Source organism: Oncorhynchus mykiss, chromosome 23, assembly GCF_057628025.1.
Source record: "Oncorhynchus mykiss isolate SJ-2025 chromosome 23, ASM5762802v1, whole genome shotgun sequence".
Taxonomy (NCBI): domain Eukaryota; kingdom Metazoa; phylum Chordata; class Actinopteri; order Salmoniformes; family Salmonidae; genus Oncorhynchus; species Oncorhynchus mykiss.
The window spans coordinates 4,755,751-4,899,929 of NC_143044.1; the positions used below are offsets into that span (position 1 = coordinate 4,755,751).

A 144,179-nucleotide genomic window follows, 5' to 3' on the forward strand; every position below is an offset into this window, starting at 1 on the left:
GTCAGTTAAGAACAAATTCTTATTTTCAATGAGGGCCTAGGAACTGTGGGTTAACTGCTTGTTCAGGGGTAGAACGACAGATTTGTACCTTGTCAGCTTGGGGGTTTTAACTTGCAACCTTCCGGTTACCAGTCCAACACGCTACCTTGCCGCACTAGGCTACCCAGCCTTCCCGATGATTAAGCTTTGTTTTTTAAAATTATAACAGTCAGTCATCATAATCATCAGGAGGTGAAATGCAAAACTGACCTTGGATCATTAACTCTAGGACTACTACATCTCTGTCTGTATTTCAATGTAAAGCATTTCTTTAATAATACTTCCTGTTGACCCGACCAATTGACCTCTCACCTATGATCATGCTGTGCTCTCTGTGTCAGCCAGTTCAGATGCGGGAGGGGTTCACCAACACAGCTGATATAACCTAGAGGATTTAGGGAGAAGGGGGAGAGGGATGAAGTGAAGGAGAGAGACTGTTACCGAGAAAATAAGGTAGTTAAAGAAACTGTGTTCAACAGGAATCTGTGTGTGTAGTCTCACCTGGTGTCCACACTAAGTGACTACAGAGTACTTTATGCTGAAAAACAGACACATGAGGACAAAAAATAGAAGATAATGTCATTATTAGACTTTTACATTACCAGATCACAAATGAATACATAAATACCACTTGAAGCTTGATGATGACTTGATAATTTGAATCAGTTGTGTAGTGCTAAGGCAACAGCTGGTGAGGTGTCAGGTTGACCTCTGTACTTAAAGGGGGATTATTCCAACTCTCTGTGAAACGCTGCAGATCTGCCCGCAGACGAGGTAGGAACACATATCCCACACAGAAGAGGTGGATAGAATTTGACAGGTCAAGGTAGCCTTCTTCCTCCAAACTGTGCAGAAAGTTGTAGTACTGACATGTCACAGCACTCCAAACATCTGTCCATAAGCGTTCCACTCTAACAGAGAGAAAGAAAAGGATTTGGGGGGGGGGGGGGGGGGGCTAATCTCTGTGGTCCTGTGGTCTTCCTCCATGAATAGTGATCACTGAGGTGGGTCCAAGGTTATAGAAATGCAAGTTGTGTGTGCCTCTGTGAGTGGTTACTGACTGTATGTGATGCATATACCTATCTGAGTGTACCTGAAACAGTTAAATATAGAGGGCTATGTGTCTCACCACTTGGTTATTGCAAGGCTAACCCCCAGGGAAACCATGACTTGGCAGCAACAGGGGCTTGATAGTCCAGTGAAAATGGCTATGTTTATGTGGTGTAAATCTGAAAATTAGCAGCTGACATCTTCAATGAATGCACGTGAGACAGGTTCCATGTACAACAAGACAGGCAGAGAGGAAGAGAGAAAAAGAACACAGAACAGTTTAATTACCTCTGGTTACCTCTGGACACTTTTGCCAACAATAACGCTTCCATAGCCTGTTCCTCGGACAGTGAACATACATCTGGCAATATCGACATTTTCGACCCCTTGATCAGCTCTCACTCTGAAAGTAAAGAAAATAGCTCATTTTTTTGTAGATATGAAAACAATAACTGAGAAATGACTGTTCAATCTAAAGCAGGAGATACATCAATACAGCACAGAAAGCTTAACACCAGACTGGTATTGTGGTTGTTCATTAGGTGATGGGAAATATGCAATATGCATACAAAATAATATACTTACCTTCCTTGAAAATCCATCTATACTGCCAAATATGACAATGTTGTATCTTGAAAAAAGCATTGGAATGAAAAGTGAAATGTTTTTAACCTATTAACCTGCTTCATTATTTATGCACTACCAGTTGATATTTTCTACGAATAAGTAAGAATAAAAAAGTTTACTTCTAAGATTTGATGGAGACATTATACATCTAGTACCTTATCAATGTATGATTTGTATCAATGTGGACGAGAGACAGGGGAGCAGGTACAGAGTATTTTTGCAGAGCAATGCAACGAAGCTGGATCATTCTGGCAACGATACCTGCACCATCTACACGCTGCAAAGACTCCCGAACTCTTCGCCATTGTACACGATGACCCATTGCTTGGAGACTTCCTTTGACCATTCTAAAGCCCACATGGGGCATCCTTGCCTTAATGGCCCTGACTTTCTGGTCTAACTCTTCATCTGACATATCAGAATAGCATTCCCCCGACAGACATATTGTGTTCTTTCATCCTTCTGTAAAAAAAGCTAACCGTTATACTTTCATGCAAAATTATTATATTTAGACTAAGAAACAAATAGGACATGGCCTGCTTATGAGCTGCCATGAAAGAATGTTTGATGAATTCAACTGAAGATGGCGAGAACAGGTGTTCATAGCGAAATATTTTTGGTTAGCTTGAGAATAATAATTGCATGATTTATCATTCTACGGTATGTATGTATGTATGTAATATAATAGAATGTTATCTTGTTATGGCTGCAATCCCACTACCGGGATCGATATGACAACTACCAGTGAAAATAGAGGGCGCCAAATTCAAACCACAGAAATCTCATAATTACAATTCCTAAAACATACGTGTTTTATATAATTTTAAAGTAAATATTGTTGTTAATCGCACCAAAGTGTCCGATTTCAAATAGGCTTTTCAGCGAAAGCTCTACAAACGATTATGTTAGGTCTCCACCATACCACAATAAGCACAGCCATTTTCCAGAAAAATATAGCAGTCACAAAAAGCAGAAATAGAGATAAAATTAATCACTAACCTTGAATTATCTTCATCAGATGACACTCATAGGACTTCACGTTACACAATACATGCATGTTTTGTTTGATAAAGTTCATATTTAAAAAATCTGAGTTTACATTGGCGCATTACATTTACTAGTTCCAAAAACATCCAGTGATTTTGCATAGCCACATAGTTTCAACAGAAATACTCATCATAAATGTAGATGATAATACAAGTTATACACATGGAATTATAGATATACCTTTCCTTAATGCAACCGCTGTGTCAGATTTAAAAAAAACATTACGGAAAAAGCAACCCATGGAATAATCTGAGACGGAGCTCAGAACAATAGCCAAATTAGCCGCCATGTTGGAGTCAACAGAAACCAGAAAATACATGATAAATGTTTCCTTACCTTTGATGAACTTCATCAGAATGCAGTCCTAGGAATCTCAGGTCCACAATAAATGCTTGATTTAAAAAAAAATGTCCGTTATTTATGTCCAATTACCTACTTTGGTTAGCGCGTTTGGTAAACAATTTAAGTCACAAATCGCGTCCACTATAACGTGACGAAATGTCCAAAAGTTCCGTAACAGTCAGTAGAAACATGTCAAATGATGTACTGAATCAATCTTTAGAATGTTGTTTACATACATCTTGAATTACGTTCCAAGCGGAGAATTAGAATGACTTCAGATGAGTGGTGGAACGCAGGTCCTTCCCGTGTGAACGCGCATGGTGAAAGCATGGTCAACTCGTGGCAGTGGTGACTATTTCCTGTCTCATTCGACCCCCCTTCAGATTAGTCATCAGACAAAGTTCTGTTGACTGTTGACATCTAGTGGAAGGCGTAGGAAGTGAAAACTCATCCATATCTCGCTGTAATTTCAATGAGAGCTTGGTTGAAAATCTGCCACCCCCAGAAAAAATCTAAACAAATTTCTCAGGTTTTTGCCTGCAATATGAGTTCTGTTATACTCACAGACATAAATCAAACAGTTTTAGAAACTTCAGAGTGTTTTCTATCCAATACTACTAATACTATGCAAATATTAGCAACTATGACTGAGGAGCAGGCCGTTTACTATGGGCACGCTATTCATCCAAAAGTGAAAATGCTGCCCCCTACGAACCTCAGCTGCCTCTAATTGGGAACAATACCAAGAGCACCAACATAGAAATAATAAACCTAGAACACCCCCTAGTCACGCCCTGACCTACTATACCATAGAGATCCAAGGGCTCTCCATGGTCAGGGCGGGACACAGAGTGGTCTCATTTGTGTCTGGAAGTAGCTAACAAGCTAGCCAACATTAGCTTGGGTGCTTGAGAATTTAAAAACATACCCATAGTCGAAAAATGTCTAACTAATAATTTGTTATGATAACTTGCGAGCAAGAGGTTGCAAAGCAACAGCATCAACTTCCGGCAGAGAAGTAGAGAAGGGAAAGAGCAAGTATGCTCAACTGAAAGTTTGGTTACACTACAATTAGGGTGTGGAAATGTTATGCCCCTTAGATCGTCCTCCAATCCTCTTATGCTGTAGCCTATTTCCGACCATCACTTTGTACGGCGACATATTTTCCATTCCATCCTAATGGAGGGTTTCAATTTTCATTTTTCTTGGAATAGAAACACCATAATATTAATCAAATTAATTAAGACACATTTCTTAAAATCAATCCCATATACTATGTTATTTCAAAATAAATAAAAAAATCTCTGGTAATGCCAATATGGAAGACTATCAAATGCTTCTCAAAGATGCCCTCTAGTGGTCAAACTAGCACTAACTCGCATTAACAGAAAAAATGGCTGACAAATAAACAACGTGCCAAAAAATGCTGCAGCAGCCCGCAAGGTGTGCTGCAGTATGACACAAGTTTTAAAGGAGGAACCATTGTAATTTACCAGTATTTTGCAGAGAGAAAGTGGAGAGAGTACTAACATGGAACCCAAACCGGCTGCGCTCGTGCGCCATCGTGCGCTATCGTGCATACATTTATTTTGTCCCCCCACACCAAATGCGATCACGACACATAGGTTAAAATATCAAACATATATAAAAACCCTGAACCAACGACATTAATTAAAGCATTAAACATGTATGACAATTTAGCTAGTTAGCTTGCTCCTGCTAGTCAATTTGTCCTATTTAGCTAGCGTGCTGTTGCTAGTTAATTTGTCCTGGGATATAAACATTGAGTTGTTATTTTACCTGAAATGCACAAGGACCTCTACTCCGACAATTAATCCACACATAAACGGCCAACCGAATCGTTTCTAGTCATCTCTCCTCCTTCCAGGCTTTGTCATCGTTTAACTTATATGGTGATCGCATCTAAACTTTCATTGTATTACCACGACTACCGGCAAAACAGTTCATCTTTCATTCACCCACGTGGGTATAACCAATGAGGAGATGGCACGTGGGTACCTGCTTCTATAAACCAATGAGGAGATGGGAGAGGCAGGACTTGCAGCGTGATCTGCGTCAGAAATAGGAATGAGTTTTATTTTAGCCCTTGGCGTCACAGACGCTCGTTGGCGCGCGCGAGCAGTGTGGTTGCAATAATTGAATAACAAGGATTTTTAAATTTATTTTGCGACGCTCGTGCACGCGACATGTCCGGTCTGGTCAGCATGTTAGGGCAGTAATTGACATTGTACGCTAACGCCTCTACCCTGTTTTACCCTCATTGTTCCATCGATGATTGGCAGCGACATGTAGCAATCACAACGTTTTAAACCAAAAAATGTACAGACCAAAAATGAGAACACCAGCAATTATGAAGAAAGATAATAATTCCCAGGATAAAAGCACATATGGGAAAGGAAAGTGAGAGGATGCATTGAGTTGAAGAACCATTCTAAAGCTTCCGGCCTGGAAATGTGAGTTTATACCAATGTGATTTATGTTTGCATTGTGCTAAATGGGGTGTGAAGCCAGTCTTTCCTTTTCAATTTTAATCATTTGATGATCTCTCGTTGGGGGATGGCGGTGGTGGAGCAGCACTCTACTGTTAACGGGGCCCATGTGTTGGAGTGTATGGAGTATTGAGGGACAAAGGTGGGCGAGGCTTTCTGCTCTAATTGATATCCTCATTGTTCCTACTCTGTCATCCATGGCCCACTGCCTATACCACAACAGCAACTCCATCGGATGAATGTGCTACAATTCACAAAGTATATCAGCGCAGAGCTGTATGTCTTAGTGAAATAAAATGTGACAGCGGGAACTATTGAGGAACCTGAATCAGTAAAATCATCCTCTCAAAAGTCTGCCTACATTATGCTTTGTCCATTTCCCACTCTGCTCCTTGGTCAGTACGTGTCACATTGTGATGATGGAAACAATTTGCATAGTGAAACAGGAATGTAAAAAGTTGATTACTCTCAGCCAGACAGAATGTAAATCTATGCCTGGAACAGTGGTTTGAGCTAAATGGTAAATTTCCTCAGAGAAGCATATGATTTATTGATTATACATTTACATACATCTTCTAAATGTATATATATCTTTTTGACCTTGCTTTTGGTTTAGTAATGGAAGCCCAGATCCCCTTTGGTCTTTGTCAGCAGCAGTGTAAAGTACTTAAGTAAAAATACTTTAAAGTACTACTTAAGTCATTTTTGGTGCTATCTGTACTTTACTTTACTATTTATATTTTTGACAACTTTTACTTTTACTTCAATAGATTCCTAAAGAAAATTATGTACTTTTTGCTCCATACACTTCTCTGACACCGAAAAGTACTCGTTACATTTTGAATGCTTAGCAGACCAGGAATATTGTGAAATTCACGCACTTATCAAGATAACAAGTGGTCATCCCTACTGCCTATGTTCTGGCATACTCACTAAACACAAATGCATCTTTTGTAAATAATATCTGAGTGTTGGAGTGTGACCCTGGCTATACATTTTAAAAACAAGAAAATTGTGCATTCTAGTTTGCTTAATATAAGGAATTTGAAGTGATTTATACTTTTACTTTTGATACTTAAGTATATTTGATCAAATATATGTACTTTTGATACTTAAGTATATTTAAAACCAAATAGTTTAAAACTTTTACTCAAGTAGTATTTTACTGGGTGACTTTCACTTTTACTTGAGTAATTTTCTATTAAGGTAGCTATACTTTTACTCATATGACAATTGGGTACTTTTTCCATTACTCTTTGTGAGTGACTATTATCAATGTGCTATCGTGAGAATGATTGTTGAAAGATCTCCACTTAAGAACTAAATAGATGTACTATTGCTATCAAAGTCATTCCAAAGAGTAGGTTTAACAGAGCAAATGAACTGTGACCATACTTTATTACTCATATCAGGGGCGTCATTTCAGCTAAATTTAGGGTATGGCAAAGTGACAATCTTCCAAGGATATATTTTTTAAATTGAAGCTCATTTACTGCATTTCTACACAGTTTAAAAGCTATTAAATGCAATTTGGAGAACAGTAAAAGCAAGCAAAATTGACTCAAGTCATTATCACCTTGTTGCTGTAGCTTCATTCACCTCAGTTAATAGGGGACTTAAAGTGGAACTGACAGCATTATAACAACATGAAATGTTATAAAAAATCTGCACATATAGACCACCAAGAAGAATATGACACCATTTTCTGACAAGCCAGCGTTTAGATATGGTCATTTTCATGTTTTCATAAATTCATAGAATGCTTGGGAATGATGTATAGTAAGGAATTTGTGAAAATTCTACAGCAATACAGAGTGGGAAAGCGACCGTGCGTTTGGACAAGTAGTAGACACTGCAATAAATACCGAATAAAAACATTTACGCAGACCAGTGCGCCATATCCAATTAGAGCTACAGCAGGCATTTATGCAAATAAGCCATTTGCCACATGGGCCTACCATCATACACTTTGAACTGGACTGTGCGTTTACAGGCAGTAGCAACAGCACGACTTTAGATAATTAAAATGCATTCACAAAATACACCAGAATGTATTTCTGCAAATATGTAAATACCAGAGGTGTGGACTTGAGTCAGACTTGAGTCACAAATATGATGACTTGCAACTCGACTTTGACTTTAACACCAATGACTCGTGACTTAACTTGGGACTTGAGTCCTTTGACTCAAACTGACTTGATACCCTCCCCAAGCCCAATATTAAAAATGATGCTATTAAAAAAAGCATAAACTCTTCATTTAACGAATTACAGTTTGAATTGGACAGCAGCCAATCAAATTGTGCCAGCTGGGGAAAAGTTGTGCGTGGTAGTGCAAAGGAATGTCAGCAGGTGAATTTAGATGGAGCTCTTGGAAAGATGATACCCAAAATTATTATTTTTGTTTATAAAGACTACGCTGTATCAACAAAAAACGGATTGCAACTTGCTAAAAAACGCGGGAAGAAAATTACAGACGGAGGCACAACAACTTCCAACTTTGTTCGACATTTGAAGCTGTACAAAGAACGGTAAGAAGTGGCTAATACAGCCGACAGCTAACGTTATATCATTTATAACTTTGCTATTGTAGCATGTAGGTTAATGTAAAGTTAAATCAATGAGCCTCCACACAGTCAGTCGGTGCGGGAATGTGATCATTGCACCCAAGATTGAGTTACAACTGGCTAGGCAGTTGGTAGCCTAAATCCTGCCTGATGTTACTGTTGTTCCTAAAACCATTGACATACGCTAGCCTACTGTGACCACACACAGAGAGGGTGTGTGTGTGTGTTAAGGTTGGGCGATTGTGTACAAGCCTACATCGCCTGATTGGCCCCATAGGGATCCTTGATATGGCTACCCATGTATTTCCATGGAAATGTAAACGTTTATTTGGAAAGTAATAAATATATATATTTTTTAAGGCATTCATGATTTGCGTGAATGTAATATACTATCTATTACTAATATACTAACTATTGTTACAAATATGAAATGGTATTACATTTGGTGAAGAGCACATTATGACTTATTTAGAACTCGAAACTCAAAGTTTAGGACTTGAGACTTGACATGAGACTTGTCGGTCTTGATTTGACACTTGACTCAGACTTGCCTGTCTTGACTTGACTTGAGTGCTAAGACTTGAGACTTACTTGTGACTTGTAAAACAATGACTTGGTCCCACCTCTGGTAAATACCATGGGAGTCCTCTTACATGTGGGAACTTCACGGTCCTATTGATTAAAAAAAACATGAAACGGTAGGCTCTCTCTCCCTAAGTTATCCACATCAACAACAAGATCGAAAACTAATGCTAGCCAGAACGGAATGAGCAAACAAAATCGAATGAGGGAACATTAGATAAACCCTTTCAAATTTGTTCAGCTAGTTGGCTGTCAAAAATGGCACTGAAAGCGCGATGGGGAATAATAACCTGCTCGTCCTTCTACAGCTTACCTGACAGTGCATGCTTGTCCCAACCCACGTTTTGACAACTGAATGGGAACTTTCCTGCCTGTCCTCCCATTTGATCGATGCCAAAATACATTTGATTGACAACTAAGGGTGCGGTCGTAAATTGCTTCCAGTGTGTCAGAGTGCACTCTGGGTCATTCCTAAATTCAGAGCATTGTCAGACAATCTGTTCGTAAATTCAGAGCACACACTGCACTATTGACACTGGACACCCTGGCCGAGGAGTAGGGTTGATCCAAGGATTCCTCACAACTGCAGTCACGCACCCAAGTGGCTAAAGTTGGCAAGCTTGCTAGCTACTTCCAGACACAAATGAGAGAACACCTCACTGGCCATTTTACTCACGCTAGCAGAACAAGTTAGGCTGTTTGCATGTTAACTAGAGGATTAGTTACTAACTGTGCTGCTGACTACAATTTACAGTGCCTTCGGAAAGTATTCAGACCCCTTGACCTTTTCCACATTTAGTTAAAATACAGCCTTATTCTAAAATGGATTAAATAAATAAAAATACTCACAAATCTACACACAATACCCCATAATGACAAAGCTAAAAAAGTTTGGGGGAAATGTTTTGAAAATATACTACATAAAAACAGAAATACCTTATTTAAATACAGTAAATACAGTAAGAATTCAGACCTTTTAAAATGAGACTCGAAATTGAGCTCATGTGCATCCTGTTTCCATTGATCATTTTGATATGTTTCTACAACGTTTCTACAACTTGATTTGAGTCCACCTCTGGTAAATTCAATTGATTGGACATGATTTGGAAAGGCACGCCTGTCTACAGTATATAAGGTTCCACAGTTGACCGTGCATGTCAGAGAAAAAAACAAGCAATGACGTCGAAGGAATTGTCCGTAGAGCTTCAAGACAGGACTTTGTCAAGGCACAGATCTGGGGAAGGGTACCAAAAAATGTCTGCAGCATTGAAGATCCCCAAAAATACAGTGGCCTCCATCATTCTTAAATGGAAGAAGTTTGGAACCACCAAAGCTCTTCCTAGACATTGCTGCCCATCCAAACTGAGCAATCGAGGGGGGGGGGGGGGGGCTTGGTCAGGGAGGTGACCAAGAACCCGATGGTCACTCTGACAGAGCTCTAGAGTTCCTCTGTTGAGATGGGAAAAACTTCCAGAAGGACAACTATCTGTGCAGCACTCCACCAATCAGGCCTTTATGGTAGATTGGCCAGAAGGAAGCTACTCCTCAGTAAAAGGCACATGACAGCCCACTTGGGGTATGCCAGAAGGCACCTAAAGACTCTCAGACCATGAGAAACAATTTCCACGACTGGAGGAAACCTGGCACCATCACTACGGTGAAGCATGGTGGTGGCAGCATCATGCTTTGGGGATGTTTTTCAGCGGCAGGGACTGGGAGACTAGTCAGTATTGAGGCAAAGATAAACGGAGCAAAGTACAGGGAGATCCATGATGAAAACCTGCTCCAGAGCGCTCAGGACCTCAGACTGGGGCGAAGGTTCCCCTTCCAACAGGACAACGACCCTAAGCACACAGCCAAGACAACGCAGGAGTGGCTTCGGGACAAGTATCTGAATATCCATGAGTGGCCCAGCCAGAGCCCGGACTTGAACCCATTCGAACATCTCTGGAGAGACCTGAAAATAACTCTGCATCAACGCTCCCCATCTAACCTTGAGAGAATCTGCAGAGAAGAATGGGACAAACTCCCCAAGTACAGGTGTGCCAAGCTTGTACTGTCATACCCAAGAAGACTCAAGGCTTAATAATACCTGCCAAAGGTGCTTCAACAAGTACTGAGTAAATGGTCTGAATACTTATGTAAATGTGATATTTCAGTTGTTGTTTTTTTTATACATTTGCTAAAATAAAAAAATAAAAATGTTTTTGCTTTGTCATTATGGGGTATTGTGTGTAGATTGATGAGGGGGGAAAAAACAAATCAATTTCAGAATAAGGCTGTAACATCACAAAATGTGGAAAAAGTCACGGTGTCTGAATACTTTCTTAATGCACAGTAATCCCTTTTGCATACGTTTCCCGACACCAGTCATATTGCGCACTCGTAAATTCATCAGGTATTCTGCACTTTGACACACTCACACGAGAGTGCTCTGACATTGGATAGACAGAATGAATTTACAAACGCATCCTGGATAACAATTCTTCAAGTTAAGCATAGCTAGCTAACTAGCTAGCAAAGCAATTCCTATTTAAATAAAAGTTCAATAAAATAAATGTATCATATCTAGCTGTAGCCACCAAAAAACAATGAGGGGAAAAAGTAGGTCACTCACCCACTGCGCCAATGACATGACATCCTCCCAGCAGCTTTATTTTTAGCTTGCTAAATGAATAGTTAATTAAATAAATACCCTTGCTAGTTTGACTGTATTGACATTCCCAGCCTTACTAGCAAAGCAATTCTTATTTCTTACTAGATAACCAAATGACATTGAGTCATTGAAACTAAAACAGTGAATTATATTAATCATGCATTGAACTGGCCTCCCGAAGGGGCACAGCGCTCTAAGGCACTGCAGTGCTTGAGGCGTCACTACAGATCTGGGTCCGATCCCGGGCTGTGTTGCAGCTGGCTGAACCGGGAGACCCATGAGGTGATGCACAATTGGCCCAGAGTTGTCTGGGATAGGGGAGGGTTTGGCCGGTCGGGATGTCTTTTTCCTATCGTGATCTAGGGACTCTTGTGGCAGGCCGTGCACCTGCATGCTGACACGGTCGCCAGTTGTATGGTGTTTCCTCAGACAATTTGGTGGGGCTGGCTTCCGGGTTAAGTGAGCAGTGTGGCTTGGCAGGGTTGTGTTTTGGAGGACGCATTGCTCTCAACCTTCACTTCTCCCATGTCCGTATCGGAGTTGCAGCAATGGGACAAGATTGTAATTACCAATTGGGGAGAAAAAAGGATAAAAATGTTTTGAAATCATGCATCTATTCTGCCTTAATGTACGGCATGGAATTTTGAGTCAAATATAATCTATTTTTAAAACTTCTTATGAAGTTGGTTTTGTATTATAAACTGGGAGTTTGACATTTTTTACTGATATTATGATTGTCTGTTTCATATCTGCAAAGTAGTTAAAACGCTGTCAGTTCCACTTTAACATTCTACAAACATGTCATACAACAATTACCTGCCCGCTACACACTAGCCCAGAACCGGGATCAAAACCCTAGCTTACTTTCATGTTGAGTCAAACGGCAGTTACCATCTACTGTAGACATCTTTACTTCTGCATTGTGTTGAGAAAAAGTCCCACTGTTCCCTGCAGCTGCGTCCATGCACTCTCCACAGAGAGGAAAAAGCAAAGCGAGAAGTTTCACTCTCGACAACATCTGTCTAAAATAAGCCCAATGATTTTTTGGGGGGTTTATTTTGGACCTTAAACTTGCCTCCTGCTTCCCGCCTTTAGGACAACGACTCCCATTGTTATGGCGGAGACGTGAACATCTCATCATTATGTACAAATCTCTACTTTCCATAAAGCCCGTCAGACATACAAACAGCTATCCCTTCCACTCCCAGGTGTCTGCATGTTCCAAAAGTCAGCCTTTAATGCCACTTTATACTGCTAAACTGCCTTTGCCTTTTAATCTGAACTGGAGTGATTTTAGTAGCCTATTTTAAATTGTTGGTGTTGAGCCATATCCAGTTGACGCACCTGACTCATATATCATCAATGATGCTATTTAGGCATATAGCATTTGCATTCATCAACATATATTGTTTCAATGCAACCCAGGATTCAACTAAAAATAGACAATACATAAAGGTCAAAGGTTTGTATCTCTGGTTGATTTATATATTTGTGCTATACTGCTATTTGTAATATTGAATTGTATTTGGTTGTCAATGCAACCAAATATAAACATTTGAAGGAGATGTATACTTCAAATGTTAATATTTGGTTGCGTTGACAACCAAACACAATTCAATCTAACTTTTGAAATCCAATACATTTAGTTTATTAATGAACTTGTCGACAAGTTAACAAAATGATATGTTGAATTCACATCTCCAACTCAATGGAAAATAAAAGTTAAAGAATGGGATTCAGCCAGTGAATCAGATGGAACTATCCAAGCGGTAGATACATCTCCTTTACATTTTGATATTTGGTTGCGTTTTCGACCAATCACAATTGAATATTACTTTTGTAATGTGGTAAGTACAGTGCTTAAAATTCAGGCTATCTTACAAACAAATGTAACATTAAACCTTCAAATGAGTAACGCATTCATCACCACATTTTGAGGTTACTGTAACTGTACATGTCTTCTTATATAATCATATAAAGCGTGCATGTTCAAAATAGCATGGCATGCATAGGTCGTCACAGGTTTGTGGAGATCTTTACAATTACTGTAATGATCTCGAACTTGCACCATGTAATCTCAACTGCAATCCAGGTCGTTTGGTTATGCTATTGGATGAAGCACAGTGATAACATTAATCTGTTGTATAAACAAAAATGAAATATCTGACATTGTATTCCTGTTTGACTTTTGCTTTACTTTTAAATGGTTGAAAGCACAGTGATAGACATTTGGGTGACTAAACCAAAAATCAGACATTGTTTTTCCAATTTGGAATTTGTTTTTGTTTTTAGGTGGTTGAAAGCATAGTGATAACACATTGTAAATTCAAATAATTTTGACAGTTTTTTTTGAGTGGGTGAATATAGGTTGTAATCTCATTGATCAATGTCTCACCATTGATCGATGTCTCTAACCAAACATTACCCAGTTATCCACGTTGAAATGACGTGGTGTGCCCAGTGGGCTAATTCTTCTGAGCCTATCAGGATGCAGCTCTGAAAGCTACTTTGCTGCTTTAGGGCCGACACAAACTAAACATACATAGTTGTACACACGTGCGTGCGCTTGGGTAGAGTCAGTGCATACTACAAGGTGTGTGCATACTACATACTGCATTATGTTGCATTTAGATTTGTTGTATAGGCTTGTAGAGGCGTTTAGGGCCACCCTACTGAAGGGGTATAGAGCATTTACCCTGAATCACCTGTCAGCCCACAAATGATTCAGTCTGTATGTTGCCGAGCACATTCACACATTGGTGTTATGGAGAGTTCATCACCCAAGTGCTCTGCACAGGTGGACTCCCAACCCCCACGGGTTGGCTAGAGAAGCAGTTGGCACCTCATTTGAATACTAGTGTGTGGGTGTTGCGTGTGAAAAACTGACTGTGAACAGTGTGTGGTAAAGCATGTGCTCTTCTGATGAGCCTCTGAAAGGTTTGGATAAATCAAATCAAATTTTATTGGTCACATGCACATTGTTAGCAGATGTTATTGCGAGTGTATCGAAATCCTTGTGCTTCTAGTTCTGACAGTGCAGCAAAATCTAACAGGTAATCTAACAATTCCACAACAACTACCTAATACACACAAATCTAAGTAAAGGAATGGAATTAGAATATATACTGTATGTAGGCAACAGCCTCTCTGTGTTAGTTATGGCTGTTTAACAGTCTGATGGCCTTGAGATAGAAGCTATTTTTCAGTCTCTCAGTACCAGTTTTTCGTCTTCTGGAAAAGGCAGCCATACCCAACTCTGTGGAGATCGCATGGGCCTCAAGTGTAATCCATGCTTGAGACCTGGTTTCAGGAATTATAATTCTAATGTTGATGAGTGATAATAAATAAGAAGGTAGTTTATTCAGAAGTGCTTTATAGGCAAACACGAGAGCATGTTGTTCTCGTCTCATGGGCAGCGAAGTCCAACCCACATTTGATATAAAACATTTGATATGAGTTCTGTAGCTAGCACCCGTAATAAACCTAAGTGCGCAATGATAAGTAGCATCTAGCGATTTAAGTGTGGATGCCGTAGCATGCATGTAGATAATATCCCCATAATCTATCTATCTAACAGACATAAAAGTAGCTTGCACAATTTATCTTCTATTTGTAGAGGACAAACATGTCCTGTTTCTATAGAGGAAGCCTAGCTTGATTTTTTTGCCGTTTACAAAGTTCGTCAACATGCATTTTAAAAGACAGCTTATCATCCAACCATATCCCTAAGTATTTATATGCAGAGACCTGATTAATTCGAGAGCCATCTAAGCTCATAAGTGCCAGTGTTTTCTCAAACCACCCTTTGAACCTATTCAAAATCATAAAATGTGTTTTCAGCTGTATAAAAGACCCTTGTAATATCTTAAAATCTGTATCCAATTGTGATAATGCTTGGTCAGCCAAGCAATAGAGTACATGACGGTGTCATCAGCATATAGATGAATTTTACACTTCTTATCTCTTCACCGATATTGTTTATGTAGAGAGTGAACAGTAATGGGCCAAGTGTAGAACCTTGTGGGACCCCTTTAACCAACTCCAATGGCTCCAACTGGATGTTGTCGACTCTTACAGCCTGACTTCTATCTTTTAGATAGTCATGAAACCAACGACAGGCATCCAATCCCAGTCCTATTAACGGCAGCTTACCCAAAAGTATTGCATGGTCTACAGTGTCAAAAGCTTTAGACAAATCTATGAACAAGGCGGCACAGTACTTTCTATTATCTAGGGCATTAGTAATATAATTTACGTACAGTGGCCGTAGTGGTACTATGTTTAGGTCTGAAGCCAGATTGATTGCTAGAAAGAGTATTGTTAAAAATGTTAAAAATGATTGTAGTTGCCTATTCACCAATGGCTCTAGAATTTTAGCCAAACAGGAGAGCTTAGAGATGGGACGATAATTATCCAATTCACTACCATCACCTCCCCTGAGGAATGATAAAACAAACGCTGTTTTACGACTAATGTTTTCTTACGAATAATGTTTGATTAAAGATATGTGTCACTGCACTAGCAATAATACCCTACTCAACAAATTGGATGCAGTCTATCACAGTGCCATCCGTTTTGTCACCAAAGCCCCATATACTACCCACCATTGCGACCTGTACGCTCTCGTTGGCTGGCCCTCGCTTCATACTCGTCGCCAAACCCACTGGCTCCATGTCATCTAAAAGACCCTGCTAGGTAAAGTCCCCCCTTATCTCAGCTCGCCGGTCACCATAGCATCACCCACCTGTAGCACGCGCTCCAGCAGGTATATCTCTCTGGTCACCCCCAAAACCAATTCTTTCTTTGGCCGCCTCTCCTTCTAGTTCTCTGTTGCCAATGACTGGAATGAACTACAAAAATCTCTGAAACTGGAAACACTTATCTCCCTCACTAGCTTTAAGCACCAGCTGTCAGAGCAGCTCACAGATTACTGCACCTGTACATAGCCCACCTATAATTTAGCCCAAACAACTACCTCTTTCCCTACTGTATTTATTTTATTTTATTTATTTATTTAGCTCCTTTGCACCCCATTATCTTTATTTCTACTTTGCACATTCTTCCACTGCAAATCTACCATTCCAGTGTTTTACTTGCTATATTGTATTTACTTTGCCACAATGGCCTTTTTTTTGCCTTTACCTCCCTTATCTCACCTCATTTGCTCACATCGTATATAGACTTGTTTCTATTGTAGTATTGACTGTATGTTTGTTTTACTCCATGTGTAACTTTGTGTCGTTGTATGTGTCAAACTGCTTTGCTTTATCTTGGCCAGGTCGCAATTGTAAATGAGAACTTGTTCTCAACTTGCCTACCTGGTTAAATAAAGGTGAAATAAAAATATATAAATCATTTTAAAAAATAGGTGCCGCACACTTGAGTAAATATGGATCCAGATTGTCAGCGCCTAACGATTTCTTAGAATCTATAGTAGATAGTGCAGATAAGACCTCATCTTCTGTGACTTTTTGAAAATTTAAAACCGGCTCACTGTTTTCCACATCAGCTGAAAGCCGAGGGGCTGAAACAATAGACCGGTCAGGATAATGTTGGACATTTTTTCTTTCAAAAAGAAAACCAGCAGAAATAAAGTGCATATTAAAAACATCATTCATTTCAGTTCGGTCACTGATGATCGCAGATTCTGATGTAATTTGCTTCGGCAGGGAAGTCGAGGAGTGGAACGCTGGTCTTCTTCCCCTGAGGAGGAGTAAGAGAGATCGGACCAATGCGCAGCATGGTAAGTGTTCATAGCTTTTGATGACGTACTAGAACACTGAACAAAACAATAAATAACAAATGAACAGTCCCGTAAGGTGAAAGACAAAAACACTAAACAGGAAATAAGCACCCACAACTCAAAAGTGAAACCAGGCTACCTAAGTATGGTTCTCAATCAGGGACAACGAATGACAGCTGCCTCTAATTGAGAACCATACCAGGCCAAACACAGAAATCCCAAATCATAGAAAAAAGAACATAAAACAACCCACCCAACTCACGCCCTGACCATACTAAAACAAAGACATAACAAAAGAACTAAGGTCAGAACGTGACAAGGAGTTTCCTCGTTTAAGTGAGTTAACAGTTTTCCAGAATTTAGAGGGATCACCAGCAGACTGTCATAGCGTCAATAAAATACATAGATTTGACTTTTTTTATTCCTCCGGTCCATTTATTTCTCAATTGCCTTAAAGCAGCCAATCAGCTGTTTCACCAGTTTTCCTCACCAAGGCCCATGCTGGATTCTTTTGCAGGTAAAGGATTTTCAAATCAGAGAAGAACCAAGGATTAGTTAGATTTTTTTTACCCTAAGCCGCTTTAACGGGGTGTGTTTATCAGCCATGGAGGTAAAAATTTATGAAAAGAAAGAGAGCGCTAAAATTGGGTCCGTTATGCAGTTTATGGATAAAAGCTCGAGTAATAATGGTCATGGATAAAGGCTTGCTCTGAGAAGTGTTTACAGTTTCTCTTTAGAATTATACGGGGGTCAGTGTTTTTTTTTGCCTAGTGTCTCTTATACATGCAACAGGGCAGTGGTCACTAGCTATGTGTTTGTAAGGTGTATTTGTTAAAACCTCTTAAGTCCACCCCCTTCTTTTTCGAACATTCTGTTAAAAATCGCGCAACATTTCAGCGTCCTGCTACTCATGCCAGGAATATAGTATATGCATATGATTAGTATGTGTGGATAGAAAACACTCTGAAGTTTCTAAAACTGGTTAAATCACGGCTGTGACTATAACAGAGCGTGTGTTTCATCGAAAAGCGCAAGAAAAACTGGTCACTGAAAACTGAAAAAAATATCCATGCGCCACTTGCATGTATTGTTTAAAGGACACCAAATTAAATAGTGCCACGGATGCAATTCCTACAGCTTCCACACGATGTCGCCAAAAACGTCATTTTCATTGACAAAAATCCTTTGAGTCATGACCAATAGATCCTTCATTCCATCCAGCCTATTGCAATCGATTTTGGAAGAGAGAAAAATGGACATTGTTTTCTTGAGTAGCTGCTATTGAATACAGATCGCCCAGTGATCAATTTGATCGCTTATTAACGTTTACAAATACCTAAAGTTGGGTTACAAAAGTAGGTTGAAGTGTTTTGTCAAAGAATATAGGCAACTTATATAATTTTTAAAAATGATGTTGCGTGTTGGAAGAGAGCTTTTTTCCTGAACCAGACAGGCTATACAAATGGATATTTTGGGCATACATGGACGGATTTAATCGGGAAAAAGACCCAATTGTGATGTTTATGGAACATATAGGAGTGCCAACAAAGAATATCATCAAAGGTAATGAATGTTTTATATTTTATTTCTGCGTTTTTGTGTAGCGCCGGCTACGCTAATTCTTTTGTTTACGTCCCCTTCAGGTATATTGGGGTGTTGCATGCTATCAGATAATAGCTTCTCATGCTTTCGCCGAAAAGCATTTTAAAAATCTGACTTGTTGGCTAGATTCACAACGAGTGTAGCTTTAATTCAATACCCTGCATGTGTATTTTAATGAACGTTTGAGTTTTAATGAGTACATTTAGCATTTAGCGTAGCGCATTTGCATTTCCAGGTGCCTACTTGAGACATCTGCGTCTCAAGTAGGATCAAGAGGTTAAGATAAGGTCTATTATAGTAGATTTCTTCGGGTCTTCTGGATTAGGACAGGTAGGTATAGTTATTAGTTGAGTAAGATTTAGCTCGTTACAAATGTCTTTTAATTTAAATGATGCTGGCATCAGCCAGTCCAGATTGAGATCTCCGATAATCAATCATTCAGAGTTTGAATAATTAGACATAAACTGAAACAATTTGCATAGAGCAGATACCGGAGCTGAGGGAGGGTGATAAACTCCCACTAGCATTAATAGTACATTATGGCCAAGGACCACATTTAGAACTAAGCATTCATACTGTTTCGGAACAGAAGTTGAAATGGACACAGTGACATCTAGGTTGCATTTAACATATATGGCAATACCTCCACCCACTCTGTCTGCTCTGTAGATATTATACCCAGCTAACAGAACATCTGAGCCTGGAACAGAGACACAGAGCCGGGATTTAGATATAATCAATATGTCAGCATGTGATTGTGAGACCAGTATTTCAAAAAAAATCTAACTTTTGGATCAAGTTTCTAGCATTCAAATGAATAATTCCAAGGCCACTGTTTCGAGAGCTCATATCAGATGGAACATTCGAGGTAATATTAGATGAGCGACGCTTCCTTGTGTAGCTACTGACAGGCCTGAGTTGGATGGAGACGAGATTACTTCTAACAATACCCCTCTGCCTGTGTGAGGAAGTGGCAACACGGTACCTTGACAATAGTGTAACAATAACATAAAGTCCATCAAAAGTTTAATCCATGTTAGCAGCACCTGTAGAGCTATATAAAGCTGTGGGGGGAACAATGAGTATAGTCTGATGGGGAATCGACCAATTCCGAGTATCAACCCCCATGGCTATATAGTCAATTCTCACATGCTCTGTAAGAGGCTATAGTGAGAGCCAGGTTTGAGGAGAGAATGCTTGTACCATACCTATTCAGTAATTCATCAATTCAGTCGATGTAGAAAAGCTGTAAAATTGTCCACATATTGTATGCTTATTGAACAACAATAACCTTTAAGCCAGATGTGTAGCTGGTGTATACTACTGAAATGATTATCCGTAGAGTGTGGAAACGGGAGTGGACCTGAAATAATGCATTGTTTTCCTGATTTAAGTATTGTATGAATCAGTGATTTTAAAGTCCTTTAGAAGTTTCTCAGATTGCTGTAGGTTAATATAATTTTACCCTACATTGACAGTGATAGTTGAAGCAGTCGGGTGTTCACTAATGAGTAGCGGAATCATACAGTCGGTGTCCTTGATCCGGGCACCCATGTAACAGATGGTCTCTGCTTTCCTAATAGAAACATTATGGATCATGGATGAGCCCACAATAAGGACAATGGGACTGCTGCTTGGTAAAAATGTTAAGTTGCGTCTCTCTTGAGTTATCGTTCTCCTAGAAAGTTGTTTGGGGCTAGTTGTAGGGCTGTTTCGTTGTAAATTGTTTAGATGGCAGGGGGTCCACTTGTTTCCGGGCAGAGTTGTTTTTTTCCTTTGGGGCCAGCAGCAGAAACCTCCGACTCTTCCAATACCCGGTGTCTGTTTCCCAGTTCCAAGGCATCACTTTGCCTTGACATTTTCCTGCCAAGGTTTTTTGGTTTCTGTACAGAAATCCATGGCTCCTGAGGCGGAGCAGAGGGAGTGGAGCAAACCGGGTGCTTGAGAAAACCCCCCGGTAATGTTCAAGGCTCTTCTAGTGGGATCAAAGAATGTCTCACAGCTGCAGGTTCTTCCGAGGCCATGGTGACAAGCCATGGGCAAGTGGCTTCGTTCACCACGTTTTTGGCGGAATCAAGCAAAGAGTCAATCAGCTGTTCATATTCTTTAATCTGATGAAGAATAGACACTCTACCCTCCAATCCAGCGATTTTCTGGGTCAGTTGTTGGCAATTGGCACATCCAAGGGTGAGTATGGTCAATATTCTGAGTCGTTAGCTTGCAACGCTAACTAGTTTGGCGTGGGGGTAGGGCCAAATCGAGCTAATAAGCTAGCCAGCGTTACGGCGCTACTGCAAGTCCAATACGATTTTCTTTGCAGATAGTCTGTTTGTAACTCCACTCACTACTTGTATAGTCTGTGTGTAACTTCACAATAGGGGCTTTGTGTTTTGAGATTACCTCTGTAAGGCAGGGCTGAATAAGGCTTGAACACTATTATTGCAGACAGAGTGAGTCTGTGCAACTTATGTGACTTGTATTCTGGAAAATTAGGGAGTAAGACCACTTTGAGTGAGTGGACAGTGGGAAGTCGCTCTCGGTCGTGCGCCTTTCTTGTTTTTCTTTTACATTGACGATGCTATTGTCCGGTTGAAATATTATCGGCTAAAAACAACCTGAGGATTGATTCTAAACATCGTTTGACATGTTTCTATGAACTTTACGGATACTATTTGGATTTTTCGTCTGCCTGTTGTGACTGACCTTGAGCCATTGGATTACTGAACAAAACGTGCCAACAAATCTGAGGTTTTTGGATATAAAAAGGGACTTTATCGAACAAAACAAACATTTATTGTGTAACAGGGAGTCTTGTGAGTGCAACCATATGAAGATCATCAAAGGTAAGTGATTAATTTTATTGCTATTTCTGACTTTTGTTGACTAATCTACTTGGCTGGTAAGTGTATGTAATGTTTCGTGTGCTGGGCGCTGTCCTCGGATAATCGCATGGTATGATTTTGCCGTAAAGCCTTTTTGAAATCTGACACAGTGGCTGGATTAACAAGAAGTTAAACTTTATTTTGATGTATAACACATATATTTTCAAGAATGTTAAATATTTGAATGAAGTATTTTTGAATTTCGCTCTCTGCAATTTCACTGGATGTTGGCCAGGTGGGATGCTACCGTCCAGGAGGCACGACAATAACCTCTTCTCCCTCGGTAGTCTGAAAGGATTCGGCATGGGCCCTCAGATCCTCAAGAAGTTTGACAAATGCACCTTTGATATCCATCTTGACTTGCTGCATCACAGTTTAGTATGGCAATTGCTTGGCATCTGACCGCAAGGCACAACAGAGGGTAGTGCGTGCAGCCCAGTACATCACTGGGGCCAAGCGTCCTGCCATCCAGAACCTCTATACCAGAGGAAGGCCCTAAAAATTGTCAAAGACACCAGCCATCCAAGTCATAAATTGTTTGTTCTCTCTGCTACCGCATGGCAAGTGGTACCAATGCACCAAGTCTGGAACCAACAGGATCCTGAACAGCTTCGACCCCTAGCCATAAGACTGCTAAATAGTTAGTTAAATAGTTAACCAATAGCTACCCGTACTGTCTGCATTGACTCTTTTAACTCAACACATACACTGCTTCAACTGTTTTGTATCTATCTAAAGCTAAAAACGTTTTCCGGCAATCTAGAGCAATAATCATTATGCTTAATTCTATGTAAAATGCTGCACATCCAAGCATACCTCTTGAGCTGTCTGTACCCTCTTGACTGGTGGTTTTTTTTTTTAAAGAAACAAAATAAGTTTCTCTGCGTCTCTGCTACAATCTGGGTAAAATATTGAAAGGAACGTGAGTCTTGATGGTTTTGTAATTGCTTGCTTTTCTAAAGTCGACCAACCTTGCCATTTTGTAATTGCTTGCTTTGCTAAAGTCTACCAACCTTGCCAGCAGGCATGCCAGCTAAGATAGTTAGACAGGCTAGATACTCTAACTTAATGGATAGCCTAAAATGGCTTCTTGGTAGCTAGTTACGTTGTTGTGAACCTATCTGGGCTAGCAAAAGCCAATTTCATACAATTGCTAGGTACCCAGTAGTATTACTGAAAAAACAAAATAACAAAAAATGAACACATTTTTTATTGTGTTATTATAATGATTAGTTTTAAACAGGAGACATCTGAGGGAGCACGTGCCCCTGTGCCCCCTATGAGCATGACGCCTCTGCCTCCTATGATTCTATCATGAAGTGGTATATTATGTGTGTGCGTGTGCATGCGCACATACATGCATGTGTGTGGCTCTGGCTAAAGGGGAGAGATTGTGCTGTGTGCACTCTGCAGATGAAGTCACATTAATATGTGAAGCAGGGAAATGGAATGCTATTTTAGAAGTATCCTAAGGGTAAACACAAGTGATTCTGTGAGTAACAGTACACCTAGACAATGTCAATGAAACTGACATTGCATCCACCTCAATTGCATCCACCTCAGTTCAAATATAGGAGTATTGAGAGCAAGTAAAATAAATACAGTTTGAAGGCTTTAAGTTTTGTTCTTTTTTTGGTTCTGTTTTTATCTCTGAACTTGTTCTTGTGCTGCTTAAATGTCTTCACTTGTTGGAGTATTTGCATAAAACTGTGTACTATACAACCAAGAGTTGAGACAGGCATCAGCTTACTTTGAACTAATGATCAGATTGTTTGTGATGAATTAATAGATTAACCAGAAAACATGTGTGAATTAATTGGCAATTAGCTTAAAGTGGCAGAGAGGTGAAAACAGAGATAGGAAAAGGTGCTAATTGGCCACGGTAAAATAGAAGACAAGTAGGGTCATTCTATGAATAGAGTGCCGTTTAGGTAGTGTGATTTTGTAAAAAAAAAAAAAAACTATTTATTTCACCTAAATGAAACATTTTGTCATGAAGAGCACATGTTCAACTTCATAACAAGCACGTTTCCCAATCTCAAGGTTAATAAATTAAGAACAATTACTATAAAAGTCACTATAAAAGTGAAAGTGTTAACCATAACAGGCGTGCAAGAATGTCCACCAGAACTGCTGCCAGAGAATTGAATGTTCATTTAATTTCTCTAAAACGGTGTTTTAGAGAATTTGGCAGTACATCCAACCGGCCTCACAACCACAGGCCACGATTAACCACGTCAGCCCAGGACCTCCACATTCGGCTACTTCACGTGCGGGATCGTCTGAGACCAGCCACCTGGACAGCTGATGAAATTGTGGGTTTGCAAAACCGAAGACTTTCTGCACAATCTGTCAGAAACCGTCTCATGGATGCTCATCTTCATGCTTGTCATCCTCACCAGGGTCTTGACCTGACTACAGTTCGGCGTCATAACTGACTTCAGAGGGCAAATGCTCACCTTCGATGGCCACTGGCATGCTGAAGAAGTGTGCTCTTTCACAGATGAATCCCGGTTTAAACTGTACTGGGCAGATGGCAGACACCGTGTGTCGTGTGGGCGAGTGGTTTGCTGAAGTCAATAGACTGCCCCATGGTGACGGTGGGGTTGTGGTATGGGCAAGCATAAGCTATGGACAACAAACACAATTGCATTTTATCAATGGCAATTTGAATGCACAGAGATACCGTGATGAGATCCTGAGGCCCATTGTTGTGCCATTCATTCGCCGCAATCACCTCATGTTTTGGCATGATAATGCACTGCCCCATGTTGTGAGGATCTGTACACAATTCCTGGAAGCTGAAAATGTCCCAGTTCTTTCCATACTCACTAGACATGTCACCCATTGGGCATGTTTGGGATGACCCAGATCGACGTGTACGACAGTGTGTTCCAGTTCCCACCAATATCCAGCAACTTCGCACAGCCATTGAAGAGGAGTGGGAAAACATTCCACAGGCCACAATCAACAGCCTGATCAACTCTATGCGAAGGAGACGCGTCACGCTGCAATGAGGCAAAAATGGTGGTCACAGAAGATACTAACTGGTTTTATAATCCACTTCCCTACCCTTTTTTAAGGTATCTGTGACCAACAGATGCATATCTATATTCCCAGTCATGTGAAATCCATTGATTAGGGCCTAATGATTTCATTTCAATTGACTGATTACCTTCTATGAACTGTAACTCAGTAATATTGTTGAAATTGTTGCATGTTGCTTTTATATCTTTGTTCAATGTATTAGTATAAAATAACATAATTTCCCCTAAAAATGTGGCATACAATGTAGCTCAATACTTTTGGACCCCACTGTGTGTGATCCTACTTTTATATTGAGTGTTTTATCAAAATGTACACACATAGGGCTCTATCAAAGATTTTTCTAACTAACCCAATATTGAACATAGCCTATCATTTCCAATGGGCGAAAAATGAATCATAGTGGGTAGAACAATAGAGGAAGTGGGCAGAGCCAAGCACGAGCTAGTGAGATCCTATTGGCGCATTCTAGCATTATTTACATATTTTCGTTAGGGAACGCCTACTCTGTGAAGTGCGCAATATCTATATTCACCACTGCACTCCTAAACAACACAATCTTTTGAAACTTTGTCAAAGGGTAAAGTCTACAAAACACAGTCCACTCTGTTAGATGCAGATTCTAGTTTTGGAAAAAGAAAACTGTATGGAGATCAAATATTTCATCAATAATATTTAATCAATAAGAAAATCCATCTTGCTCCATCTTCTCCCAATGCCAGCCACTGGGCTTCTCTCTTATCACCATATTTGGTAGTAAGTGGAAACGCCAACCGGAAGCTTCACATTTATACATCCAATGAAACATTTGACTCATTGTTCGATCTGTGGCTATATTTTAGCAAACCTAACACAATGATAAATCTAAGCGCTGGTGGTAGTGCTATAGGTCCAGGGGTATGTCCAAAATGTTAGTTTTTCGTGCCATTAATACAGGTAACGAGTGGAGGACAGAGGAGCCTCTTGAAGAAGAAGTTACAGGTCTGTGAGAGCCAGAAAGTTTGCTTGTTTGTAGGTGACCAAATACTTATTTTCCACCATAATTTGCAAATAAATTCATAAAAAATCCTACAATGTGATTTTCTGGATTTTTTTTCCCTAATTTTGTCTGTCATAGTTGAAGTGAAGAAAATGATGGAAATTACAGGCCTCTCTCATCTTTTTAAGTGGGAGAACTTGCACAATTGGTGGCTGACTAAATACTTTTTTGCCCCACTGTATGCCTTGACCTCTTTTTCCCCTCTCTTTCCAGATGAAATCCTGCAACTAATGAGGTCTGGCCGCCTGATAAACGCCTGATCCCATCCCCTCCTCCCTTCTCCAGATCAATCTCGGGTGACCTTCACCCATTTCTCACTTCCCTCATCAACTCACTCCTGATCACTTGCTGCATCCCCTCTGACTTCAAATGGGCCTGAGTTTCTCCCCTCCTCAAAAAACCAACAATTGACCAACATCAAAAACTACAAATCAGTATCCCTTCTTTATTTTCTTTCCAAAACACTTGGCATGCGATCTCTGACCAACTCTCTCGTTATCTCTCTCAGAACAATCTTCTTGACCCTAACCAGTCAGGCTTGAAGACGGGACACTCAACCGAGACTGCTCTTCTATGTGTCATGAAGGCTCTCGGCACTGCTGAAGCTAAATATCTATCCTCTGTTCTCATCTGCTGCATTCGACAGCATGAACCATCAGATCCTCCTCTCCACTCTCTCAGGGCTGGGCGTCCCAGACTCTGCACACTCTTGGATTGCATCCTACCTGGCAGGCTGCTCCTACCAGGTGACATGGTGTTCGAGGGGGGTGCACTACGTACTCTCATGACTGGTGTCCCCCAGGGCTCGGTTCTAGGCCCTCTTCTCTTTATATACCAAGTCACTCGGCTCCATCATATCCTCACATGTTCTCTCCTATCATTGCTATATGGATGACACTCAACTTATTTTCTCTTTCGCCCCTTCTGACATCCAGGTGGCAACACGCATCACTGGGTGCCTAGCAGATATCTCAGCTTGGATGTCGGCCCACCAGTTCAAGCTCAACCTTGACAAGACAGAGCTGCTCTTCCTCATTGGGAAGACCTCTCCATCATGGTTTACAACTCCACGGTGTCACCCTCCCAGAGTGCAAAGAACCTTAGCGAGACCCTGGACAACACACTGTCGTTCACTGCAAACATTAAAGCAGTAACTCGCTCCTAAAGGTTCCTCACACAGGAAGGGGCGCAGGTCCTAATCCAGGCACTTGTCATTTCCTGTCTGGACTACTGCAACTCACTGTTGTCTGGGCTCCTCGCTTGTGCCATCAAACTCCTATAACTTATCCTGAACGCTGCAGCTCCCCTGGTGTTCAACCTTCCTAAGTTCTCCCATGTCTCCCCGCTCCTCTGCAAACTCCACTGGCTTCCAGTCGAAGCTCGCCTACACTAAAAGACCATGGGTACTTGGAGCAGCAAGATGAACATCCCCTCCCTACTTTCAGGCTATGATCAAACCCTTCACCCCAACCTGAGCATTCTTTTCTGTCACCTCTGGTCTCTTTGCCATCCCATACCATCCCATATGGGAGGGCAGTTCCCGCTCAGCCCAGTCCAAGCTCTTCTCTTTCCTGGCACCCCAATGGTGGAACCAGCTTCCCCCTTGAAGCTAGGACAGCAGAGTCCCTTCCCATCTTCCGAAAACATCTGAAACTCTATATCTTCAAAGAGTATCTTAAATAATCCCATAGCACCCCCCTCGAACACCCTTCTTACACCGACCCCCAAGATTAACTTTTTTTTCTTCTCCTTAGATCTGACTTTGCTGATAGATACTTTATTGAGGAAAAATGTATTTACCATGACTGTGATATGTGGTTGTCCCACCTAGCTATCAAACTTCTTAAGCCTAGGGGTCCCGCTAGCGGGACAACTTCCACTGAAACAGGAGTGCACGCAATTCAAATAAATGATCATAAAAATTATGGATATTAAGCATTTAGGTACATATAAGTCTCTAATATCGGTTGAATGCTTAAATTCTTGTTAATCTAACTGCACTGTCCGATTTACAGTAGCTATTACAGCGAAAACATGCCATGTGATTGTTTGAGGACTGCTCCCCAAATCAAAATATTTTTACACCAGCACAGGCTTCATAAATTCATAAATAGCGATTAAATATTCACTTACTTTTTGAAAATCTTCCTCTGATTTGTCATCCAAAGGGTCCCAGCTATAACATGTAGTGTCATTTTGTTTGTGTCACCCTTCTTTATATCCCAAAAAGTATGTTTAGTTGGCACCATTGATTTGAGTAATCCACTTGTTCAACATGCAATCCGAAAATCTACCCCTAAACTTTGTTTCAACAAGTCAAAATACATTTCTATTTACTGCTCAGATACCCTAAAATGTAATCAAACTATAATATTTCTTATGGGAAGAAGTAAGTTCAATTGGAAACCGATTTTAGCAGGTGCGTCCTTTCTTCATCGTGTGCGAAAAAACACATTTCCAAGTCTGTGTCCCTGTACTAAAACTGATATATATATATATATATATATATATATATATATATATATATATATATATATATATATATATACACAGTGCCTTGCGAAAGTATTCGGCCCCCTTGAACTTTGCGACCTTTTGCCACATTTCAGGCTTCAAACATAAAGATATAAAACTGTATTTTTTTGTGAAGAATCAACAACAAGTGGGACACAATCATGAAGTGGAACGACATTTATTGGATATTTCAAACTTTTTTAACAAATCAAAAACTGAAAAATTGGGCATGCAAAATTATTATATATTTAAGTTACAAGCCTGAAACCTTGAACATAGACTGCTGACACCATGTGGAAGCCATGGGAATTGCATCCAGGGAGCTAATTATCAGTATGACCTTATTCTTGCCATTCTAAGAGGATGGTCTCTCTCTCAAAAAAAATCTGGTGGTTTTTCATTAGATTTTCTCCTACCATATCTATTGTGTTATACTCTCCTTCATTGTTTTAACATTTCTACAAACTTCAACGTGTTGTCTTTCCAATGGTACCAATTATATGCATATCCTTGCTTCAGGGCCTGAGCAACAGGCAGTTTACTTTGGGCACATCATTCAGACGGAAATTGAGAAAAAAGGGGCCTAGCCCTAAGAATTATTAAAATGAAGGCACTAACTGTAGGTCGATCTGGATAAGAGCGTCTGCTAAATTACTAAAATGTAAAATATAAAATTATACTCATGGCCACCATCAACAGTGTAGGTTACAAAAACACAATAGATCAGACTACAGTCATGGCCAAAACTTTTGAGAATGACACAAATATACATTTTCACAAAGTCTGCTGCCTCTATTTCTATGATGGCAATTTGCATATACTCCAGAATGTTATGAAGATTGATCAGATGAATTGCAATTAATTGCAAAGTCCCTCTTTGCTATGCAAATGAACTGAATCCCCCAAAAACATTCCCACTGCATTTCAACCCTGCCACAAAAGGACCAGCTGACATCATGTCAGTGATTATCTCGTTAACACAGGTGTAAGTGTTGACGAGGACAAGGCTGGAGATCACTCTGTCATGCTGATTGAGTTTGAATAACAGACTGGAAGCTTCAAAAAGAGGGTGATGCTTGGAATCATTGTTCTTCCTCTGTCAACCATGGTTACCTGGAAAGAAACACGTGCCGTCATCATTGCTTTGCACAAAAAGGGCTTCACAGGAAAGGATATTGCTGCCAGTAAGATTGTACCTAAATCAACCACTTATCGGATCATCAAGAACTTCAAGGAGAGCGGTTCAATTGTTGTGAAGAAGGCTTCAGGGCGCCCAAGAAAGTCCAGAAAGCGCCAGGACCGTCTCCTAAAGTTGATTCAGCTGCGGGATTGGGGCACCACCAGTACAGAGCTTGCTCAGGAATGACAGCAGGCAGGTGTGAGTGCATCTGCACGCACAGTGAGGCGAAGACTTTTGGAGGATGGCCTGGTTTCAAGAAGGGCAGCAAAAAAGCCACTTCTCTCCAGGAAAAACATCAGGGACAGACTAATATTCTGCAAAAGGTACAGGGATTGGACTGCTAAGGACTGGGGTAAAGTAATTTTCTCTGATGAATCCCCTTTCCGATTGTTTGGGGCATCCAGAAAAAGCTTGTCCGGAAAAGACAAGGTGAGCACTACCACAGACCTGTGTCATGCCAACAGTAAAGCATCCTGAGACCATTCATGTGTGGGGTTGCTTCTCAGCCAAGGGAGTGGGCTCACTCACAATTTTGCCTAAGAACACAGCCATGAATAAAGAATGGTACCAACACATCCTCCGAGAGCAACTTCTCCCAACCATCCAGGAACAGTTTGGTAATGAACAATGCCTTTTCCAGCATGGTGGAGCACCTTGCCATAAGGCAAAAGTGATAACTAAGTAGCTCTGGGAACAAAACATTGATATTCTGGGTGGCCAGGAAACTCCCCAGACCTTAATCCCATTGAGAACTTGTGGTCAATCCTCAAGAGGCGGGTGGACAAACAAAACCCCACAAATTCTGACAAACTCCAAGCATTGATTATGAATGGGCTGCCATCAGTCAGGATGTGGCCCAGAAGTTAATTGACAGCATGCCAGGACGGATTGCAGATGATTTGAAAAAGAAGGGTCAAAACTGCAAATATTGACTCTTTGCATCAACTTCATGTAATTGTCAATAAAAGCCTTTGACACTTATGAAATGCTTGTAATTATACTTTAGAATTCCATAGTAACATCTGACAAACATATCCAAAGACATTTGTCTTTTTTCACAAAACTTTGTGAAAATGTATATTTGTGTCATTCTCAAAACTTTTGGCCACGACTGTATTTTATGTGGGAGGTCCACAACAAGCAGTTGGTAGTGAGATACTTCCTTGGTTCCAATTCGGATTGATAGCGCACACACCGCTATAGTGAGTGTCACCTGGGGAGTTGTTAACTGTGGCAATTTGAGCGTTTACGAAACAAGGAATGGCAGTTAGCCATTTTCGAAATTGAGTTGAACATTTCCAAACTGACTGCAGATTTTTCCGGCCAGGTTGCCAGTATGGCATCCTCAACCATAGTACCGTTTAGGTACACACCACTTATCAGAGGAGGGCAGTATGTGTCGGCTGGTGAATCACCCAAGCCAAAGAGGACAACCTCATGTAAGGTTATGTTCTGAGTTGAACTTGTCACCTTGTCATTTGCCACCAATGGCGGACTCATAACGAAGTTCACCGGGTGACGTCAGTTGCTGACGTCGAACCCACGTCATTGCACAATGTATGGCATGTAGCCTTGGAAGAATGCAGTGAAGCCAACGGAGTTGGCATAGTTATTTGTGACCAGACTTGGTTGGTTTTCCAATCCATTAGTGGTACCAAACGGTCCATTAAATCTATCCCAATCGGCATCTGTTTGGTGTCACTGCTAGTCATGTACCGGGTGGATCAGTGATAAGCTTTCGAAGTTTAGTTTAATTAGGAGACGCTTGGTTAGAGGCGAGGTAGCTTGAGTAAAACCTCAAAGTTTTGTGTCGCAACATTCCGTATTCAACCAACGTTTTTCTGGGTCCACTGCTCTTTTGAGTTCATTCAGCAAAGTTTCAGATATGAGGGAAATTGTCAACCCCGAATCTATCAGAGCATCACAGTCCTCCAAGACTGCTTTAAGGTATGGCCTGTTCAAGTTGTTTTTTCTCGTCATATCCCCAACAGAGTAGAGTGGGGTTGGAAGAATGGAGTGGTTAATTATCTGTGTTGATTTTCAAAACAGATAACCCACCTTCGTGGCCCAGTGTGTCCTCTATCGGAACGGGAGAGGAATATTCTGCTGCAACACTGCTTACCTTCTGCGTATCCACATCCGTATCAAAGTCTTTAGACAAAACCTGCGGGCTTCTGTCTAGAACGAGCGGTCCCTGGACAGGGATTTGAGTGAGGGCGGGGGTAATGGGAATGTTGATGATATTTGTAGAACACTTTGTTGCCCTTGGAACCACCCATCCCGTATCCGGGATAATTGTCATCAACTACGCTAAATAGCATAGCGCAACGGTCAAATAATCTTACTAGAAAATATTCATATTCATGAAATCACAAGTGAAATATAGCGAAACACAGCTTAGCCTTTTGTTAATCACCCTGTCATCTCAGATTTTGAAATAATGCTTTACAGCAAAAACAATACAAGCGTTTGTGTAAGTTTATCGATATACCAGCAAAACATTATGTATACCAAGCGGCAGGTAACTTGGTCACGAAAATGAGAAAAGCAATCAAATTAATTGTTTACCTTTGATGAGATTCGGATGTTTTCACTCACGAGACTCCCAGTTAGACAGCGAATGTTCCTTTTGTTCCATAAAGATATTTTTTATATCCAAATACCTCCGTTAGTTTGATGTGTTATGGCTAGGAATCCACCGGAAATAGCGGTCACGACAACGCAGACAAAAATTCAAAATTATATCCATAATATCGACAGAAACATGGCAAACGTTTTTTATAATCAATGCTCAAGGTGTTTTTCAAATATCTATTCGATAATATATCAACCGGGACAGTTGGCTTTTCACTAGGACCGGGAGGAAAAATGGCTACCTCTCTGTTTTGCGCAAAAATCACACTGAGAGCCAACAACTGACCACTTACGCAATGTGGAAGTTTACTCTCATTCTTCAAAATAAAGGCCTGAAACTATGTCTAAAGGCTGTAGACACCTTAGCGAAGCCACAGAAAAAGGAATCTGGTTGATATCCCTTTCAATGGGCAATAGGGATGCATAGAAAGACAGGGGCTTCAAAATAAGAGTCACTTCCTGATTGGATTTTTCTCAGGCTTTTTCCTGCAATATCAGTTCTGTTATACTCACAGACAATATTTTTACAGTTTTGGAAACTTTTGAGTGTTTTCTATCCTAAGCTGTCAATTATATGCATATTCTAGCATCTGGTCCTGAGAAATAGGCAGTTTACTTTGGGAACGTTATTTTTCCAAAAATAAAAATAGTGCCCCCTAGCTTCAAGAGGTTTGCTTGTTACCCTTGTGTCCTAACCCTTTGTATGGGTTAGGTGCAGGGACGTAGCGGCCAGGTTGATCTCTACGGGACCTGTTAGGTTGGAGACGTTCATCATAGCTATTGATATTGCGATGGGTAGCCACCCCCTTTGTGCATCATCTTTTACTGCACCTTTCCCTGATGCCGCACCTTCCAATTGGAGTGATTGTTCCCTCCCAAGTTCGAAAACTGAGCTGTCTTTGCTAAGAGCCCAGCTTGCTTGCGATGCTTCAAAGGTTGTGCTCGCAAGCTCTCGGAGTGTCAAGATCAGCAAACCAACGTGGGCAGTAAGGCCCAAGTAGTTCATGAAGTTGGGAGAAATGTTTGACAGAATGGTTTCTGTTTCAGTGAGCATGCCAAAGTAAGCTGAACAAAGCCTATGATAGTGGACTTGTGGGTGTTCATTTCGAGCTTGTTTGATATTGTTAGCCAACGAGCTGTTGTGTTTGCGAGTTGCAGAACGACTGAATTCTATTTTCAAACCATTGCGGAAGTTTTTGACGATTTTGTCAAGTTGATCCCTGCCAAGTGCGTGGGGAGCATCTGCACCCTCCTGTGGGGACTTTTCGGCCGAAAGGCCAAGAGGAAGAGACTGAGGAACCCCTAAGAGATACAGATACAGGTACTCGACCGTAGCATGGATTGTTAAGAGGTTCCTTTGTCTTCTTCAACCTCGTGTTGCGTTTTGGGGTTGCGACTAATTGTAGACCTATGCTGCAGCACATGGTCATCTAGTCTGAATTGTAAATTCTTAACTCGCATGTTTTATACCCCAGGGTAGAAATGGGTGTTTCCATCTTCATGGCATAGTCTCTGGGGCGTATCTAGTAACGAGGCAAGGCGTCAAGAGTTTAGACAACTAAATTCACAGTTCACTTTAACAAAAACATTCTCTTTGATCTGGACTGTTACAATGTTTTCGTTATAATGTTGTCATTTAACTTTTAATAACATAACAAAAACATAAATTTTCATATTCCATCTATTGTTATTACCACCATTTTGGCTGATGAAATATATTGTCCCAAAGTCCATTTATTGCATGTTACTGATCTGAGGTAGATTCTCCATAGGCCCACACAAACATTCCAATCCTTCACAACTGAGAGGACTAAGGATTTTGTCTGCTGCCTTAAGATTTACAATGGGCGTGAGGTGTCATAAACCCCCCCCCCCCCCCCTCCCCCCAATCAATCCTCTATACCTCTCCCTCTCTGGTGGGAGTAAGAGATGTCTCTGTAGGACAATGATCCACAGTAACCTGACCCAAACAGGCCAGTCATGACAGGGGTCAGTGGTCAAGTTGTTGTAGTGTGTCTGCAGACTGTCAATGGACCCAGATTAATTCACAGCCATTGCTATGAAACTGATAATCCTCATCACCATATACCCACTTGTTGACATTTACGGATGTGTGACAATGTAACGTTTGCCATGGTGTCAGTAGCGTTATGCAGCCATGTCACAACCAAAATCACTGTTCAGGGAATCAGAGTCCACCTAAAAGCCTGAACACTGACCTAAAGAGGTTCCTTCAGCCGTAAGGACACCTTTTCATATTTTGATGGAACCGTATTAATACAAGCGGATGTATTCCTACAAGTATTCTGAAACTCTGGCTGACTTTGTCTGCTTAATGAAAAATGTATCAGCTGGTGTCTTCACCAGCCCAGGACAATGCTCCTGTTGTCGCCCTCCTAGGGAAGGAGATGACAGAAGCACCAGCACACAACAGAGACACTTACAGCCTCATCCAATCAGATAACACAATGATTAGACTACAGACAACTTTGATAAATTCCATGACTACAAGTGATTCCTCAAAATAATATATCATTATTCATATCAAGATATTATTGATGCAATTTTGGTAATCACTCAAAGATGACATATTTGGAAATCAATATTATTCCTTTGATGGTCACTTAGAAATATGTCACTATTGGACTGAGCAGGAATGAAAGATTGCAATAAATATTTTTCAAAGTGCCACCTCTTTAAATCATACACTTAGAACAAAAGGTGCTATCTAGAACCTTAAAGGGTTCTTTGGCTGTCCCCATAGGAGAACCCTTTGAAGAAATGTTTTTGGTTGCAGCGAGAACCCTTTTGGTTCCAGCTAGAACCCTTTTGGGTTCTATGTACAACCCTTTCTGCAGAGGGTTCTACATGGAACTCAAAATGGTTCTACCTGGAACCAAAAAGGGTTCTACTTGGAACTAAAAATTGTTATCCTATGGGTACAGCCAAATAACCCTTTTGGAAGCCATATTTTCAGCTGAATGAATCCCCTGGACCCAGAGAGGTGTCTGTGCAAATCAACACTGCTCAAAATAACATTTCACTTGATGTCTTTATCATAGTCTGCACATAGCTTTTACAGCTCTCACTATCAACCAGTGTCAGAGCTGAGAGAAGTCTGTCTGGCGCTCCTGTCTTTAGCATTACAAACATCATGCAATTTTAAAAAATCAAATACTTACGTGGATGTTTTTTCTGTCGGCACAGAGCTGCTGAAATATAGATGTGCCCCCTGTTTGCCCTCTCTTTGACTCTCAGAAGAGGCAGCAGGGCTAGCCAAGTATTATGACACATATGTTTTAGTAGGTTCAAGTTAGTAGGCCTATAGTGAAAGTAGATGTGCCCCCTGTTTGCCCTCTCTTTGTCTCTCAGAGGAGGCTGCAGGGCTAGCCAAGTATTGTGACACATTTTTTACTAGGTTCAAGTTAGTAGGCCGATATTGAATGTGAATGTAGTAGGCCGTGTCTGTGGTGAATGTGTCGTCAAGCTGGAAGTCGTTGTTACACTTGAGGAGAGGACAGCATAACCGCAGGCGATAGAGTCCAGGCGTGTTTGACTCCCTCTATTGAAATAGCTTACAGATGTTTTCAAAGGAGACACTTTCACTATCAACTGACAAGGGATAAATCATTCCTTACCATCTCAGCACTTCAATGTATGCTTGATGACTCGTTCAACATTTTTTCACAGAGTCACATTTTGCACAAACACTTGACTCGAACAACAAACACCCGAGATGAACGGGAAGACAGACCAAAACATCCGTCACTTCCGGATGTTTTAATAGACAGCACTATATGAAGTTAACAAAAAAAAAGCTACAATAATCATAGGCTACTCTGAATGAAACAGACGCATCACGTTAGAGTTGAAATAACTGACACCTTACATACATCTTGCCCGTAGTGTAAAATCTGTTTATCAGAGACGCAACTCGATCAATGAAGCTCCGGGCACAGGCCTACTAGCCTGCAATGTATACTGTAAAATATCCAATATGCATATTCACTTCATTAAATTGTAATGCCAATGACTTCTATCATGGCTTTGGCTAGCCCTTGATCATGACTGTCAGTTCCATTACGTTACACATAAGAGTCATTGGACGAAGGCGTCTTCTGTACGGGAGAGTTTATTTTAGAGCCCTGACGCTTGGTCTGAACATTGACATGCGTCACTTGCGGTAAGGTTTTACAAGCATAAGGACCTTATCTTTCGTATCAGCCAGAAACAATTAAAACAATTTCAAAACGTTAAATTGATACGCACCTTCATGGGGTTAGGTTTAGAGTTCCCACACGGCCATATCTACATGTTACAGCACATGTTTACGGGAGACAGGCGGAAAACAGGGACCACTTGTGCTAATTAGCACGCTCTGAACCCCTATGTGTAACGGAAGAAGACAGCCAGAAACGTGTAGTCACTGAAAAATACTGTCTGCTGCAACTGTGATAAATCCGGTTAAAATGATGTACAGTAAGTGTGTATTTTGCGTTTGAGAAATGATTTACACTGAACAAAAATATAAAAGCAACATGTAAAGTGTTGGTCTCATGTTTCATGAGCTAAAATAAACAATCCCAGAAATGTTCCATACGCACAAAAAGCTTATTTCTCCAAGATAATCCATCCATCTGACAGATGTATCATAGCAAGGAGCTGATTAAACAACATTATCATTACACAGGTGCACCTTGTGTTGCGGACAATAAAAGGCCACTCTAAAATGTGCAGTTTTGTCACACAGTACAATACCACAGATTTCAAAAGATTTGATGGAGCGTGTAATTCGCATATTGACTGCAGGAATATCCACCAGAGCTATGAGTGTCGTTTTAGAGAATTTGGCAGTACGTCCAACCGGCCTCACAACCGCAGACCACGTGTATGGCATCATATGGGCAAGCGGTTTGCTGATGTTAACGTTGTGAACAGAGCGTCCCTGGGGTTTTTGGTATGGGCAGGCATAAACTACGGACAACAAACACAATAGCATTTTATCGATGGCAATTTGAATGCAAAGAGGTATTGTGACGAGATCCTGAGACCCATTGTTGTGCCATTCATCCGCCGCCATCACCTCATGTTGCAGCATGATAATGCACGGCCCCATGTCGCAAGGATTTGTACACGATTTCTGGAAGCTGAAAATGTCCCAGTTCTTCCACCCACTGAGCATGTTTGGTATGCTCTGGATGGAAGTGTACGGCAGCGTGTTCCAGTTCCCGCCAATATCCAGCAACTTCGCACAACCATTGAAGAGGAGTGGGACAACATTACACAGGCCACAATCAACAGCATGATCAACTCTATGTGAAGGAGATGTGTCGTGCTTCACGAGGAAAATTGTGGTCACACCAGATACTGACTGGTTTTATGATCCACACCCCTACCTTTTTTAGTATTTGGCTGTTTTGGCTGCCAGCGCCAGTCTACCTCTGAAAATACCATACTGTATAAGGTCCTGAGTAATGGTAACATTAGGCTCCTTAAGAGTACATATTAGGCTACACTTTGGCTAGAGTGAAAAATGTAGCCTAAAATCTGTATATTCCCATTATTAAGTAGCCTACAATAATATATGAGTTCAACTTCAGAGCTCCTAATAGTAGACTAAATGGTTTACATTTATGAAGATAGAGGGATGGCTGTTGGAAGGAGCTATAGGAGGACCGGCTCATTGTAATGGCTGGAATGGAGTTAATGGAATGCATCAAACATATGGAAATGACACGTTTGACTCCATTCCAACATTACATTCCAGCCATTACAATGAGCCCGTCCTCCTATAGCTCACCATACCAGCCTCCTCTGAAAGATAGCAACTTTGAATTGGTAGGCTACAACAGCGATTCACCTGGTCACCTGACAAGACTCCTCCTTCCACAGTGCTACTCAAGGCAGCGCTAGGCACAAATCTTAGCACGTTCCGATAGAGTGGTGTGTTTGTGGCTGCTAAGCAGAGGGGCTGGAGTCAAACCAAGCTCTTTGAAAAATAAAATCAGGGCTCTGTTTGCACCATGTCTGGCTTCAAATCAATTAGTGATGAGAGTGGCTGATGCTCCGGGTGTGCGCTTCAATGAGAGCGAAAGGGTGACAGACAGTTATTTCTTCTAGATTCGACTGCTGGGCTTAAAAGTGCGATCCTTTGGTTCATCTGCGACTGAACTCAAGACAGACCGATGACTCCCGGAGATTCCAAAACTATCACCGACCTCATGCAAGGTAACCAGATTTTGTCTCCCAGGACGTAGTCTACTTCTCCGTACATTCTAGTCGAATATCTCTCTCTTTCTCTTCATTTGCGACGCAGGCTTATTGCTCTGTGATTGCATTCTGAAATAGTGTTCTTTCTGGTTTTTGGATCAGCCAGGAGAAGTTCCAGCTCAATGTATGTCCGAGTTTTTTGTTAAATATGTAAAATCATATTCTGGTAATCTACCATTGTTCCTCGTTGGACAATTCGAATGGCTTTCGATCCATTACCAATCTAACATTTATATGTTTTCAATATAACGTTATCTTCTATCATGTTCAAAGATAAGAACATGTTTGCACACTTAATATTCCATATTTACATATTAATAGGAAAGCTCTACATCATTTATGCACATCAACTATTTTAAATCCATGCCTAATTCTCTATTTATTTAATCCCAGCCATTCTGGAGTGCACATAGCCTATGACACAGTGTAACTTCAATCACAGACAGTGGATTTAATGATTTAATACATGTTGACGTAAACTGAGGCTTTTTGTCATTTGCGTCTTAAAAAACAATGGAGTTCAACTTTGAAGATCTGATTTTGCACTGCCGCTGATTTTTCACTTACATCGATAATGGGGCATTAAGTGATAAATAGTCGTGTCTGTGTCAGCGATTTGAGCCTTGAATCACAGAAATCCATCAGCAGTTTTTCTGGGGCAGTGGTATTTCTCTTTCCCCCTTTAGGGGGGCCTCTTGGGTTCTCAATTGCAACCTGGGCTCAGGGGTCAATGTAACATATTCAAATTGCATTCATATCCCTCCATTGTTTATGATATAGTTATGCTTCTTTTGATATGTATTTATTGTCCTGAAATTCGTGTGATACATTACACGGCCAAAAGTATGGGGACAACTGCTCGTCGAACATCTCATTACAAAAATCATGGGCATTAATATGGAGTTGGTCCCCTCACCCCCTTTGCTCCTATAACAGGAACCACTAGATAATGGAACATTGCTGCGGGGACTTGCTTCCATTCAGCCACAAGCATTAGTGAGGTCGGGCGCTGATGTTGGTCGATTAGACCTGGCTCGCAGTCTGCGTTCCAATTGATACCTAAAGTTTTAGATGGGGTGGAAGTCAGGGCTCTGTGCAGGCCAGTCAAGTTCTTCCACACCAATCTCAACAAACCATTTCTGTTTGGACCTCGCTTTGTGCAGGGGGGCATTGTCATGCTGAAACAGGAAAGGGCCTTCCCTAAAAGTTGGAAACACAGAATTGTCTAGAATTTCATTGTATGCTGTAGCATTATTTCTTGTCACTGGAACTAAGTGGCCTAGCCCAAACCATGAAAAACAGCCCCAGACCATTATTTATCCTCCACCAAACTTTACAGTTGGCACTATGCATTCGGGCAGGTAGCATTCTCCTGACATCTGTCAAACCCAGATTTGTCCAGACAGATTGTGGAGCGTGATTCATCACACCAGAGGACCAGTTTCCATTGCTCCGGAGTCCAATGACAGTGAGCTTTACACTTGGCATTGCGCGTGGTAATCTTAGGCTTATGTGCAGCCATGTAGTGCATGTTACGAATTCCAATTCATAAAATATGTTAAACATTTGCAATAATGTATGATATGTTACGAATTTGTTGTAGCTAACGTTAGCTAGGTGGCTATCATTAGCTAAGCTAGGGTTTAGGGTTAGTGGCAGTGTAAGCCGGTCTGTGAAAGTAAGCTGGTCCGGTACGGCATACTGACAAAATAAATAGTGGGGGTACAACATACTGGTTCAAACATGAGCCAACAATATATTAAACAAAATGCCAAGAAAACTGTATGCTATTACACTATTATTTGTCATTACTGCATGTCAGTTGCATGAAAAATGAGCGAATGGACTTGAAAACGGGTGGTTTAAACTCCAAAATTGTGTGTGGATCAATGAAAACATTGACGTTTTTTTACCAGAGATGAGTGGCTGAGACCGATGTGCGTAGACACAGGCTACACTTGCTGAATGTCATTAGACTTTTTGGTGTTTCGTAACCATTGGCAATTTTAGCATATAAAACTTGGTGGGGCAAACTCAAATGTTTTGGATGAATGCCACCGAAGCCACTACACAACACTAAACAATACATTAACTGCACTTATAATAGTGCCGGAGGAGATGGCTGCCGTTTTACAGTCCCGTAACCAATTGTGCTATTGTGTGGTTTTTTTCACGTTATTTGTAACTTACTTTCCACGTAATGTTTCTGCCACCGTCTCTTATGACCCGAAAAGAGCTTCTAGATATCAGGACAGCGATTACTCACCCTGTACTGGAAAAATATTTTTGCTTTAACGAGTCGGATGCGAAGGATTTACTCCAGACACCTGACAAGGCCCACATTACCGTCAGTCGCAGGAGAAAGAGACAGAGAAATAGGGAACGTATGTCTGGGTGCCTTGTAAGGATCCGACGGCGAATGGGTAATCTGTCTTTACCATCGGTCCTATTAGCCAACGTAAAATCATTGGATAATAAAATAGACAAACTACCAGAACGTATATCCTACCATTGGGACATTAAACTGTAATATCTTATGTTTCACCAAGTAATGGCTGAACAATGAAACGAATAACATACAGTTTGCGGGTTTTACACTTTTTTTGCTTTTTCAAAAAGAACACCAGTCTCTGGTAAGACAGCTGGTGCACAACATTTAAGGAAGTCTTGAGGTTTTGCTCACCCGAGGTAGAGTATCTCATGATAAGCTGTAGACTACACTATTAACCAAGAGTCTTCATCTATATTCTTCGTAGCTGTCTCTTTACCACAACAAACCGATGCTGGCACTAAGACCAAACTCAACGAGCTCTATACGCCCATAAGAAAACAGTAAAACGCTCATCCAGAAGCAGGCGCTCCTAGTGGCCGGGAACTTTAATGCAGGGAAACTTAAATCCGTTTTACCTAATTTCTACCAGCATGTTAAATGTGCAATTAGCGGGGAAAAAAACTCTAGACCACCTTTACTCCACACACAGAGACGCTTACAAAGATCTCCCTCCATTTGGCAAATCTGATCATAACGCTATCTTCCTGCTTACAAGCAAAAACTAAAGCAGGAAGCACCAGTGTTTCGGGCAATAAAAAGTGGTCAGATGAAGCAGGTGCTAAGCTACAGGACTGTTTTGCTATCACAGACTGGAATATGGTCCGGAATTCTTCCGATTTCATTGAGTACACCACATCAGTCACAGGCTTCGTCAATAAATTCATCGATGATGTCGTCCCCACAGTGACTGTACGTACATACCCCAATCAGAAGCCCTGGATTACAAGCAGCATCCTCACTGAGCTAAAGGCTTGAGCTGCAGCTTTCAAGAAGTGGGACACTAAGCCGGAAGCTTATAAGGGCTTGCAAACCATTACAGACTCAAATCAAATCAAATGTATTTATATAGCCCTTCGTACATCAGTTGATATCTCAAAGTGCTGTACAGAAACCCAGCCTAAAACTCCAAACAGCAAGCGATGCAGGTGTAGAAGCACGGTGGCTAGGAAAAACTCTCTAGAAAGGCCAAAACCTAGGAAGAAACCTAGAGGAACCAGGCTATGTGGGGTGGCCAGTCCTCTCCTGGCTGTGCCGGGTGGAGGTTATAACAGAACATGGCCAAGATGTTCAAATGTTCATAAATGACCAGCATGGTCCAATAATAATAAGGCAGAACAGTTGAAACTGGAGCAGCAGCACGGCCATTTAGGCGCCATCCCAGACAGGATGACCACATCAGTGACTCAAACCACTCAGGTGACGCACCACTCCCAAGGAAGGTATGAGAGAGCCCCAGTAAGCCAGTGACTCAGCCCCTGTAATAGGGTTAGAGGCAGAGAATCCCAGTGGAAAGAGGGGAACCGGCCAGGCAGAGAAAGCAAGGGCGGTTCGTTGCTCCAGAGCCTTTCCGTTCATCTTCCCACTCCTGGGCCAGACTACACTCGATCAGATCAGTCTTCAGTAAAGACTTAAAGGTTGAGACCGAGTTTGCGTCTCTGACATGGGTAGGCAGACCGTTCCATAAAAATTGAGCTCTATAGGAGAAAGCCCTGCCTCCAGCTGTTTGCTTAGAAATTCTAGGGACAATTAGGAGGTCTGCGTCTTGTGACCGTAGCGAACGTGTACGTATGTACGGCAGGACCAAATCAGAGAGATAGGTAGGAGCAAGCCCATGTAATGCTTTGTAGGTTAGCAGTAAAATCTTGAAATCAGCCCTTGCTTTGACAGGAAGCCAGTGTAGGGAGCACTGGAGTAATATGATCAATTTTTTGGGGTTCTAGTCAGGATTCTAGCAGCCGTATTTAGCACTAACTGAAGTTTATTTAGTGCTTTATCCGGGTAGCCGGAAAGTAGAGCATTGCAGTAGTCTAACCTAGAAGTGACAAAAGCATGGATTAATTTTTCTGCATAATTTTTGGACAAAGTTTCTGATTTTTGCAATTTTACGTAGATGGAAAAAAGCTGTCTTTGAAATGGTCTTGATATGTTCTTCAAGAGATCAGGGTCCAGAGTAACGCCGAGGTCCTTCAGTTTTATTTGAGACGACTGTACAACCATTAAGATTAATTGTCAGATTCAACAGAAGATCTCTTTTTTTCTTGGGACCTAGAACAAGCATCTCTGTTTTGTCCGAATTTAAAAGTAGAAAGTTTGCAGCCATCCACTTCCTTATGTCTGAAACACATGCTTCTAGCGAGGGCAATTTTGGGGCTTCACCATGTTTCATTGAAATGTACAGCTGTGTGTCATCCGCATAGCAGTGCAAGTTAACATTATGTTTTCAAATGACTTCCCCAAGAGGTAAAATATATAGTGAAAACAATAGTGGTCCTAAAACGGAACCTTGAGGAACACCTAAATTTACAGTTGATTTGTCAGAGGACAAACCATTCACAGAGACAAACTGATATCTTTCCGACAGATAAGATCTAAACCAGGCCAGAACTTTGGAGAGGAATGGAAGATTCGATATAGGCCGATTTTAAAATTTGTAAAAAATAAAATAAATAAATACATTATTTAAAAAAAAAAATTGTTTTATTTATGTGTGAGATCTTGCGTGGAGCCCCAGATCGAGGGAGATTTTCAGTGGTCTTGTATGTCTTCCATTTCCTAGTAATTCCTCCCACAGTTGATTTCTTCAAACCAAGCTGCTTACCTATTGCAGATTCAGTCTTCCCAGCCTGGTGCAGGTCTACAATTTTGTTTCTGGTTTCCTTTGACAGCTCTTTGGTCTTGGCCATAGTGGAGTTTGGAGTGTGACTGTTTGAGGTTGTGGACAGGTGTCTTTTATACTGATAACAAGTTCAAACAGGTGCCATTAATACAGGTAACGAGTGGAGGACAGAGGAGCCTCTTAAAGAAGAAGTTACAGGTCTGTGAGAGCCATAAATCTTGCTTGTTTGTAGGTGACCAAATACTTATTTTCCACCATAATTTGCAAATAAATTCATAAGAAATCCTACAATGTGATTTTTCTGGATTTTTTTCCCTCATTTTGTCTGTCATATTTGAAGTGTACCTATGATGAAAATTACATTACATTACTCTCTCATCTTTTTAAGTAGGAGAACTTGCACAATTGGTGGCTGACTGTACCAGCTGTACATAGCCTCGCTATTGTTATTTTATTTGTATTCCTATTGTTATTTTACTTCTGCTCTGTAATTATAATTTTATAAAGTCTTTAACTTAACCAACAATGCAGTTAAGAAAAATAAGTGTTAAGTGCTTGTAAGTAAGCACCTGTTGTATTTGGTGCATGTGACAAATAAAATTTGATTTGACTATAACTTGGACACACGTTGCCCCAAACTGTTAGGGCCTACATAAAGCTGTCCCAATAGCAGAGCTTTCCTTTCAGCACCATGGAGGGTTTCCTTACCAATGCTGACTTGTGGCTTTGTTTACAGTAAGTCAATTAGAACCTCATTCTCTTGAAATAATAACGAATGCCAAAATATGAGAGAGAGTGACTCTGTTAGCCCACCATTTGAAGTATTTTATTAGGCCTATGTGGTCTAAAAAGGAAAATACAATCGTGAGGATCCACTTTTATATACACTACTGTTCAAAAGTTTGGGGTCACTTAAAAATGTCCTTGTTTTTGAAAGAAAAGCAAAAACATTTGTCCCTTTAAAATAACATGAAATGTATCAGAAATACAGTGTAGACATTGACTGTTGTAGCTGGAAACGGCAGATTTATGGAATACCTACATAATCGTAGAGGCCCAATCTCAGCAACCATCACTTCTATGTTCCTATGGCACATTGTGTTAGCTAATCCAAGTTTATTATTTTGAAAGGCTAATTTATCATTAGAAAACCCTTTTGCAATTATGTTAGCACAGCTGAAAAATGTTGTTCTGATTAAAGAAGCAATACAACTGGCCTTATTAGACTTATTAATTATCTGGAGCATCAGCATTTGTGGATTTGATTACAGGTAAAAAAATGTCCAGAAACAAAACTGTCTTCTGAAACTCATCAGTCTATTCTTGTTCAGAGAAATGAAGACTATTCTATGCGAGAAATTGCCAAGAAACTGAAGATCTCGTACAACGCTGTGTTCAACTCCCTTCACAGCACAGGGCAAACTGGCTCTAAGCAGAATAGAAAGAGGAGTGGGAGACCCCGGTGCACAACTGAGCAAGAGGACAAGTACATTAGATTGGCTATTTTGAGAAACAGACGCCTCACAAGTCCTCAACTGGCAGCTTCATTAAATAGTACTTGCAAAATACGAGTCTCAACGTCAACAGTGAAGCAGCGACTCCGGGATGCTGGCCTTCTAGGCCGAGTTCCTCTGTCCAGTGTGTGTGTTCTTTTGAACATCTCAATCTTTTCTTCTTATTGGCCAGTCTGATATATGGATTTTCTTTTCAACTCTGCCTAGAAGGTCAGCATCCCGGAGTCGCCTCTTCACTGTTGACGTTGAGACTAGTGTATTGCGGGTACTATTTAATGATGCTGCCAGACAGCGCATTGCGCAAACAAAACAACCCTCGCTATATTAACCGGAATCACGTGGGTCTATTAATTTACTTTTTGTCGACAACAAATATTTGGGCAGAGACTTGTCTCTGGCAATCATGTTTACAAAACATAATATAGTATCTCCTCCTCTTAACAACAAAATCATTCCAAGATTGTGTCAGATGATGAATAAGATACTGAGATACCTACAGTAGTATATAAGCAATAGGCCTATAACAATTGATGTACAAACTATGGCATAAGGGAACGATTAGCGGATAAGAGGCAATCCGTAATTTCGATTAAGACATTAATGAGCGAGCTAAGATGGACTTAGTCAATATAACTATTAGTTCAGCACCTTTGAAATATACAGTGGCGGAATTCAGAACATGGGCCTTCTTACAGTATTATCCCTGTACACCAAGTCAGGACCATAGGATAAATAAAAGGAGTATAAGCAGACAGAGAGCTTTTACAATATTCAATTATGACATTTCTATAAAACAGGCTATAGGCTACATGTGCACCACCAAGTCAGAACAGTAGGCTAAGTTCTGAGGGAGAAAGGGACCAACTTTTTAGGGTGAGACACATTGGCTACTAACAGCTTACTACACAACATACACATAGTATTACTTTCTTAGTGACAGTATACATATCTCCCTGGTATATTACATAATTCATGCAGCAGCATACTAGACGTTTTTGGACTCACCTTGTTGTGCTGTGCTCAATTGAACAGGAATGTGGTGTGGCGGGGGGCCTCCCAAGTGGTGCAGTGGCCTAAGTCACTGTGCAACTAGAGATCCTGGTTCGAGTCTAGGCTCTGTCGCAGCCTGCCACGACTGTAAGACTCATGGGGCAGTGCACAATTGGCCCAGCGTCCTCAATGATTAGGGGTTTGGCCAGCAGGCATGTTCTTCTCCCATCGCGCACTCTTGTGGATGGGCCTGGCGCAATGCACACTGACACGGTCGCCAGGTGTAGGGTGTTTCCTCCGACACAATGGTGCAGCTGGCTTCCGGGTTAAGCGGGCATTGTGGCTGGGTACTGTTTCGGAGGACGAACGGCTCTCGACCTTCGCCTCTCCCGAGTCCGTACGGGGAGTTGCAGCGATGGGACAAGACTGCAACTACCAATTGGATACCACAGAAATCGTTGAGAAAAAGGGGTAAAAAAATACTATTTGGTTATCAGAATCTGGCATTCTCTGTATTTATGGTGCTTTCAAGACAACTGGGAACTTGGGAAAAACAAAGTCGAATCATGACGTCAGTGATCTTCAGGTCGGAGCTATAGAAAGAGGTCCGAGTTCCCAACTTGGAATTTCGAGTTGGATGACTGTTCAAAACGTATTTTCCAATTCTGAGCTTGTCCCCCCCCCCCCCCCCCCCCAGAGTTCCCAGTTGTCTTGAACTCACTGAAGTCTGAGATTCCCCAGTTTCCAGTTGTATTGAACACGGCAGAAATCATGCTGGATTGACAACATGGCCAGTATATTCAACCTTTTCTGGCCCAGGGTGACTGTGTGTGAGAGAGAATGTTTATCATTTTAAGCTTGGAAAAGAGACCTTTTCTGACCGATGTTTTAAATCCTTAAACCCAGACTTCACACCCTTTCCTCCGAATAGCAGGCAGGGGAAGCAAAATAGTGATTGCTTTGCAACGCTTGCAGTTCGCCACAGATTCCTTCCATACTACTCATCGTTGAATTTGCGATTTCCAACTTGCTGTGCAATGTTAATGTCCAATCGCCGATGAGCACCGATACTGTTTATCTATAATTTCTCTTAATATGACAAGGATTGAAAAGGATTTGCCAGTAGATTGTCGACTTGATTCACAATGATGACTGCTTGTCGAGCTTGATGGCTAAGATTTAAAAAATATGATGTTGACATGATCAGTCCAATCAAAGCTACGGTAGATATGTGATTTGACATCATTTATCTGTGGCCAATGACCTTGAACCTTCTTGGATGGGCACTTGTAATGTAAATCTATGACAGCACCCAAGGGAGCTTGAACTGCCTTGCTCTCCCTGGTGATTCTGTGGTGACGTAGTGTCCCCATGAGTGATGGAACCCTGTTTTTACATTGTTTGCAAACTGATATGTGACTGGAATTAATGCCAAAATAACATGCAAAACAGGCAACAACAAAATAATTACGCGTCGCCACCATTCATAACAGATGTATCTTTACATTAATCAAATGGCAGGTGCACAGTGCATTGTTTGGATAATGGAATTATTTTTGGTTGACGAACGTGCAAAAGTAGCCTTTTGATTGGCCTTGTCTGAAATCTTTCTTGCCTACTACTTACTAAAACTGTGTACTAATCGTACTACATACTACACACTAAGTCGGAAGTTTACATACACTTAGGTTGGAGTCATTTAAAACTCTTTTTTTCAACCACTCCACAAAATTCTTGTTAACAAAATATAGTTTTGACAAGTCGGTTAGGACATCTACTTTGTGCATGACAAGTTATTTTTCCAGCAATTGTTTACAGACAGACTATTTCACATATAATTCACTGTATCACAATTCCAGTGGATCAGAAGTTTACATACACTAACTTGACTGTGCCTTTAAACAGCTTGGAAAATTCCAGAACATGATGTCTTATCTTTAGAAGCTTCCGATAGGCTAATTGACATCATTTGAGTCAATTGGAGGTGTACCTGTGGATGTATTTCAAGTCCTACCTTCAAACTCAGTGCCTCTTTGCTTGACATCATGGGAAAATCACAATAAATCAGCCAAGACCTCAGAAAAACAATTATAGACCTTCACAAGTTTGGTTCATCCTTGGGAGCAATTTCCAAATGCCTGAAGGTACCACACATACTATTGTTTGTACAGATAAACAAGTATAAACTCCATGGGACGACTCAGCCGTCATACCGCTTAGGAAGGAGTCGCGTTCTGTCTGAAAAGTGCTAGTCAATCCCAGAACCACTGAAAAGCACCTTGTGAAGATGCTGGAGGAAACGGGTACAAAAGTATCTATATCCACAGTAAAATGAGTCCTATATCGACACAACCTGAAAGGCCACCCAGAAAGGAAGAAGCCACTGCTCCAACACCGCCATAAAAAAATCCAGACTACAGTTTGCAACTGCACATGGGGGCACTTTTTGGAGAAATGTCCTCTGGTCTGATGACACTAAAATAGAACCGTTTGGCCATAATGACCATCGTTATGTTTGGCTGTAAAAGGGGGATGCTTTGCAAGCCGAGGAACACCATCCCAAATGTGAAGCACGGGGGTGGCAGCATCATCTTGTGGGGGTGCTTTGCTGCAGGAGGGATTGGTGCACTTCACAAAATAGATGGCATCATGAGGGAGAAAAATTGTAGATATATTGAAGCAACATCTCAAGACATCAGTCAGGATGTTAAAGCTTGGTCGCAAATGGGTTTTCCAAATGGACAATGACCCCAAGCATACTTCCAAAGTTGTGGCAAAATGGCTTAAGGACAACAAAGACAATGTATTGGAATGGCCATCACAAAGCCCTGACCTCAATCCTATAGAATAGTTGTGGGCAGAACTGAAAAAGTGTGTGCGAGCAAGGAGGGCTACAAACCTGACTCAGTTACACCAGCTCTGTCAGGAGGAATGGGCCAAAATTCATCCAACTTACTGTGGGAAGCTGGTAGAAGGCTACCTGAAACGTTTGACCCAAGTTAAACAATATAAAGGCAATGCTACCAAATACTAATTGAGTGTATGTACACTTCTGACCCACTGGGAATGTGATGAAAGAAATCTTTCTCTCTACTATTATCCTGACATTTCACATTCTTAAAATAAAGTGGTGATTCTAACTGACGTAAAACAGAGAATTGTTATTAGGATTAAATGTCAGGAATTTTGAAACTGAGTGTAAATGTATTTGGCTATGTAAACTTCTGACTTCAACTGTATGTAGAAACCTGCTTCTCCAATAGGAATCGATGATCACGCTTGTAAACGATGTCATGCGCAGAAATAAAACATCAGTTCTAACCGTCTTGTGCCGAACTGAGCATGTGTAGGCCATCAAATCAAAGACAGTCCTTCGATATGAAGTTGTTTTTGACAAAAATGACTTTGTCACAAGGTTGGATTAAGTAACATGTTCAGCTACTTAACATTGGCTCGAATCTAGGTTGTACCTTTAGACTTAGGGAAAATTTAACAACTAATTTGTTTACTTCTCTCATTTACTTTTCATACCCCACTCCCTGGTCTGGTGTGCAGAGTCTGATTCATAGGCATTCCCGGAAGTCTCGTAATGTTGGGTCTCTGGGTTTAGAAACTCTCTCTGATTCTCTTCCTCAATAATGTGCAGCGAATTCTACTAAATTAAAAGTCGAAATGAGTATGACATCCTGGAATTTAAAGCCCACATGCAGTGTTTTCAATTGTATTTTTAAATCATCACTCTAAACACTTTATTTTTTATTTTTATGAAAAATAATTTATTTCCCTGAGCCTGCTTTTGTCATTGAAATGCTCAGTCTCATCGTGTGGGCATGTTGATGCAAATGTTTGTATTTGCATACACAGCCCTGATTGCTGGATATGATTGTCTAGACTCTAGAGCCTCTTCCATTTTTACTGGATCATGTACTGGTGGAGGAGAGGCAGGTTTGCTGAAAGACAAATTCCAGAAAAATAGGTTAACATTTATTCATTCGTATCCTATAGCTTGTTGTTGACTGTGTTCATGCAGCACAATTCAGATTAAAAGGTCATATATTTTAACTTAGATGACAAATCTTTACTACTACACCTCTAGAGATGTAAATTAATAGGAATTCTATATGTAATTCTATGATTAGGCCCATAAAATGTTTTCATGCAAGTATGTGTACACAAGGTCCCATACCCAGAAGAAATCTACTTTCACCCCTGGTTAGAGGTTAAAGTTAGGTTTCGGGAAACAGGTTAGGTTTAGGGTCAAGGCCGATTTATACCCTACCTAAGGGGACCCTACAGAGCATAGTGCGTGATGTAATATAGTTTTTAGTCACAAGTGGCGTGCGTCTCCTTGTAATACGTTCCAGCATTTGAATTAGATGTTCTTTTTCTACCTAGAAAGTGGGGCTTCTGTTGCAAAACTCACATCTATGTTTACATCACATTTTCCAGTATCTCTTCTGGTATAAACACGCAAACAATGTGGGACATGCTACTACTTGCAATATTTATTTCAAGATTTGCTATGAGCGCAATTGTCGATGTCCAGTTTTGAGGAGCGTCTGCGCGAGCTAGTAGGATTAAACAATACCTTAGATGTGGTTGTATTCGGCCAAGCACGCAAAAGACGACAGCTGGAGAGGATATGAAATTTGAACACCCATAGTGAGATCAAGGAAGTATGGAGAAAGATTCGGGACTGATATGTTCGCATTCTGAAAAGGGTGAAGGAGATGATACGGAATGCCGCTGGTGTTTGAGTCCCACAGATTTTTTTTTCGACAACTTGATTGGCTTCGTGTTTACCTGAAACATCGTCAGACACCAATATGCCAGATACGGTATGTACTCTTGTCATGCAGCCAAGTTCTTTTGTTGTGTGTGTGTGATAAGTAGACCTAATTAGAACATGTGAAATCAGTTGTTTTCTGGATGGAAGAAATTGTGAGTGGGAAATATTCAGTGCTTATATTATCATAATGATTAGCAGGGCTAGTTCAAACATTTGGAGGCTGCTGAGGGGAGGACGGCTCATAATAATAGCTGGAACGGAGCAAATGGAATGGCATTAAACCATGTGTTTTCTGTATTTGATACTATTCCGCTCCAGCCATTAACACAAGCCCCAATTAAGGTGACACCTGTGGTGTGTGCTAATTAGATTGTGATGTTTACGAAATCAGTTCTTTTGAGTAAGCATTTTAACTTAAAGGAGCCCATGCATATGGTGTAAGATTGCTCGCAATGTATTCGCCATCTGCAGGTGGGGGGGGGGTTGTGTTTTTGGACAGCCCAGAGACAGAGCTGAGCGGTGAGTGTGAATAAGAAAAACGGCAAAAGCAAGTGTGTAGCTCACATGACATATAAACAGTCATCAACCAGAGGAAGAGAACATATGTGCGCACATGCTTTACAAACCACACTCCAACATTTAAACATGTAGTGTGCCACACGTTATAGCAGCATCCTGAAAAGACACTCGACCAGCTGGTGTGAGGAAGTAGACCTTGAGGTTGTTGCGTATGTCTAGGGCAACCAGAGTTGCCGACATGTTTCTTGGGTCCAGGAAGCTGGTGTCCCCTTGTACCACCTGTCTCCACTGTCCTGGACGCAGGTCGCAAAATTGAGATGGTTTGGGATGAGTCGGACCAAAGCGTGAAAGAAAAGAAGCCAATAAGTGCTCTGCTTATTTGAGAACTCCTTTTAAGACTGATGGAAAAGCATTCCAGGTGAAGCTGGTTGAGAGAATGCCAAGAGTGTGCAAAGCTGTCATCAAGGCAAAAGGTGGCTATTTGAAATAGATATTATTTATATAACTTTTTTGGTTACTACATGATTCCCATATGTGTTATTTCATAGTTTTGATGTCTTCACTATTATTCTACGATGTAGAAAATAGTAAAAATAAAGAAACCCTTGATTGAGAAGGTGTTCTAAATCTTTTGACTGGTAATGTATATAAAAAATATTGATCCACGGGCATACAAAAGGGAGCTTATCAGTTGCTCATCCCTGGTGTAGACTTATTTTAATGCAGCTTTATTTTGGAAAGGTAAAATACACACTTCTGTTTTGATAAAAGCAAGTCTTCATTAAGATCCAACGCTTCAGCCAGATGATATAAAACTACAATCCAGTCCTGTATGACTTAAAAAGACAGTGTCCATTTCCATTGACAGTTTATTACACACAAGGTATTGTAATATAACTACTATGAGAGGATTGTTAGTAGCTCCCTGAAACTCTAGCAGGTCAGAGAAGATGAGGCATTACCACATGGACAATCACTCAGGATGGAGGGTCGACGGGGCCGTAGGGGGAGGGCTCAGATCATTATCTTCATACTTCACTGATTTACCACGAATGGTTCATTGTTGAATCATTGTTGTCACGTTTATTTGTTTGCTTTCTTTTTTCTATAGTAGCCAAGGACAGGGTAGGCAGAGGGAATGGTAAGTGGGGTGAATAGCTGGAGGGTGACTGATTCAGATGCTGAATTCCAAATCGGATGGGCTAGGGTCTATTTGGAATTCAGTTATTACCAACAGTATGTTACTGTGATCTGGCCTACAACACACAAGGGACAGCCTAAAGCCCACTGTGTCAGGATGTCACATTAACACATGGTTGGCCAAATGCAGTCTACAGAGACTTGGCTAATGCACAAGCAAGCAATGCCAAAATAGGTCATTGGAGAAAATACTCCTACCAAATAACCAGCAATGCAGAGAGGGGGATATTGAGAGTGAAGGCATCTCTGGTGTACTAAAAGTAATCTCAGGGTTTGAGTGTTTTCCATGTTACTGTATTTTGTTTCACTAGATCTAAAGTATGGTAATTTCCATGTAAAAGGACCCATGATCACCAAATTGTGAAGTTAATAGGAGCATGTCAAATTGGGTATCAAATGAAATCTGAGTCCATATTTTTTTTAAATATATATATATATATATATATATATTTTTTTTTTTCAACCATTTTCCATCCCAAAAATTTGGAATAAGCAAATGCTTTGATTTCTTGTCAAACAGATGGAAAAAGGGTCTTAGAAAATATCTGAATTTTTAAATGTGTTAAAAATACATAAACACAATAATGTTAAAGATCCCTGCCAACTGATCAACACTTAAATGTAGTTAGATACTTTTCTGCCTTCTAAGATTTTAATCAACCTTGCCTTGTGCCTTCAAATTATAAAAAAAACATGTACATTATATATACAAAAGTATGTGGACACCGCTTCAAATTAGTGGATTTGGCTATTTCAGCCTCACCTGTTCCTGAAAGGTGTCATGCAATCTCCATAGACAAACTTTGGCAGTAGAATGGCTTTACCGAAGGGCTCTGTGACTTTCCACAAACAATAGCATGGTATTATTTCACTGTAATAGCTAATGTAATTTGGACAGTGCAGTTAGATTTAACAAGAATTTAAGCTTTCTACCCATATCAGATGAATGTGTGAATTTTTTTTTTTTGTACTTACAACCTCATGCTAATCACATTAGCCTACGTTAGCTCAAACGTCCCGTGGGGGGGACACAGATCCTGTAGAGGTTTTAAATGGGTTTCCGTGGCCATGCAGCTGCACACAAGCCTAAGAATGCCATGTGCAATGCCAAGTGTCGGCAGGAGTGGTGTAAAGCTCGCCGCCATTGGACTCTGGAGCAGTGGAAATGCAATCCGACAGACACAACTGGGTTCGGTGGATGCCAGCAGAACGCTACCTGCCCAAATGCATAGTCCCACCTGTAAAGTTTGGTGGAAGAGGAATAATGGCCAAGGGCTGTTTTTCATGGTTCGGTCTGTGTCCCTTTAATATTTCCCATCACTGGAACTAACGCTACAGCATACAATGACATTCTGTGCTTCCAACTTTGTGGCAACTGTTTTGGGAAGGCCCTTTCCTGTTTTCAACACGACAATGCCCCTGTGCACAAAGTGAGGTCCATACAGAAATGGTTTGTGGAGATCGGTGTGGAAGAACTTGACTGAAACTAGAGTTTTATACATGGGACGGCCAGGGGGTGGTCAAGACTGCTTCAGGGGGTCCATAGCCCTTGACAGAAAATTGGTGTGTAACCTTAACCTGGCATCTAAGGAGCATGAATGAATCCTATGATTGCTGATTAGAGGTAGAAGTGATAATTCACTTAACCCAGAGTTCTTCAATGTGGCAGATGGTGTGGTCCAAAAGGGTTACTTCACTAGAATTCTTTACCGTACTAGTTATAGTCAGTGTCTCTTCCTCGGAACTGCAGCTCAATTTCTCTCTCACTCTCACATACTGGAGAGACTTGGGTCACTCTGTTTTCATGAATATATAATCTGGGTCTTTTAGTGTTGAACATCCAAAACATTTTCAGAAAATAAAGCTCATGCACCAAGGAGATACATTGCATAGTTTATTTACAAAAAAGTAAATTGACAATTTAACATGCCAGGTATCAAGCAAAAATAGACTTAAAAATAATTTTGGTGTCAATCAATATTACAAACGTGTGTGTTTGTGTGTGTGTGTGTGTTAGCTAATAGCAAAGAAAAGATTTAGAATTGACCTAATCAAGACCAAATTAAATCTGTGTGACATGTTACCCTTTGGATTTATCATTTTAGAATGTCAGTGTACTAGCTAGTACACAGTGCAGGTTTTTGGCAGTCCCTCTGGTCATGATTAGGTGCCAAATTATCCTAGGTAGATTTAAAACAGCATAATTCTGCGGTTCTGGTGACAACTGGCAAAATGTTTCACAACCTCATCCATGTTGAGAGAGCGTTCCCTCCTCGACTCAACACTGAGAATTCCTAGGTGACCTAACCTAACCTCAGTTTTAAAGCTGAGAAGTGTCTCTCGCAAGAAGCACTGCTGACTGGTGTAACAACACCTCTTACAAAGTCGAAATAGCTCATGGAAGACCTCCTTTTATAAGGTTCTAGAAACACAACGGAGTCCAGGAAAGTAGACTGTCCCTTTCCACTTTTCTTTCTCCAATCAAGAAGCCGCTTGGTTTGATGAACCTCATGTTTGAGGTCCTCAATCTTACTCAAAGGTCTGAGTAAAGGCAAACGGAGGATTCTCATTCAAGAATGTTGTACGCCTTGGGTTGAGAGACTGGACCCCTTGCGTTCTCGCAGTTCTTCTTTGAAAAATGCCTCTGCAGCTCAGCTGAGACTGTCAAGCACCTGATGTTCACCATTTCTGTCCTACAGTGCTTATCAATGAGTCGTGAAATCTTGCGCTTTTTTTAGGTTATCTTTTACACACTGTTTGCAGAGCACTACAAAATAAGTGTACAATCTCTTCATCCTCTTTCCATAGTTATCCAAAATAACCCTCACTTCTGTAGTCCTGTAATGTCTGTAAGGGCACCTACTAGAGCCACAACCCTTGCTAGGTCAAGAAAGCTTGATTGGAGCATATCAGAAAGACATTTGCCATCACTAAGCACTTTACAAAAGGTAACCAAAAGCCCTAACATTTACATTTCGATCTGAGAAAGAACGCCCCTTGCCTCCACTGATCTATCACCAATATTTTCAAGTGTGATATCCTGTAGCACTCTCAGAACTGCTGGAAGCCTGTCCCTCAGATTACGGCATGCCATGTACAGTTGAAGTCTGACGTTTACATACACCTTAGCCAAATACATTTAAACTCAGTTTTTCACAATTCCTGACATTTAATCCTAGTAAAAATGCCCTGTTTTACGTCAGTTAGGATCACCACTTTATTGTGAAAGAATGTGAAATGTCAGAAAAATAGTAAAGATTTCAGATTTGATTTCTTTCATCACATTCCCAGTGGGTCAGAAATTTACATCCTACCAAATACTAATTGGGTGTATATCCTTTAAATTGTTTAACGTCAAACGTTTCAGGTAGCCTTCCACAAGCTTCCCACAATGAGTTGGGTGAATTTTGGCCTCCTGACAGAGTTGGTGTAACTGAGTCAGGTTTGTAGGCCTCCTTGCTCGCACACGCTTTTTCAGTTTTGCCCACACATTTTCCATAGGATCGAGGTCAGGGCTTTGTGATGGCCATTCCAATACCTTGACATTGTTGTCCTTAAGCCATTTTCCACAACTTCGGAAGTATGCTTGGGGTCATTGTCCATTTGGAAGACCCATATGTGACCAAGCTTTAACTTCCTGACTGATGTCTTGAGATGTTGCTTCAATATATCCACGTAATTTTTCTCCCGATGATGCCATCTATTTTGTGAAGTGCACCAGTCCCTCCTGCAGCAAAGCACCCCCACAACATGATGCTGCCACCCCCTTGCTTGACGGTTGGGATGGTGTTCTTTGGCTTGCAAGCCTCCCCCCTTTTCAGCCAAACATAACGATGGTCATTATGGCAAAACGGTTCTATTTTAGTTTCATCAGACCAGAGGACATTTCTCCAAAAAGTACAATCTTTGTCCCCATGTGCAGTTGCAAACCGTAGTCTGGCTTTTTATGGTGGTTTTGGAGAAGTTCCTTCTTCCTTGCTGAGCGACCTTTCAGGTTATGTCGATATAGGACTCGTTTTACTGTGGATACAGATACTTTTGTACCTGTGTCCTCCAGCATCTTCACAAGGTCATTTGCTGTTGTTCTAGGATTGTTTTGCACGTTTCGCACCAAAGTACGTTCATCTCTAGGAGACAGAACGCGTCTCCTTCCTGATCGGTATGACGGCTGCGTGTTCCCATGGTGTTTATACTTGCGTACTATTGTTTGTACAGATGAGCGTGGTACCTTTAGGCATTTGGAATTTGCTCCCAAGGATAAACTAGACTTGTGGAGGTCTACAATTTTTTTTTTTGTTGAGGTCTTGGCTGATATCTGTTGATTTTTCCCATGATGTCAAGCCAGGAGGCACTGAGTTTGAAGGTAGGCCTTGAAATACATCCACAGATACACCTCCAATTGACTCAAATTATGTCAATTAGCCTATCGGTAGCTTCTAAAGCCATGACATTTTCGGAAAATTTCCAAGCTGTTTAAAGGCTCAGTCAACTTAGTGTATGTAAACTTTTGACCCACTGGAATTGTGATACAGTGAAATAATCTCTGTAAACAATTGTTGGAAAAATTGCTTGTCATGCACAAAGTAGATGTCCTAACCGACTAGCCAAAACTATAGTTTGTTAACAAGAAATTTGTGGAGTTGTTGAAAAACGAGTGCCTTGCAAAAGTATTCATCCCCCTTGCCGTTTTTCCTATTTTGTTGCATTACAACCTGTAATTTATATAGAGTTTTATTTGGATTTAATGTAATGAACATACACAAAGTTGTTTAAATAAAAAGTGGTGGGTGCATATGTATTCACTATCTTTGCTATGAAGCTCCTAAATTAAGATCTGGTGCAACCAATTGCCTTCAGAAGTCACATAATTAGTTAGATTGCACACAGGTGGACTTTATTTAAGTGTGTGTGTTCTGAAAGGCCCCAGTGTCTGCAACACCACTAAGAAAGGGGTACCACCAAGCAAACGACACCATGAAGACCAAGGAGCTCTCAAACAGGTCAGGGAAAAAGTTGTGGAGAAGCACAGATCAGGGCTGAGTTATAAAAAAATATCTGAAACTTTGAACATCCCGCGGAGCACCGCTAAATCCATTATTAAAAAAATGGAACGAATATGGCACCACAACAAACCTGCCAAGAGAGGGCTGCCCACCAAAACACACAGACCAGGCAAGGAGGGCATTAATCAGAGGCAACAAAGAGACCAAAGATAACCCTGAAGGAGATGGACTGGGAAACTGGTCAGAATTGAAGGAATGATTGATGGCGCTATATACAGGGAAATTCTTGAAGGAAACCTGTTTCAGTCTTCCAGAGATTTGAGACTGGGATGGAGGTTCACCTTCCAGCAGGACAATAATCCTGAGCATTGTGGTGGCATATTTCTGTTTCTCCAAATGAGGAGAGTTACAAACTACACAACAGTCAGAGTTATACTTAAACTACATATTTTTAATAATAATAAGCTTTAGCATTTGACTTTCAACAATTCACTATTTCTAATGAACCGTTGAGAAGTACCAACAGGAAAGTACAAAGATATTTTATATTCAAGACAGATCTTAGGAACTGTTTACAAATAAATACTTTTTCTTGAGAAAGGAGTATCCCTTAGCCAGATAATTTATATAGTGAATGTTATCGTTCCGTTTGGTCCCTCAGACGAGGTTCTAATCTTGTTCCTGGTACTTCATAGTACAAAAACACCAACTCATCCAATGGCATATATCAATTATCAACTCTAGATGCTCCCATCTCAAGTAAACCAAATCTTGACCCCACTCCTGGACAAGCTCACTGAGGGTAGTGAGCCTCTAGGTCATACACTGTCCCAGGATAAGTGTAAGATCAAAGAGGACATACAATGTTTCCAGACACTGCCATACACCTCCCCCAATGGGAAAAGGAGGGAGTGACTGGTGCACAGACATTGTGGAGACAAGTAATTGGTTCCCCAATAATCACGCCATCCCTTCACATGGTTTAAGAATAGGTAAAGACACATTCACATATGAAGACAATGTTTAATTCTGTTCTCTTTCCTTCCTGATATTCTGCATAGCACCAGGGACATGTGAAAGACAAGCCTGACCTCTCCCCTCTCTGGGCCCCAAGTGACTGAGCCCCAGCTGAGGGAAAAGTGCAACTGCCAACACACTAGTCCAAAAGGATACATTCTTATGACAAGTATCTCACATAAGCATATTATGTAAATAAAACATCTTAATTATCTGTTACCAAACTAATTCTGATTCATCCGCCACAGCATACTGCTAAAGCAACACTCAAGTGGTTTTAAGGGGAAACATTTAAATGTCTTGGAATGGCCTAGTCAAAGCCCAGACCTCAATCCAATTTAGAATCTGTGGTATGACTTAAATATTGCTGTACAATGGAATGGAACTCATCCAACTTGAAGGAGCTGGAGCAGTTATGCCATGAAGAATGGGCAAAAATCCCAGTGACCAGATGTGCCACACCAAGAGACTTGCAGCTGTAATTTCTGCAATATGTGGCTCTACAAACTATTGACTTTGTGGGGATAAATAGTAATGCACGCTCAAGTTTATTGTTCTATCTTATTTCTTGTTTCACAATAAAAAATATTTTGCATCTTCATAGTGCTAGGCATGTTGTGTAAATCAAATGATGCAAGCCCCCCCCCCAAAATATATTTTAATCCCAGGTTGTAAGGCAACAAAATAGAAAAAAGCCAAGGGGGGTGAATACTTTTGCAAGCCACTGTAGCATTGCCACATGCATTCATCCTTTTCTCTATAAGAGGGTCATGCTTTGCTATTTCTTCTAATATTGTCAAAATATGACCCTCATGAGAGTCATCAGACTCTCGATGACCTCCTCTGCGCCAAATGTTGAGTGACTGTTAATAGGAGCACATCTGCAATTGTTTTAATGTAAGTACAGTTTTCCTCCTTTTTCCGGTCCTCATTTATGACATCTAACATTGAGTTGCTGTCAATAGCCCTTTTATGGTGATTCCGAGCATATCTAGCATTGATGTGATGCTCTGCCTTCAAATGGAACTAAAACCCAGAATCTTTAAACGGCACCTTTTTCCAGTTACAAAAACCTGACTGTGATGTGAAGGCAGATTCAGGTGTATTGGGCAGAGAAATGCCTACAGGCGAAACAATACGTTGAATCTTGACTTACAGAATATTCAAGCCTTGAATTGTCATCATACATCATACAGGAGCTGTTGAAAGCCCATTTAAAAAATAAATTATTATTTCACCTTTATTTAACCAGTTAGGCCAGTTGAGAACAAGTTCTCATTTTACAACTGCGACCTGGCCAAGATAAAGCAAAGCAGTGCGACAAAAACAACAGTTACACATGGGATAATCAAAAGTACAGTCAATAACACAATAGAAAAATCTATGTACAGTGTGTGCAAATGTGGAAGAGTATGGAGGTAATAAATAGGCCATAGAGGCAAAATAATTACAATTTAGCATTTGATACTGGAGTGATAGATGATGATGTGCAAGTAGAGATACTGGGCTGCAAAAGAGAGAGGATAAATAACAATATGGGAATGAGGTAGCTGGGTGTGCTATTTCCAGATTGGCTGTGTACAGGTACAGTGATCGGTAAGCTGCTCTGACAGCTCATGTGTAAAGTTCGATAAGCCGATAAGAATGAGGTGATTGACAGAGTCGAAAGCCTTGGCCAGGTCGATGAAGGCTGCACAGTACTGTCTTTTATCGATGGTGGCTATGATATCGTTTAGGACCTGGGCGTGGCTGAGGTGCACCCATGACCAGCTCGGAAACCAGATTGTTTATGTGAAGAAGGTGCAGTGGGATTCGAAATGGTCGGATATCTGTTTGTTAACTTGGCTTTTGAAGATTTTAGAAAGGCAGGATGGATATAGGTCTATTACAGTTTGGGTCTAGAATGTCTCCCCTTTTGAAGCTGGGGATGACCGTGGCAGCTTTCCAATCTTTTGGGATCTCAGACAATACGAAAGAGGTTGAACAGGCTAGTAATAGTGATTGCAAAAAGTTTGGCGCATAATTTTAGAAAGAAAGGATGCAGATTGTCTAGCCCAGCTGATTTGTAGGGATCCAGATCTTGCAGCTCTTTCAGAATATCAGCTGTCTTTTTTTAAAATTTTCTGTCTGGGGCATAGGCAAGTTGCTGCAGGGGGTGCTGAGCTGTTGGCCGGGCGGGGTAGGGGTATCCAGGTGAAAAGCATGGCCTGCCGTAGAAAAATGCCTATTGAAATGATCGATTATCGTGGATTTTTGTCTCTGGGCTGTCCAACCCCCTGCACCAAAACTTTTTGGAATTAGTGATACAGGAATCCATTTCTGTTTAAAAAAGCTAGCCCTAGGAAAGCTAACTGACTGAGTATATTGGTTCCTGACTTCCGTGAAAAGTTGCATATCGCGGTGGCTATTCGATGCTAATGCAGAATGCCACAGGATGTTTTTGTGCTGGTCAAGGGCAGTCAAGTCTGGAGTGAACCAAGGGCTATATCTGTTCTTAGTTCTACATTTTTTTTTAAATTAAGCATGCTTATTTAAGATTGCAAGGAAAGCACTTTTAAAGAGCAAGCAAGCATCCTCTACTGACAGGATGCGGTCAATATCCTTCCAGGATACCCGGGCCAGGTCGATTTAGAAAGGCCTGCTCACTGAAGTGTTTTAGGGAACTTTTGACAGTGATGAGGGGTGGTTGTTTGACCGCGGACCCATCACGCATGCAGGCAATGAGGCGGTGATAGCTTAGATCAAGGGTTGTAGACAGCAGAGGTGTATGTAGAGGGCAAGTTGATCAGGATGATATCTAAGAGGGTGCCCATGGTTACAGATTTAGGGTTGTACCTGGTTAGTTCCTTTTTAATATTTTTTGTGCGATTGCCTGCTTCTAGCTTAGATTGTAGGACAGCCGGGGTGTTAAGCATATCCCAGTTTTGGTCCCCTAACAGAATGAACGCTGAAGATAGATGGGGGGCAAACAATTCACATACAGTGGGGGCTGAAGGGGGTCTATAACAAGTGGCAACGGTGAGAGACTTGTTTCTGTAAAGGTGGATTTTTAATAGTAGAAGCTTGAATTGTTTGGGCACAGACCTGGATAGCCTGCAGAGTTCTGTCATACTATCTCTGCAGTAGATTGCAACTCCGCCCCCTTTGGCAGTTCTATCTTGTCAGAAGAAGATACCATGAAAAAAATCCAGAAATTTGGTGGCCTTCCTAAGCCATGAATCAGACGTGGCTAGGACATCAGGGTTGGCGGAATGTGCTAAAGCAGTGAATACAACTTAGGGAGGAGCCTTCTAATGTTAACATCCATGAAACCAAGGCTTTTGCGGTTACAGAAGTCAACAAATTAGAGTGCCTGGGTAATGGGAGCGGTGCTGGTGGCTGCAGGGCCTGGGTTAAACTCTACAGAGTAGGATAAGGGTATGGCTAAAGGCTATAAGAACTGGTGGTCTAGTGCGTTCGGAACAAAGAGTAAAAGGAGCAGACTTCTGGGCGCAGAAGAATAGATTCAAGGCATAATATACAGACAAGGGCAGAGTAGGATGTGAGTACATTGGCGGTAAACCTAGGCATTGAGTGACGATGAGAGGTTTTTGTCTCTAGGGGCACCAGTTAAGCCAGATGAGGTCACCGCATGTGTAGGGGGTTGGAACAAAAGGGCTATCTAAGGCATATTGGGCAGGGCTAGGGGCTCTACAGTGAAATAAGACAATCACTAACCAAAACGGCAATAGACAAGGCATATTGACATTAGGGAGAGGCATGTGTAGCCGAGTGATCATAGGGTCCAACGAGTAGCACTAGATGAGTCAGGGAGCCAATTCCGTATTCGCTGCTATGCTAGGCGAGCTGGAGACACGGCGATTCAGACAGCTAGAGGGCTGGGGCTAGCAGATGGGCATCTGGCGACGTCGCATCGGTAGAGCCTGTTGAAACCACCTCGGACGGTTATGTCGGCAGACCAGTCGTGATGGATTGACGGGGCTCCATGTCAGCAGTAAAGGGTCCAGGCCAATTGGCAAAAGAGGTATTGTAGCCCAAGAATTGGATGGTGGACCTCTTTGGCTAGCTGGGAGATGGGCCTAGCTCCAGGCTAACTGGTGCTTGCTTCGGGACCGAGACGTTAGCCAGGAGTACGCACTCGGATAGCAGCTAGCTAGCTGCAATGATCCGATGTAAAGGTTCAGAGTTTGCGATAGGAATACGGAGATGTGGTAGAGAAAAAGCAGTCCTACATGCTCTGGGTTGATGTCTCGCTGTGCAGACTGGCAGGAATTGACCGGGTTGAGGTTGGCTGATGTCAGTGTTAACGGTGAGGACTGCTAGCAGTGACCAACTGACTAGTAACTAGTTAGCTGGCTAGCTCCTGATCGGGTTTCCGGTTCTAAAGTAAAAAAATGGCAGATCTGTACCACATTGGGTAAGGCGGGTTGCAGAAGAGTGTATTCCGTCCATAGATGGAAAGTGAGATTAAAATATTAACGGAGAAAACGATATATACACAGGATGGGACAAGACAAAGAAAACACACGTCCGACAGCTACGCCATCTTGGATCTGACTTTTCCTAGTACCATGCTGAGTTTTGGGAAATGTTTTCACACGGCTGTACAGGACCCTCTTCTCTGTATCTTGATATGTCTGAAATACACGTTAAATAATGTGTCATATCTCTATGGAAATATATCATTAAGGGATTCAGAAGATTAGATACTAACAGCTGCTAACTAAAATGTGTAGTTTAAAGTATAGGCCTGGCCTTCCATTGGGTCCGTTTAGAACAGAAGTCTATCTCTCCCTTTTCATGTTTAAACTGTCTTATTTTTGCATTTAAGCATCCAATTACCCACATTTTAGTCTAATCTCAATCTTAATTACAAATGCCCAATATTTATGTCCAACGTTTCGACAGACAAGCTGTCTACATCAGGCTCTCCTTTATTTTTGTGTATTCTACTCCGCTAGCCAGCACCTCGCCTACATAGGTGTGCATTTCTTTCGACACAAGTCATTTTTCCAACAATTGTTTTACGGACAGATAATTTAACTTAATTATTTAATATAATAACAATTCCAGTGGGTCAGAAGTTTACATACACTAAATTGACTGTGCTTTTTAAACAGCTTGGGAATATCCAGAAAAACTCATGGCTTTAGAAGCTTCTGATAGGCGAATTGACATCATTTGAGTCAATTGGAGGTGCACCTGTGGATGTATTTCAAGGCCTACATTCAAACTCAGTGCCTCTTTGCTTGACATCATGGGAAAATCTAAAGAAATCAGCCAAGACTTCAGAAACATACATTATAGACCTCCACAAGTCTGATTCATCCTTGGGAGCAATTTTCAAATGCCTGAAGGTACCACGTCCATCTGTACAAGCAATAGTACGCAAGTATAAACACCACAGGACCACGTAGCTGTCACACCACTCAGGAAGGAGACGCGTTCTGTCTCCTAGAGATTAACGTACTTTGGTGCGAAAAGTGAAAATCAATCCCAGAACAACAGCAAAGGACCTTGTGAAGACGCTGGTGGAAACAGGTACAAAAGTATCTATATCCACAGTAAAACAAGTCTTGTACAGACATATCCTGAAAGGCCACTCAGCAAGGAAGAAGCCACTGCTCCAAAACCGCCATTAAAAAAGCCAGACTACGGTTTGCAACTGCACATGGGGATGAAGATCGTACTTTTTGGAGAAATGTCCTCTGGTCTAATGAAACTAAAATAGACTGTTTGGCCATAATGACCATCGTTATGTTTGGCTGAAAAAGGGGGAGGCTTGCAAGCCGAGGAACACTATCCCAACTGTGACGCACGGGGGTGGCAGCATCATGTTGTGGGGGTGCTTTGCTGCAGGAGGGACTGGAGCACTTCACAAAATAGATGGCATCATGAGGGAGAAAAATTGTGGATATATTGAAGCAACATCTCAAGACATCAGTCAGGAAGTTAAAGCTTGGTCACATATGGGTCTTCCAAATGGACAATGACCCCAAGCATACTTCCAAAGTTGTGGCAAAATGGCTTAAGGACAACAAAGTCAAGGTATTGGAGTGGCCATCACAAAGCCCTGACCTCAACCCTATAGAAAATGTGTGGGCAGAACTGAAAACGCGTGTGCGAGCAAGAAGGCCTACCAACCTGACTCATTTACAGCAGCTCTGTCAGGAGGAATGGGCCAAAATTCACCCAACATATTGTGGGAAGCTTGTGGAAGGCTACCCAAAATGTGTGACCTAAGTTAAACAATTTTAAATGCAATGCTACCAAATACTAATTGTGTGTATGTAAACTTCTGACCCACTGGGAATGTGATTAAAAAAAACTCACTCGTCTAATAAATGAAATCTGAAATAAGTCATTCTTTCTACTATAATTTCTACTATAATTCTGACATTTCACATTCTTAAAATAAAGTGGTGATCCTAACTAACCAAAAACTGAATTTCTAGTATTAAAATGTCAGGAATTGTGAGAAACTGATTTTAAATGTATTTGGCTAAGGTGTATGTAAACTTCTGACTTCAACTGTACCTGAATGTGTTCAATATAAACTTTTGGAGTAATGATTACACCCTAGACCAGCTAGATGCAGGCAAGAGTGTGTCACCTTTTTATTAAGCACATTTTTCTCTCACCTATGTTATAGTCTAATTAATTTGCTAGGTTGTAGCGACCTCATGAAGGGTATAGGGAAAATGTATGTAATAGCCTAAACTTCTCGATGTTACATTGGGCTGGGTGAATGGAATATGAATGACGGTCATTCAGTATGCTGTAATAGAAATAAGGCCATGCTCATAGCAAAAAGTGCCCCCACCGACTGCCCACAATAGAATTGAGGGCAAAGTGTACACTGCCCTAACCCGACTGTTTACGACATTTTCTCATTTCTCTTCATGAGTTTACAGAAGTAATAAGTAAAGGTAGATCAATTTAGTTTATGAATTAAGTGATTAAAACTCAAAAATATGTTTCCAAATCGTCCGGACCAAATCTGAACCAATCATAGACGTTTATGTTTAACAAGTTTGGACAGTACATTACGGTAGAGTCCAATACAGTGGAAGTAAGAAGCTATAGGCTATATAGGGTCAGTTCCAATACCATATTTACAATGTGCAGGGATACTGGCGTGCGAGGTAGATGTGTAATGGGGTAAGGTGACTAGGCATCAGGATATATGATCAACAGAGTAGCAGCAGTGTATATGATGATAATGTGTGTGCATTAGTGATGCGTGGGTTGACTCATAACCTGTGGTTATATCCACGGGGCTTAGGGTAAATAAATATTGTGTGGATGAAGGGCGGCTTGAATAAAGAGAAAACAATACCTTGCATTCATGGATTTATCATTTGTGTGCAATTTATAATTTCTATCTGTTGGCTACATTGAGGTTTTTCTTCCATTATTTTAGGCTATCTGGCATTAGTGCATAAGCCTAAGCTTTAGGGCATAACTGTGCGCTTGCCAAATAGCCTACACGGCAATCGCCAAATGCTTTTGGGAACGGGCAGAAAGTTACCCTAGTCAAAAAAATCTAATATAAAAATCCTGTCAGATTTCGGAACTTATCCTATAAGATTTTATCCTATAGGAGTCCAATAGGACTGGTTCCAAAATGTGATAGGATTTTATATTAACCATACTGCAAATTAGGTTGAAAACCTCAGGGAGTTTTCCTCAGTTTACTGGTCTTTACGTTTGAACATAAATGTTCAGGTTTCTGTGCCATATTTAGCTGTGAGATTTAGTGTCCATATTTATTTCGAATTCAAGGCACACGTAACCAGCATGGCTACCACAGCATTCTTCAGAGAGATATCATCCCATCTGGCTGGTGCTTAGTCCCACTATCAGTTGTTTTTCAACAGAACAATGACCCAACTCCCCTCCAGGCTGTGTAAGGGCTATTTGACATAGAAGGAGAGTGATGGAATGCTGCATGAGATGACATGGCCTCCACAATCACCCAACAACCCAATTGAGATGGTTTGGGTTGAGTTGGGCCGCAGAGTGAAAGAAAATAAGCCAATAAGTGCTCAGCATATGTGGGAACTCCTTCAAGACAGTTGGAAAAGCATTCCATGTGAGCTGGTTGAGAGAATTCCAAGAGTGTGCAAAGCTGTCAAGGCAAATATGTTTTGATTTGTGTAAAACTTTTTTTGGTTACTGCATGATTCCATATGTGTTTTTTCATAGTTTTGATGTCTTCACTATTATTGTACAATGTAGATAATAGTACAAATAAAGAAAAACCCTTGAATGAGTAGGTGTGTCCAAACTTTTGACTGGTACTGTATGTGTACTTTATCAGCCTAAATTGAAATGTTGATTTGATTTTTACTTATTAAATGTTATATTGCAGTAATTTCCTGTACGTCGACAGTATGTGTTACTACATTACACATCTTCATGATTTGACCACATCAAATTGAGGGTAATTGCACATGCTTTTTACCTCAGATTAGTGATGTTACTTTAAATGTTTTATAGTAATTACAAAATCGATTGCTTAAATCAGATCAATATCATTGGTGGTGTACTGTTGGTTTTGTCACACTTGCTGTCGGACTTAGAATTCTACTATCATTTTCAAACTCAAATGGCAGGGGTGTTCTCTGTATAGAAGTCGCTGACCTCACCTATAGTCGAACTATCACTCAAATAACAGCCATCCTTTGTCACTTGATATCCTATAGCAGGTTGTGATTTGTTGGCGTTAAATATCAAAGCAACTGATTTTGTTTCCTTTCCCGTTTCGGCAGCGCCTCAACTTCCATCCGACATTCTAGAACTTATATGAATGTCTTCAGCAAATTGTCTTTTTAACCATGGATGTAAAAAAATAGCAGATTCAGTGTTGCCTTTGATTAGCGTTAGTTTAAACAGTGCATACACCCCAAATGTTTGCCCCTGCTCAGATTTCAAATGTACATCTATGAGTAAATAACAAAAGTGTTGCGTTTTTAACTTTCCGCGACGGTGACCCACTTGAAGCACAATGTGTACCTGGCTGTCTGCTACAAGATGTCAAATAACCAGTGATATCCATTGAGTATTACCAAACATTAGGAACACCTTCCTAATATTCAGAAAATTTGCCCTCAACAGCCTCAATTTGTTGGGGCATGGACTCTAGGTGTCAAGCATTCCACATGGATGATGGCCCATGTTGACTCCAATGCTTCCCACCGTTGTCAAGTTGGCTGAATATCCTTTGGGTGGTGGACCATTCTTGATACTCAGGAAACTGTTGAACATGAAAAACCTGGCAGCATTGCAGTTCTTAACAAACTACCATGCCCCATTCAAAGGCACATACAGATTTTGTCTTGCCCATGGCACGCACAAACAATCCTTGTCTCAAGGCTTAACAATCATTCTTCAACTAGTGTTGAAGGGGAGGAGACAGGTTCAAGTGGATTTAACAAGTGACATCAATAAGGGAGAATAGCTTTCACCTGGTTAGTCTGTCATGGAAAGTGCAGGTTTTCTTAATGTTTTGGATACTCAGTGTATATTAAGCAATAACAAAGAATAAACACATATTTATAAACTGCTATAACAATACAGTGATTCAAAGGACATACAAAAGACTACAACTTAGTCAGCTGACAGGAAAAATGTGGCTAACAATAGTCATAAAAACGTAATGTAATGATGAAAATATTACTGAAACATTAACAATTTTGTCAGCAAACATAAGGAAACAAATACTGTTCTTGAGTTCACAAGCAGTGAAGGATAAAACAGTTTGAATAATAATGTTTGAAAACCGGAGATTCTCTGCACAGCCCCAGGTGGCGAGGTGAATAAAACAGAAATAAATATTGAATGGTTTCTGATCAAGTTAATTGTTTTATTGGACTGGAACTAATGACGATTAACTATCATTTAATGGATTCAAATTGGGGTGTCAAAATCCTACGAAACGGATTACAATCAAATTACTTTTGATTTCCAATAAGGGAAAAAAGTAGTCCAAAATGATTCTGATAAGTGACACAAAATCCTATAGAACTACGAGAATCCTATATGATTACTTTCGATTTCCAATAGGAAAAAAAGTATTCTAATAGGATTCTCTAGAGATTACACAAAATCCTATAGGATTGTGAGAATCCTATACAATTCTATTGGAAAAATTGCTAATCCTATAGGAGTTTTTGACTAGGGTAATGTCAATCCACGTAGGCAAAAAGGACAATGTTGGAGTTTAATACAATAAGAGAAAAGCAGTGAAAGGTCAGTTGAAAATAAAGAGAATGGAGGGCCAGAAATGTAATGTTTGGGAAAGATTTGGTGAAGTGATAAGAGGATGGTAGCAGGCTATATGCTATGAAGTGCGTGCTCTGAGAAGCACAGGGCAAAATTATATTTCTAAGATGGCTGCTGGGATGGTGTAAATAAAACTAGGCTGTACTACACACGGCAATGAATATTCCAACCCTGAGCCTCGGCCAGCTTTGCTCTTGCAGATCAAATAAGTTTTTGTTTGCTGCCAAACCAATGGCTGTGCTGTGTAGGCCTACTGTGGGAGTTCAGGTGGAGTTAGGCTTCTTCCCAAAATAATTGTTGATTACGCCTAGTACAGAAAATGCTGAAATCTTGCGCACAGACCAGTGGCGTGTATTCATGGATGCCGAGGGAAGACATGCTTCCCAAAAAAAACATAATTTTCCTTCAATTCGCAAGAGGCTGAATGTATCTCACAGGAGAAAGCATCCAAGCGAGCGAAACGGCGCCCCTTTCGCTGTGTAGGCCATCCTATCTGATGCTGTCTGGTCCAAACGAGTCTGACATTTTTGCCACCACTAACATTGAAGGCAACGGAAGCCATCTGGCCTGCCTTGACGACAAAAAAAAGTATAGAACATTAGCCAATCAGCGTTGAGCTAAAGTGAGTGGTCCTTGCGCACCAAAAAAAAGTGTCAAGGGAAGCTGTCTTGGATTTGGCGTCGCTCCTATCAAATCCCATTGAGAGTATACGTCATTGACAGAAACTTGAATTGTTACATCTCGTTGTGTTGTCCGCCGGTGGTTAGCTAGCTAAAATTGTGTGTGTGTGTAGGAGGGGCTTGGCTTCCCCAGTAATTTTACCCACGCACCGCTACTGGCGCAGACTAACCTATGTTCAGTTTGAAAAGGGCCACACAAAGATGAGAAGGAGGACCGGAGGTCAACTTTCATAGCTTACTACTACTATTATTGATTATATTAAAAACAATGTGTTTCTTGCCCATGATGTATTTGAGTTATTGGTCTTACTTTAAGCCAGATTTTAGTAACTCACATTGTGCCGTAGGTGCTGCCTTAAGTTTCAGCAACACAATCAATTGGAAATGGACAGCTGATGGTGCTGATAGGCATAATTCATTTAAACCGTCTTCATTTTTATTAGACTTTATTAACAACTAGAGGGCTTTGTTGAAGCCTATTTCTTCCTATTTAAGAAATAAGAGAGGCCTTCCTGTTTGACAGACAAAATTAGGCTATTGGCTGCTATAGCCTTAGATTTGTTGGTCAATTCCTCTACCTACCACAGCCTACCTCTGTGTCAGTGAAGGGTTAAGTTGAAACCAAGACTCGAATTGAGCAACCTGGTCTCAGAACATTTCAAATTATTCTGTACTTAAATCTGAGACACTCTTTTTAGTATGATTCTATATGGTATTTATTAATGTCATCACCCATTTCATATATGTTACGAATTACAAATCGTATTAGTGTTACTTATATCAGCAAAACTTATATCTTCCTAATCTGCAAAACATATGTGTTACAAGTACTAGTTAATGTTAGCTAGGCTAGGGGTTAGGGTTTAGTTTAGGATATAGGTTAAAGGGTTAGTGTTAGGGGAAGGGTTAACTAACATGCTAAGTAGTTGTAAAGTTGCTAAAATGCTAAAGTTGTCCGTGATGAGATTCAAACTCACAACCTTTTGGGTTGCTAGATGTTCACGTTATCCGCCCATTCTCAGATTTTATTATTTGCAAATGGGGACAATTTCATTGCAATACACACTAATTTGGCATTGGATAAATATATAAGATGAAAACACAGGCCTGTAATTTGTATGGTCTAATTAACATTTTTTAAGTGACATACAATTGCATGAAATGTTTATGAAAGGCAATTTTTTTTCTTGGACCTGCAAATATGATCGGTTCATGCAATGCTTTTACTATAAAGGAGATCTTTCCACCCCTACTCTTGTCCTGCGAACCTACAACCTTCTGGCCCGCAGCCCTATCAAAATTCCATGTATACCATGAATATCATGTAATGCTTACAGGACAAAGAACAGTTTCTAAAACTGCATATCAGAAGCGCTAGTCTGTCCAAGAAGTGCAGCTTAACAGTAGACATGTTCTCTGCTTTAAAAAATAAAGCTTTTATGGAGGAGTTAGGTAAAATATATATATTTTGCTGACAGGAGGGTCAACCATTTGTATTTCAGAGGTCCTATTTTTTCTTTTTATAATTTTTTTTCTCCATGTAACCATTTATTATCAATAACGTTCACTCTCTAAGAGTGTAACATCGGGCCTCCCTGGGTTAAGTCCCTGGGCTCGCGCCCAGGCTCTGTCGTAACCGGCCGCGACCGGGAGGTCTGTGGGGCAACGCACAATTGGCCTAGCGTGGTCGGTAGGGATCTCCTTGTCTCATCGCGCACCAGCGACTCCTGTGGCGGGCCGGGCGCAGTGCACGCTAGCCAAGGTTGCCAGGTGCACGGTGTAGCCTCCGACACATTGGTGCGGCTGGCTTCCGGGTTGGATGCGCGCTGTGTTAAGAAGCAGTACGGCTGGTTGGGTTGTGTATCGGAGGACGCATGACATTCAGCCTTCGTCTTTCCCGAGCCCGTACGGGAGTTGTAGCAATGAGACAAGATAGTAGCTACTACAACAATTGGATACCACGAAATTGGGGAGAAAAACGGGTAAAAAAAAATAAATAAAAAATAAAAAAAGTGTAACATCAGACAATCATGGGCAGCTGAATAGCATGTCTCTAGGGAAATCCAGTCTCAGTGAGAACTCATGATGAGAAAAAACGGTAAATGGTCATCGGCAAAGCTAGTACAAACCTAGCTCTTACAAAGCTGGCCAGTTGGAATCAATACACATTGAAAGATCAGAGTATCAAACAGGAACAAAAACAATTTGCACACAACTTGACTATGGATTTAAGGAGTGTTGATTCTGCTCTCTCACTGGTAACTGAGTGGGTGGCCAAGCATTGATGTAGAGGTCAATGACCTGATGCATGGCATGTTTCAGGAACTGTATAGACAGAGACGACTCATGATTAACCATTACCTAAGGTCTTCACTAAGTTGAACTTAGCCTAGCAAGTACATTTGACTATGTTGCCCCTCAGCAATCTGGCAGTCAGGCAGACATACGGAGAGGGATGGAGAGAGAGCCTATGTTTTGCTGTCTATTTACATTTCTTAGTCAGCAGGCTGGATAACTTGTGTACTCCTTCCCTTTGTTCCCTACTCCTTCCTTCCTTCCTTCCTTCCTCCCTTCCTTCCTTTCTTCCTTCCTTCCTTCCAAGGTGGAAGATTCCTGCAAAAAATAATTAAGATTTGAAAAAGGCAGCTGAGAGTTGTAACATTAGAATGATTGTTGAGGGATAGGCAACATGTATAGTCAAATACAAAATACAATTATCCCTGAGGACTCAAGGAACACTTCACATCCATATTGGGGTGTACACGTTTCAAGTATTAGGCTAGCTTAAGATGTCACACACACAGACACAGCATGACACAATGTTGACATGATGACAATCTTTTCTACAAATTATTGTGATTTATCATCTCTCACACAGAACACATGCACAGCTAGCATGACAGTGTTGAAATGACAGTGTTTTCACAAAGTTATTGCGATCATCTCTCGGTCTCTCTGTCTCAAACACACAGCATAGATTGGTGTCTATTAATTGAGTAGCATTTAGACAACCGGTAAGTAGATTTCAACCATAAACCAGATTTCAACCAAAATAAGAGGTATTTTTCATGATGTCAAAAAGACGTCTTAATCTGGTTGTATAACGTCCCGGCCAGACATCAACTGGGAAGCTGCAAATATATATACCTAATTATAGACATGTTGACAAACAAAAATGTTGGAAATTCTAAGAAGAAACATATTTAAATCAGGCCCCCAAAAATAATGCACACCTGTCAAAGAATCTCCTGGTCACAGCCGTCTGCGACACAGCCTGGGATGGAACCTGGGTCTGTAGTGACGATGCACCACTCTGGAGGCCCTAGTTCCGCCATCTTTGACTGAAGACTATAGCGCATTTTCTGTGTTTGAAGGTTAGGGTCGGGGTGCGGGCCTTTCACTTTTTCACATATAGTCGTGAAGTTTCTGATGGGTTATTAGCAATTGCGGGTGCGTGTGAACAAACAGCTGACCCGCGCACCACTAGTGTGCATGTTGTGTGTGTCGGTGTGCATGAGTGTTGTGAGTGTGCAAAAATAAAGGGTCAACTCAGATAGTCCATATACAGTGCCTTGCGAAAGTATTCAGCCCCCTTGAACTTTGCGACCTTTTGCCACATTTCAGGCTTCAAACATAAAGATATAAAACTGTATTTTTTTGTGAAGAATCAACAACAAGTGGGACACAATCATGAAGTGGAACGACATTTATTGGATATTTCAAACTTTTTTAACAAATCAAAAACTGAAAAATTGGGCGTGCAAGATTATTCAGCCCCCTTAAGTTAATACTTTGTAGCGCCACCTTTTGCTGCGATTACAGCTGTAAGTCGCTTGGGGTATGTCTATCAGTTTTGCACATCGAGAGACTGACATTTTTTCCCATTCCTCCTTGCAAAACAGCTCGAGCTCAGTGAGGTTGGATGGAGAGCATTTGTGAACAGCAGTTTTCAGTTCTTTCCACAGATTCTCGATTGGATTCAGGTTTGGACTTTGACTTGGCCATTCTAACACCTGGATATGTTTATTTTTGAACCATTCCATTGTAGATTTTGCTTTATGTTTTGGATCATTGTCTTGTTGGAAGACAAATCTCCATCCCAGTCTCAGGTCTTTTGCAGACTCCATCAGGTTTTCTTCCAGAATGGTCCTGTATTTGGCTCCATCCATCTTCCCATCAATTTTAACCATCTTCCCTGTCCCTGCTGAAGAAAAGCAGGCCCAAACCATGATGCTGCCACCACCATGTTTGACAGTGGGGATGGTGTGTTCAGCTGTGTTGCTTTTACGCCAAACATAACGTTTTGCATTGTTGCCAAAAAGTTCAATTTTGGTTTCATCTGACCAGAGCACCTTCTTCCACATGTTTGGTGTCTCTCCCAGGTGGCTTGTGGCAAACTTTAAACAACACTTTTTATGGATATCTTTAAGAAATGGCTTTCTTCTTGCCACTCTTCCATAAAGGCCAGATTTGTGCAATATACGACTGATTGTTGTCCTATGGACAGAGTCTCCCACCTCAGCTGTAGATCTCTGCAGTTCATCCAGAGTGATCATGGTCAACATTGGATCATTCAGAGATCCTCACTGAACTTCTGGAGAGAGTTTGCTGCACTGAAAGTAAAGGGGCTGAATAATTTTGCACGCCCAATTTTTCAGTTTTTGATTTGTTAAAAAAGTTTGAAATATCCAATAAATGTCGTTCCACTTCATGATTGTGTCCCACTTGTTGTTGATTTTTCACAAAAAAATACAGTTTTATATCTTTGTTTGAAGCCTGAAATGTGGCAAAAGATCGCAAAGTTCAAGGGGGCCGAATACTTTCGCAAGGCACTGTAGCTATTTAGCAGTTTATGGCTTGGGGATAGAAGCTGTTCTGGAGCCTGTTGATGTCTGACTTTATGCAGCGGTACCACTTGTCGTGTGGAAGCAGAGAAAACGGTATAGTTCTATGATATATATATATATATATATATATATGTGTGTGTGTGTGTAATTTTTTTTTTTTTAAAGATTTGGTCCGGTCCAGACAACCAAATTTTGTCTTGTTCGGTGGGGGAGCTCATTAAAATAATAATCAGTGTGTAGAATGATACAGAAATTTGCAATGGAGGATATTGCATTTGTCTACCTTTTTGTGTACCCATTTAGAATACATCACCATGAAGAGAATGACATTCGTATCCATAATTAATAAACATGGTCACAAAATGTTACCAAAATTCGGTTACCAAACTTTGCATCTGCACTGTTCTTCCAGTAAATGTGTTTTAGTAAAATGTTCAGTGTAAACTGTTAAACGTAGTACTTGTGCATAGAGTTGTATGGTTTGTTAAACTTTGAAATCAATGTTGTTTTTTGGCATACATTTTAAGTACAAAATCGGCGTCATAACGTAATTCCGTTACCGTGGAATTGCCAGTATCTTTTTCAAGTTTTCTTCATCAACACCAATAAGACAGCACAAGAATGATATTAATATTAGATGAGGTTATGTTTGCTCAATTAAAAGAAGAAGCATACCAGCGGAGGGAACATTTTTAAACATGTAAATGTATTCCACATTTCTTTTATGGGAAAACATTTTTGGATTCTCCCTCAGGAGGTGGAGTAGCTATCATGAAAGCAGCAGCGTTTTCAGTAGTAATGTGTGCCAGATTCAATTTCCAAACCCTAATATCTTGAGTTAATTCATATTCTCCAGTTAGAAGCAGGCCTATTGTCCTAATTTGGCCATTTAGAGATAGCTGGAGTGGGGGCGTGGCCTGTTCTGTTGCCATGGCAAGAGGACAGGTATCCTATGTCAGGTTTCCTCTCAAATCTAAGCTGTCATGTCTTCAACGATTTATTTTGATTGAAGCTAATGATTGTGTTGCTCATCACAGGGCCATGGTGACTCATTCATTGTGCTTTTGGCCTGTGCTGCATATGGCAGTAGCCGCATGTGGTCTGTGATTTCAACCTCTCGTAGACCAAGTAACATCCTGTACTACTGGTGGGACCTTGTTGTGCTGATTGTGGCTCTACATACAGTACATACTGTACCAATCATTATAGGACTATTAGTCAACAGGAAGCTTTGATCACCGGCCTACATTATGATGGTCTTATGCAGTACAGAGACCTATTTTCTGCATGCATATAGAATCTTAATTTCTGTCCCCCGTGGACTGATTACTGATCACACGAATACTTTATATTAGCCATTGGGGAGAATCAGGGGGTTAGCAACTACTTCATGCTCATTCCCGCTATCATATAGGCTTCCAAATCCTACCGATGCCATTGTTATTTTAAGTAGCTAGAGGTTTTGGGCTCCCGAGTGGCGCAGCGGTCTAAGGCACTGCATCTCAGTGCTAGAGGCGTCACTAGAGACCCTGGTTCGATTCCAGGCTCTATCACAACTGGCCATGATTTGGAGCCCTAAAGGGCGGTGCACAATTGGCCCAGCGTCATCCAGGTTAGGGTAGGCCGTTGAAAATAAGAATTTGTTCTAAACTGACTTGCCTAGTTACATTTTAAGGTTAAATAAATATATAAAATGTAAAGCTTGGCAATTGAGCATGGTGGTGGAACCCAATGCTAATTCCGCACGTATTCAGCGATCTAGTGCGGTGTAACCCCCTTCCATGACGCGAGTTAGCTAGTGACTGTGTGGAGACTACTGTATGAAGTTAGCTGCCAGGCCTTCTTTCTTCCTATCGGGGGCTCATAAATAATAGATACGTTACAGTACAGGGGCATAACTAGGCTAATTTCATATTTGCATATTTGTAACATAATTCATTATTCATGAGTACGGCAGGGTTTTGTGGATCATAAAGCTACCTAGCCTACTGTAAATCTCACTGGCTGATCCCAATCTGCCTCCCTGCCTGCCTTTGCATCAGTAACCGGGAAACATCCATATGAAAAAGCAGTATTTAAGCTGCGATGCTATGGCATCGAAAGCGCAGAGTCTAAACTCTTGCCTGAGCAAAGCCTTATTAAAGGCACGGGAATTTGATGAGGTTTCCTAGATACATTCTACCATCCATGCTACCAGACAATGAGCTTTGTTCTGCTCAATTTGCTGTCATTTTAGAATAATGGGATAGAGGGAGTGGGTGGGAGCGCAGTAGACAGGAAGAGGCTCTGACACCTAATTCAGAATAGATTTTATGGGGCATTTTTTAATCGGGTTCAGAGGAGAGAGGCAGGCGCCATAATTTCCATGTGTTATGAAGTAGATTTATCCTTCCCCTTCTTGATGACTGGCATCTTTTTATTCATTACCTTTTGTTCCCTCCCTACCTTCCTCTGTCAGGTGAGTATGCACATGTTAACAGATCCCTCATTAATGGGTATTGTGTCGCATACATACCTATTTATGTTGCAGCCATATTGTGATTTCTGTCACATTAAATGGGAGGGATCCAGTTTTGAGCCATCTTAGCCCTGTTATGTGGAGAGGGGGGTTGTCTGGATGTCAGCAGGGTTCTGGTCTTCTGTTTCAATGTTATTTGTTAATGTGCATTTTTGTTGTGTGTTTGGAGTGGTGGTAGTTTGTGTGTGTGTCTCATATGGAAAAAGTATATATATTGGAATATATTTCAATTAAATATACAGTACCAGTCAATAGTTTGCTATGAGTTGGACCACAGAGTGAAGGAAAAGCAGCCAACAACTGCTCAACATATGTGGGAACTGCTTCAAAACTGTTGGAAAAGCATTCCAGTTGAAGCTGGTTGAGAGAATGCCAAGAGTGTGCAAAGCTGTCATCAAGCCAAAGGGTGGCTACTTTGAATAATCTTTTTTTATGTTCCTATATTTTTGTAGATATTTTTTAATATAAGTACATGTAAGGCTTAAACATACATTTTGTCATTTACATATGTGAATACATGATAAAATATACACTCACAGACCAGTTTATTAGGTACACCCATCTAGGTACTGGGTCGGACCCCCTTTCCCTCCAGGACAGCCTGAATTCTTCAGGGCATTCTGCAAGGTGTCAAAGGTTCCACAGGGATGTTGGTACCTGCTGATGCGATGGCATCACGCATCAGGTCTGGGGACTACGCAAGCCACTCAAGTAAACTGAACTCGCTGTCATTTTCAAGCAATGTTTTTCCAATCCTCAACTGTCAATTGTTGTTGATCGTGTGCCCTCTGGAGCTGCTTCATCTTGTTTTAATCCTTTAGGAGTGGAAGCCGGTGTGGTCGTCTGCTGCAATTACCCATCCGTGACAAGGATTGACGTGTTGTGCCTTCCGAGATGCCGTTCTGCACACCACAATTTTACTGCTCTGTTTGTGGCCAGCCTGTCAGCTTGCACAATTCTCCTTCGACCTCTTATCAACTAGCTGTTTTCGCCCACAGGACTGCCGCTGACTAGATGTTTTTTATTTTTTTGTCATGCCATTCTAAACACTGTCGTGCGTGAAAAGCCCAGGAGGGCGCCCATTTCTGAGATACCGGATCCGCCCCTGGCACCGACGATCATGTCACACAAAGTCACATAGGTCGCTAGTTTTGCTAGTTCCAACATTCAATCATCAAACAGTAGCTGAATGCCTTCGATGCCTGTCTCCCTGCTTTATATACAAGCCACGGCCACATGGCCTAATAAACTGTTTATATATATATATATATATATATAACAGTTTATTAGGCCATGTGGCCGTGGCTTGTATATAAAGCAGGGAGACAGGCATCGAAGGCATTCAGCTACTGTATATATATACTGCTCAAAAAAATAAAGGGAACACTTAAACAACACAATGTAACTCCAAGTCAATCACACTTCTGAGAAATCAAACTGTCCACTTAGGAAGCAACATTGATTGACAATAAATGTCACATGCTGTTGTGCAAATGGAATAGACAACAGGTGGAAATTATAGGCAATTAGCAAGACACCCCCAATAAAGGAGTGGTTCTGCAGGTGGTGAACACAGACCACTTCTCAGTTCCTATGCTTCCTGGCTGATGTTTTGGTCATTTTTGAATGCTGGCGGTGCTTTCACTCTAGTGGTAGCATGAGACGGAGTCTACATACCACACAAGTGGCTCAGGTAGTGCAGCTCATCCAGGATGGCACATCAATGTGAGCTGTGGCAAGAAGGTTTGCTGTGTCTGTCAGCGTAGAGTCCAGAGCATGGAGGTGCTACCAGGAGACAGGCCAGTACATCAGGAGACATGGAGGAGGCCGTAGGAGGGCAACAACTCAGCAGCAGGACCGCTACCTCCGCCTTTGTGCAAGGAGGAGCAGGAGGAGCACTGCCAGAGCCCTGCAAAATGACCTCCAGCAGGCCACAAATGTGCATGTGTCTGCTCAAACGGTCAGAAACAGACTCCATGAGGGTGGTATGAGTGCCCGACGTCCATAGGTGGAGGTTGTGCTTACAGCCCGACACCGTGCAGGACTTTTGGCATTTGCCAGAGAACACCAAGATTGACAAATTCGCCACTGGGGTCCTGTGCTCTTCACAGATGAAAGCAGGTTCACACTGAGCGCAGAGTCTGGAGACGCCGTGGAGAACGTTCTGCTGCCTGCAACATCCTCCAGCATGACCGGTTTGGCGGTGGGTCAGTCATGGTGTGGGGTGGCATTTCTTTGGGGGGCCGCACAGCCCTCCATGTGCTCACCAGAGGTAGCCTGACTGCCATCAGGTACCGAGATGAGATCCTCAGACCCCTTGTGAGACCATATGCTGGTGCGGTTGGCCCTGGATTCCTCCTAATGCAAGACAATGCTAGACCTCATGTGGCTGGAGTGTGTCAGCAGTTCCTGCAAGAGGAAGGCATTGATGCTATGGACTGGCCCGCCCATTCCCCAGACCTGAATCCAATTGAGTACATCTGGGACATCATGTCTCTCTCCATCCACCAACGCCATGCTGCACCACAGACTGTCCAGGAGTTGGCGGATGCTTTAGTCCAGGTCTGGGAGGAAATCCCTCAGGAGACCATCCGCCACCTCATCAGGAGCATGCCCAGGCGTTGTAGGGAGGTCATACAGGCACGTGGCGGCCACACACACTACTGAGCCTCATTTTGACTTGTTTTAAGGACGTAATGTCCTTAAAACAGTTGGATCAGCCTGTAGTGTGGTTTTCCACTTTAATTTTGAGTATGACTCCAAATCCAGACCTCCATGGGTTGATACATTTGATTTCCATTGATCATTTTTGTTTGATTTTGTTGTCGGCACATTCAACTGTGTAAAGAAAAAAGTATTTAATAAGAATATTTCATTCATTCAGATCTAGGATGTGTTATTGTAGTGTTCCCTTTATTTTTTTGAGCAGTGTATATATCTTTTTCCATATGGAGTGTGTGTGTGTGTGTGTGTGTGTGTTAGTAGATTCTAGACATATACACTCTACCCTTGTACTGGAGGCTGTAAGATAATATTTTTTATTCAGTGATCTGACTGTTCTCGTGTTTATAAAATATGCCCCTATTTTGTGTCTCTGCCTCAGAGTAGAATATTTTAAGAAATAATTTAGCGAAGTTATTTTAATTTAAATATGTAAATGGACTCGGCACAGAGGCGTTTTTTTTTTTTTTACTCTAAGGAGATTTTAAGATGAGTGCATTCATTTGTCTTGGCGCTTTGACAAGGGGACAAGGAGGGTCACTTTATGCACATATTATGCATTTTGTTAGACAGCGTCATAGCAACTGTTGGTTTAGTGCCTCAAGCTGTTGTCAATCATTTCTTCTGTTTCACACGAGCGCCATTTGACACTTGAATAAAATATTTGAGTTTGACTGACAATGTCGATTTCTAGGCATTTATTGAGGTTGATGTAGGTGAAAAGGTCAGTCAACTAAAGGGCAATCAAGACCACATGCATGCAGTGCTCTTATGAATGGCTTGTAGTTGTGTGCGCCCTGTCATTGAAGTCCGAATTGTGGCACAGTAGTGACCGAGCAATTGGGATAGGGGCAGAAAAAAAATCAGGACAATGACATTGCTGAAGCCATATTGGGCAATCCTTCTGTATATAAAGGCCCCAAATTAAAATGAATGGATAATTGAAACTTGTATGGAGAGTGTGTTGGAAGAATCGCTTTTACACAGCTTACGAGAGATACCAGTTGATAGGGGTGCACAGGGTGAGAAAGTATCCTGTAAAGTATCTTACTGTAGGCTTTGTGGCTTCAAACTGTTTACCCTTTGCCAGAGTGACAGTCTAAAAATACTACTAACTTGGTGCTCTCCCTGGTCCTGAAAGATTTGTCACTTGCTGTGGTTCTGTATGGACAGCTCCATCTTAGCCTTAGGCTATGCCTTTCTCTCCCCACCACTTGTGCTCCCGACATCACTGCTATATTTGATCATTGCACATTCAATGCCAGGGCTGTGCCTTGTTGACGCAGACTTCAATATGTTGTGTCCTGTGGTTGAGAGAAGTGTATACAGCATGTAGTCCAGTACGTTGTATACAAGAGGCTGCAGATTGTAGCTGTGGCAGGCAAAGCAAACGCCACAGGGGGAGACTCATTGCCCAGCAAATGAAACCATCACCTCCCCAATCTGAGTTACAGTAAATACGGAGAAATGAGATGGGCGACGTTTAGTCACTGATGTAGCCGTATAAACAATGGCAGGCATTCATTCCCTGATGTTAATCATGCTCCTTGGTGAGACGAGGGGTGCAATTTTTGTCAGGGGATGTAGTAGAAGTTTTATTAAAAGATACACAATGCTAGACAAAAAAAAAAAAAAATTATGTTCTTAATTAATCATTATGAGAGGATCTCATAATCTCATCTCCATTCTGAAGATTCGTCTTCATTATCCATTGGAGCGGCATTTACAGATAACGCTGCTGCGTCATTTGCTTGCTGAGCCTCCATTTTCCCAGAACGATCATGCAGCTCCTTTAGTGAGGCTCTTGTAAACGACAAGTGGAGCTATTCTCCATGTGCCCACAGGATTACTAAAGGTTAATCATCAATGTAAAGCTAATCTTTGTTAAATACCGATATAGATTTGGTGCCTGCTTGTGATGGATATAATCAGGCGAACCAGGAAGAATCCCCCTGAGCCTAAAGTAACTGCAGAATGGCTCATTTGGGGGTTTATAAGAGAGTCTGTGAAGAAGAGAACCGCATTAAAAATCCTTTCCCCAGTTCCCACCAGGCTATTGTTGTCTTTCCTATTGTTTTTAGACCTGTGGCATCTGAACTTGTTTGAACGTTACGCAGTTCTATGGGGCATAGGCCTATTGATACTTTTTCTTGCCACTGTGTATGAGTAAATTATGTGAACCCTTTGGAATTCTGGATTTACGCAAAAATGTGTCACAACAACAGACAGTCTGCTTAAACTAAAACCACAAATGATTGTGTTTTTTCTTGTCTATATTGAATACATCATTTAAACATTCACAGTGTTGGTTGGACTGTGATTTTTTTCAAAAGCTAATTGGAGTCAGGAGTCAGCTAACCTGGAGTACAATCAATGAAACGAGATTGGAGATGTTGGTTAGAGCTGCCCTGCCCTATAAAAACACACACACACAAATTGAGTTTGCTATTCACAAGATGCGTTGCCTGATGTGAACCATGCCTCGAACAAAAGATCTCAGAAGACCCAAGATTAAGAATTGTTGACTTGCATAAAGCTGGAAAGGGTTATAAAAGTATCTCTAAAAGCCTTGTATATAAATGGAGAAAGTTCAGCACTGTTGCTACTCTCCCTAGGAGTGGCTGTCCTGAAAATATGACTGCAAGAGCACAGCACCGAATTGCTCAATGAGGTTAAGAAGAATCCTAGTGTTAGCTAAAGACTTACAAAAATCTCTGGAACATGCTAACATCTCTGACTAGTCTACGATACATAAAACACTAAACAAGAATGATGTTCATGGGAGGACACCACGGAAGAAACCACTGCTGTCAAAAGAAAACATTGCTGCACGTCTGAAGTTCGCAAAAGAGCATCTGGATGTTCCACAGCGCTACTGGCAAAATATTCTGTGGACAGATGAAACTACAGTTGAGTTGTTTGGAAGGAACTCAACACTGTGTTTAGAAACAAAGGCACAGCACACCAAACCTCATCCCAACTGTAAAGTATGGTGGAGGGAGCATCATGGTTTGGAGCTGCTTTGCTGCCTCAGAGCCTGGACAGCTTGCTATCATTGACGGAAAAATGAATTCCCAAGTTTATCAAGACATTTTGCAGGAGAATGTAAGGCTATCTATACGCCAATTGAAGTAAATCAGAACAGAATGGCTTCAACAGAAATAAATACGTCTTCTGGAGTGTCAGAGTCCTGACCTCAACCCGATTTGAGATGCTGTGGCATGACCTTGAGCAGTTCATACCAGACATCCCAAGAATACTGCTGAACTGGAACAGTTTTGTATTTCAATAAAGACACATGAAAATGTACCATTGTTTGTGTGTTTAAGTTTAAGCAGACTGTGTATGTCTTGTTGTGACCTAGATGAAGATCAGATCAAATTTTATGACCAATTATTGCAGAATTCCAGGTTATTCCAAAGAGTTCACATACTTTTTCTTGCCACTGTAGGTGTTCAAAAAGAACATTGGGATGGTTGTGATAATATCAAAGGCAATTAGTCCTTTATTACAGGTTTTTTTTTGTCATGAAGTCTTCTATAGATGATGATCATGCTTTGAACAGTCATAGGGACGAACACACACCATAAGTCCCCTTGACTACTACATATTCACTGTGGAGTGGAGATAATTATGGAGTTTGGTAAATTATGCAATCAAGGCCACAATCGCTCTTCCTCAGTCGGGTAGAGTAAGTAATTCATTCAATTTTTTTCGCCAGTGATTATTCAGACACCTGGCAATAGGAGCGCCAGTCATTATTTTAGTGGTGAAACTTGTGCTTTGCTAATTATAACTTTTAACTAACTCCTAGTCAGATATCTGAAAGGTAACATTTGTATGGAGTTGCAATAGAATGGCCTATGATTCCAACCATTTTTTAAAAATTCTGTCGAATATCATCAAACGTTGAGTATTATAGGATGTCAAGAGGGACGACTTGGTGCAGCGTGGCTAGAAGTCGAGGATGTTTGTGCCAGATGTTTTGGAGTCTGTCTGTCTGGTCATGTATGGTGGTGACATTTTTTTTATGGAATCCTAGGCTTGGCTGTTATGTTGGTGGTGATCCAAGGCTTGGTAAATGTTTTTTTTTGTTTGCATGAAATCTGAGTAGTTGTCATGGCATTTGTTGTCATCTCTTCTGTGTCCTCAGTATGATCGCCATGACCAACAAGGCACATTCATGTCAAGAGTAACCTTAAAATATACAGTTCATGTTTTTTCCTCCATTCGTAAGCCTTTTCTGCTCTCTGGGTAGTGTTAGACATGCGGGAAATGAGAGCAGACTAAATGAATGCCATTGTCACTCATTTGACAGACATGTAGAATGACTTGAGCAGATAAAGAAAATTTGATTAACTGAACTCATTCCGATACGATTCTGAAGTCTAGACAATCATGACATTCAAGCGTTGCAGAAAAGCTTACCATGCTTCTCCCCAAAAAATATTTTTTACAGATATTGTTGTGAGGTTACAGAGCTCCTCTCTCTCCATTGAGGCTGGCTGACACAGCACAGCGCCAGACCAGGCCAACGAGATCCTTCAGATGCTGCCCTTTTCAATGGCTTTTTTTATTCGCCTGCTATGCCTCTTATGTTGGGTCCAGAAACTTCTCTAATTAAAGATTCATCTTCAGTGTGGGCTCTCAAGTAAAATGTCTCGCAGTAGAACGTGGGGTGATAAAAAGGTGTTATTGGGCGTGCGACCTTCATCGCCTCTTATCTCCCATAAACACTTCAGTTGGTTTTACAGGGCCACGGAGGCGGCGGAACGATGAGCAATAAGCCAAAGGCCCTGATGACTTATTCATGGGCAGAGCAGAACAAGAGGCACAGATGAAAGTGACAGAGAAGTTAGGACGATAAGTCATTACAGTTATGATAAGGCATCTCAAAAATACTTGTGTGCTGATTATTTAACTTTGACTCCGGGCCAACTATTGTGTCTTCACATGTACTTTATGGTAAAGTTTACCAATGATGAGCTTTTGCACTGTTCTTAAGCAATATTATTATGGACATGTTTGCAAATGTATTGCTTTGGGTTGCTCAAATAGCATAGAGAGGAAAGTGTGAGTTCTGGGGCTTGGATAACTATAACATGGACTTGTAGCTCTGGCATAATAGACAACCAGCAACAGAAGGCCGTTGATATTGTAAAAGATATCCTGCCCCAAGCAATTCCTGATTACACAGTTATAACGTGATTCTGTCAGACAGTATATTATACAAACAGAATCACTGTAATTTCCTCTACGACAGCCTTTTATGTTTTTAAATCACATCAGATAGCTAATTCCCTCTTGTGTATAAAGTTTACTTTGAGTCAGAAATAATTACCATGAGTTTTCACACCTTCAGATGTTTTCTGCTGTTCACCCTGCACTGATTTCAACTGATGACATGGCCACCTCTAGATAGATACCCTCTAAGTAAAGTGCTAGATTGTTTTTCACACTCCCAAAACCTCCCTTAAAACAGTGTCCCAACGGAGAACGAAAGAGGAAGTATTAGGAGCTGAGAAAGTGAGAGAACCAATAGATCTGCCATGCATCTTTGCCAATGTCTCGCTGAGGTTAAACGCTGGTCGAGCGCTCTGCTGAAGGCAGATTCTGGAGCAATGTTGCCATTCGGTGGAGATGGGCACTGGGGTGCAGCATAGTGGGCATCGCAGGGGGAGGACATGCTGGGAATAATCTAGCCCAGCTCACTACCAAGAATACTAAGCTCAGATGCTGTTTACATCTGCCCAATCAGATATATCTAGCACTCCTCTCCTCTCTGCTGTAGAGCCAGAGCTGTGATGTAGGGAAATGGAGCTAGAGATTGTCATTATAGATAAACATTTCCCCTCCGATCTATTCCGTTTACGAGTGGGGAAATTACAAGGATACTGCAGAAAGTTTAGCTTCCGAAGGGATACAAAGTGTGTTCAGACAGCAGCTGAACAAACGCATACACTACCAGTCAAAAGTTTGGACACACTGGCTCATCCAAGGCTTTTTATTTATTTTGACAATTTTCTACATTGTAGAATAATAGTGAACATCAAAACTATGAAATAACACATATGGAATCATATAGGAACCAAAAAAGTGTTAAACAAATCAAAATATAATTTACATTTTAAAGTAGCCAACCTTTGCCTTGATCCAGCTTTGCACACTTTTGGCAGCTTCACATGGAATGCTTTTCCAACTGTCTTAAAGGAGTTCCCACATACTCTGGGCACTTGTTGGCTGCTTTTCCTTCACTCTGTGGTTCAACTAATCCCAAACCATCTCAATTGGGTTGAGGTCAGGTGATTGTGGAGGCCAGGTTATCTGATTCAGCCCTGCATCACTCCTTCTTGGTCAAATAGCCCTTACACTGCCTGGAGGTGAGTTTGGTCATTGTCCTGTTGAAAAACAAATGATAGTCCCACTAAGCACAAATCAGATGGGATGGCGTATCGCTGTGGTAGCAATGCTGGTTAAGTGTGCCTTGAATTCTAAATAAATCCCTGGCAGTGTCACCAGCAAAGCACCAACACACCACCACCTCTCTGCTTCACGGTGGGAACAACACATGCGGAGATCATCCATAAACCTACTCTACGTCTCAGAGACACATCAGTTGGAACAAACAATCTCAAATTTAGACTAATCCGACCAAATGACCGATTTCCACCAGTCTAATGTCCATTGCTCGTATTTCCTGGCCCAAGCAAGTCGCTTCTTATTATTGATGTCCTTTAGTAGTGGTTTCTTTGCAGAAATTCGACCATGGCCTGATTCACGCAGTCTCCTCTGAACAGTTGATGTTGAGATGTGTCTGTTACTTGAACTCTGAAGCATTTATTTGGTCTGCAATTTCTGAGGCTGGTAACTCTAATGAACTTGGGTCTTCCTTTCCTGAGGCGGTCCTCATGAGAGCCAGTTTCATCATAGCGCTTCATGTTTTTTTACCCTACCCTGTCAAAACACAACTGATTGGCTCAAACTCATCAAGAAGGACATAAATTCCACAAATGAACAAGGCACACCTGTTAATTGAAATGGATTCCAGGTGACTACCTCATGAAGCTGGTTGAGAGAATGCCAATGTGCAAAGCTGTCAAGGCAAAGGGTGGCTACTTTGAAGAATTTCAAATATAACATTTTGATTTTGTTTAACACTTTTTTTTGGTTACTCTGTGTTTCCATGTGTTATTTCATAGTTTTGATGTCTTCACCATTATTCTACAGTGTAGAAAATAGAAAAATAAAGAAAAACCCTGCAGTGAGTTGGTGTCCAAACTTTTGACTGGTACTGTACATTCTGCACAGACTAGCCTCTGCCGTGTCCCCAACAACTGGATGTTCTGGTTTAAGGGAAATGGAAAGAGAGACGCTTTTAAACGTTAACAAGGTGACACTCCATCTTAACTCCTCCTCCACATTTCCTGTATGAACTGAACAGTGCTAAAAAGAACCGCGGCAGGGTAGCCTAGTGGTTAGAGCGTTGGACTAGTAACCGGAAGGTTGCGAGTTCAAACCCCCGAGCTGACAAGGTACAAATCTGTCGTTCTGCCCCTGAACAGGCAGTTAACCCACTGTTCCCAGGCCGTCATTGAAAATAAGAATTTGTTCTTAACTGACTTGCCTGGTTAAATAAAGGTAAAATAAAAATAAAAAAACCTCCCCCGACCAGTTTTTCTCCTTTAAGACCAATAGCCGAGGATCTAGTTTCATGCATTTATTTTACGCCTGCTACGTTAGGTTATGCACAGACAGACTTGACCTTATCCACCTTGACCTACATAAGAGCTGAGTAATTAGGTTACAATCAATATTTTATTTATGTTTATTTAACCTTAACTGACTTACCAAGTTAAATTTAAGAACAAATTCTTACTTACAATGACGGCCCACCCAAAGGCCTACTGCGGGGACGAGGGCCTGGGATAAAATATATATAATACAATATAAATATAGGACAAAAGGCAGCATGCATGTAGTAGTGGGATCGTCTTGTGAACATTTTGTTTTTGCATGAGATCAAGGTCACGCGCTATGTGCAAATGAGCTTCCAGTGCCGATGTCCATACCAATCCATAGCACTTTTGATCTGCATATCTCACAGTCTAGGCTAGAATGGTTTACAGATAGGTATCTAGTGCAGTGTGTCCTAACACTCTGTGGAAAACTGGAAAATGCTTTGGATCCAATGGAGATCCCAGCTGCAGCAGCAGTCGAAGTGCTTTAGTGCTTGGCATTCGACATAAGATCACAGAAGGGCCAACTCCAAACCCAAGAAATGTTTGTCTGCATTGCCTGCTATGTACATATTTGTCATGACGCAAACTCTGGCGGGGCTGCACTGTGCATGTTGTCCAATAGAACTCTATTGTGCCAGAGCAGGGAACGGAGTCTAATATGTGGAGAACACAGACGTATACCAGCTGTAAAGTTGTAGACGATCAGAAGTTATGGCTGTCTGTGGTTACTGGTTACCCCTCTAGAGAATTTGGTAGGCCTATTTTCCAGAATGGTACATGCAAGCTGTGTTGAGGAAGAAGCAACTCCAGAACATATACGGAGTTGGAGAGTCCAGGGCCTGTATTCATAAAGCTTGTCAGGAGTGCTGATCTAGGATCAGTAATTAATTTAAATCCTAATGAACAGTACAGTATATGGACAGGAGAGAAGGGCCCTTGTCACAGAGTAGGAGTGCTACATGTCCATATAATCTTAGGCATTATGATCCCCAAGGCAAAACAGATTCTAGATCAGCACTCCTACTCGAAGAGCATTTATAGATACTGGCACAGATCCTACATCAGCACTCCTACTCTGAGATCGACACAGAATGGCTCCACATACTCCTGCTCTGTGCAGCTTATGAACAGAGTCCGTTGGATGGAGGATAAACAAAAAACTAAACGCATTCGCTAAATGATTCTTACTCTTTTTTTTTTTTTTCTGTGATTTCCTGCTGCTTTGAAATCTTTGTCAGCACTAAACGGGCCCTGCTATAGTCCTCTCATTAAACTATTCACCAAAGATGAAGAGTATCCCCGAAGTTCATCACAAGATGCCCTGCTTTTTATTTGATGAAGTAATTCATCCAGAATGAATGTGCGTATTGCAGCTTGTGGGAGGCCTGGAGCACAGGAGATTGGTGGCACCTTAATTGGGGAGGACGGGCTCGTGGTAATGGCTGGGGCGGAGTAAGTGGAATGGTATCAAATACAGCAAACGCATGGTTTGACGCCATTCCATTCGCTTCGTTCCAGCCATTATTATGAGGCGTCCTCCCCTCAGCAGCCTCCAGTGGTCTGGAGAGAAAGCCTGGCTCAGCCTTCCAGAGAATGAACAAGGGAAGGAGCGATTAAGCTGAAATGTGTGTTTTTAATTAAGTAAGTTTTAAATGAACTTTTAGAGAACTTTGGACCAATTTACGATATGAGAACCTCAAATTGGAGATCAGACTATTTCGAAAAGACCTAAAGATGCATGGTGCGATACTGTGTGTTTGTGTTTAAATGCTTGTGTCTCTGTCTTTGTCTCTGTGTGCCTTTTCTTGTATCTTTGTCTATGCTTGCGTCTTCGTCTTACCAGAATGTTTTATCAGAACTGTCTGGTAGAATGAAGCTCATCTGGCCACTCTTATTGGAGCCTTTCCTCAGCGTCACTATTATGTCTGACTGACTGTAGACAGATTCCATGAGTGCGTCTGCGTGGGTTCTGATAGCTGCATCTACCAATCCAGGGGTGTTGAGTAAATCGGCCTGTTTTGACTGCCAGAATGCCTCCAGGGAATTTAAACAATAGCTAGGTTTCCATCCAATAGGCAACATATTTTTCATGCAAATATGCTAATTCTAAATGTACTTTTTCACTTACACATTTGCAATTGTACCCAATAAAAGTCTAAAGTTCAAAGTATTTTCAACTCAACCAATAGTTTTGTCACAAACCGCTGTGTTCAATTGCAAATGTGCCGACTCTGGTCTTGGCATGGATGCTCTAGCCAACAGCTCACAGATACAAGTGGGGGTAGGCTAATCTACATAATGAGATTATTATGGATAAAGTGAGATTTAAAAAAAATAATAATAATAATTCCTCAAACTGCAGTCAAGCATCGATCATCATGTCACCAGAATAAGATCCTCATCACCAGAATGACGTTCACCACCCTGTGAAGTTCATCATAATTTATTTAATCTGTAGCCTAATAAACTGCATGGTTTCAAGACTTGTAGTGGGAGGACCACACACCATATCATAGCATGACTCCAAGTTGTCTTTGATATGATGATTATTATATCATTATTTACGCATAAAGATTTTTCCACTGCCATGTCTCGCATAATTAATTTTACCGATCCAACAAGATCCCATCGTGTAGAACGAACAAATTGAGTCGCATTTTATAAAATTGTACTGAAACTTCCTGTTTCCATCACAGCGGTCGGGATTTGTTTTTTTTTTATATGGTATGACGTGACTCGCATAAAATCTGTGGATGGAAATGTGGTTTGTCAGTTGATGTTAAATGTAAATCGTTTAGACATTTGACAAATGTCAAAGCAACTTTGGGAGTATATGGTACAGCATGCATATTCAATGTGATGCAGGGTAGACCGATCATCCATTTCCATGTCTGTCCATCCATTGTTTTAGAGTAAGGGACAGTGGTGGAAAGTACCCAATTTTCCTACTTGAGTAAAAGTAAAACGTTAATAGAAAATGACTCAAGTGAAAGTCACCCAGTAAAATACTTGAGTGAAGTTTAAAAGTATTTGGTTTTAAATATACTTCAGTATCAAAACTAGAAGTATAAATCATTTCAGATTCCTTATATTTATTTATTTATTTATTTATTTATTTATTTTACCTTTATTTAACCAGGTAGGCAAGTTGAGAACAAGTTCTCATTTACAATTGCGACCTGGCCAAGATAAAGCAAAGCAGTTCGACAGATACAACAACACAGAGTTACACATGGAGTAAAACAAACATGGAGCAAATGAGGTGAGAAGGGAGGTAAAGGCAAAAAAAGGCCTTGGTGGCAAGGTAAATACAATATAGCAAGTAAAACACTGGAATGGTAGTTTTGCAATGGAAGAATGTGCAAAGTAGAAATAAAAATAATGGGGTGCAAAGGAGCAAAATAAATAAATAAATTAAATACAGTTGGGAAAGAGGTAGTTGATAGGGCTAAATTATAGGTGGGCTATGTACAGGTGCAGTAATCTGTGAGCTGCAGCATACCGGTGGTACGGTTTTCTTGTTTTTTAAATTTACAGATAGCCAGGGGTTTACTCCAACACTCAGACATCATTTACAAACAAAGCATTTGTGTTTAGTGAGTCCGCCAAATCAGATTCAGTAGGGATGACCATGTTTTTTTTCTCTTGATAAGTGCGTGAATTGGGCCAGTTTCTTGTCCTGCTAAGCATTCAAAATGTAACAAGTACATTAGGGTGTCAGGGAAAATGTATGGAGTAGAAATTACATTTATTTTCTTTAGGAATGTAATAGAGTAAAAGTTGTAAAAAATATAAATAGTAAAATACCCCCAAAAATCTACTAATTTATAGTACTACTTATGTACTTTACACCACTAGTAAGGGATGATTCGATGGCATAGATATGTTGGGTCATATTGGCTGCCAGGGTATCTAGTCAGTTTCCAAACCCACAAAAGGTTAGTGCTCGCTGGGGGCATGCTCATTGGGAATACTGTGCACCTTAATGTGCTGTAGACTATCCCTACAACTGCCTTCTGGCATTTAGATGGATCATCATGGATCTATATTGTGGGCAAACGCATGTACACACACACACACACACACACACACACACACACACACACATTGAGAACCAGCCAAGTGCTGCTATCTACAGATGGTGGTGGGTAGACAGGTGTCTAATTGTGAGATGTTGCTCTCAACAGTAAAGTCCATTGCAGTGAACCGAACAAAGAGCAGAGCAAAAGATTAGAGTTAAAACGCCACAATTAATGTCTGCGCTGAGGACGTGTATCTGAGTGTACCAGTTAATGGCAGATTACCCACTCTCGGCATCCCATAATGAATGCCTCGGCTGACAAGTGGGTTTGGATTAGGTCATTGCCTTACTCACACGCTCCAGAAATAGCCAAATCGTTTTTTCCAATCTAGCGCTGCCAACAGCTCGCCAATTTCAGCCCAAACCAGATTTTCTACCATCGCCATTATCATTCACAATTCAGCATATGGTGTGGGAAGTCTGATGTATGTGGTGCCATAGAAATATAATCTATTCATTCTATTTGTGTGTGTTCTGTGTTCATCAAGAGAAGGACATCTTAAGATACCGGTTGCTTCAGAGGGGTGAAACTTGAAGACTGGGATCAAGTTAGTTGTTTGTGGGTTTGAGTTGTTGGGTCTTTCTGAATTAGTGCTAGTCTGATAAGCCAGGTTTCACATAATGGTGAATGACAGGGGTGGGTATAAATGACCAAAGGTTTATTTGTTGACCACCGGGGGGCCCTGTAGGTATACATTGTCCAACTCCAATGTGATGATGTTGATGAGAGAGCAGCAGTCTCCTACCTACCTCCCTCCCTTATCTCTTAAGCGCCTTGTGTGACCTTTTGAATATATGCTGCTTGCAAAAAAAAATATTCAAGGAATGTCTCAAGTACCTGGCCTGTTGAACAGGTCTGTACTTCCTATGAAAATGTACTCTTTCTCTGACGCTTAATAATTTTCTTAAAAATAGAGCGCTATTATGGGAGGAATGGTGGAGTGACACAAAGCCTTTTTAAACATTTGAAATGAATGTGGCCTTGTTTACACAGAACTCCTGTTAATTGGGTTTTACTGTATTCTTAAACATGCATCATTACTGGCAAATGTCAATGTGGCAATATCAAGTAAACAGAGTTGTGGACTCGAGTCTGACTCAAGTCACACGTTTAATGACCTGGGACTCGACTTGACAGAATATAAATTCACTTGACTTGGAGACTCGGGACTTGACTTTGACTTGAGACGGATGACTTGAAATTATCTGGCCAGGTTTTGTAATGTTTTGTCACTAATTTTGTGGCACTGAGTCTACTTGGATTACCTTACATGCCTGCCGCCAGAGACCGTAGCCACAGCATCACCCAAACCTGCAATAGATTGCCTAGTGAAACACACACTGCACTCTGATTGGACAAGCAAACTGTCAATCAACACAGGTCAGGTGAGCTAGCGAACAGATTGCTGATTTGCTGTACAGCTATAGGATGGTGTGCCGCGCAAACATCACATTTTAGAGGGAGAGGATTGCCATGCTAAATAAATGTGCGTCTCCAAAATTGGTGCTCAAGAATATGAACTGTTTACTTTGCAAGCTCACCAGCAATGGGGTAACAGTTACTAGCATAGGCCTACTGGTCTTTTGGTATGTAACAATTTCTTGAAATGAATAATTTACTTTAATTTGTTAAAATTAATTATTACTGTGGTGAAGACGCACCATAGGGGCGGAGAGTACATTTTTTTTTTCTCTTGTTGAAATGTTTGCTGTTGCTTTCACACATCTAAATGCATAGGCCATACTCGGTAAATCTATATTCCATCTATTACTACAATAATTGTTAGCATTTTGTCATTCCATCCCGTACCGCTTATCGGAACACGTAGACATTTCCATTTTAGTGTTTGATAGGCCTACGATACATTTTAATTTTTATAGCAAACCATTTCTTAAATGCTGACTAGACCGGGTGTGCGCATGCGTCTGCATGCAATATCGCATGCATGTTGATTTTTGTCCTTCCAGACGTGATCAGGACACGCAGATTGAAATATCAAAACTAACTCTGAACCAACTATATTAATTTGGGGACAGGTCAAAAAGTATTAAATATTTAAGGCAATTTAGCTAGCTAGCTTGCTGTTGCTAGCTAATTTGTTCTGGGATATAAACATTGGGTTTTTATTTTACCTGAAATTTGCATGGTCCTCTACTTTGAAAATTCATCCACAGATAAAAGGGTAAACCAAGTTAGTTTCTAGTCATCTCTCCTCCTTCAGTCTTACTTTGAACTTTTATATGGTGGTTTGCAACCAACTTTAAGGTGCATTACCACCACCAACTGGACTGGAGTGTGGTCCTCAGTTCATCTTTCATTCACCCATGTGGGTATATGCTCCTAAAAACCAATGAGGAGATGGGAGAGGCGGGACTTGCAACGCGTCAAATAGAACTAAGTTCTATTTTACCGCCTGGCTACGCAGACACTCATTGATGCAGTTTGGATTAAATTGTGGAATAACATCTGTGTACATTTTATTTTGCAGCGCACGTAATGCGAACGGTGTGGTCACTATGTTACCCTCTGAGTGGGCACGATATTTATAGTGCACATGAACGTTCACAAAGACTAATGAGGTAGAAGTTCTGTTTATTTAATTCAATGTATGGTTTCCTTCATATTTCCCTTTCCTGGGTTATGTCGTAGTTCACTGTCTGTTGCCGTGTTCAAAACATCTGAAAACAGGGAACTCAGAAATCTCTGACTTTAGTGTGTTCGTAACAACCGGGAACTTGGGAAAAATCGCTTTTGAAAGGTCATCCAACTCGAAATTCCAACTCAGGCCACTTTCTAATGCTACGACCTGAAGATCACTGACGTCATGATTTGACCTCGTGTTTTTCAGAGTTCCCAGTTGTTTTGAATGCTGCGTAATTCCTGTCTGTCATTTTTGTTGTGCATAATAGGAGCGTGCGCGCATCCAGCACACATAGAAATAGGCTACGTGGCCTACGCTCCATGCTTTGGAGTCAGAATGTTGAATAACAGAAAATGATAGTTCTACTTTAATATTTTGTATGATATGGCGCTTTCACCTTTTGGATCACCAAGACCTGTGAATAAATCCACTGAGTACATCAACCTGCCTTGCCTTCTGCTGATTTCATGGCATTTTAAACGCTACCATATTTTAGAATTACAAAGAATAACAAAGATACAGTGCATTCGGAAAGTATTGAGACCCCTCGTCTTTTTCCACATTTTGTTAAGTTACAGCCTTATTCTAAAAAAATCAATTCATCAATCTACACGAAATACCCCATAATGACAAAGCAAAAACAGGCTTTTGGAAATGTTTGCAAATGTTTTAAAAATAAACTGAAATATCACATTGACATAAGTATAAGTATAAGTATAAGTATTCAGACCCTTTACTCAGTACTTTGTTGAAGCACCTTTGGCAGCGATTACATTCTCGAGTCTTCTTGGGTATGACGCTCCAAGCTTGGCACACCTGTATTTGGGGAGGTTCTCACATTCTTATCTGCAGATCCTCTCAAGCTCTGTCAGGTTGGATGGGATTTTCAGATCTCTCCAGAAATTTTGGGGTTCAAGTCCGGACTCTGGCTGGGCCACTCAAGGACATTCAGAGACTTGTCCCCGAAGCCACTCCTGCGTTTTCTTGGCTGTGTGCTTAGCGTCGTTGTCCTGTTGGAAGGGGAACCTTTGCCCCAGTCTGAGGTCCTGAGCTCTCTGGAGCAGGTTTTCATCAAGGATCTCTCTGTACTTCGCTCAGTTAATCTTTCCCTAAATCCTGACTAGTGTCCCAGTCGCTGCCACTGAAAAACATCCCCACAACATGATGCTGCAGCCACCACCATGCTTCACCACAGGGATGGTGCCAGGTTTCTTCCAGACATGACACTTGGCATTCAATCTTGTATTCATCAGACCAGCGAGTCCTTAAGGTGCCTTTTTGGCAAACTCCAAGCGGTCTCTCATGTGCATTTACTGAGGAGTAGCTTCCGTCTGGCCACTCTGCCATAAAGGTCTGATTGGTGGAGTGCTGCAGAGATGGTTGCCGTTCTGGAAGGTTCTCCCATCTCCTCAGAGGAGCTCTGGAGCTCTGTCAGAATGACCATCAGGTTCTTGGTCACCTCCCTGACCAAGGCCCTTCTACCCCAATTTCTCAGTTTGGCCGGGTGGCCAAATTTGGGAAGAGTCTTGGTGGTTCCAAACTTCTTCCATTTAAGAATTATGGAGACCACTGTGTTCATGGGGACCTTCAATGCTGCAGAAATGTTTTGGTACCCTTCCCCAGATCTGTGCCTCGATACAATCCTGTCTCAGAGCTCTACAGACAATTCCTTCGACCTCATGGCTTGGTTTTTGCACTGACATGCACTGTAAACTGTGGGACCTTGTAGACAGGCCTGTGCCTTTCCAAATCATGTCCCATCAATTGAATTTACCAGAGGTGGACTCCAAGTTGTAGAAACATCTTAAGTATGATCAATGGAAACGGGATGCACCGGAGCTCAATTTCGAGTTTCATAGCAAAGGGTCTGAATACTTATGCAAGTAAGTTATTTCTGTTTTATTTTTATTACATTTGCAAAAATGTAAAAAAAAATATGTTTTCTCATGGAGTACTGTGTGTAGGTTGAGGATTTTTTTTAAAAACATTTAATTCATTTTAGAATGATGTAACGTAACAAAATGTGGGAAAAGGTAAGGGGTCTGAATACTTTCCGAATGCACTGCACTGTTCATTAGGAACCAAACGGAAGAAAACAGAGCTGTTTACATTCTTCTACTCTTAGGGGGGTAGATCTGGAGGTAGGCTATTCTCGTACGCTACCTACGCACAGTAGGTGCTATGAGAAAGTGGTACGAGACGTGTGAAATTTGCAGCTTAACACTTTGGTAATATCCCATTTGGGCACACACTGGTTGAATCAATATTGTCATTTCAATAAAATTGCGTTGAACCAATGTTGAATTGATGTCTGTGCTCAGTGAGATTTGTATCCGCATGTATTTTTTTGATAACTCTCCTTAAATGTTTTGTAGTGTTAACTCTTAGTGTGGAGACGAGGGACCTACATAGGAGTAAGTCCTATGTTTCATGAAGTGCTTTTTAAGTCCTTCCTTACAATACCATATCCAAATGAAAATGTGTCATAAACCTGGAAAATAAAACAACTGAATTATTCATTGTGCTTTGAATAATGTTTTGTACCCAGTTTAGGAGGAATTTGTTACATCACTGGCAGAACAAAGTAGATTTGCCTGCCAATGTAAGTGTTTTTTTTATATATATATTTTAAGATATGATTCATATAATGGAACACATTCTGTGTGTGTGAGAAATAATATATGATTTGTTCTACATCATACAATTTAAGCTAGGGAAGTCATAGAGAATTTGTTTATTATACCCAGTGATCGCTCTGGAAATAATGTATCCATTATTTAAAAGCCATACTGTTGATATGGTCTCACAGAGTTTGTGAAAGAGTGTGGGGAGGATAACTGGAGTGGAGTCAAATTTGTTCCACCCTGTTTATGCAGTTAAAGTATGGGATAGACGGACCGAAGAGGGGAGACAGAGGGAGCGACAGCAATTGAAAATAGACAGTTGGGGTCAAGGACTGCATTTTATCGCTCAGATAAAGGCATTGCGTGTGTGGGATGTGTTTGAACCCGGCCATCAGGCATTTGAGAGGGAGGAAAAGAGGGTGTTTGAAATATAGAGAAAGCTGAGGATGTCTTTCTTCTTTTACTCTACGTAAAGGGGCAGTGGGTTTGAGGTCTAATACTCCCGAATACAAATACTCCATATGCAGGTGACAGAGTGACGACAAAATAAACGAGATAAAGAGGGGGAGAAAGATGGAGTTATGAAGAAGGATAGCTCCATGGCCTTACCTCACTGTGGTGCGCTTGATTGGACTTCAGTCCCACCTATCTATAATCAGCTGGGGTCCACTCCGCTAGGCCACTGCTCAACACTGTAACAAGCCCCCGTGGAACCAGGCCGAGGGCTAGTAAAGTAAAATGTACTGTGTAAGTCAGTCTAGCAGTGTGTTACAGAGCGTTTCCCCATATCACTCTCTGTTCAGCCACTGTATGTCCAACACAGGATGCTCTGCCCTAATAAGACTTTGCTTTGCTGCGGACTGAACAATAAAGTCCACAAACTTTACTATTCAGGGAAGCTATCCATATCTCTGCTCCAAGATGGCTCCGGAACCACAACAATGAGACCCTTGATCCCATTCCAGTCAGATTCCACTGTTCGATTAGTCTTTGCATTGAAAAGGGTATATCTGCATACCTACATATGAATAGTAATACCCCAGAGATACTTCGGGGATTTTGATGGAGGTTTCTAACTAGCGTTAGTGCAATTGCTAACTAGCATTAGCACAATGACGAAGTCTATGGGTATTTGCTAGCATGCTAGTAGATACCTATAGACTTCCAGTCATTGCGCTAGTTAGCATTGGCTCACGAAACTACCTCTAACATCCATCATACTGGACACAGACATACAAATTGTATCCACTAGTTAATCTGACTCTAGAGAAGTAGATAAAGGTCCTCTGCCAAAATCTCAAAGTATCCCTTTAAAGGTGCAATATGCAGAAATCGCTCCATTTCCTGGTTGCTAAAATTCTAATTTATATTGCCTAATTTATATTGACATTGTGTCTAGCTAGCTAAGCAGACTAGTATCATAGATTTCTGGCTAGCCTGTATCTAGTGGTTCTTATGTTGTGTTACAGCGCAATAGGTCCAGCTATGTACATGTAATTTGGTTGAGACAAATGAGTTTAGAAAATAATTGTTTGCTCTGTGTATATGTGGTGTGTAGTTGGTTGACTTCGCTATTTAGCAAGCTGAGATCTGCGCTCAAGATGGCTAATGTTAGCTATGTTGCTAATAATGTTTTTGAGGAGAACAGGCTAGCTCCCTGTAGCATCAAGACAAGAGGGGATGGGGAAGAACATTAAATGTGCAGTTGCTTCATCTGGCTGACGCAGTGCCCAGACGAGATGAGCTACCTGCTACAGAGAGAATCTGAGAGATCTCACTATTTTATTTTTTATTTTTTTATCTTGATTAACCTCCGAGATGTCAATGTCGAACCAATGCAATGCTATTCATTTTATTGGCTTGCTATATGAGCTGCTTTTGAAAATGTCTGTCTGATATAGCTAGCTAGTTGTTTTTCTTGTGTATGTTAAATGCTACAGCCACAACATCATGATCATGTAGTCATGCATCTGCAGACCAGCAAGGAGGAGAATGGCCTGCATTGGGTGAGCTAGCTAGAACAACATCAACCAACTAGCTAGCTATAATATCAGAAACATTTTTAGGTAAAGCGTGGATAGAGCTACAGTGGTTATTCCTCTAAAAGTTACGAGCTTATGCCGCAACCATTTGTGGTAGATGGTGGCATTCTTCTGTTATTGCACCACACTATCACAAGGGACAGTTAGAATGCTGATCTATCGGTAGTCTAAACTGTGGCAATTATTGGAGGAGTTTTCAGTCTGAGTCTCTCCTCTGGCGCTAGAGTCCTGCATCAGGCAACAACAACAAAAACTGTTGGTTAGTTCTGAAGTTAACGAGAGAACTTGGGTAAATACAAAGTACTGACAAATATGATTATTTTTCTTATATATAGGCACAGAGGGCTTTTGGTTTCTCTCCCTCTAAAAACATTAATTATAAATAACCAACTGGCTCTATTTACAAATTAGTAAATGTCTCACCCCATTTTCAAGAATGGCCTTTTTCCCTTTATTCAGATTACATTCGCTCACTTTCGGTTATTTGAAACTATCTTCTCCGAAATATAGTTATTTTTTATCACGTTAATCTGCTCATGTTGTGTGTTCAATTATTTGTGATATTGTGGCATTTAAAGCATATTGAAGAGTTCCCGAGGGCCAATCTGTTATCCAGCGATTAGTTTAATAGCCCGGCTCCTGTGGGTGTGAAAATCCCCCCCAACTTGCAATGTATTCGATGCTTAAATATCTGTTCATCAACTTCTTTATGCTTTAGTTAATAAAATAACGATAAATACTTTCAAAATGCAGATGTTTATTTCAACTACTGTACAGCACATCTCAGCTACATTTTAGTTGCACTTTCCCTCAGCTTGCTGAGATCAATGAATGTGTTGTTGTGTTGTATTGTCAGTTTCTCAAGGTACAGATGAATTTTTCAGAATAAAGTAGGCTAATGAAGGCAACAAATTGTTGCTTACTGGGAACACCCAAAGTCATCCAATTGTTATTATAGGATTTGAAGCAATAGCCTACCCTCGTGTGGTCAACTATTTCAGCACCGTTTCGGACTGGTCTTGATAAATCAATTACATTTTTATTTTCAATTCATCTCTGTTTGGGTATTGGTTAGCCTACAATTAGGGTGTGGAAATGTTAGTATTATTTTGCTCTTAGTAGCCTACTCCCGAACGGTCACGTTGTACAGCGCCTGACTGTTTACTTTTTTTTGGAATAGAAACACCAAATTAATTAAGCTACGTTTCTTAAAATCAATCCCATGTACTATGTTCTTACAATAAAGGTTTTAAATTCTCTAGTACAGCCAATATAATAAATTGTCAAATGGTTCTCAAAGATGCCCTCTGGTGGTCAAACTAGCATTAATGGCAACAATGGCTGACACTTAAATAACGTGAAGCAACTTTTAAAGTAAGAACCACTGTAACTATCTGTAATAATTGTATTATTTTAAACCACCTAATGCACATCTGTATCTGTGTTACATTGCAAAGTATGTTTTAATGTATTTGTACTGCATTGTTATCTCTCAAATTTTACAAATCATCAGCATGAAGGATACTGAATTATGTTTGAATTGTCATTCAAATAATGCTGTGTCTCTCTCAGATCTGCTAAGCACATGTCTGGCTCTGCTTGCCGCACAGCCACTGCCTCAGTGGTTGAGTAAGCTCCTTCATGGCTGGCCCTGTCCAGGGGTGACATTGGACAGGGCCACAGTGTCTCCCAACTCCCCTGTTTCAGTCCCCAGTAATTATTCTGCAATAGCTTGTGCCAGGGGTCTAGGGTCAACTTGTCTCATCTGGACCAGTATTCAAAAAGTGTTCACAGAGTGCTAAACTAGGATCAGTTTTTAATTTTAGATCCTAAAATAATTTTGCCTGGTGCAACCTGACCCTAGATCAGCACTTCTACTTATGTGGCCTATTTCCATATATGATTTACCTCAGTGTGTTACCTAAAAGGCTCAGACTTTTCTCTTTCCATCTACGTGGTCTGGCACCCGTGTCTCACTAAACCATGGTGTCTCACTAAACCATGGCTCTAGCGGACCTGCTCTCACTTGCAGTCAAAGTCAGGCCGCTGGTACTTTTCAGCCTGCATTTACCTAACAATGGCTAACTGTGAACTTGAACACCTTCCCACAAAGCAGCTGTTTTGATTTATGCAGAGTTTGATGATTCTGCTCTTCACAAGTCCTCACTGCCAGCACTAGCTATGGAAACAATTTCCCTAGTATAACACAAGGGTGTATACGCTGGTGTAACACTGTTAGTCAAAAAGCTGCATTGGATGCTTTGTGAATATTGGCCCTGGTGTAATGTGATATCTTAGGCATGCTCCCATTGACATGGAGGGGGGCATCCTGCCCTTCGGTTACATCGTCATCCAGTTCTTCTTAATTCTCAACAGCATCTGGTAAGAACAAGGGTCCAGTGCTGCTTTTCGACTCATACACTAGTGTAACACTGATGTTTAGACCCATATGTTATACTAGGGAAATAGTTTCCGTAGCCAAGGCTGGCACCGAGGACTTGTGAACAGCAGAATCAACAACCTCGGCATAATCAAGATTGATTTAAGCAGCTGTTTTGTGAGAAGGTATTAAAGTTCACTTTTAGCCATTGTTATGTAAACGCCAGCTGAAAAGTACCACTGGCTTGACTTTGGCCCAAGTGACAGCAGGTCTGCTGGAGCCATAGCCCAGTGACACAGGGGTGCCAGCCTGCGTAGATGGAAACAAAAGTCTGAGCCTCTTGGGTAGAACTCGAGTTAAATCCTGGATGGAAATGTGCCACGAGTAGGAGTGCTGATCTAGGGTCAGGTTCCACCAGTCAATATGATCTACAATTAAACACTGATCCTAGATCAGCACTCCTACTCTAAGACACTTTGTGAATACGGGTCTGGATAAGAGAAGTTGACCCTATTCTCCCCCCCCCCGGCACAAACTATTGCAGAATAATTACTGGGAATTGAGACAGAGGGGTTGGGAGACAGCATGGCCCTGTCCAATGTCACCTCTGGACACAGTCAGCCAGGAAGGAGCTTACCCAACCACTCTGAGGCAGTGGCTGTATGGCTAGCAGAGGTGTGCTTAGCAGATATGAAACAGAGGCACAACATTATTTGAGTGACAATTCAGTCCACATGACAGAATTCAGTGTTCTTCATGCTGATGATTTGAGACAGATAGTAATGTAGTACAAATATATTTAAACATACTATGGAATGAAACACGGATACAGATGATGTGCATGAGTTTGTCAAACGGGTAGGCCTACCACGTTTTTGAATAGGAAGAATTAGGCTCTGATTCTATGATTAGGCCCATACAAGATGTTCATGCGTGTATGCACATAGAGTACCCGTCAAAAGTTTGTACACACCTACTCATTCAAGGGTTTTTCTTAATTTTTACTATTTGCTACATTGTGGATTGATAGTGAAGACATCAAAACTATGAAATAACACATATGGAATAATGTAGTAACCAATGTTAAACAAATCAAAATATATTTAAGATTCTTCAAAGTAGCCACCCTTTTCCTTGATGACTGCTTTGCACACTCTTGGAGTTCTCTCAACCAGCTTCGTGAGGAATGCATTTCAATTAACAAGTGTGCCTTGTGAAGTTGTGGAATTTATATCGTTCTTAATGCGTTTGAGCCAATCAGTTGTGTTGTGACAAGGTAGTGGTGGTATACAGAAGATAACCCTATTTGGTAAAAGACCACGTCCATAGTATGGCAAAAGCAGATAAGCAGAGAAACGTCAGTCCATCATTACTTTAAGACATGAAAGTCAGTCAATGTGGAAAATTTCAAGGACTTTGAAAGTTTCTTCAAGTGCAGTCGCAAAAACCGTGAAGCCACAGCTCTCATGAGGACCGCCATAGGAAATGAAGACTCAGTTGCGTCTGCTGCAGAGGATAAGTCCATTAGAGTTACCAGCCTCAGAAATTGCAGCCAAAATAAATGCTTCAGAGTTCAAGTAACAGATGCATCGACTGTTCAGAGGAGACTGTGTGAATCAGGCCTTCATGGTTGAATTGCTGCAAAGAAACCACCACTAAAGGACACCAATAAAAATACTAAACACTATCAGTGGACATTAAACTGGTGGAAATCTGTCCTTTGGTCTGATTAGTCCAAATTTGAGATTTTTGGTTCCAACCTCCTGGTCTTTGTGAAACACAGAGTAGGTGAATGGATGATCTCCGCATGTGTGGTTCCTACTGTGAAGCATGGAGGAGGTGTGATTGTGTGGGGGTGCTTTGCTGGTGATATTGTCTGTGATTTATTTAGAATTCAAGGCACACTTAACCAGCATGGCTACCACAGCATTCTGCAGCGACACACAGTCCCACTAAGCACAAACCAGATGGGATGATCATTTGTTTTTCAACGGGACAATGACACAACACACCTCCAGGCTGTGTAAGGGCTGTTTGACCAAGAAGGAGAGTGATGGAGTGCTTTAAGAGTCATCTTAAAAATTACTAGAATTAATGCGAGTTGACTTGCCTGGCCTTCCTGGCAGCAAAAGCATGCACTGCTTCTTGGAAGTTGATTTTGTAATGCACGGCTCTCCCATCTTGTGGTGCTAAAGGATTTCACTGTGAAATTGTTTCATGCTATCTTTCACGTTCCCTTTCAGCACATCCCAGCGGTGTGTAGGTCTGGATAAAAAATGTGGTAACTCAGCCACCGCCAAGGTGTTTAAGGTGTTCAAGCAACACGATGCTGCATCAGAGAGAACCAGGTTCAGCGAGTGCGCGCTGCATTGGCTGAAAAAAGGCCCTCGGATTGATATCCTGCAGCAGCAGCACCAATGTCATCGGGACGTGGAGCGACAAATCTGAGTCTGAGTCCCAGATAGTAGGTTTTCTGCTGGCATTGTTTGGATGTGTGGCTTGGCCTGGTGCGACCAACTGTTCTTGTCCACCCAGAGAGCTGTCATCATCAGTGGAAGTGGATGGCTAGGACTCCTCCGGTTTGCTGCGAGAACCATTGAACGGTGGCTCGTCCGTCTTGGAGATTGAACGGCCTGTCCTCGGAGTCATGTTGTTCTCCACACTGGCTGAGGAACATTACTGCATGCAGCGAATCACTTTGGTTTAAAGAGTGTGCCTCTTTTCTCATTAGTTAAAAAGTATATATATTCGCTTCCTGATTTAGTTTTTGTCTCTTAGACATGGTAGCTAATTTGGTTGCAAATCTCTATAGCTTACTGTTCACTGGTTACGATGGCAACACCCATCCGTAGCACGCGCTCCAGCAGGTGTATCTCACTGATCATCCCTAAAGCCAACACCTCATTTGGCCGCCTTTCGTTCCAGTTCTCTGCTGCCTGTGATTGGAACGAATTGCAAAAATCGCTGAAGTTGGAGACTTTTATCTCCCTCACCAACTTCAAACATCTGCTATCTGAGCAGCTAACCGATCGCTGCAGCTGTACATAGTCTATTGGTAAATAGCCCACCCATTTTCACCTACCTCATCCCCATACTGTTTTTATTTATTTATTTTTCAGCTCTTTTGCACACCAATATCTCTATCTCTACCTTTACATAACCATCTGATCATTTATCACTCCAGTGTTAATCTGCATAATTGTAATTATTTGCCTACCTTCTCATGCCTTTTGCACACAATGTATATATAGACTCCCCTTTTTTCTACTGTGTTATTGACTTGTTAATTGTTTACTCCATGTGTAACTCTGTGTTGTCTGTTCACACTGCTATGCCTTATCTTGGCCAGGTCGCAGTTGCAAATGAGAACTTGTTCTCAACTAGCCTACCTGGTTAAATAAAGGTGAAATAAAAAAAAAAAAAAAAAAAATTAACAGATATTATTTCCACTAGTAGTTAACAGGCTATGCTAGGCTACTGCCTTAATCAATAATCATCTTCCTCACACACAAACATTAAAAGACAATACAATAGTTTAATTGGTAGATTTATTTTTATTAATGTTTCATAATAGGATAATCTCATTAAAACACACAACCATAGCTACCAAGGATAATGGGAAGGAACATCGAGGGAAGCGGGAATGGGGTGATGGCGGGAACTGCAGCAACGGCTATGAGCTGGTGGTGTAGTAGCCGATCAGAAGCGCCGGAGGGCGGCAGCCAATTTCCAAAATGCCGCCCCAAATTCAAATGCCGCCATAAGCAATTGCCTAGTCTTGCCTAATGGGAGGGCCGGCCCTGAGATGGACATTTTCAGAAAAAGCAGTTCACATAGCAAGCCGATATTAATGAATATCATTGCATTGGTTCGACATTGAAATCTCACTAGCTAATCAAGATAGAATCTGAGAGATCTCACCTTTTTATCTCTGTAGCAGGTAACTCTGTCTCATCTCATCTGGGCACTGCCTCAGCCAGATGAAGCAACTGCACATCTCACGTTCTTGCCATCCCCTCTTGTCTTGATTCTACAGGGAGCTAGCCTGTTCTCCTCAGAACATTATTAGCAAGCTAGCTAACGTTGATCTCAGCTTGCTAACTAGAGACTTTTCTAAATTAATGTTAGACTCAACCAAATGACAAGTACATAGCTAGACCTATTGCTCTGTTCCACAACATAAGAACCAATAGATAGACTAACCTGAAAGCTCTAATGCTAGCTAGCGAGTGTAACGGTCATGCTATGTGGAAACGCTCACTTTAATTCTTCCCTTCGTCTTCCTCACTAATGCCTTGTTGTAGCTTTCAAATTCTGTCAATATCATTGAGCTAGCTAGTCATTTTTACAAATTCTATCCATATTTAGCACAGCGTGCTTCCAGACTGGAACCCTTTGAAACGTAAAAACACCTCACTTGATTGGTCAGAAGAAAATGCCCTGTCCACTAGAGCTCGCATATTTCTCTGCTCCTTTCTTGCAGATTTTTTTTTTTTAAATGTGGACTCGCGTGTATTGTGTTGGGAAGAAAATTACAATCATCACTTTGAAATGAAAATTAGGGGCTAAATTCAATCCATACCACATTGCTGTATTGACGCAGTAGCTATTTTTCCACTGGTCAAATTAACTCAGATTGGTTTTGGGAACTGTATAAAAACCTCCAACTACTACCACTGTAACCCCTCTCACAGGTATGCTTTCACTTTTAAGAATCAGAAGTGTGTGGGCACGGGATGAATATTGTGAATAAAGGGTTAAAAAAAATCCCCTTGTGGGATTAGAACTCACAACCAACTATAACCCAATTTGTTTAGTGGATTGGGCCACCATCAGTCATAGCAGTGAAGGGGGGGGGGGGGGAATAAGGCCTGTTGCAATGATCACCATTGTCATCTATTTATTGTTATGTTGCAACGAATATAAATGTATATAATCAACATATCCTGCATGTTTTTTGTTGTTGTTGCGTAAAACACAAACAGTAAGCAAAAATGTTGAACTTGGTGATGTGGAAATGTGCCTTAATGCCTTTTTAAATTTTATGTAACGTCAGTAAGGCGTTAAGGCGCGCTGTCACCTGCTTTCATAGTAAGTCTTGAGGCGGTACCACCCAGCACATCTAGAAGTGTATTACCAAACCCCTCCCTTGAAATAACGTAGAGGCGCCTCTTACATCCCAATTTCAATGGTAGAGTTGAACCACTATGGGCAAAAAGAGCAAGATTTACTACTAACGCGGAGCGTTGGTAAAATCACTGGGGAAGCCAAGCCAGAAAAAAAGCCATAGTACAAGCTATGTGTTCATATGCCTTGACACTGTGATATACAGGCCTAAGGTGGAGACAATAAGAAGACACAGTGGCAGAATAAATTCAACCACACATTTGTTTCATTACAAAACTGGAGAGAAACATCTGTCTGGTGAAGCCCACAAAACATTTTGCATGTAACAAACAGTTGCTTGACCATGCTGGAGGTCAAGTAAGGTAATGTTTCCAACACTTTCGGACTACTAAACAACTATTGCTTAGTCTAATACAGTGACAACTAAAAGATACCCAAAACAATTTAGTCCAATCAACATAAGTTCGGAGAATTATGCTAGAACCACAAGTCCAAATCCGTATCTCCATCCATGGCTAATTTAGGAAAGGGACAATTTTTTTCTAGCTAGCCACCGGTAGACAAAGACACAACGAGATGTAACAATTCACGTTTTTTTCTGTTAATGACTTTTGACTTCTGATATGATGTCATTGGTTTGAATCCAAACTGGCTTCCCTTGACAGTTTATTTTTTTTGTGCGCCAGGACCATTCACAGCTGAATTCACACTCCGTTTGCCCCAACGCTGATTGGCTGTTATTTTCTTTATTTTTTTATCAAGGGAGGTCAAATGCTCGCTGGCTTCCCTTGAATTCAATGCTATGGATGGCAACAATGTCATACTCTTTTTGGCCCGACAGCATCAGATAGATATGCTACACATACTGAGCCAGAGGGGTGCTGTTTCGTTAGCCTGGATGCTTTCTCCAGTGGGGTACATTCAGCCTCTTGCAAATTGAAAGAAATGTATGAAACACAGATAGACGAAATACATTATTTTGTATGTTTCTTTTGTTTTTCTTGGTCATTTTTTTTGGAGAAGCCTGGCTTCCCTTGGCATTCATGAATACACGCCACTGTGTTTACGTGACCTTTGGCTGTTTTGAAAACTGTAGGAGATCTACTCAAGGCAAATGCTGACACCTGTTATGAACGCCATGTTACTGCATTTCCATGCTTATGCATATTTGTGAGCAGTGCAGATTTACTTTGAGACAAAGTTTAATTCATTCAGCCAACCAACCCTTGTGGTGGTTTAGCACAAAGACTTTTGGATACTTCTTATACACTACCACAGAAAGACATCTTTAAGTTGTACCTAAGAAGGTGCACTAAACTTTTACTGTCATTTATAGAGGATGTAGTTTATTTTGGGTGTATATACTGTAAACCACAAATAAAATGTTCTTAAATAATGATATTATTGAAATCATCATTTAGAGTACACTATACTGTATATGCAAAAGTATGTGGACACGCCTTCAAATTAGTGACATTCTAGACGGTTCTGTGCTTCCAACTTTGTGGCAACTGTTTGGGGAAGGCCCTTTCCTGTTTCAGCTTGGCAGTGCCCCTGTGCACGGAGGTCCATACAGAAATGTTTTGTAGAGATCGGTGTGGAAGAACTTCACTGGCTTGCAGAGCCCTGACCTCAACACCTTTGAGATGAACTGGAATGCTGACTGTGAGCCAGGCCTAATCATGTATATGTACAGTGCCTTGCGAAAGTATTCGGCCCCCTTGAACTTTACGACCTTTTGCCACATTTCAGGCTTCAAACATAAAGATATAAAACTGTATTTTTTTGTGAAGAATCAACAACAAGTGGGACACAATCATGAAGTGGAACGACATTTATTGGATATTTCAAACTTTTTTAACAAATCAAAAACTGAAAAATTGGGCGTGCAAAATTATTCAGCCCCTTTACTTTCAGTGCAGCAAACTCTCTCCAGAAGTTCAGTGAGGATCTCTGAATGATCCAATGTTGACCTAAATGACTAATGATGATAAATACAATCCACCTGTGTGTAATCAAGTCTCCGTATAAATGCACCTGCACTGTGATAGTCTCAGAGGTCCGTTAAAAGCGCAGAGAGCATCATGAAGAACAAGGAACACACCAGGCAGGTCCGAGATACTGTTGTGAAGAAGTTTAAAGCCGGATTTGGATACAAAAATATTTCCCAAGCTTTAAACATCCCAAGGAGCACTGTGCAAGCGATAATATTGAAATGGAAGGAGTATCAGACCACTGCAAATCTACCAATACCTGGCTGTCCCTCTAAACTTTCAGCTCATACAAGGAGAAGACTGATCAGAGATGCAGCCAAGAGGCCCATGATCACTCTGGATGAACTGCAGAGATCTACAGCTGAGGTGGGAGACTCTGTCCATAGGACAACAATCAGTCGTATATTGCACAAATCTGGCCTTTATGGAAGAGTGGCAAGAAGAAAGCCATTTCTTAAAGATATCCATAAAAAGTGTTGTTTAAAGTTTGCCACAAGCCACCTGGGAGACATACCAAACATGTGGAAGAAGGTGCTCTGGTCAAATGAAACCAAAATTTTACTTTTTGGCAACAATGCAAAACGTTATGTTTGGCGTAAAAGCAACACAGCTGAACACACCATCCCCACTGTCAAACATGGTGGTGGCAGCATCATGGTTTGGGCCTGCTTTTCTTCAGCAGGGACAGGGAAGATGGTTAAAATTGATGGGAAGATGGATGGAGCCAAATACAGGACCATTCTGGAAGAAAACCTGATGGAGTCTGCAAAAGACCTGAGACTGGGACGGAGATTTGTCTTCCAACAAGACAATGATCCAAAACATAAAGCAAAATCTACAATGGAATGGTTCAAAAATAAACATATCCAGGTGTTAGAATGGCCAAGTCAAAGTCCAGACCTGAATCCAATTGATTTCTGTGGAAAGAACTGAAAACTGCTGTTCACAAATGCTCTCCATCCAACCTCACTGAGCTCGAGCTGTTTTGCAAGAAGGAATGGGAAAAAATGTCAGTCTCTCGATGTGCAAAACTGATAGAGACATACCCCAAGCGACTTACAGCTGTAATCGCAGCAAAAGGTGGCGCTACAAAGTATTAACTTAAGGGGGCTGAATAATTTTGCACGCCCAATTTTTCAGTTTTTGATTTTGTTAAAAAAGTTTGAAATATCCAATAAATGTCGTTCCACTTCATGATTGTGTCCCACTTGTTGTTGATTCTTCACAAAAAAATACAGTTTTATATCTTTATGTTTGAAGACTGAAATGTGGCAAAAGGTCGCAAAGTTCAAGGGGGACGAATACTTTCGCAAGGCACTGTATTTTAATCCTTTGGAGCTCAATTTATGTAAAAATAGAGGTGACTTTTGACTCCCTAAAATTGGTATTGAACCCAAAAATCACATATCGGTCGGGATCTATTCTAGACCATGCATTAGATATAGCTGGCTGGCTGGTTTGAGTAATTAGTGGGAGTTGGGTTCCTGTGGAACAGGAAACCTGTGGCTTCTCCCTCTGTGCCTCCTAGGATGATGAATAATAGGATCGAACCATGAGCTACACTGGCTCAGGCTCTCCGTGATAATGCTATGAGGTAATAAGCCACAGTCTCTGCAGCCACTGACAAACTGTAAAATGAGATCACAGAAGATCAGAGCAACGCCACGTGTGTGATAGTCGTAGGTAGGCATAGCTAAATGATTGCAGATGTAAAGCATGCAGGTGTTAATGGGCATTCTGATTTCATGTCTTTGTAAAAATAAAAAATAAATGGTAAGTGTATTCAATATCTTGTTTTATTCAGCCAACTGCAATGTGACCTCTTACTTAGTTCTGGACTAAATATATTGCCAGTCTCTTGTCTGTAATCTGTCGGTATTCCGTTTCTATCTCCAATAGTCCAATATTTTTAGTTAAAGGCTCTGCCAGATGCTGAGATACTGTGCCGGGCTGGCTGTGTGATGAATGAAAACCTGAAGATATGCATCAAGCCTTGAATAAAGCAATGCGGCTCAGCGGTATGTGAAACAATGGCTCATTCCAGGTGGCGGTGTGCTGAGGGAAGTGAGGGGAATTGGATAAGACAGGAAGGTCGCCTGGCTGCCTGGCTGTTAGCATTGGACTTGGCAGCTCTCTGCCATGGAAGCGCTGACAGGCAGGCGTGCCTGTCACAGCGCGTAAGTGGCTCCCTGCGCAGACATTCACAGTAGAGCACCTTTTCTTTATCCACAGTGCTTCTGGGATGGTCCAGCCCCCAGGGCTGCATCCCCTATAGCCCTAGCCCCCATACCTAGTCCATGCCCCAGCCCTCATACTTGACCCCGGCCCCAGACCTTATACCAAGCCCTCAACTTCACATCTTGGCCGAGCCCCCAGCCTTATTCCCATACCCACAGCTACCTAGCCCCTGCTCTATCCCCATCCTTAGCCCCATACCCAGCCCCATACTTAACATCCACAGCCCCCTGGACCCCCTGGCCAGAGATTAGAGCTTTATGGCGGTCCAGGTATCACTCCCTTCAGTCTGCAATGGGAAGACCTGATTAGAGAGCGGGGGAGGCTGGTAGTGGCACCGTGGGAACAGACAACCCTCTGGGAAGTGGGGAACAGATTTGTCCTCTGCTGTTTAGGGAGTGGGAGGCTTCATCCAGAGTGAGCTGTGACTACTGTTGTTCCTTAGCAATAGATTTATGCTTATTCAATCATGGTAGTGGTTGATTTAATATTGGGAAACAGCAAAGTGGAAATAATAAAGTAATATTTATAGAGCCTTACCATGACCTTTTTGTTTTTTGTTGGATGTTTATGCAGCAGAGCAGTTATTTTGACTGTCATGGAGAAATGTTTTCCTCGTAACTATTTGAGATTACTTTTAAGGTCAGAAGGATTCAACTGTTCAGTATATCCAGTATTTTAAATCCTAGTCCTACCTTTAGTTGTATCTTGACTCTTCAAATTAACTTTAGACTCATGCGGGGATGGAGAAATCGTTTTAGATTCAACGAGGGTATGTACTGGAGTTGTGCATCTTACATTACTTCAGGAAGTCTACTCTCAACAACCCACTTCAATGCCCAGGGTACTTGGCGTTAGAACTAAGGCTACGGAAACCCACTAGAACATAAATACTTTGTCCCAATACATAACGTCCTTCACTTGGCCTTGCTTTTGATCTTGCTTCACGTGTATGGAAAATCTAAGTTATCCAGAACTGAAAACTCCTCTTATTTCCACAGCCACACTGTCCTTAAAACCTACCTCTGCTGTTTGGATTGAAATGTTCCAGGGCGGATATTAACTGTATTGATTTGAGTGAGGATTATGACCCGGTAAAACAAGATGAAGTAGTGTGACCTCTGTTTTGGCCCCAAGTCACGCTCTCACATATCTGGCACACATTTTGTAATGAGCAAAAAAAGTATATTCCTGTGAAATGACAGCATAGAATTAAACGTAAGTGATTCTTAATATGGGAAGGAGAGATCTGAGAGGGAGATAGAAGGACAAAATGAGAGATGAATAATGATAACCGAAGGAGACGAAACACTTGAGTCAGACATACATTCTATGAATTACTAGAAAGCTTTGTCAGGTAAAATAAGAAAGTGCTTTGGGCCTATGCTAGCTATTCAGATGGGAAAATCTAAGTCCATTTCTTTTCTTGTCTTCTGTCTCTCCAGATGTGCTTCGGACTGGCTGTGGTTTCTCCTCCTCATCCTCCTTCTGATGTTCAATGGCAGATGAAAACCGCTCCCTTCTCCTTTCCTGTCATCTTTTGATCTCCGAGAGATGGCTCTGATCCACAGCTAAACAACAGGACATCCCTCTCTGATCTCCTCCCTCTCTGACCATCTTCTCATCACCCTCCCTCACCATGGCCTGCTTGCTGGTAGCAGTGTTCCTCCTGGTTCTCCAGGCATATGCTGCCCCACCAGATTTTGTTCAGAGTTTGGATCTAGGCCCTGGACTCACAGCTAATGACACTCTGTCTCCACCCCTGGGGACTAGTAAATGTGCCCCCCACAGCATCATCATTGGGGTGCGTAAAGGCGGCACACGAGCCCTGCTGGAAATGCTAGACATCCACCCTGAGGTCGCTGCCGCTGCCACAGAGGTGCACTTTTTCGACTGGGACGAGAACTACGCTAAGGGATTTGACTGGTACCGTGAGCTGATGCCATATTCCTACCCACACCAGATCACAGTGGAGAAGACACCAGGCTACTTCACCTCTGCCTTGGCGCCAAAACGCATCCGTGCCATGAACTCCTCCATCAAGCTGCTGCTGATCTTGCGGGACCCAACTGAACGTGTCATCTCAGACTACACCCAGGTCTACTTCAACCGCCTGGAGAACCACAAGCCAGTGCAGGCCATTGAGAACCTGCTGGTGCGCAGCGGAGCCCTCAATACCCGCTATAAGGCCATCCAGCGGAGCCTCTACGACATGCACATGAGCAACTGGTTGCGCTATTTCCCCCTAGAGCAGATCCACATCGTGGATGGGGATACTTTGATCCGGGACCCGTTGCCTGAGCTACAGAAGGTGGAGCGTTTTCTCAACCTGCCCCCCAGGATAATGTCCTCCAACTTCTACTTCAACCAGACCAAGGGGTTCTACTGCATCCGGAGTGAAGGGCGAGAGCGCTGCCTGCACGAGTCCAAAGGGCGTCCCCACCCTGCCGTCAACGGTACCGTGCTGCAGCAGCTACGCTCCTACCTCCGGGAGCACAACCATAACTTCTACCGGCTGGTGAAGCGCTCCTTTGACTGGCAGTAAGGCAGTTCACCCCTCTACCTATGAGGACTAGTTCCCCCTGGCCCACATATGACTGTTCAATGACTGACTGACCAGTGTTATAGGGGGAGAAGCACTTTACGAACTCTGACACCCAAACACCCCTGTCAATCGCCTTTTACTCTGCTCTGGTGTCAGCAGAGCAGTTCCACATTTACGAAGCAAGAACTTACAAACTAACATGGAAAAATCCCCAAGATTGAAGTCATTCTCTGTACTGTACCTGCCAAAAGTGAAGTGATGCGGATTGTGGAAAAACTCATTTGTGAACCTGATTTTAACTTTTGTTTGATATTACTGTACTTGATAATAAATAGTTTTGCTTTAAAAATGTAACGCTGGAATGGAATCTTTTTCTCCCTTGGTTCTTTGTGCTGCTCTCCAGCTCCTAACCTGAGTTATTTAGAGAGCATGCTAAGGTAGACTGAGGCATTAGGCTAAGAGTTTGATTCGCTGCGGTGGAAGAAGGACATTAATGCAGGGAAATGGTTTCCCTCGAGCGACGCTTTAGTAGTACAGAAATCACTAATGGATTTTGACGTTGAAGGTAGTGCCTGCAGCAAAAGGGGCCGAATCACAAGAGTCAGCAAGCTGAAGTCAGAGCTCTTCCTGTATTTTACCACTGTTCAGTGTTCAACGGTTTGATTAGGCTGTAGAAGCAGCCAGTAAATCATATGCTTATTGTAGCAGTTCTCACAGGAGTTGTGCTGTATGTAAGATGCCGTTTCACCAGTGTGATTATTCAACATAAACAGCAGAGAAACACATTACTATTTTCATCATGATTATCTCTGGTTATTATGGATGGATACTTTGTGTTTTCTTAGAACCTTTCTGTCAGATCACTTGCCATTCCATGCCACAGAGAATCGGCACATTTCAGATTGTCACAGGTCATGTTTCCTCATTGATTAGGCTTTAAACAGCAGCCAAGGCTGCCTGTCTGGAGAGACGACTGGTGCTTATGTGATCTCCCTTCTGTCTGGTGGCTCTGTCAGATGCTAAAAGAGTGCTCCCGTTCTCCAGGGGGGGACAGACATCAATGCTGCCGGCTTTATCCCTTGCCAGCAGTAGGGGTGTGTTGGTCTGTCCATACTAAAATATGAAGTTCGATACAAGCAATGTTTTTCACACTCCGTCTTACCGTATCCTATTTACTGATACTGTATTATGTTTTATTGATGTCTCATAGTAGTTTATTCAACCATACTTTTGTTCTACGGCTCCATCCAGCACAGGCTATCAGAATACTCTATACACTCAGAGGTAGCACTTTACTTTAATTATAGTGTCATAACATCTAATAAGGTCATAACCATGTCATAAGAGCTGACATAACTTGTCATAACACTGTCATACCACCTACATTTAGACCTGTTACATGTATTGAGTTATTTTATGGCTAGTTACATACACCTACATAAGGGTGTCAAAACCCACCACTCAAGGCAAACCATTAGCCATATTATTACCATTGCAGTTGCACACACATTGGTGTCAGAATTGTACCTACCCAATGCTCTGTTGCTGATGATTGGGATGAATGCAGGAGAAGTATTTGGGAGCAGGAAAAGACACCCTCTTTGTGACTGACAATGACTGACACAATAGTCCAAGGGCCACCTACCAAAACTGTGTTTTTCCATGACCCAAAAAACGGAACTGCAAAATTTTAACAACATTATGTAGATAATGTTATGAACAGTAACACTGTCTGATTCCAAACTTGTAAAAGTTGCACTTTTTTTTTATTTTTTTTTATCAAAGTCATGATATTAAGCATCGAAATAACAGCGCATTTTAGGTAGTTTCACCTTGGTTACTTCTGTTGTACGATTTGTGCGTTTTGATTTTCGAAACTACCTAAAAATGCGCTGTAATTTCGATGGTTAATATAAACGTTCCAACGTTGCATGTCGGTTACTTTTTGTTGTACACTGACGTACAGAACACAAAACGATTTGTGCGTTTTGATTTTCGTCCTTGCCTTTTTATCGGTCCTTCATTGATCCAGATGAGCCCCTAAACGAGGAAATATATTTGAACCATTTGCAGTGGTTTTCTCAGTTAATGAATAGAAGATGTTTTGGCAGATGTAATTAGCCTATAGGGCCATCCTTGCTTTTGCCTGCCTGCCAAACTAAAGACAGCACAACGTTGCTAGCTAACACAGCGCTCAAAACATTCCCGACAGCTACAGAAAGCGCTGTTCTGGCATCTGAGAAAAAAACTATTTAGCACGTTTCAATAGCTTCTTATCGTGTATTATTTCAGGATTGGTCCGGTACATACAGTGGGCTCCAAGTATTTGGACAGTGAAAATGTTTTGTTGTTTTGGCGCTGTACTACGTCACTTTGGATTTGAAATTACACAATGATTATGAGGTTAATCTACACGTGAATTTTCACGTCTGTTGGATGCATTTGCTCTTTTGGTTGTTTCAGATTATTTTGTGCCTAATAGAAACTCATGGTAAATAATGTAGTGTGTCATTTGAGTCACTTTTTTTTCTAAAGAAGAATCCAGTATGTTTCTAAAAACCTCTATATTACTGTGGATGCGATAATGATTACGTATAGTCCTAAATGAATCGTGAATAATGATGAGAAAGTTAGACGCACAAATATCATACCCCCAAGACATGTTAACTTCTCACCACTACAATGACAGTGGAGGTTAGCATTTTTGGGGTGTATGATATTTGTGCGTCTAACTTCCTCTCATCATTATTCACAGTTTATTCAGGAGTATCCGTAGTCATGGTAAAATCCACATTAAACGTAGAAGTATTTAGAAACATATTCTACTCTTATTTACAATAAGAATAGAATGGATTTGAAATGACAAAGTGCTGGTGTACAGAGCCAAAACAACAAATATATCACTGCCACTCACTATATGTTGCTTTCTGCACGCATAGAGAATGGAATCTGTGTAAAAATTGTAACCAAGATGTAACCTAGCAACCTCAATGTTGCTAGGGGAATTACCCAAAATGCGGTATGATTTAGAAATGTTACCTTTGATTTATAATATTTAATTAATGTGCAAATTTGACAAGTTTTAAATCAGTGTTCATAAAATGATCTACATAATGATAACTTTGTGGATCGGTTTCCTGAAACACCGTTTCGGAAGCCTTTTTTAGTGGGTGGTGTTCATGTGGGTTTTGATCATAGAGATCCTATGAATTTTTAAAATTTATTTAACCTTTACTTAACTAGGCAAGTAAGTTAAGAACAAATTATTAATTAGCCTAGGAACAGTGGGTTAACAACCTTGTTCAGGGGCAGAACGACAGATTTTTAACTTGTCAGCTCAGGGATTCGATCTAGCAACCTTTCGGTTACTGGCCCAACGCACTAACCACTAGGCTACCTCCCAAACTATGTCATCAACAAACCCTCAAAGTTCCAGAATGAAGTGAAAAATGTCAGCCACATTGATCGAAGAGAAATCCAAACAAGTCGAATTGGAATGAATGGCAGTAGAGGCAGAATCCTGATTTGACTTATGCATGAAAATAAAAGGCATGTGATGTATCAGAAATGGTGTTATATAATTATTGTCAACCTAAAATATTGTCATATAATTATAAATACAGTTTATACAGGTTCTATACAAATGGCCTCTAAAATATGTGTAAACAGACCATAAATATCAAAGTGTTTTCTTGTAAAGCTGTAAGTGCTATGATACAATATCAGAACATGTTGCATTTACAACTTGTTTTAAGTCCTATCAATCATCAACTGATTTCAGCCAGTGTATGGCTGTGGATTGACTGCATTGTTTGAGTGGAATGTTGGCATATTGGCAGTTCACTTGAAAAATGTATGGAGCTGGCTGGCTTGCTAGCTGGCTGGCTAACCAACATACAGTGCAGATAAATTCTTCAAATTCAACCATGGTTGACCAACTCCCTGACAAAAATGGTTGATCTTTATCCCATAAGAAGGTTCATGTCCATTCTAGTATTCAAATTCCTAATTATATGGTTGTACACTCTTATGTAGGTGCCATAACAGTCATAAAATAATGCAATAATGTCACAATTCTAAATGTGTCATGATAGTGTTATGACAATATTGACAAGTTATGTCAGCTGTTATGACTGTGTTATGACGCATGCTCTTTTGTCTTAGAGGAGATGGTAGTGTTACTAAAGTAATTTATTACAGTAATGAGCCTTAGCTATTTAACTCAACTGATTTTCTACAAAAACAAATAACACAATACGAAATAGATCGTAGCTCGTTAGCGAGCTAAATAAAGAGATTTGGAAAAGTGGTCTTACCTCGCAGTAGTTTGCAGCATGCTCATACTACCTATATCAAGGTTGAGGTAAGACCACTTTTCCAAACATCAATAACCACGCATGGATCATGTTTAGTACTTCATCCAACAGTAATCGGTAAGATTGAAAGCTAAAACAACTCGTAAATAACCTGTAACTTTGATCACATACATTTTACTGTTGTCTTTTGACTGCATGCGCCTCTCTCTCCATGCACCTCAGAACATGGCAACGAATACTATAGATTTTTTTCTGTCATTACATAGCCCAGGCAGAATTTGCCAAATTCTAGCAACGGACGCTAATCTAATCCCATTGTGATGCAGGGGGTGGACACATTTTGGCAAGTGGACACTATTTAGCGTGACAGGCCCAGGGCTGTTAATACCCTTTGTTTTGTATTCACTAGGGGGCATATAGGTCCTTCAATAATTAACATGAGGCGACATGCTCTTTCGAGGGTTCTACCTTTATAAGTATGTGCAGGTTAAGAGGCTGTGACGGGGATGTGACCATTGCCAAGTCCTGCCCCATCCTGTGTGTGTCATGTGTCTGGTCACCTGCCAGAAAAATCCCCATCCTTCCTTACAGGGATGTGCTGTCCAGGTCACAGAGCCATCTCAGCCGTGTGTACATGCTTCCAGACCATCCAGCACCCGCGCAGCACCCCCATTTCTGACTGTAGACACACACTCACTGTGTCACACTTAGGGAACATACACCGGTTCCAGAGTGTGAAGATCACTTTTAACAGACCATTTTTTTGTGATATCTCTGATGTGGACACCAAGGAACTTAACTCTCGACCCGCTCCACTACAGCCCCGTCGATGTTACTAAACTCAGCAAAAAAAGAAACGTCCCGTCCTCTCACTGTCAACTGCGTTTATTTTCAGCAAATTTAACATGTGGAAATATTTATGAACATACGATTCAACAACAAACATAAACTGAACAAGTTCCACAGACGTGACTAAAAGAAATGGAATAATGTGTCCCTGAACAAGGGAGGGGGGGGGGGGTCAAAATCAAAAGTAACAGTCAGTATCTGGTGTGGCCACCAGCTGCGTTAAGTACTGCAGTGCATCTCCTACTCATGGACTGCACCAAATTTGCAGGTTATTTCTGTGAGATGTTACCCCACTCTTCCACCAAGGCACCTGCAAGTTCCTGGACATTTCTGGGGGGAATGGCCCTGGCCCTAGCCTTCATCCTCCGATCCAACAGGTCCCAGACGTGCTCAATGGGATTGAGTTCCGGGCTCTTCGCTGGCCATGGCAGAACATAAAATGTTTTGTCTTGCAGGAAATAATGCACAGAACGAGCAGTATGGCAGAACGAGCCAGTCTGGACTACACCAAAAAAAAACTGCTGGTCCTGACAGTACCAAAAAAATATGTCCAAAATACGTCGGCGTCATTCAGTGCGTGCTTACTGGGGTGTTGCCTACCATGTCTGCCTACATACCATGTCTGCCTGAATTCCCATCCATGTTAGGCCCACTGTTTGTAAAACAGGCTGTTGCATTGGCTTTATTAGTCCTGATTCCTGTGACTAATCAATTTGGCTATTTAAGCTCTGAATATCAGCAACCCAACTTTATCAGGAGTTGTCCTGAGCCTATTTGCGACGTTTTTACACAGCGGGAAATGCATAAGTATTTTATTTTTAGCTCGTCAAACACTTATGGATTCAAACTTGAAACTACTCATGTCAGTTTAGCCCATGGGGTGAAACTCCTGGACAGCAGTTGTGAGTAGCCTGATTATCCATTCCATATTGTCCATTTTACATTGCCCTGTCCTGCTTTTTGGATATGTTGTTGTTTAACATGTCAGCATATTTTTTATTTGATTATGCGCCATTTATGTTTGGCCATTTGATCGGAGAAACCTGCGTGATGTAAAGTGTCTCATTACATTGTCATGCATTTTATCTCCAGCCTGTAGGCTACAGAAAAGGCCACAGTCTTTCTACCATATACTATATCTGCTACATGATTTCTGTTAGATGATTCTTTGACGGAACTTTGGAGCGTGGCAGCAATGTCTCTCCAACAGCACCCTTGTAAGGCACGCTGGGAATGGACAAGTGAAATACACTACATGAGCATTCGTGAAGTCGGGCACTGATCTGGGCTATTAGGCCTGGCTCAAAGTCAGCGTTCCAATTCATCCCAAAGCTGTTCGATGGGGTTGAGGTCAGTGCAGGCCAGTCAAGTTCTTCCACACCGATCTGGACAAACCATTTCTGTATGGACCTTGCTTTGTCCACGTGGGCATTGTCATGCTGAAATAGGAAAGGGCCTTCCCCAAACTGTTGCCACAAAGTTGGAAGCCCAGAATCATCTAGAATGTCATTGTATGCTGTAGCGTTATTTCCCTTCACTGGAACTAACGGGCCTAGCCCAAACCATGAAAAACAGCCACAGAATCATTATTCTTCTTCCTTACAGTTGGCACTATGAATTCAGCAAGGTAGCGTTTGCCTGGCATCCGCCAAAACCCGATTTGTCAGTTGGACTGCCAGATAGTGAAACATGATTCATCACTCCAGAGAATGCGTTTCCACTGCTCCAGCGTCCAATGGTGGTGAGCTTTACACCACTCCAGCCAACGCTTGGCATTGTGCATGGTGATCTTACTACTTGGCCATGGAAACCCATTTAATTGAAGCTCCCGACGAACAGTTATTGTGCTCAAGTTGCTTCTAGAGGCAGTATGGAACTCGGGAGTGAGCTTTGTAACCAAGGACAGATGATTTTAATGCGCTACGCACTTCAGCACACACCGGTCCAATTCTGTGAGGTTGTGTGGCCTACCACTTTATGGCTAAGCTTCTTGGCCATGGAAACCCATTTAATTGAAGCTCCTGATGAACAGTTATTGTGCTGAAGTTGCTTCCAGAGGCAGTATGGAACTCGGGAGTGAGCTTTGTAACCAAGGACAGATGATTTTAATGCGCTACGCACTTCAGCACACACCGGTCCAATTCTGTGAGGTTGTGAGGCCTACCACTTTATGGCTAAGCTGTTGTTGCTCCTAGAAGTTTCCACTTCACAATAACAGCACTCACAGTTCACCGGGGCAGCTCTAGCAGGGCAGAAATTTGACAAACAGACTTACTGGAAAGGTGACATCCTATGACCGTGCCACGTTGAAAGTCACTCAGCTCTTCACTAAGGCCATTCTACTGCCAATGTTTGTCTATGGAGATTTCATGGCTGTGTGCCTCTAATTGTATACACCTGTCAGCAGCGGGTGTGGCTGAAATAGATGAATCCACTAATTTGAAAGGGTGTCCACATACCTTTTGTGTGTGTATATATACTGTATTTTTTGCGGCCGTGCCTTTGACGAGTTGGGCACTGCTTATCACAGGACGGCATCAGCGCTCACCTTAAGCCCATATGTCACTGGTTGAGAGAAATTCTCATTGTTTTTGGGGTAGAATTATGAGGTTTTTTATGTTGTTGGAGGTGCATCTTTGTCATTTTAGCTAAGAAAATGCCACCATCTTCAATGTTGCCCAACATGAGCTCATGGGCTCTTGCTCAGTTGTGCACCAGGGCCTCCCACTCTTCCTATTCTGGTTATAGCCAGTTTGCGCTGTTGTGTGAAGGGAGTAGTACACAGCGTTGTACGAGATCTTCAGTTTCTTGGGAGTTTCTTCATTTCTCAGAACAAGAATAGACTGACGAGTTTCAGAAGAAAGTTATTTGTTTCTGGCCATTTTGAGCCTGCAATCGAATTCAAAGGCTTATACTCCAGATACTCAACTAGTCTAAATAAGGCCAGTTTTATTGCTTCTTTAATCAGGACAACAGTTTTCAGCTGTGCTAACAACCTTTTTGCAATGTTCTAATGATAAATTAGCCTCTAAAAGTGATAAACTTGGATTGGTTAACACATTGTGCCATTGGAACACAGGAGTGATGGTTGCTGATGATGGGCCTCTGTACGCCAATGTAGATATTCCAGCTACAACAGTCATTTACAACATTAACAATGTCTACACTGTATTTTTGATCAATTTGATGTTATTTTAATGGACAAAAAATTTGCTTTTCTTTAAAAAACAAGGATATTTCAGTGACCCCAAACTTTTGACTGGTAGTGTATGTAAGTAAAGCGCACACCGGATACAGGCCATGCAACCTCAGTTGTAAAGGAAATGGAGGTGTGAAAGGGGAACAGCTCAGAAGCCAGGGACCTGTAAGACAGGCATAAACTTTGGGAGCAACATCTGCATTAGGACATAACCGGAGCGAACTCCAAACAGGAAGGGTGTACTGATAGCGTGTGGAGATCTGGTTGAGAGAATGCCAAGAGTGTGCATATGTGTTATTTCATAGTTGTTGATGTCTTCACTATTATTCTACAATGTAGAAAATAGTAAAAATAAAGAAAAACCTTTGAGTATGTCAACTTTTGACTGGTACTGTAAGTCCAATTTTAAAGTATGTGAAATGGAGGGCACTTCTCGAATGTGTACTCGTTTTGTTCATATTTTGAAGCATGCATCGATGCAAGCTTCAACGGAAAGTATGCAAACAAATATAATGCAACCACATTTAAAAAAATCATAGGCGCCCATTATTTTTCGCTGAAGAGAGAAAAAACACTCAGACTTCGAAATGTTTCCTATTCACATCTGTTGCCTGACTGCAATATTTTGTTCTGATACATTAATAAAAATATGCTGTTTATTTTGGCATATTTACCTGCCTACGTACCATAGATCGCAAGCCCATAAGTCAGTCAATAGGGCTAACTGGCTAGCTGCGGGTACTGTTAGCTAGCCAGATAGCCACAAAGATTTGTAAGAAGAACGAAGAATTGACATCTATCTTGCATAATATCAGTTTTAGGTCATTTTTGCATGTTAAATTGTCTGGTTAGCTACATTGTTACGATTCACATATAGCTAGCTGATAGTTATGAAGTAAAATGGTTGCTTTGTGTATATCTTGCTTTGTTGTCCTGGCTGGAAGACGGTTCAATGAATGGGTAAGTCCATAGTAAGTCAATAGGGCTAACTGGCTAGCTAGCCACAAATAATTGGTAGCTATCCCATGAAAATGTACATCTACCTTGCATAACATTTAGTTCTCATTTTTGCCTGTTTAACTAACTGGCTAGCTAGATTATTAGAATTCACATATCTAGCTGATAATTCTGAAGTAAAATGTTTGCTTTGTGTACATCTTGGAAGAAGGTTCTGTGAATGGGAAGATGAAGCATGAGGTAATACAGTAGGGAGAGTGAGTGCTTCTCAAATGTATTGTTTTATGAATTTGTATTTATTATGGATCCCCATTAGCTGCTGCCAAGGCAGCAGTTTCTCATCCTGGGGTCCAGCAAAATTAAGACAGTTATAAAATTTAGAAACATTACAATACATTCACAACACAGTAAGTGTGTGCCCTAAGGCCCTTACTCTACTACCACATATCTACAATACAAAATCAATTTGTATGTGTGTATGTTATTGTGTGTTTGTATGCATGTGTCTGTGCATATTGTATGTTTGTGTTGCTTCACAGTCCCCGCTGTTCCATAAGGTGTATTTTTCTGTTTTTTTTCCATCTAATTTTACTGCTTGCATGAGTTACGTATGTGGAATAGAGTTTCATGTAGTCATGGCTCTATGTAGTACTGTGCGCCTCCCATTGTCTGTTCTGGACTTGGGGACTGTGAAGAGACTGCTGGTGGCATGTCTTGTGGGGTATGCATGGGTGTCTAAACTGTGTGCTAGTAGTTCAAACAGACAGCTCGGTACATTCAACAATACCTTTCACAAATACAAGTAGTGATGAAGTCAGACTCTCCTTTACTTTGAGCCAGGAGAGATTGACATGCATATTATTAATATTATTAATTATTAATTAATGTTAGCTCTCTGTACATCCAAGAGCCAGCCGTGCTGGCCTGTTCTGAGCCAATTGCAATTTTCCTTAGTCCCTCTTTGTGGCACCTGACTAAACGACTGAACAGTAATCCAGCTGCAACAAAACTAGGGCCTGTAGGAACTGCCTTGTTGATAGTGCTGTTAAGAAGGCAAAACAGTGCTTTATTATGGACAGACTTCTCCCAATCTTAGCTACTGTTGTATCAATATGTTTTGACCATGACAGTTTACAATCCAGGGTTGCTCCAAGCAGTTTAGTCACCTCAACTTGCTCAATTTCCACATTATTCAGTTTAATGAAGGATTTGTCCCAAATACAATGTTTTTAGTTCTTGTAATATTTATGACTAACTTACTTCTTGCCCCCCATTCTGTAACTAACTGCAGCTCTTGGTTAAGTTTTGCAGTCAATTCAATCGCTGTAGTTGCTGATGTTTATAGTGATGACTCATCCGCATACATACACAGTGGCTTTACTCAAAGCCAGTGAGATGTCATTAGTAAAGATTGAAAAAAGTAAATGGCCTAGACAGCTGCCCTGGGGAATTCCTGATTCTACCTGGATTATGTTGGATAGGCTTCCATTAAAGAACACCCTCTGTGGTTTGTTTGACTGGTAACTCTTTATCCACAATATAGCAGCAGGTGTAAAGCCATAACACATACATAACACATACATACGTCCAGCAGCAAACTATGATCGATAATGTCAAATGCTGCACTGAAGTCTAACAAAACAGCCCCAGCAATTTTTTATCATTAATTTCTCTCAGCCAATCATCAGTCATTTGTGTAAGTGCTGTGCTTGTTGAAAGTCCTTCACTATAAGCGTGCTGAAAGTCTCTTGTCAATTTGCTTACCGTAAAATAGCATTGTATCTGGTCAAACACAATTTTTTCAAAAAGTTTACTAATGGTTGTTAACAGGCTGATTGGTCGGCTATTTGAGCCAGTAAAGGGGGCTTTACTATTCTTAGGTATGGTAATGAATTTTGCTTTCCTCCAGGCCTGAGGGCACACACTTTCTAGTATGCTTAAATTGAAGATATGGAAAATAGGAGTGGAAATATTGTCCTCTATTATCCTCAGTAATTTTCCATCCAATTGTCAGACCCCGGTTGCTTGTCATTGTTGATAGACAACAATATTTTTCTTCCACACTCACTTTACAGAATTCAAAATTACAAAGCTTGTCTTTCATAATTTGGTCAGATAGACTTGCATGTGTAGTGTCAGCATTTGTTGCTGGCATGTCATGCCTAAATTCGCTAATCTTGCCAATAAAAAAAATATTAAAGTAGTTTGCAATATCAGTGGGTTTTGATGAATGAGCCCTCTTATTCATTGAATGCTGGAGCGGAGTTTGCATTTTTTCCCAAATTTTCATTTAAGGTGCTCCAAAGCTTTTTATTATCATTCTTTGTTTCATAGTGTAGTTTCTTCCTCTTTTTATTCAGTTTAGTCACATGATTTCTCAATTTGCAGTATGTTTGCCAATCGGTTGTGCAGCCAGACTTATTTGCTATTTATTTTGTCTCATCCCTATCAACCATAAAAATAAAAAAAATCAATCCATGGGGATTTAACGTTTTTTATAGTCATATTCTTAATGGGTGCATGCTTATTAGTAACTGGGATAAGCAATTTTGTAAATGTGTCAAGAGCAGTGTCTGGTTGATCTCATTACACACCACGGACCAGCAAATTGTTCTTTGCATCGACAACATAGGAATCATTCTCCACACACTCGTCCTGACAAGAACGTGCTCAAGAGAATGTGGCTGGAGAATGCACTTGGAGCATGAGAGTGTGGAGCACGGTTGTGTGCATATTGAGAAACACCCTCTGTTTTTTGAGCTGGTAGGGGAAGTGAGTTCTAGGGGAATGATGGGTTTAGGGGTAGGGAAGAACAAGGGTCCTATGAATCAAGTATCTCAGAGTAGGAGTGCTGATTTAGGATCAGTTTTTCCTTTAAGATCACAATTAATAAGATTACATGGACAAGGGGGACCTGATCCTATTTCAGCACTTCTACTCTGAGACACTCCCCAGTTCTACCTCCCTTTCTGTCAATATACAGTGCCTTGCGAAAGTATTCGGCCCCCTTGAACTTTGCGACCTTTTGCCACATTTCAGGCTTCAAACATAAAGATATAAAACTGTATTTTTTTGTGAAGAATCAACAACAAGTGGGACACAATCATGAAGTGGAACGACATTTATTGGATATTTCAAACTTTTTTTAACAAATCAAAAACTGAAAAATTGGGCGTGCAAAATTATTCAGCCCCCTTAAGTTAATACTTTGTAGCGCCACCTTTTGCTGCGATTACAGCTGTAAGTCGCTTGGGGTATGTCTCTATCAGTTTTGCACATCGAGAGACTGACATTTTTTCCCATTCCTCCTTGCAAAACAGCTCGAGCTCAGTGAGGTTGGATGGAGAGCATTTGTGAACAGCAGTTTTCAGTTCTTTCCACAGATTCTCGATTGGATTCAGGTCTGGACTTTGACTTGGCCATTCTAACACCTGGATATGTTTATTTTTGAACCATTGTAGATATGTAGATTTTGCTTTATGTTTTGGATCATTGTCTTGTTGGAAGACAAATCTCCGTCCCAGTCTCAGGTCTTTTGCAGACTCCATCAGGTTTTCTTCCAGAATGGTCCTGTATTTGGCTCCATCCATCTTCCCATCAATTTTAACCATCTTCCCTGTCCCTGCTGAAGAAAAGCAGGCCCAAACCATGATGCTGCCACCACCATGTTTGACAGTGGGGATGGTGTGTTCAGCTGTGTTGCTTTTACGCCAAACATAACGTTTTGCATTGTTGCCAAAAAGTTCAATTTTGGTTTCATCTGACCAGAGCACCTTCTTCCACATGTTTGGTGTGTCTCCCAGGTGGCTTGTGGCAAACTTTAACAAACACTTTTTATGGATATCTTTAAGAAATGGCATTCTTCTTGCCACTCTTCCATAAAGGCCAGATTTGTGCAATATACGACTGATTGTTGTCCTATAGACAGTGTCTCCCACCTCAGCTGTAGATCTCTGCAGTTCATCCAGAGTGATCATGGGCCTCTTGGCTGCATCTCTGATCAGTCTTCTCCTTGTATGAGCTGAAAGTTTAGAGGGACGGCCAGGTCTTGGTAGATTTGCAGTGGTCTGATACTCCTTCCATTTCAATATTATCGCTTGCACAGTGCTCCTTGGGATGTTTAAAGCTTGGGAAATCTTTTTGTATCCAAATCCGGCTTTAAACTTCTTCACAGCATTATCTCGGACCTGCCTGGTGTGTTCCTTGTTCTTCATGATGCTCTCTGCGCTTTTAACGGACCTCTGAGACTATCACAGTGCAGGTGCATTTATACGGTTTTATATCTTTATGTTTGAAGCCTGAAATGTGGCAAAAGGTCGCAAAGTTCAAGGGGGCCGAATACTTTCGCAAGGCACTGTATATATTTTCTATCTCTTTCTTACTCTCCTTTTTCTTTAGGTTCTTTGGCTGAAGCCTGTGAGGGTTAGGTTGTGATTTTCATCCTTATGACATTTAGTTAGTCACTGTCTGGATATTACACCGTCTTGGTGTAAACAGGGTCAGATGTGGTCGGCTTTCTATTTATATCTGATTCTGTATGGTTGTTTTTCCAATTACTAAGCTTTTCCAGAAACTTGGACCCCTGCTTCTTGTACGAATGTATGTTCAAAGGGAAACATCAATGCTTTTTGGATTATTTGATAACATTTTTGGCTCCATGTAGTCTTATTTTATTTTTTTAAGTGAACTGTCAGTGTTTTTCCTAGGCTGGTCACTTATCCACTGGACTAGTTGGCATGGCGCTACGTTTTGAGACAGGAAATTGGCAAGTGAACAAAAGGTTATACTCTCACAGAAAGGGAGGGAAATAAAAGGTGTTACACAGGCATAAAGAACACTAATACTGACACCTGGCTGTAGACTCCATGGACGCTCCTGTTAGAAGCCATGGGAGTCTACAGCCATGTATCAGGGTTAAAATGACAAGAGGGTGTCCTAGCATTAACCTAGCAATGATCAGCGCAGAATAGTTCAGTACAGAAGACTACTGTATTACACAACCACTAAAGCACATGAGACCCTAAACATCTAGATATTCATGGCCTTACATCAGACAAACAAACCCCCACTAGTTTGGTCTCATACACATCAAACATACATGTTTTCTACCAACAATGAATCTCAGTGTGGGTTTCACTGTCAACACAACCCAGCATTGATTGACCTCATTGGTCATCTAAAAGATGAACATGTTGAACTTGATGGGAGGAAAGGAACTCAGTTTGCTTTTATAACTGGGCCAGTAGCCATCAAAGCCACCCATTGTTGTTCCTATGACAAAATAACAGTTTCAATGTTCAGTCATTTAGCAGACACTCTTATCCAGAGTGACTTACATTAGCGGGTTGAAAATCCTTGAGTTAGACCTACAAGTAAAAGGGATTCTGGGGATACTTTTTTACTTTGCTGGACTAAGTATCTATTCCTATGGAGTGAGGCATTAATTATGCAGTAGTAGATGCAATTACAGTCAGGACAGGAGGGCCCTCTAACTTTTTTTTATTTTATTTTTTATTTCACCTTTTATTAAACCAGGTAGGCCAGTTGACAACAAGTTCTCATTTACAACTGCGACCTTTTGGTATTGGACTAGAAATCAAGGGAGTTCTGAGCTGGCTTCGTTATTAGAATGGAGTCACTTGATTAAGTTGAAACATTCTCATGCGAGAGGTATGATTTCCTTTTTTTCCACTGCATTTCAGATTACTACCCTGCTGCTCTCAGATCTCCACTCATGCATAGCTTTTTCATATACTATTTTGAACTGTTTCCCCGTGGGAATCAAAACCACAACCATAGCATTGCAAGCACCATGCTCCACCAACTGACCCACACAGGACCAAAATAAATTGCCCAAAATGTGTCCAGTGACATGAGTGTTGTCAAAGCAAACGGATTTGCCCTGTTGTTTTGTCAGACCATGGAGAAGGAGGCTGTCATTTTATGCTACTAAACGTAGTGTGCGCACACACACACACACACACACACATACACATTTTGAGAATATTACAAAAGATAATTTTCTGCATTGGCTCATCAGAATGAAAAGTAACAAAATGAAAGAAAAAGAGAATTCGGTGGAAATTGAGCTGCCCTTACTTCTGTCAAATGTATGACCATAGAGGCACATACACTCAGCAAAAAAAGAAACGTCCTCTCACTGTCAACTGCGTTTATTTTCAGCAAACTTAACATGTATAAATATTTGTATGAACATAAGTGGCCACCAGCTACATTAAGTACTGCAGTGCATCTCCTCCTCATGGACTGCACCAGATTTGACAGTTCTTGCTGTGAGATGTTACCCCACTCTTCCACCAAGGCAAGTTCCCGAACATTTCTGGGGGGAATGACCCTAGCACTCACTCTCCAATCCAACTGGTCCCAGACGTGCTCATTGGGATTGAGATCCAGGCTCTTCGCTGGCCATGGCAGAACACTGACATTCCTGTCTTGCAGGAAGTCATGCACAGAACTAGCAGTATGGCCGGTGGCATTGTCATGCTGGAGGGTCATGTCAGGATGAGCCTGCACGAAGGGTACCACATGAGGGAGTAGGATGTCTTCCCTGTAATGCACAGCGTTGATTGCCTGCGATGACAACAAGCTCAGTTCGATGATGCTGTGACACACCGCCCCAGACCATGACAGACCCTCCACCTCCAAATCGATCCCGCTCCAGAGTACAGGCCTCGGTGTAACGCTCATTCCTTCGAAGATAAACGCGAATCCAACCATCACCCATGGTGAGACAAAAACGCAATTCGTCAGTAAAGACCACTTTTTGCCAGTCCTGTCTGGTCCAGCAATGGTAGGTTTCTTCACATAGGCAACGTTGTGGACAGTCTGAGCACTGATTGAGAGATTCTGCGTTCCTGGTTTAACTTGGGCAGTTGTTGTTACCATCGAGTACCTGTCCCGCAGGTGTGATGTTCGGATGTACCGATTCTGTGCAGGTGTTGTTACACGTGGTCTGCCACTACGAGTACGATCAGCTGTCCGCTGTGTCTCCCTGTAGCGCTGTCTTAGGCGTCTCACAGTACGGACATTGCAATTCGTTGCCCTGGCCACATCTGCAGTTCCCATGCCTCCTTGCAGCATGGCTAAGGCACAGTCATGCAGATGAGCAGGGACCCTTGGCATCTTTCTTTTGGTGTTTTTCAGAGTCAGTAGAAAGGCCTCTTTAGTGTCCTAAATTTTCATAATTGTGACCTTAATTGCCTACAGTCTGTAAGCTGTTGGTGTCTTAACGACTGTTTCACAGGTACATACATGGCAAACAGTGTTTAAACCCTTTAGAATGAAGATCTGTGAAGTTATTTGGATTTTACGAATTCTTTGAAAGATAGTGTCCTGAAAAAGGGACGTTTTCTTTTTTTGCTGAGGTTATTTCCCTCATATTACACAGATCCACAAAGAATTTGAAAAAAACCTCATTTTTATAAACTCCCATATCTATTGTGAAATTCCAGTGTGCTATCGCTTCAGCAATATTTGTGACCTGCTGCCACAAGAAAAGGGCAACCAGTGAAGCACTGTCCTTTATTTTACCTAAAAACTAAACTAACAACTCAAAGTTATCTATCCAAATGTACATGTATTGATAAACCACTTCTCCAATCTTTTTGGCCCTATAACAAAGAATAAACAGCAAACACATATGCATGATCAAATACAATTCTTAGAATTAAATATTACATTGAATGAACTACATGACAAAATACTAACCCTCCAACCCAAGAAGGCCTGTGGTGTTGATGGTATCCTAAATTAAATGATAAAATATACAGACCATAAATTCCAATTGGCTATACTTAAACTCTTTAACATCGTCCTTAGCTCTGGCATTTCCCAATATTTGGAATCAATGGCTTCTTTGACCCCAATAACTAATATCTTTGACCCAATATGGGTCAACGGCATCCTTGGGAAGATCGCCTGCATTATCATTAAAAGCAGACTCATACATTTCCTCAGTGAAAACAATGTACTGAGCAAATGTCAATTGGGCTTTTTACCAAATTACTGTACGACAGACCACGTACTGTATTCACCCTGCACACCCTAATTGACAAAGGCAAAGTCTTCCCATGCTTACATACAACATTCTAAAATCCATGTACACAAACAAGTGTGCGGTTAAAATTGGCACAAAAAAACAGTTATTTTCACTTGGCTGTGGTGAGACAGGAACAGAGTTTAAGCCCCACCCTCTTCAACATATACAGTACCAGTCAAAGAAAAACCCTGCAATGAGTAGGTGTGCCAAATTTTGACAGGTACAGTATATCAACGAATTGGCAAAGGCACTAGAACAGTCTACAGAGCCCGGGCCTCACCCTACTAGAATCTGGTCAAATGTCCACTGTTTCCTGCTGATCTGGTGCTTCTGTCCCCAGCCAAAGAGGGCCTACAGCAGCACCTAAATCTTCTGCACATATTCTGTCAGACCTAGGCCCTGATTAAGTCAATCTCAGTTAGACAAAAAATAATGGTGTTCCAAAAAAGGTCCAGTGGCCAGGACCACAAATACAAATTTAATCTAGACACTGTTGCCCTAGAGCACACACAAAATGATACATAAACAGCAGCACCTCAGGTTCCACAAAGCTGAACGATCTGAGAGACAAGCCAAGAAGGGCCTTAATATGCCATAGAAAGGAACATAACATTCAACATACCAATCAGGATCTGGCTAAAAGTACTTGAATCTGTTGTAGAACCCATGGCCCGATGTGGTTGTGAGGTCTGGGGTTCGCTCACCAACCAGGAATACACAAAATGGGACAAACACCAAATTGAGACTTTGCAAGCCGATCTCTGCAAATGTATGTTCTGTGTACAACGTAAAACACCAAATGATGCATGCAGAGCAGAATTAGGCGATACCCGTTAATTATCCAAATCCAGAAAAGAGACGTTAATTTCTACAACCACCTAAAAGGAAGTGAGTCCCAATCCTTCCATAACAAAGCCATCACCTACAGAGAGATGAACTTGAAGACTCCCCTAAACACACAGAGACCCCAAAGAGCCCCAGGATAGCAACACAATTAGACCCAACCACATCATGAGGAAGCCAAAAGATCAGTGCCTTGCGAAAGTATTCGGCCCCCTTGAACATTGCGACCTTTTGCCACATTTCAGGCTTCAAACATAAAGATATAAAACTGTCTTTTTTTGTGAAGAATCAACAACAAGTGGGACACAATCATGAAGTGGAACGACATTTATTGGATATTTCAAACTTTTTTAACAAATCAAAAACGGAAAAATTGGGCGTGCAAAATTATTCAGCCCCCTTAAGTTAATACTTTGTAGCGCCACCTTTTGCTGCGATTACAGCTGTAAGTCGCTTGGGGTATGTCTCTATCAGTTTTGCACATCGAGAGACTGACATTTTTTCTCATTCCTCCTTGCAAAACACCGCAGTTTTCAGTTCTTTCCACAGATTCTCGATTGGATTCAGGTCTGGACTTTGACTTGGCCATTCTAACACCTGGATATGTTTATTTTTGAACCATTCCATTGTAGATTTTGCTTTATGTTTTGGATCATTGTCTTGTTGGAAGACAAATCTCCGTCCCAGTCTCAGGTCTTTTGCAGACTCCATCAGGTTTTCTTCCAGAATGGTCCTGTATTTGGCTCCATCCATCTTCCCATCAATTTTAACCATCTTCCCTGTCCCTGCTGAAGAAAAGCAGGCCCAAACCATGATGCTGCCACCACCATGTTTGACAGTGGGGATGGTGTGTTCAGCTGTGTTGCTTTTACGCCAAACATAAAGTTTTGCATTGTTGCCAAAAAGTTCAATTTTGGTTTCATCTGACCAGAGCACCTTCTTCCACATGTTTGGTGTGTCTCCCAGGTGGCTTGTGGCAAACTTTAAACAACACTTTTTATGGATATCTTTAAGAAATGGCTTTCTTCTTGCCACTCTTCCATAAAGGCCAGATTTGTGCAATATACGACTGATTGTTGTCCTATGGACAGGGTCTCCCACCTCAGCTGTAGATCTCTGCAGTTCATCCAGAGTGATCATGGGCCTCTTGGCTGCATCTCTGATCAGTCTTCTCCTTGTATGAGCTGAAAGTTTAGAGGGACGGCCAGGTCTTGGTAGATTTGCAGTGGTCTGATACTCCTTCCATTTCAATATTGTCGCTTGCACAGTGCTCCTTGGGATGTTTAAAGCTTGGGAAATCTTTTTGTATCCAAATCCGTCTTTAAACTTCTTCACAACAGTATCTCGGACCTGCCTGATGTGTTCCTTGTTCTTCATGATGCTCTCTGCGCTTTTAACGGACCTCTGAGACTATCACAGTGCAGGTGCATTTATACGGAGACTTGATTACACACATGTGGATTGTATTTATCATCATTAGTCATTTAGGTCAACATTGGATCCTTCAGAGATCCTCACTGAACTTCTGGAGAGAGTTTGCTGCACTGAAAGTGAGGGGGCTGAATAATTTTGCACTCCCAATTTTTCAGTTTTTGATTTGTTAAAAAAGTTTTAAATATCCAATAAATGTCGTTCCACTTCATGATTGTGTCCTACTTGTTGTTGATTCTTCACAAAAAAATACAGTTTTATATCTTTATGTTTGAAGCCTGAAATGTGGCAAAAGGTTGCAAAGTTCAAGGGGGCCGAATACTTTCGCAAGGCACTGTAATTACTGGACACATTGGAAGAAATTAACAAAAAAACTAAGCAAACTAGAATGATATTTGGCCCTAAACACTATGACTAACCGAAAATTAAGGAAAGCTTTGACTATGTACAGACTCAGTGAGCATAGCCTTGCTATTGAGAAAGGCTGCTGTAGGCAGACCTGGCTCTTAAGAGAAGACAGACTGTGCACACTGCCCACAAAATGAGGTGGAAACTGAGCTGCATTTACTAACCTCCTGCCAAATGTATGACCATATTAGGGACACAATATTTCCCTCCGATTACACAGACCCACAAAGAATTCGGGAAAACAATTCCAATTTTGATAAACTCCCATATCATTTGGGTGAAATATCAGTGTGCAATCATAGCAGCAAGATTTGTGACCGGTTGCCACAAGAAAAGGGCAAACCATGAAGAACAAACACCATTGTAATTACAACCCATATTCATGTTTATTTATTTTCCCTTAACAAGAGAGAGCGAGAATACGATACCCGCTAATGATCAAAATCCAGAAAAGAGAGCTCAGACAGAAAAACAGCTCACTGCCTGACTTTACTGTTTATTGCTGAGCTGTGGTTAAACAGGCTGTTCCCCTTCTTTATGAGCTGAGAAGAGGAGAGAATTTTGCTTATCACACCACTGATCCAGGGCCCTATCCCATCTGACAGCCAGGGAGTTTGAAGTTAGCCTCTGTTTTACTCTCCTCTGATTAATAGATATGCTTGGCAGGCTGCTGACTTCTCAACCTGATCCAGCCAGGTTGAGAAGTTACACACGCTCACACATGTGCACGTCTGCATGTACACATGCATGCACGCTCATGCACGCACGCACACACAGAAAAATAGTATTATCTGTGGTCCTATTTTAGGATGTGCTGGTTGAAGACTGCATTTTTTCCAACCAAGGGAACCGATGGAATAAGTAAGATATGGCAGCTGTCCTTACCAGCACCTCATACTATTACTGTGTGTGTGTGTGTGTGTGTGTGTGTGTGTGTGTGTGTGTGTGTGTGTGTGTGTGTGTGTGTGTGTGATGAGGGTACCTATGTTTGATGTGTCTCTGTGACAGCCCTAGTAACACCTGGCCTCCCCAGCAGGAGGCCTTGTATGTAATAATGAGAGGATGTGTCAGAGAGAGGAAGCCTCCAACGGAGGGTGTTAATTCCACCAAGCCTTCCACCTACACTGTGAATGCCCTCCCACCTACACTGTGAATGCCCTCCCACCTACAGTACACTGGATATGATATACGAGATCAACTAAACAGACAGGCACACATTTGTTGGTTTTCATGAACAAAGCAAGAAGTCATTCCAGTTGCAGGTTTTGGTAGACATATGTGACCGTATACAAATGTAAGCAAGGTTTGAAGTGATTATGTTTTAGTCAGATATTAAATCATTTTAGGGCTTCTTGGGGTGAATTTGCAGTCAACTAATTATTTGTAATTATGTTTCGCCCCCCTGACAATCCGCTCAAGACAAAATCAGCACGCGGCTCAATTTACTAGATTATCCCAGTAGTAGAGCAATAACACACACATGCCTGAAACTGTAGCCTGTGGATCAAACGTGGTAATTTGACAGCTCATTAACAACATTGGAAAGGGAGAAAGCATCTGAAATCAAAGTAATGTTTTTTGACAGGTTTTCAGATGCCTTACAGGTGGTGGACACAGTGAAGGACTAAACATTATCCCCATGTATACCTGCTTCTAACATGCATCGTGATTTAGTCCACAATCTAATTGTGCCCAAATATTTGGACAGGTGTAGACAATTAAATTCAAATATTTTTCCATCAATAGTTTTTTGACAAATCAGATCAGCTCTTTTGCCAATGATTGGGCAAAAAAACTGAATTGGGCTGCCTGTGTAAATGTAGCCGTTGTGTTGGGATATCTTACGTGTAGATGGATTTGGACAGTGAAACCATTTTATCCCGTCCTACAAAATCATTGACAGGTAGCATTACTGATTTATGGCATCAATATGTGTCTTAGAATATCTGTCAAATCATTTGCAAAATCACAATGTGGACAAGATCAAGACACAGTACATATGTTAGTGCCAGGTATAAACGAGGCTATTGAGAAAGACGAAAAGAGAACATCACACTGAGGCCGGCCTCGAGAGGTTGCTCTGTGCAGGGTCTTCCTGACCTATGCTTTAACTAGCCTTGATTGGTTATGTAAGTTCACAAGTTGCTGCCAGTTGTGTATTTTCAAGGATATGGGACTGAATTTCTCAATCCAAAAGCAGGTTTGAAGGGCAATGTCAAGTCTGTGCAGTGCCGCAGAAAGCGGAGGGAATCATGTTATGAACTGAACTGCAAGAGTGATCTCTCTTATTTTGTGAAACAGCCCTGATAATGTTATGTACCCACACGCATAGACACAGACAGACACACAGACACACACACTTGGGAATGGTATCACCACCCATCCGGGCCTGCCTACCTCTATGCACCACCAGTATCAGAGTCCCAGGATGCCCTGTTCCCTGGAGACCACCCAGCCGCACCACCTTATCTCTGCCACCTCCAGGTTCCCACCAATGAAGGAAGCATTTTCATTTCTACAGTCCTCGCCATGTGTATTTGGACAATGAAGTTAACATTACAATTTGACTCTATGCTCCAGCATTTTCAGAGAGGGAGAGAGAGAAAAAAAAAGTCAAAACAGCCAGCGACTTTCACATCTCCCCTCTTCAACCCCAGCGCAGGAGGGAAGAGAGAGGGATTCACTCCGAGAGATAAATATTTCCAACAACCACTTGATTGTTCTGTTGTCTTAATTCACATACATTTAGTGCACTGAACACATCTGAAACGGAACACATTTAAATAATGTACTATTAAAATTATGTTGGAGAGGGAAATGAGCGCCCAAAGGACAGGGGTGTTTGCAATATGATGTCGCTTAGTCAAAGGCTTACAGGCAGAAAGAGAAAGCTTAACTGTAGGATTTATGAACACTATTTCATTAATCAGTGTTTTAGCTTTAATTGTAGCATTACAGTGCTACTAGCAAAGATCAACCCCCATTTCGTCTAGTTGAACAGGAAGGAACACAGGCCGCACAGGTGTCATGGTGAATCTGATGTAATAGGATACCTTCACAAACTATCTATCGTTCAGTTAGATAGTACGCCAATGTAGCATGTTGAACCATGAGAGGTTTACCAACGGTGGCACTGTTTCAGGTATTGGGCCAGCCTTTATAAGGGAAGTGGAAGTAAGCCTTTTCATATGGGAGCCTCCTGTGGTGCCATGTGCCGGAATTGTTTGTTGAATGAATGTGTCTTCTTGAAGGTAGGCTTACAATTTCCCACAGATGAATTTATATCATTGAGAGGGTAAAGAAAAGGCATTTAATTAGTCCTTTCCTAGGTGTTAAGAAATATCTTGTGACTGGTGTAAACTGTAAAAAAAAATACACATTTTTTAAAACTATCTAATAGTTCTTACAAAACATGTGCATGCTTGAATGGTGTCAATGGTCAAATGTATTGATGTTTGTTTTGTTGTCATGTCATTCATTTCGTAGGCCTGTGTTGGGAACCTTATGGATTAGCATTAGCGTCAAGGCTGTATCACATCCGGCTGTGATTGGGAGTTCCATAGGGCGGTGCACAATTGGCCCAGCGTCGTCCAGGTTTGGCCCGGGTAGACCGCCATTGTAAATAGGAAGTTGTTCTTAATTGACTTGCCTAGTTAAATAAAAATGTATAAGCATTTTGGAGTTTCCCTTTGCTCTTGTGTAAACCAAGGGATGGTGTAGACCGGCTACTGTCTATCATTTTACACCAAGTAGTCACATGTTCACACTTCACTACACTCATGACAAGGTTGTTCCCATCTCTCACCCTATAGCATAGGAGGCTCTTGTTCAATCGCAAAAAGGCATGTTGGATTTTATCTCCTCAAAAATACGTCTACTGTGTGAAGCAAAGACTGTCATGTAATTTAAAAAATATTATTTCTCACTGCACAGGAAGGATGATGCTATTGAGTTCTTCCAGAACTCTGGTTACAAGTTTTGATTGAATAATACATTAGATAAGAGACTAAAACCTCACATGTACTTCATGGTCAACATGTGACTTTTATACAGCAATCACCGCTATCAATCCCATAATAAAGATGTTGACTATTCAAATTGTCTCCACATTTTATTTCTTGCTGTAAAACGTCAGAAATGTTCCATGCGGAACAGTACAATTGAGATGTTATTCAAGTCATACAGAACAATTCGGTGTGCTCCTGTTTCCATCTGAGAGTCTTTTGTTTTGGATGGGGACCGATTGATGTGCCACAGGGGTGCCAAGGCACTCCTCAGCATTGTTGAACAGTGGGAGGAGATAGACAGTGTACCGAGCCTTGTGCTCCAGGTGAAACCTGGGGACCCACTGCCTTTTGAAGAATGAATTTGCCCGGGAGGGAGGTGGCTAAATTTAAATGTCTGACTGGTGACTGACAAGTGTTGTCTGTCTGAACCACCTTTGGGCAGGAAGTATGAGAAAGGCAAGCCACCGAGCTGCTTTCACAACATCCTCCACCAAATTGAACACAGTTGGACCGGTAGGCTACAGACAGGGAATTGGTTTAGTCTGGTAGTGGTGGTGAGGACCAAGGTCAAGTGAATGAGCCAGAAACCAAACTTGACCATGACATATCTAAATGAGGGCCTGCAAATATTTTGCCTTCAGGCAAGGCCTTTGGTTAAATTAATATTACATGTAATGTGTCTTACAGCCTTGGGTAACAATGTTTTGTTAACTAAAGAAAGAGAGGAACGGAGGAGGAGGAGAAGGAAAAAGGAATAGGGGTATTGTGGGCGAGAAGTAGTAACATTAACTCAGCCAGGGAGAAAGAATGTCTTGTCTGCAATGTTAGCAAGGGGAGTATACAGTATCACAGTGTTGCTGATATCATGAACACAGCCAGGGGTTAGACATTGCCTTATTTTGACTTCATGAAGTGAACTAATGTGGCTCTGTTGGTAAGAGCATGGCCTAGTAAGGTTGTCGGTTCAATTCCCACAGGGATCACATAACAAAATTAAAAATGTACTTTCCTGGAAGTAGCTTTGGATAAAAGCTTCTGCTAACGGCATAAATTCTATGAACTACAATGAGGCCAACAGAGAAGGGACATGAAAAAGGACAATTATTTATAAGAAAGCAGCTACATTATTAATATATTAAGTCAGTGACCCATTCATCAGACTCTATAATGAGTTTAAGAACGGTTCACTCGAAAGGCCGAGCTATGAGAACACTGTGCTATAACCCATTACCACCCCTAATTTACTTAATTTCATGAGGTCATGAGTTTCAGCTTAATCACAGAAGCTTAGCCTAAAGTTAGAGGTTGAAATGTTCTCCTGTTGATCTTTCACCTGAGTACAATTTCTCTCTCTCTGAACAAGACTTCAAGAAGAACAATGTTTGACTCTAAACGTTACTGCAGGTGCCTCCTTGCCCCCTACCCCACCGGGGGGCCTACCTTGTGGCTCACTCCCCAGAGCAGGCAGGGTAAGGTGTGTATCTCTTCTCCTGCCCCCTACCACATTCTGGCCATCATCAGCTGTCAGACAGGGAAGGAAGCAGAGGGAGAAGTTAAAACACACACAACCTGGTGAAGAGAGGAAGGAAGAGGGGAAGAAACTCTGACAGGGATACAGGAGATAAGAGGTGTGCCATAGAAGAGAGCTGCAACACTCTGAGATTATAAACCAATAAACTCTTACAAACACTGTGGTATATCTCCAATATCACAGATGAATTGTATTCTTCAGTCGAGATGGCCTTGGGCTTGCCTGAGTCATTGTTTGCGATATCATTTGCTGTTAGGAATTAAAGGAGAAATAGTTCACATTGGAATTGGAAAAGGTAAACTGTAAAAACTCAATGCAACCAAGAAAACATATACAGTGAACGTGTCAAAGTGTCAGCCATAAACCAAATTATTTGTAAAGCCCAAAGTCAACATAAATTGAAGAAATGGCAGATATATTGTCTGTGGTCCAGTCAAAAGATGTGTACCAGGCAGAAAAACACTTTTCTAATCATCGTTCATTTGAGCACAGCAAACACTTTGAAAGGGCTATTCAAATGCAGAGAAACTTGTTTACGCTGTGTAGCAAGTAAGGTAATGTCTCCAACCTAATGATCTCAAACTGTTACTTCCTTCAAAATATGCCTCTGAATTGCCGCCAATAGTTCATGATATATGGCAGGTCTATTTCGATGAACAAGCAGCTTTTGTTGCACGCTTCTGAGACGGGAGACCGTTTCTATTACAGTTTTTTACAACCGCTAGGACCCATTTCTCAAAACTTAGGTCACTTTTTCAAAACTCTTCAAACTAGTCTCCTAACCAACTTTCAGCTTGGCACAGGAATTAATTTCACATCCAAAATGCACTAAAACTACCAAAACACTTCATACATGTCTCAAATCAACACACTCTTCCATAACACTAGCAGAGGTTGTCACCCAACAGGCACACTTTGTCACTTATAAAACAATGACCTAAAAAACACTAACAAGTAGCAATACACAATATTTTATTTTGTCAAATTTCTTTACAAAACAAGAATGAAACTCTCTACTGTTTAGAATTCACTGCAGTATATGTTACAGGAATGAATCAGACATGATGCAATATGCTTCAATATGTTTTATGTCTTTTTTTGGCATTGAGGGATTCCAAAATACAATAATTTGTATATACACCATCTACCGATACAGATACAGTAGCAATGCTAGTCAACCCTGTCTTCTGCATATGGCCACAAGTTCTCATCCACATCACGTCATCTTGGGCAATACACCTAGGAAATAATATTTTGGCATGCCTGGTCCTTCCCTGGCAATCTTTTGCAGATATGTCCATGCATCCAGCATTCATTGTGCCCAGGAGTACATTTGATCATGTGGATGGTGGCCATAAACCTTTCACCTCCATGAGGAAAAGTGACACCATCCTGGGATGAGCTGCATACCATTCTGTGACTGCACGGGAGTGGTGAAATGCCACATTGTCCCATACAATTACAAACATTGGCCGATTTCGCCTCACAGCAACCCTTTCCTCACCTGGCACAACCCTTCCATAGAGGTCACCCAGGAATGAAATGAGACACTCTGTGGCCCAATTAGCGGTTTGTGTAACAGCAATCCATCAGAGGATATTACTGCACACATTGTGATGTTGGCACCCTTCTGGCCCGGGACATCCACTGTGGCTCTTTTCCCAGTCACATTCATTCCTCGCCACCATGTTTTGGCCAAGTTGAAACCAGCCTCATCCACAATGATGAATATGTGGGGTGTTTGCCTGGCTTCAATCTCCATGACTCTCTAAAATAAATCCACATGGCAACATAAGAGTTAGGCTATTATAGTAGTTTACATTATACCTCAATTCATGCCATTGTGTGTCTCTGCCCTGTTTGGTTTTGTTCAAAACCAGTTCTGTATTTTATAGTCATCTTACCTGGACATATTGGTTCCTGAGTTGCTTGACTCGTTCAGAGTTCCTGTCAAAGGGGACAGTGTACAACTGCTTCATCCTGACCTGATTTTGTTTCAGGACTTTAGAAATAGTTATGCTTACATTGTGAATATTTCCAAATGTAATGTTGTCTGCCATCACTCTGTCCCGAATCTCTGTGAGTTTTATGCCACTGTTTCTGATGACCATATCAACGATTGCAGTTTCCTGCACAGCAGTGGAGATCCTACCTCTCCCACCTATGGGAGGTAACCGTTGGGTCCTAAGCCTAAATGCAAAAACAATTACACACAAGTGTGTTTGGAGGCTTTGCTCAATTTACTTCTGTACTGTGCAGTTCAGTCAGATGCCCTTGCAAAATCTTACCTGTTGTTTTGCTGGAATATTCTCACAAGATGCCACTGTTGAGCTTTACAGATTTGGATTGCATTCTCAGACCAGCCTCTCTCATTGATAGACCATGATTTATTACATGATCAATTATAGTAGCCCTAATATCACCTGAGACTACAGCTCTTGATCTTCCTCTCTGTCTTCTTCCACCACGGATACGTACTCCTCTCCCTCTCCCACTCCCAGTGACTCTTCTTCCTCTGTCAGCCACTTCTCCATCGCTGGCTGGGTCCATGTTTACATTACAGTACAGCATTATTCCTAAGATATCCCCTTTTGTATAGATGGTAATGAAATTGAAAGACTAACACCTGGGTAGGTTTTCAGCTACAATGGGAATCAGCCGTGGTTAGTCTAATTGTTTTGGTAGTATTTCATTTTTTAGATTTGGATATATTTCAATACGGGTTTACTGTAGAAATGTAGCAGATTGCTGTCTTATTCAATGTTGTGTTACGTTAGGTTCTGAACTTAAGTTTAACAGTTTTGAAAATAGAATGTAAACATGTACAAATTAGCATGTAGGTACACAGAGTTTTGGTGGTGGTTGTGTCTGAGTGAGAGAAGAATTCATGAAATTTGAAAGATGTAGTCATGAATGCATTTTGTGCAAAGCAATGAAAAAGGATCCACAGTTTAGCTCAGATAGACTGCTGTTGTGCTCGCTGTGTGAAGAGTTTTGAAAAAGTGACATAAGTATTGAGAAATGGGTCCTAGAGATTCAAAAAAAAAAAAAAAAAAATGGAATGCTGCAGTTTTTCCAGAGAATTTAACACTCGGCATAAGAGCAATGCTGTTATCCAGGGCTTGAAACTGCTGCCCCCCAGTGGTGATTGTGGAAAGCTGTGTCAAAGGTTGAACATTGCGGATGGTGGAGATTGAGTTCAGCCAAGTGGTTTTCACAACATGGTATATGTGTCTTTTCATGGGTCTTATTAAGTAGACTGACACATTCATATCTGACACATTCAGATACAATGTAGGTGTATTATTCTATATGGGGATATTTTCCCAGCTTGTCATGATACAAACAAATGTCCACCGTGAAATCAAATAAATCACTACAATAGGCCTTAATATATTGACTTCAAGTCATGATATGCCCATAACTGTTTAAACCCTGTTCTTAGTCTGACAGAGTTCATTCTAAAGAGTTCCCCACACTGCGATTCAGAAGCTAAACTTGGACATACTTTACTGGACTGGTTAGGCCAGGTCATGTAAGGATATGGTCATGTATGACAGGACTTCCTTTACTTACTCCTGATACGTGACCACCTCCCTTAGTGGAAAATCAGAAGAGGAGTGTGGTTTCATTACAGTTTAATTTCTAGCTGGTAAGAGGGTTTGTACTGGCCCCTGGCCTTGGCGTGCCAGAACATCCCACTTTTACAGTGTGTGCGTGAGAGCCTCAGTGCGTGTGCAATGCATGTGTGTCTGTGTATGCTGGAGTGTACATTTGTCTGTGTGTGTCTGTGTACGCTTGTGTGTACTAAGTTGGTGCATGAATGTCTCACTTCAGCACACCCTGAGAGTCCTTGTCTGAAGACCTTGAGGAGGCTAAAGCATGGGGCCCCTCCTGGGAGAGGGAGAGAAAGAGACCCTGAACCGATAAGAAACTTTTCCGCGGTAGGAACTAGGTGTTCTAACTTTTTCCCTCTTTCCACGCTGTGCTGTTGACATCTGAGAAGAAGATGGCAGCTTATTATGTAGCAAGTTCACCCTACGCTACAATAGTGAGCAACGACAGCCAATCAACCTTAGCCAAGACACTGAGGCTTTGTCATGCTTGTTGCTGGTTACTTTAATGTTTTTTGGGGTTTTTTTTTTAGAGGGTTGCGCCGGACCCTGCAAGTGCATGTTATGCCATGGCCTGAAACCAAGGAGGTGGGCTGAGTGCTGACAGAGAACGAAAAAACAGATACTCTGTCTTTCTCAAACATCTTCAAGGTCTCTGGGGAGGAATAAATGCCCCTGAGTAGGTGATGGCTTTAGGGAGACAACTCTGGAGCTGTACAGGGTAAGTCTGTTTTTTTTTATAGGATCTTCACCTGATACATTTTATAGAACTAAAACCTCAAACAGGCTCACGCAGAATATAAAGTCTCTTTAATGTTTTTCACAGTTTCTGTTTAGCAAATCATTTTTTAAGTAAGAATTTGTCAATTGCAGTTATTGTCTTAGCCAAATGATTGAAGTCCTGAAAATATTGTTTTGTGTATTCTAAAGTATAAGTTACTTGTGCAAAATCAGCTATACATGATAAAATAGGAATCACTTGTTTTTATGTTTTTCTTTAAATACCATTGTGTAAGGTTTAATATTCAAAGTGTTCATTCTGTGAGGTTGTCTGTGTCTCTCCCTTCCAGGTCCACAGAGCAGTGCACTCGAGAGGGGTATCTGCACTCGCTGTTCCTTTTTCCTATGCATATACCGCTTTGAGATCTAGCTTTAAAGAGGCATAGGGCATGGGAAAATGGGGCTGCAGAGGTATTTCACCGACCAAACTACCCCTGGTTGTTCAACTACCACAGCCCTGAGTTCTCCCTGTTTCCCCATTTTGGACCTCGATCGACCTCAACAAGACCACACCCTGAACTCAGTGGAGAGACCATACCTCGTAAGGAGAGACTGGATTTTACAATGTCCTGATGGCTCCTTATTTTATTTATGATAATGCATGATGATAATGTACATTTTGTAGCTGTCCAAGCTGTTGCTGTATTGCTGACTTTTGATATTGATTCATGTTTTGCAGTGTTTGTTGTCCACCTAGTGGGTGGAATTGTCTGTCTGTTGTTGTTCAGTAACAAAGTGTGTAAAAAAATGTTTTTTAAATAAACATTAATGATCTTCAAATGTTTGTCTTATTTTCTATTATAGGACAAATGTATCCCTTAAACTGAATGACAATGAATAGTTGGTGATAATAACATCTTTAAAAGATTTACATTGAAGTTATTCTATGACTTAAAATTAAATACCACCATACAACCTTGTATTTAAAGCATACAGGAATTACGATATGAGGTTTTTAAGAGAACATTTCACCGAACAAGATTTCAAAGAATGGCAACCCTTTTAAGGTCAAGGGCTTGGCAAAAGATGGTTTAGATCCCAGTAAAGGTTACACTTGACAAATTAAAACATTTTCCTCAATCCTATGAGATTTTAGGAAGCATATCCACATAAAGAGGTAATGGTAAAGAGACACGTTTGAAATAGTGTGGTTCTGATCTTATCAGTCACATTTCCCACAAATCAGGAATTTCAG

At 41.2% G+C, this 144,179-nt stretch overlaps 1 protein-coding gene and 1 pseudogene across 1 annotated transcript; one reads left to right on the forward strand and one right to left on the reverse strand.

Moving 5' to 3' along the window:
• Nucleotides 1–715: 715 nt before the first annotated feature.
• Nucleotides 716–51,548, reverse strand: LOC149972473 (uncharacterized; annotated as a pseudogene).
• Nucleotides 37,943–113,344, forward strand: LOC110502311 (heparan sulfate glucosamine 3-O-sulfotransferase 1). The gene is made up of 2 exons (XM_021580245.3): nucleotides 37,943–38,286; nucleotides 111,891–113,344. The coding sequence occupies exon 2, from the start codon at nucleotides 112,085–112,087 to the stop codon at nucleotides 112,988–112,990; it is 906 nt and encodes a 301-aa protein (XP_021435920.1). The 5' UTR covers nucleotides 37,943–38,286; nucleotides 111,891–112,084; the 3' UTR covers nucleotides 112,991–113,344.
• The last annotated feature ends 30,835 nt before the right edge of the window (nucleotides 113,345–144,179 follow it).

Excerpts from the sequence above, each read along its gene's own strand:
- LOC110502311 (XM_021580245.3), top strand. The coding sequence starts at position 112,085 with ATGGCCTGCTTGCTGGTAGCAGTGTTCCTCCTGGTTCTCCAGGCATAT.